Raw genomic sequence first — 105,708 nt, 5'->3', positions numbered from 1 at the left:
ACAATATACTTTGAAATTCCAGCTAAAACAATACCTTTTACAAACGCTGCCATGTTTCTGCAATTTAACTAGTTTTTGTTTTTTTTAATTACTATTATTCTAAATTACCTTTATTTAGTTTTGCAATTTTATACATACTGTACAATTTGTTGTTTTTACCATGTTGGCCGAAATATATTATAAATTGAAAAAAAGGTGTTTGTAGATGATTGAGCTGGAATTTCATGTTTCTGCGATTTAACTAGTTATTGTTTTGTTTTTTTAAATTATTGTAATTATATCGCTCTCATTTGTTTTTGCTATTTTAACAACTTACTCAGTACAATTTATTTTGACTTTTTGACCTATTCCCTGAATTTAGACATTTAATTTTTAGATATTTGTGTTGTGCTGTGTCTCAAATCGCATACTTGTCTTAGTATATTAGAAGTTAGTATGCAGAACTAGTAGACAAATTCTCAACAGATAGTATGTCTCAAATCAAACACTGCCGCTACACACTAACCGGAGGTGACGCGACAGCTTTTTCTTCTACTACTATTTAATGATGTTTTCAACCAACTGTTTGAACGCTATCGCCACCTGCTGGCAGCACGTTTTGCAAGAAGAAATAAAGAAAAAATATGAGAATCGAAATATTCGCGAGATATTTAAGATGGTATCAGCACCAAAGACGTGTCATCCTACTACTGCTGCGGAAAATACAGTATGTTAGTATATGAATATATATGCATATATATATATATATGACGTAACTTTCGTTTAAAACGTCACAAAGATGGCGGCCATTTAGTGTAGATAGTGTCCTTCGAACCATACTCAGTTTTGTGGGCGTTTTAGTACGCCAATTTAGTGTGCATGGAGCACTAAATTTCGCATACTAAGAATTGAGACGCACTTACGCACTAAAAATACTAACTTTAAGTACGCAAGTATGCGATTTGAGCACTGGTATTTCAAAAGGCTTACAAAGTTTTTAGTGAGAGCAACAATACGTAGCATGTTGACGTTATTTATTCCACAGTTTCCGTAATGACTAGTTTAATTTTGAGCTATCGTGACTTGGTAGAGCTTTTTCTAGCTACTATTTTAATGACGATCTTCACCGTATTTGACCACGATACTACTTTACTGCAGCATCCATAAATACTTTTTTCTTTTGTTGAAGGTACCAGATAAATAAAAAGAGACGCTAACCTCTACCTTGTTAATTTAACGAATATACACGTCGTAAAATGGCAACGGAGAAAATGGAAAACATTACTACAGTATTCCGACACTAGAGGGAGCCAGAAATGCTTTTTAAATACTACAGATTGGGAATTTAATTGTTAATATTTCAACCTTATTTCTGATAGGCTTTTCATACATGTTTGACTTGTTTTATGGGTACTTGGCTATTTAGAAATGTTGTGCCTTCACTCTCAAACAAGTCCTCCAAATAGTGCAAAGATCTTTACGCAGAAAATCCGTTATTCTCCAAAATAGCGGATTCTTATCCAAGAAAACTTTGACGACCTGTAACTGAGAGTATGAGGGCATGTCTAATGGGAAAGAAACACTATTTTTATATATTAGTGCCTTTAAACAATAAAATGAAGACATGATGTTTAGGCACATAAACATATGTTTATTTTCTGTCATAAACAAGTCCTTAATTTGAAATCAGAATCTATATGAAATTTGTCGACGAGCTTCTCTGAAGAACCACAGCTAGCATTTTTAGCGACCAGCTAAGTAAGCAAGTATAACAATCAGCTAAAAAAATAAATGTGAATCCAAAAGTCCATCAAGCTGAGTTGAAGCTCCTCAAACTGTCAGTTGAAGAAAAGAAGAATTTCAAGGACGTCGCTGAAAGCGACTGGAGGCGCCTTTTTCTCTCACTGACGCGTCGCCCCTCACAATATATATTATCCCACCTAGTTTTTCCATCAGGGCGCCGCGACTTTGGAAGAGCCTGCCTGAGGAGATAAGACTTGAAGTCTGTCCTTTTTAAATCCTTTTTTGGCTTTTGTGCGAGGTTTGTCGTTAAGCTCCATTAATGGTCACACATTGTGTTTGTGTGGCGTCTTTTCTCTTTCATTTTACGGAAAATCACTTTATGGCTTCAGCCTTCAACATGATCTAGAAATAAACTATTATTATTATTAATTGAACTACATTGTTTTTAACTCTTTACTTATGTCCGGACCTTAGAAAAGTGCAACCCAAATGTGGACAATTTTATTTCAAACATCCTTCACAGTTCAGGAAACAATGAAATCCTGTGGGATCGACATGATAACTGGGGATGAGAGGATACAGTCGACTCAAGCACATTTAAAGCTGATGTTTGGACATATTTTGGTTTCAAAACAAATGAAAGCAGTTACGACTTTTCCGAGAGTCATGTGGTCTGTAAATGCTGCAACAACAGAGTCAAGTACTGGACAATACTACAAATACTGTATATACTTGTTCCTATAGTATCAGAATATATCATATTGTTGCTCCTGTATCCAAATGTGGAATATTTTATGTTTTATTTATTTATTCACTCATACTAGTTCAACTAATTTATATGAAATTTAAATGTAAATGAAATTTGCAAGAACCACACCTAGCATTGTTAGCGACAAGCTAAGATAGCTAAGTATACCAATAAGAAAATAAAAAAATGTTTGTTTTTTTTCAAAATAATTTAAAAGTATTAAAAAAAGAACATTTAAAATGGATCTATACAATTAAATATTCAACAGACAATATAAAATGTTGGCCTATTTTACTGATATTTGAAATGTAATAGTTTTGTAAGTTTGAAACACATTTACAAAATCGTGATGACATTTTTATTTTGTAACTCACGTTTTTTTTAAGCTTTTCTAACACATTTAAGCTCATTTCTTCTGGCTTGACGGTCCCTTACACATTCATGAAGCATACTTTGGCCCCTGATGTACTTTATTTGCCCCCCCCCCTGCTACAGCGGATACATTGAGCCAGTCGCCCAATATTTAAAGTTGTTATATCCACACATAAATGTACATTTCAAGCTCATATATTCCCTGTTTTGTTCTTTCTCTCAGGGCTTTCAAGCCGCCATGTACCCGTGATAATTGCAGGAAAATGGTGCTGGTGACCCTCACAAGTCCAACCAAAGTCACCGGTCAAAACGCCGCCCCCCCCGGGCCCGCCCCCCTCGACAGCTGCGAAAAACACGGGAACCGGTAAGACGCTCGTATTTTCCGACCCGATGCCCCGCCGGCACTGGAGTGTGATCGGAATTGACGTGTGTTGGAGAGACTCGGGCTCAGGATTTCACGGGAGTCTGACTTTGTTTGCTCATGTAAGAGTGAATAAGTTCAATATTGGCCCAGAGCAGCAGCACCTCCCCTGCTGCTACTTACCGGCTCCACTGAGCAGACACGCCCCCAGCATCGCAGAGTGTTCACTACGCCTCTATACTTCAGGATCTATAAAAATGACTTTGTCACGTAGATAGATGTCATTGTGTTCGGTTGTTATTTGGTCAACAGAAAAGAATTTGAACGTATAAAAATCTTTATTTTTTCTCAAAACTGATCCTCTTTTGAGTTTGATTTAATCTGTATGAAGAATTAGATTAATTAGCTGAGAAGCATCATCACAACCCGTGGAGAATATGCTATAATATACTATAATTTTTTTATTATTATTACTATTAAAATAATTAAAATTATATAATGTTGTAAAACAATTGTGATATATTTATATATAGCAATATATTTAATCAACTTTATTTTGGTTTTGATGTATGTACTAACATTATATACAATATATAAGTATATTTATATATATCAGGAAAAACATTTTTTGGCTTTCGAATTTTAAGTTCTCTTTTAGTTTATATTTATAAAAGAGTGTGTAAATCATGTTGCTTGTTTAAATTCTGTAACAATTAAACTTCCGGCCGATAGCAGTAATTACACCCTCCGCAACGAAAATTAACAATAAAATCCCTTGTGATCCTAGTGATGACTGAGGACGAGAGGATACAGTCGCCTCCAGCAGCTTTTATAGCTGATGTTTTGATATATTTTCAAAACTAATCATAGCAAGTACTTGTCAATACTACGAACGTATCCTTCTTCCAGACAGTATCACAATATTGTTACGTCTTTATCGTGATACGTATCGATGTATTGACAATACACAGTAACTAATACATAAGTATATTAAAGGATAATAATTATATAATGTTATAAAACAAATGTGATATATTTATATATAGCAATATATTTTAATTACATTTATTTTGGTTTTGATATATGTACTTACACTATATACAATATATATATATATATATATATACTGTATATATATATATGTGTGTACCACAAAAAAAAAATTGGCTTCCAAATTTGTATTCGTTACCATAGATCTCTTTTAGTTTATATTTCAAAAAAGTGTTTTACATTTTTTTTAGTTTTTTTTTTATCACAGTCCACTTGCAAATAATTCATGTCGCTTGTTTAAATTTGTGTAACAATTAAACTTCCTGCCAATAGATGGCACCAACAGCCTCGGCAACAAAATGAACAATGAAATCCCTTGTGATCCTTGTAATGACTGAGGACGAGAGGATACAGTCGACTCAAGCTCCTTTTAAAGATGATGTTTTGATATATTTTCAAAACAAATCATAGCAAGTACTTGTCAATACTACGAAACGTATCCTTTTTCCAGACAGTATCGCAATATTGTTACCCCTTTATCGTGATACTTATCGACGTATTGACAATACACAGTAACTAATACATAAGTATAATAAAAGAATTTAAAAAAAAAATGTTTTTAAATAAAAATAAAAAATTATATAATGTTGTAAAATAATGTGATATATTTCTATATAGCAATGTATTTAATTACATTTATTTTGGTTTTGATATATGTACTTACACTATATACAATATATATATATATATACCAGAAAAACATTTTTATTCGTTACTATAGTTCTCTTTTAGTTTATATTTCAAAAAAGTCTTTAAAAAACTTTTTTTTTCTTTTTTTTTTACAGTCCACATGCAAATAATTCATGTCACTCGTTTAAATTTGTGTAACAATTATACTTCGGGTCGATAGATTACAGCAGTAATAACAGCCTCCGCAATGCAATGAACAATGAAATCCCTCGCGATCCTTGTGATGACTAAGGACGAGAGGATACAGTCGACTCCAGCAGCTTTTTAAAGCTGATGTTTTGATATATTTTCAAAGCAAATCATAGCAAGTACTATGAAACGTATCCTTTTTCCAGACAGTATCGTAATATTGTTTCCCCTTTATTGTGATATTTGTCGACGTATTGACAATACACAGTAACTAATACATAAGTATATTTTTATTATAATTCATTTGATATTACTACTCGCGTTACTCAAATACTTTAAAGGTTTGGCTGTAGCATAAACGAGTATGAAACCAGCACAGACTTGGTGACCGCAGGAGTCTCTGTGGAGCAGCTCTGAACACAGCAGGAGGAACACAACAGACCGGCGATATAGAACCAGGTCCAGCACCAACAGCTTCCAGTACCTCCCGTTACTGGAATCATTTCTAAAAAAAAAAAAAACAACAACATGTTTTTAAGGCCAGCGTGGTCGGGAAGGCGCTTCACTAAATAATTCCTACTCTGGATGTTTAAACTCATTGACTTTTATAGGAAATGATCCTGCGGTTTCCTCGGGCCAAACAAAGCCAGAGATGTAAACAATGTTTGAGGCTACCTTTGAGCCCCGTAACAAGGGCTCGGCGCCGCACGGAGTTCATTAGAGTGGAAATGATATGTGCAAACAAAGAGAGCCGACTCTGCTGTGCCGGATTGTCTTAGACTTGCAAATGAAGAAGCCTCCTCACCTGGTCCCCGCAGGCGGTGTCCCGGCGCCTCCAATCACGGCTTTATTGACAGCGGGCGTCCAGGGGGGAGGGAAAAAAAAATAGAAAAAGGAAAAAAAAGTTCTAGAAAAGAGGATAAACTCGTCTTCATCACGATCGTACCCGTTTATCATCCTGCCTGGCAGCACGACCTCCTACCAAGGTCAAGTTATGTGAAGCTCCCTGGCAAATACTGTTGCGTATGCATGAAAGAAAAACTGGCACGACAAATTATTTTCGCCGTTCCGACTCCGATTGACTGTTTGCCATCTGTTTTGAAAGTCTAAAGAGATTTGTCCACGCGAGCAGAATTTCAGCGAGAAACAATTTTGACTCAAACTTTTGTCTCGGCTTTGCATTTTCAGCTGAATTAATATTTTCACAGGAGCGAACGCATCGGTATTTTAACTTCGGATTTAAAGCACACCTGACCTCGGAAATGTTGCCTTTTGACTGTATTTAAGCTGCGCTCAAAAGTATAAAATGTCATTTTATGATTTTAATTAAAAAAAAGCAAATGTCAAGCATAAAAGTGTACATTTAAAAAAATAGGTTCATTTTTATAGTTGCACTTTTTGCAGTCCTTTCTGACAACATTCTGTTGATTTTAACCAACTTTTCCCATCATATTAAACTGGCTATTTTCATCATTTTGACAATATCATAATTGTTCATATTTTTATAAAATGATTGGGTTCATTTTTAAATAACAAAAATAACTTTTGAGGTCACTAGCATGAAAAAAAGAGTAAACTGACCCCGATTTCCTTTTTTATAAAACGATATACACACGATAAAATGACATTTAAATTCAGCTACCCTATTCAGACACTAGGGGCCTCCAGAAACGCTTTTTTTGCAACTACATATTGAGTCTTTTTGTCGTCCATTTAAAAAAAAATGTACTTTAACATTTTGTTCTCTGCTTCTTTTGCAAAAATAAACAAATCGCACGTGACTTATGGATGTCAAAAATAGGACGCCCAGCAAAAAACTCAAACATAAACACACTAAGATTGTTTAAAAGTGCTTGGGTAAAGAAAAGATTTAGACGTTTTACTTTCTACTGTCTGCCTCTAGAATACGTCAACATTAGCTTCGTTTTCTGGACTGTTCTAGTTTTTTTTGGGGTCTTTTATAATGCATTTGTTATTTGTATTTGTTATTTATTCCACACAAAAAAACAGTTGTAACACAAATGCCAGAGACAGACAGTTCAGCACTTCAACATGTGAAAGTAACAACCGCAGGAACACGTTTCGCTGATACGAACTGTTTCATTCTATCCCACAATAAGCTTTTATCATCACACTGTAGGAGATGAACACTTTTTTTTTTAATTTAAAATTATTTTTTTAATTTGCTGATGACATTCAGCTCTACTGCTCATTTAATCCAACTGAGCCCCGGAGGCTGAACAGCTCAGTCAATTGCTTGCTAGAGATCAAACAGTGGCTGAGTGAAAACATTTTTGCTAAATGTGGACAAAAGTGAAACTCTGGTTATAGTGCCTGATGACAAAATTCCAGGGTTGAGTCAGTACTTGGGTGACATGTCTCTAGTACAACACTGCAGAAAACTGACCAGAAACTGTTCCTTCAACCTAGAAAAATCTCTAAAATAGTGTCGCAACAGTTTCAGTTTCAGTTTATATAAAACGACAATGCAGTATAACGCAGTTACATTACAATATGGATACGATATACAATCTTGTTTGGACTATTGTAAGAGTTTATTTTCGTGTCACAACAAGAAGGATCTGTCTCGCAAGCAGTTGATACAAAACTCTGCAGCGAGAATTCTGACCTGCTCTAGTAGAAGAACTCACATTTCCCCCGATCCTTAAAACTCTTCACTGGCTGCCAGTTTCTTTCAGGATCAACTTTAAAATTCTGGTTCTTACTTTCAGATCTACTCATGGTCAGATCTTACATCAGTGATCTGATCCAGCCTTACACCCCAGCTCAGGCTCTGAGGTCTGCGGATCAGAATCTACTGATGGTTAAGAAACATCTTAAGACCTTTTTATTTGTGCAGGCTTTTTCCTAACTTTCTTGGGACTCCTGTGTTTGTCTCCATGTTGTCTTGACCTTTTAAGTATATATTTTAACTGTGTATTGTTTTTTGATTGTTCAAGTGCTTTGTGACCCTGGTCTGAGAAAAAAACGTTTTAAAAATAATTACTTACTTACTTTTCATTAATAGTTGGAGAGCAGCAGTTGAAATCTAGACCTCTGATGACTCACGCTATCTTTAAGTCAAGCGTAATAATTCATGTTTTTTGGCGTCAGCATGTGCCAGCAGGAATAAACAAGTACTGGGTCATAATCCTCTTGCAAGTCATTTGAGAAGATCCCGCGGTTTGGAAACCCGTCGCTATCTCTGTTCCGTGATTGATTGACGAGCGAAAACCAGGCCCAATCTCAGCCTTTTTCTAATTCATCCCACTTTCATCGAATCGGTTCCGAGCCCTTTTTTTTTTTTAGACGAAACCGAGACGTCGCTCCAGTAAACACACACTTGTTTAGCTAAGTCGCGGCTAATGACTTGCTGCTCCAGTGGCTTGTGAAACAGCATTTGAGCCTTAAAAAAAAAAAAAAAAAAGCCAGAACGCAGCCCAGAATTTAATCTGTCGCTCCGAGGAAAAGCCTTTAAGCGGCCACACGGAGGGCCGGAGAGAAAAGAGCGAGCGGAACAAGGTTGTGCGCCGGAATGACGATTGAAGATCGCTCGGATAAATTGAGGGGGGGGGGGCGGGGGGGGGATTCAGCCCGAGCAAACGAATGTCGACCGAGGTGGTGAGACGTCAATCTCCGGGAATCTGGGATAATCTCGGGGTAATGTTGAATAGGATTCGACGTGAAGGAGGAAGACTCCGTGTTTGATCTTGAGTTTGCCTCTGAGCCTGGTTTTTTTCGGAATGTTGCAAGACGAGCAGGAGTTGTATTAACAACCCGAGCGTCGGAAAATGAGTCTGGAATCTGCGACTCGTTAATTTCTATGAATTGTTTGTTTCTTGTGCGGTCTCCTGGGGGGGAGTGGATGTGGGTGATGCGGAGCTACGAGCTACAGGAGCTAAAATTAATCAAACACATCAGTGAATTGTTTTGCTGAAACTCTGCGAGCTTTTTTTTTTTTTTTTCTTTCGCTTTGACAGCGACGAAATCAAAAACTTTTTTTTTTTCTATCTCCCCTGTATACATATTCAAGACGGCTTGATTTATGCAAACAAACAGCTGAGTTTATTGACAAAAATACATCAAAGTCTGTCTCATTATATTCAGATTTAGAGGTAAAAATAGAAGAAGCAGAAGCGAGGGGGGGGGGAAGCGAGATGCGACTCAACTCGGGGGCAAACTCACGATATAATTCCTCACACGAGAAGTTCTCAGAAGCATTTACATGAAAGTTGACTGCTCAACATTAACATTCGTGTCAGAATTGGAGGAAAAACAAAAGAAAAATCAGAAATGAATTGCAGATAAGTGCTTTTTTTTTTTTTTAGATGTGCCGTTGAAAAGCCTTTTTCTTTACGCATGAGCACGAGTTACACGCTTCAGTCGAAACAGGAATTTTAAACAAGTCGCGATTAAAGGAGTTGCTTTTTATCTTCTGTCGTGGCAATTTATGTTAGTCATTTTTAGTTTTTAAAGCGCATTTCTCAGACCACTAGGCTATTAAACAACACAACAAGACACAGTTAAAAATGCATACACATTTAAAAAAGACCGCACAGTGACAAACACCGTTGCACCAAGATAGTTAAAGCCTGGACAAATAAATTGGTCTATATTATGGCAATCACCAAAATATAGCTGATAAGAAAGGTGTGAACCTGCTTATCTGTTTACAGAGGATATTTTAATGTAATATTAGTACATGTAATCTGATTTATTTTCTTTAAACAGCCCATTCCTTGGTTTACTGGAGCCCTAGTCACAGAAAAACTTGATTTCTGAAACTTTTTTAATTTTTTTTTATTTTTATTAGTCTTTAAGGCTGGATATTGGCAAGAATCTGACGATACGATACATATCACGATAAAAGGGCAACGATACGATTTATTGTGATGTATGCAATACTGTTTTTGTTTTTTTACAGACCACATGACTCCTGACGAAGTCGTGACTGCTTTCATTTGTTTCGAAACCAAAATATGACCAAACATCAGATTTCAAAACTGCTGGAGTCGATTGTATCCTCTCGTCCTCAGTTATCGCCAGGATCTTCGCCGGATTTCAATTCATTTAGCTGCAGGGGACGTATTGACTGCCGTAAGCGTAATTGCAACAGGAAAATGAACAAAGGGCGAACAAATATTGCATCTTGTACATTTAAAGAAATATACTTTTTTTTACACACATATTACTGAACTTTAAACTATAAACAAACTAGGTAAAATTGAATATATATATTTTTTCAAATAATTGATAGTGCTGTCGAATATCGCGACAGTATCGTTGAAAAGAATATTGCGATATATCCCCATATCCACATTTTGTACCACCCCATGTGTCTCCCCATTTTGTAATTTCGCTTAGTTTTTAACTTGACTACCTCACATGTCATTTATATTAAGATCCTAATAGTAAATCCCCCAAAATATATTTTCAAATATATATTTTCTATACCCAAGTATTATCACACAAGTTAAACACAGTCCACACACTGGAATTTCTTGTCCGTTATTTATTGAAAGCACATTGAAAGTCGTTATTTTACAGCATTTAACCGAAAACTTCCTTCACTTAAGTAAAACGACAACCACACGTAAGGCAGAAGCTCCGTGAACAAGACACTTCTAGCAGTGAAAAGAAAAGAAAACTTGTCAAAAACTGGCTTCGCATTTGCTAAAAATACATCCCTGAACTGTTTGCACTCTTCAGATGATCAGTATTTTCTGGGATATTTTTCTGTGATATTGGGGGAAATAAAAGTGAGAATTTATTCAGTATTTTTTCCCCCCCACAAAATCATGACTTTTGTCTGCACTAACCAATATTTGGTTAAACATTTACTTATTCAAAGCTATAAATCCTATGCTTCTTTAAGTTCTTTTTTAAGAAAAAATAGTTAAATAAATACTTCTGGTTTACTATGACTTATCTTTATAATAATGGTTGCTAGGATGGATTTTTTTTTCTCTTGCACTTCAGTTTCTTCCTAAATAAATACTCATAAAAAAAATTCTTAAAAAGTCACAAACGCTAATTTTTCCTAAATAAAACTCCAAAATATTTCATCAACAACCCTGATTCTTAACGAAAGTCCAGCTCGACGGTAGCTTGATAATAATAATAATAAACGGGGGTTTAATTCCTGTCCAGACTAATGGGAGGAAGATAAGAGCCGTCCTAATATTTGGTCAGACTTTCTCTAAGAAGTCCAGCCACAGCTGGCTTATCTAAATCCTCTTGGCGCCGAAAAGACGGCGCCGAGGAACGCTTACTTTTTGCCTGAAAAGCAGCTCTTGTACAAGTGACGCGGCGGCGTCTTTTTTGCCAACTTATACAATGTCCCGTGTTGAACAAAAAAAAAAAAAAGGAAATGAAAGGATGAGAATATAATGTTCTTTCTGGCGCCTTTTGTCGTCTCCTGAGGCGGCCGGGCTTGGGTGGCGGTTCTTGATGCGTCCCCCCCCCTCCCTCTCTTGTGGGGCTCGTGTTACAATGCGTTGGGTGTCGGTTTGGTTTCACCGCCGCCTCTGTCCGTCTCCTCGTCTTCGTCAGATCTGCCCGGATTCAATTGAGGGCTGAAAACACAAACAGAGGCATTCATAAATTTGTTGTTTTTTTTTAGTCGATGGCGTGACTCTCTTGTACAAAAATACGTCGAGATCACTCCAAACGAACGAGCCTATCCTTCACTAGAAAACATCATTTTCAGTCCCACGTGGCTTGAAAGTCTCTGAGATTCCACGGCTCAGAGGTGAGAATTGCTTCTTCTCTCGGCTGCTTTTTTTATGCCTCTTTTACAGTCTGGCGGCTCGCCGGGTGATGGTCGTCATTTGCCTCCGCACAATCCCAAAGATGGCAGCTGCTCAAAAATACCTATTTCCCCAGAACACAAGATGGCTGCTGAGGCCACGACACCGTTCACCCTTTTTTTTTTTACGCTTTTTGAGCCACCCAAATATATTGACGGCAGTAGGCTGCGACGCAGCTCGTGTAAGGATGGGTACCAATTTCATAAAATCATTGGTTCTGTCATAAACGACCATAGCAAGTCAAAGTTACGCAGATTTTTGTGCTTTATGTTGGTTTTAGTGTGATTTTTACTGATGAAAGTTTTGTATACAATAACGAAATTGAGCATTTATTCTAGAAATATAGTCGTGACGGTGAGTTGTTGAACTCTTACTCCTTATCGGAATTTAGCCACAAAATTATACTGACAGAAAACAACTCTGTGTGTCACTCTTGATAAATCTAACCCCTGATAACAATATAAACAATATAACTTGTTTGGGTTTGTTTTTTTTAAATCAGTTTTGGACAAATTTTTCGCTTCTTTCCTGTAGCACTGTTTTAAATCCACCGGTATTTGAAAATGAATCATACGGGTTTTATCCAAGTGTCTTATGGAACTGGAATTGAACCAGCAACCCTGTTTGCAAATAAATTGACCAGCCGAGCCGATTGTGTCGCCAAAGAAACTTTTCCTAAGAACTCCATCTTTGACCGTTACCATGGCAATCAGGAGCATTTTTTTTTTTGCGTGAAGGATTGCGAAGAGATTAAAGTCGTAGCAGAACGAACGATTCCTTCATCTCGTCTGACACGCCGACTTCTGGATGTCATTTTTTAAAATTGCTACTGGATTAGCCTGGAGTGTCTCGATAAAGAGCATTATTTAAATCTCAGCATTATTTAGGGGCAAACTTTTGTTTTTTCACCAACTAAAAACTTTATAAAGTTTCAACTAGCATGATGCTATGATGCTATGATGCTATGAAGCTATGATGCTATGATGCTAGCTGTTTGATGAAACATTGAGTGGTGTTTGATGATAAACAACTAAAAGAGATTATTGTTGACCGAAAAAAAACGTCTTCTTTTCTAATACATGGAAGCTATGTATTAGCTTAGCCTAGCATTTAAACTTGGGGTCTCAAATGCTCAACTCTTGTGACTTTTGCGGCCTGTGAGATGATTTTCTGTGGCCCTCAAATAGTTTTTATAAGCAAGTAAGTATAGTTTAGATGAAAAAGAATTACAGAGAAAAAAAATAAACTTCCAAACTAACAGTGGAAAAAACACAAGAATCCCCAAAAACATAAAATCACAAAATGTGAATTAAATTTGGATCAAAGACATCCAGAAAAAACGGCTTAAAGACCCCCACGGAACATGTGGCCTAGTCTCAAGAAGAATCAGACCTTTTGTGGCCCCTGAGCCAGATGAGGTTGAAACACCCGATTTAAACAATAAAAATAAAAAAACCTGACAACACACACTTTCTAAGTCGGCAAAAAAGTTATTTCAGAATCAAACTACATCAAATCTAGAGGACAATTATAGTTATGTTCTTTAGAATTAAAGTGCTTTAATGTTATGTTTACATGTCGATTTCTGTTGTGTCTCATATTCACAATATTGAATATATAATTATATTAAGTAGAAAAAAAAACTTTTTTTGCTGCCCATTATTTGCTCTGTCTTGACGATCCCTTATTACAGCTAAAGTACATATCAAGGCACCGTCATCAATGTAAATCAGAAACGATTTCCTCAGATTTCCGTGAGTAGCTGGACTGTAACACAAAGGGTTGCAGACCCGACCGTGCATTACTCTTCTCTGGACTCACACAGCAGCAGGTTAAGACTCATTAAAGCACAGATCATCCTGCTAATGGAAGCGAGTGTTTGCTCAAACTAATCATGCCGGAATTTAATTTTCCTTTCATAAGCTCCGGACAGAAGTACGCGCTCTCCGTACGCCGGCTGACGTTAATAAAAGTAAATTAATACAAAGCCTTTGCATCTCTGAATATGTCGTCATGACAACTCAAGGCAACGCTCCGACTGAATTAATTGAATAGAAACTTCCTTTTCCCCCCTGAGAGAGTTGCTGCCTCCAGCGTGTATCAGCTCTTGGTATTTAATAAACACCCTGGAGGATAGAAAAGAGGGAATAGAACGCGCCTATAGCATGACTCGCTCCATGTTTTGTTAATGACTTATTTGGTATTTTTAAAGAGGTCAAAGGTACGTCCCGGCTCTTGAGTACATGTTGTCTGTCAGGACGAGATAATCGACGGTTAGCGAGTAGACAATTAAGGCCGCGCGGTTAATTGTGTGGGTGAATTTAATTATCGCTTCTCAATTAAATCTTTGAAAAAAATCTCAAATTGAGTCAAATTGACTGGGATGACAATTACTATCATGCCGTGTTGTGTTTGGAAATACCGTATTCTTCGGGCTATTGGAACACTTGAATATCGATAGTGGTCTCATGTTTGAATTCTGGTTGTACTGACTGATACTGAAAGTATTTTAAGGCACACACCGCCGTCAAAACTTTGTTTTATTACAACTTTGGTCATCTATGAAGCTGTGACGTGAGGCTCTTTTATGTTACTCCAGAAGGCTCCATAGTATTACTCCGTAATATTAAAGCTTGAGTATTACACTTCAAGGCTTCGTAGTATTACTCTGTGAAAATTACAGCACAAGGCTCCGTAGTAATATTCAACGAGGCTCCTTGAGAATTACTCCAAAAGCGCCGTAGTATTACTCCTTGGGTTTTACTCTGCATGGCTGGATAATATTACTCTTTGAGTATTACTCTGTATAGTATTACTCCTTGATTATTACGCTGCAAGGCTACATAGTTTTACCCCTTTGGGTATTTTTCTGTATAGTATTACTCCTTGAGTATTACTCTGCATGGCTGGATAGTATTATTCCTCGAGTATTACTCTGCAAGGCTGGATAGTATTACCCCTTTTGGTATTACTCTGCAAGGCTGCGTAGTATTACTCTTTGAGTATTACTCTGCAAGGCTGCGTAGTATTACTCTTTGAGTATTACTCTGCAAGGCTGCATAGTATTACCCCTTTGGGTATTACTCTGCAAGGCTGTGTATTATTACTCCTTACGTATTACTCTGCAAGGCTGTGTAGTATTACTCCTTGAGTATTACACCACAAGTATCCATATTTTTATTCCGTGAGGCTATAACTTCTTGAGAATTACTCCGTGGGGCTCCATACTTTACTTCCTGAATATAACTCTGCTAGGATCCTTGGTAATTTGCAGCAAGGCTCCACAGTATTACAGTAGTATGTGTATTACTTTGTGTGTATGTCTCTGTGAGTATTACTCCGCAAGGCTCTGTATTATTACTCCAGGGGGCCCCGTAGTATTACTCCGTGAGTATTACTCCTATGTACAGTCTACATATAATAAGTAATAATGGGTTAATATAAATATGTATGCTATATAGATCATACTCCAGGTGTCCTTTCTTTCTGTCAAGTCTAAAAAAAATAAATCCAGAGTATTTCAAGTTACCTCTGTTGCTGTCTGAACACAATTCCATGCAAACATGAACGAGCAGTTTTAGGACTTTTTTTTGACACCGATAACTCAAGCACACATCGCCTGAATCTCTGGTGTATTACTGTGTAATTCCAGAGATACTATCATGCAAGTATTAGAAAATGGAGACGTAATCTTGCTCAACTTCCTCCTTCACGAGTCAATGTGTTAAACAACGAACAGGTTAGTCTCCCAAGAGCATTATGGGATAATCGACATGCATCCCAATGAAGCAAAGGAACAAAAAACTCCCAAGTTAGTGGGTCCACTCTCTCTCCAGGCTTCAGGTTAGTCGTCGGATCGGGCGTCACCTTCAGTCACTGTCGGGTCGGTACAGGTACTTCATCACCAGGTTGTCCACCTTCTTCTTCTTCTTCTTCACCTCCTTCTTGCCGGACGTTCCCGCCGCTTCGCCGGCGTCATCGTCATCCGACCCTTTGGTCGGCGCTCGCTTCACGCTGTTGGAGCTCCGGTAGGAGATGGTGGATCCGGACGAGGACGACTCGGAGGACGAAGAAGACGAGGACGAGGAGGAGGAGTCCTCCGACTCGCTGGGCTTCTTCTTGGACCTCTTCTTGGACTTCTTGCCCTTCTTGCGTCTGGAGCTCCTCCTGCCGCCGTCGGAGGACGAACCGTCCGACTCGGAGATTTTGCTTTTCTTATCTTTCCGACCGCGAGAGCCGGCGAAGCTCCGGGAACTGGACGATGAGCGACCGTCCAGAGCCGAGCCCGACGCGGACCGCCGGACGCTCGAGGCGGCGCCGCTGCCGATGCCCTCGTCGTCGCCTTTCTTTCTGGAATCCTCGCTCCCGGCCTTACGCTTGTCCTCGTCCTCGCCGTCGTCGCTGGAGTCTTCCAGTTTGCTGCGCTTGAACTTGATGGGTTTGAAGCTCAGGACCTCGTTGATGGCCGCCTCCAGGTCCGGGTCCAGGTAGTTCCGGTGGGGGACGGACTTCATCTCCATGATCTCGCTGAGGTTGCTTTCCGAGGAGCGCGACGGCTGCCCGGGGGTGGAAACGCTCCGGGTGAGGGAGCGAGGGCTGTAGGAGGAGGTTCCTTTCTCGCTGTAGACCATACTCCGGGTGTCCTCGTCGTCTTCGTCCTCGTCGTCGTCGTCCACGCGGACGCCGAACTCGCTGAGTCCGCAGCTCCGGGCCAGGGACAGTCGGGAGCTGCTGCGCCGCTCGTCCTTCCACGAGGAGCTGCGCTGCAGCGAGCGAGGGCTGGAGTGACTGACGCTGCTTATCGTCGACTTGCCGTCGTCGTCCATGTCCATCATGGACCTCCTGGTGGACATCCTGGTGGGCGCCGCCGAAGACACCGTGGATTCCTTGTCGTATTCCGGGCTGCTCTTGGACGAAGTCCAGCGGGACTCCAAGCCCTTCCTGGCTCTGCTCGTGGCCTCCGAGTAAGCCAGTGAGATGACGGAACCCTTGTCGTCGAAGTCGTCCTGAGATTTCTTCCAGTCGTCCTCCCCGGACTTGGACTTGTTCTTCCGTATGGACGCGTGGTCCAGCGTGTCCGGCTGCTCCTTGAGGGTGCTGAACAGGGAGCTCTCGTCGCCGGTGCCCCCTATAGAGTCTTTGAGGTTGGATCGCTTCCTGTAGCTCAGGGAGCTCATGACGGAAACGGACCTGGACGGTTCCAGTTCTTTCACGTCTTTGCCTCCACCGTTCTTCTCCTTACTGTCCTTCACGTCTTTGACGTCTGCGTTTGCTGCGTATCTACAGGGTTTGAGACAAGTTTGTCAACACCGTGAAATGTTGAAACGGATTTCGTGGTAATTCTCTGTTGTGCTTTAACAAGAATCCGCTTTTTTTATTTGGTTATTTTGTATTTAATACTCTTCTGTCGTATGATATATGAATTGATAATATGTTGAATGAAGTCTTTCACTTACAGCGGGTCAAGGTCAAATATGGTCATAAGTGAAACTAGAAAATTGTTGAAATTTTTGACCAAAAAAAACTGCTTTCCTGTTGAATATGTCAATGTTTTGCATTTATTTCTTATTATCGTGTCTTATTTCGCTTTGTGACCCTGGTCTCGAAAAGCGCTATATAAATAAATATTACTTACTTACTTACTTATTTAGGCTTATTTTTTTGTTTATTGTTTTTTCCCCCATTAAATGTTTTATCTACACTGATATTAATAGAAATGTATATTTTTACTTTAAGTATTTTATTACTTAATAAACTGTCAAGAAATACACATTTTTTTCACTTGAAATAAAAATGTAAAAAATGTGTTCTTGGTATTAATATATTTCATTAAATAACTTATTAATTTATGAAGTAAAATATATACAAAGTATTTGTAAAAAAAAAAAAAATCATGATAAACGAATAAAATAATAAATAACAGTTGAATGTCATTTTAAAGGACTTTAAAAAAGTTTTTCAATGTTTTTCACTCAAAAAAACATGCGAAAAAAGGCTAATAAAAAATATTTTATGCTTTTTTTTTTTTAAATTAACGTTTGTATTTTTTCGAAAAAATCCTTAATTTGATTACATTTTTTCTAAATCAAAGCACAAAAACAAAACATTCTTGTTTAAGTATAAAGGAGTTGTTCTCAGTATTATCTTGACCTTTAAAGTTTATATTTTATTGAGTATTGTTTTCATTGTTTAAGTGCTTTGTGACCCTGGTCTGGAAAAGCTTACTTACATTTCAACATAATCATAATTTTACTTTCACCTCAAGGGGGCCACAAAAATACCTCGAAAAGTTCTCAATGTGGCCCCTGAGCTCATACGCCACCATTCTGCTCAAGTTTCTATTCTTTTCGATCGTATTTATGAGTAGAATACTTCAGTACTATTTCCCTCCTCTGAGAAAAGACTCTTCAAAAGAGTCTTTTTGTATTTTCTGGCATCGAACATCTCCCGTTGAAATATTCCTACGGTTGGCCAAGATTGAACACTTCGGGAGGATTTGTCATCTCCTTTCCACGTGGACGACGACCTCGAGCCTCGGCTGTTCGGCTGCGGTTTACGCCGTGGAAGTTGCGTCGGTCAACAAGGCGGACGATCAATCTGAGCGAGGCGTCGTTTAGCAGCAGCGCCAACTGGCCGCGAGCCACTTCAATAAACTTGACAGCAGCCGCGTCCCTATTCCGCCTCCTGTCATTAGACAGATTACTGTGGGAGATGAAACCGTGTTGGATGAAATACTCATCCTTCTGTCGCACACGACGGTGGCCCCCCAGGTAAATCCCGGGGGGCCACCGTCGGGGGGGGTCGGCTCTCTGGCGTCACTGACTGACCTGGTGCTCTTCAGGCTTCCCTCCTCCGACTGGGTCTTGGCGCTGCTTTTGTTTTTGGAGAGCCAGGACTTGACGCCGTCCACTCGGTCCTCCACCTCCGAGTCGGTCTCCGTCTCGTTCCCGCTGTGAGCGAAAAAAAGATTAGCGAAGAGGACAGTGAGCTGCTGGTCGCTGTGAGTCTCGTGGTGTCAAGAAGGAAAGAATAAATAAATATATGATTTGAAAATATGCTGGAATATTGTGGAAAAACAACCTCGAAATATGTGCGAAAACCATTGAAGACATACCTTTAGAAACATTGAATTATAGGGGTTTGAAATATATAACAATTCTTATTAACATTTTTAAGTCATTGATAGATTTTTACTGAGTCCCTAAAGGTATATGAAAAAAAAAAAGGGTAAAAGTTTTAGGACGAGAAGTTTTCACGAAAACTTTTCTTGTCCTAACATGAAACTTTCTCATCCTAAGGTGTACTTTTCTCGTCCTAACGTGTACTTTTCTCATCCTAAGGTGTACTTTTCTCGTCCTAACGTGTACTTTTCCTGTCCTAACGTTAAATTTTCTTGTCCTAACGTGTACTTTTCTCGTCCTAACGCTAAAGTTTCTCGTGCCAACATGAAACTTTCTCGTCCTTAGGTGTACTTTTCTCGTCCTAATGTGTACTTTTCTTGTCCTAACGTGGAAGTTTCTCGTCCTAACAAGAAAGTTTCTTGTCCTAATGTGTACTTTTCTCGTCCTAACGTGTACTTTTCTCGTCCTAACATGTACTTTTCTAGCTCTAACGTGTTCCTTTCTCTTCCTAACGTGTACTTTTCTCTACCTAACGTGTACTTTTCTCGTCCTCAGTTGTACTTTTCTCGTCCTAACGTGTACTTTTCTCTTCCTAACGTGAAAGTTTCTCATCCTAACGTGTACTTTTCTCTTCCTAACGTGAAAGTTTCTCATCCTAACGTGTACTTTACTCGTCAAGTTTCCTTTTCTTTTTCATGTCCTTTAAGGGGCTCCGTAGATTTTCATTCATTTTGAAAAATTAGTTAAGTAGTACCAATTGTGTTTTTTGAAGTAAAAACACAAAGCTATTAATAGAAAAATATTAAAATTGAGAAAATTAATGAATTAACTATTTGAAAATGTGCAATTTTGTTTAAAAAAAAAAATAAATCTAAATATAGAAAAACAACGAAGACATACCTTAAAAAAAATGGAACTATGTTGTTTTGAATAATTTGTAAAATGATTTTTTCTTTAAAATATAAAACTATTTTCAACATTAGCAATTATACTTTTTAACTAGATTTCTATTAATTTCATAATAATAAGAAATCCTTAATCTTATTGTGTGTCTCATGTTACAGACATAAAGGAAAACATGAAATGCCTTAAAGTGCTGTTGTCGGATAAACAATGTCAAAATGATTGACAGCAAAATATTTAAATGGCAAAATAAATGAATATATTATTTGAAAATGCTAAAATATGGTCAAAGAAAATAACTAACTAACTAGAAAACCGAACAAAAAAAATGTTTTAACTATGTGTTCCAAGTTATCTTTAAAAATGTATATATAAATAAATGTGTTATATATTAGTTATTTCGTATAAGGTGTTTTCGTAAGTGTAATGCCATAGTTGTAGAAGGCAGAACATTTAAAGGGAAGCAATAAAAGAAAATATTATTTGAAAAATGCCCAATTTTTTAACTATGAATTGTTTTGAGTCATTTGATATAAAGTTTTTATCCATATTCCATATTTATTTTGGAAAAGACAATCAATATAAGACCAAGTCAAGTACAACCATAACATAAACAACATGAAAAGCCAAAAAGGATTGTTTTTAACATTCATTCTGTACCGAGTGTAAGACAGAAAAACATAGATTGCGGCCAAAAGATATAGAATTACAAAATCTTGAATATAGTGAATAAATAAATAAACACAAAGTGAATTACAAATCAATGAGAATAGAAAACAAACTGTTTCTTAGTAGAAACTTGTAACATCGTGACAAACAGACATGAAAGAAAACATAGAAAGACTAGAAGCTCGAGGGCAATTTCTTTAGTAAAAATTACAAAATATCATGTTATTAGTTTGTTAAAGTCACAGAATGGAGACGAATCCATGTGACATGTAAACGATGTCAGTCGGTGCAACACACACACACACACACACACACACACACACACACACACACATCCTTCCACCACTATCTTTGTGGCAGATCTTGTGACCACTTGAAGGAAGAGCTTTGAAAATTGCACATTGTGATGCATCTATTGTGAGCCGCGGAGGACAATACAGTGTTTCTAGCGCCGCCGCCGCCAGACGTAATGACGGAGGCGGTCGAGCCGTCATTTCCACTCGATTACAGTTTGATATTTACAGACACAACTCCACGACTTGTTGTGTAGAACTCACTTCTTCCAGCACTGATCAAACAACACTTCAATGGGAAAAAAAAACAAACTTCATAAGCCTTGTTTTTTAAATCCTGAAAATATCTGATCCTGGATCAATCATTTTCGTCGTCTTTTGCTCTCGTGAAAATATGTTATCGACGTCCTCGTTAGACACAGAGATTGTGGTTCGAGAATAATGTTGCTTCGACCAGCACATGAGGAAGAAGTGACTTCGAAGACACGGCTGATTCAAGATCAGATTTTCAATGGATTTATCCCAAATCATTCTGAGGAACAAGAAATCAACACTATGATTTATTTTTATGTCATTGATGGATCTTTATTGATTTAGGATTTATATAAAAATGAATATTAAAGTTCTCATCACCGTTTCCATGGTTATGACAGAAAAAGATCTAAAATGGAGGCAAAAAAAATGAATATATTATTAGAGATTTGAGGCTGTATCGGTTTTAAAAGTATAAATAAAAACTACTACGAAATTGGTGCAAATACATTCAAATGGCCACATGTGGTCCTACAAACACGTACTTATGTCATGTCAGTATCTACTACAGTTATACGCTTGTAAATATACATTCACAGTATTTTAAGATTATAAAATTTGATCTTTAGTGTTGGGATGGTTAGGCTTCATGCAACGGTGTCAACATTTCCAGTTTTGCAATTCTCTGCGCTATGATCTTTGGCGAGGAACCGCAGACAGATGTTTTTTTTAACTTATAGCGCCACCTACTGGGGGTAAGAAACTATTGATGGGCTTAAATATTGCAGAAAAAAAATGCTATTCCACATTATTAATGGAATGGGTTTTTGGGGGGCTTTCAAATCCTATATTATTTTTATCATGATTTTATGTGGTTGATATTATATATATATATATATATATATATATATATATATATATATATTAAGTATGTAAATATTACTATAATATTTTCATTATTTTATTTACAATTGCAGTGTCATTTTTCTGTTGCGCTTAAACTCCCATGCGCTAGATGGCAGCAGTCATTACGTCCTTAGCAGCTAAATGAACAAATCCTGCGAGATCCCAGCAATGACTGAGGACGAGAGGATACAGTCGACTCCAGCAGCTTCTAAAGCTTATAAGTTTGGATGTATTTTGGTTTCAAAACGAATGAAAGCAGTTACGTCAAGAGTCATGTGGTCTGTAAATCCAGCGTCAAGTACTCGGACAATACTACTAAATATATCCTACAGTACTGCAGTATATCGTATCGTTGCTCCTGTATCACGATACATATCGTATTGCCAGATTCTTGCCGATATAAGCTTCTACCATCTACTGAGATTAGAAACCTACATGTAGTATATCAACAATTTTCGCTAGTTTCTTTCAATAAAGGGAAGTATGGGTTCAACTAGTAACAAAATCACTGATATATTATCTATTCATCTATTTTATATCCCTTTTTTGCACTTAACGCCTCGTTCTTTGACTCTTTGACACTTGATCGCCACTATAAGTATACATTGTACAATCACAACAAGAGAATTTTGATTCTGGGTCTCTATCAGACGAAAACTTCCCATTATATCTTCAACCTAATTTTTTCCTCACATGACCCCGGGCATTGGAACCGACATCCCAAAAAACTTGTTGGACTACATTCGGTCGTTAAGTCGACGAGAAAACAATATCCACCGATTATACACTTTCAAAATGTTGTCGACCACGTCGGCGATAATGAGCGCGTCGTCAGTCATGGAAAAAAAAAAAAAAGCTCTTAATGGGCTCCGGCACGATTATGGAACCTCGATAATTACAATGTTTTTGTCATCAACATGGCATCCCTGCCACGGGAAATTGATGGTGAGACTGAACCTCCGACGGGTGCCACGAGCAGCAGCACGAGCCCATGTGATCTTCAGCTCCGCTGCATACTAAACAAGAGCTGGTAAAAGCCCAAAAACATAATAAGTTCATTATGCACCGCAAGTTGATTAGACTCGCCGCCAATGCCCCGGCTCCTGTGATATGTGACTTATTAACATTTAAAAATTAAACCAGAAACTGTGCCTGGAATAAAAAAAAAAAACGTGCCCTCAGCAGAGTCTTCCCGACTTCCCGGCTCTGGTGCAAAAAATGAAAGGTGGCTTCGCCATTGAATGCTGAGCAAATGGTGTCACAAGCGATTTGTCCTTGGCGGCGCGCGCTACTTGCTAACCAGTCCTGAGGCTGGTGGATACAAACAAGCCCCAAGAATCTAAAAGTGAACGCTAATGGCTTCTGACAATCGGCCTGGACTGGTTGTAAATCTTTGTCAGAAACGCTTAGATTCAACATTAAATGTGTTCTGGCTCGCTTTTATTAACTTAAGCGTGTTTTTTTTTTGTTTTTTTTTTAAAAAGGTGCCAATTCAAGCAGGGATAATGACCTGGAAATGGCAGCGGCAAACACGGAGTGTGTGTTTTGCATCCCATGATACCTTAGTTGGCTTCTTAGTCACGCAGCCCGAGATATTTTGGCCGTGATGGTAACAAATCATGACTAAGGTTTCCGAAAACATGGATCCACTTAGACGTTGTGACATATTTTTTTCGTGATACTGTGTGGATTTTAAACGGCTATGAATCTATTTTTTTTAATTACAATTAAAATGCAAATATTCATCGCGTTTTTTGACACCTTTTTAATTAAACTTCCGAGCTGTCAGTACATCGTCCGCAGCTAAAAGAAACGGTGAAATCCCGCGAGATTCAAGCAATGACTGAGGACGAGAGGATACAGTCGACTCCATGTTTGTGTGTATGTGTTATGTGTGTAGAATTGTTCAGGTTTCAAAACAATCTGTAAATACTGCAAAGTCCTGAGTCAAGTACTTGGAAAATACTACAAATGTATCCTTGTTCCTATAGTATCACAATATATCCACTGTATCATGAGAAAGTATCGTATTGCCGGGTACTTGCTAGTACACTCCCCTATAAGGTAAGGTAAGGTAAGGTAAATTGTTTTTTTCCAATAGCCAGCAATTTTTCATAAACAATACAAAGTAATAAATAAAAATAAAATAAGAACATAAAGACAAATAAGAAGAAGAAGATAAAGACACTATATATTTACTTATATAAATGACTGTAATAGCCATATCCAGGTCTGTTATGTTTTCTTTGAAGTTTGATTTTGAGTGGGACTTAACTTTTTAACTTGTTAAGACTTCCTGCAATTTGAATCTTTTATGCCGAAGTAATGTAATGTAATCTAAAATAATAGTTAAGTTAACTTTTTTTGGAGGGGGGGAAAGTAACCAGGTTTGTTTTGAAGAAGAGAAAAATTTAACCTCGACTCCAGAACCATTGATATCCATTAACAGTGTTGCTGGATTTTCGTATTTAAAAAAAACCCCATTGAATTCAAAAATTTTAATTCACACAAAATATGATAAGCCATTTGGTTTTTGCCTTTTTTTTGTTTGGGTCCAGCTGGGTGTCATAATGAAATACAATCTACAAATATATCTTCAGCTTTAACATAGAGTTATCGGTTCCAGTCCGTGGTGTCAGATCATCCAAACTCCTTTGTTGGTAAATTTTAAGTCACTATGATTGTACATTTTCCTAGTTAGTGTTTTGTTTTTTAACTTTTATCTTCATACTGTTCATTTGTCATACGCACTTGTTGAACTTATTTTCAGTCGTAAAGTGTGTTTTCGTTTCCCATTTCCTCTGTGGCTAAAAATCCATTTTGTGTCTTTGGTTTTCAAAACACCCCGGACATTTATATTGTCTTGTTCTCTTGCTTCATTAACCCTGATGTGTGTGTCCCTGTTCTCCAGTCACAACACACACTCGGGTCAACTTAGTTCCAGGTACGTGACGGACGACAATTCCCAACACGACATATACAGGGTTTTTTTTTTGTTGTTGTTGTGCGTCTGTGTCTGTGTGTGAGTGTGTGTTACTCTGAAATGTGTGTGTCAGTTGTGATGCGTCACACCTGGATCTTGAGATCGGTACAAGTGCCACAGTGTGAGGAGAGACAGGTGTGGGAATATCTGAAGATTAACAAAAAAAACAACACGGGTTTGAATCGGGATTCTTGCGAGTCTCGCCGTCTGATTAACCGAAGACTTCCGTGCTTGGAATGCTGAACGAAAATTGACAAAGCTACTCATCAAGAGGGGCCACTTGAAAAGGACGCCATCGCCCTTTTTAAACAAATCCAGAGATAGAACCTGATCCGACACGTGTCATGTTACTGTTAATTTCACAATAAAAATGCAAGATTTTCACTCGGAAAAAAAAAAAGCAGATAATAATTCAGCGACGCTTTCCCAGCATGTGTGATCTCGTGGCGCCGCCGAAGACGCGGCTTAAAGTGACTTCGTATCATGGAGACGATAATCCTTCTTTTGTAACCTTGTATCAGTACAATTCAAAGCAGAATATTAAATACCAATCGCAGCGTAACCCGAGAAAATCCTCCCCTTGCAATGCAAAGGGAAGGAAGAAGAAAAAAAAAAAAATCCTTTTCTCCATTATTATTATTCATCCGTGCCGCTAATGCAATTACGCTCACGCAGAGGAAAATGCAATTTAGTAAACATAACAAATCAGCGCTCCGTTTTGTCGCGTCGCACAAAAGACGAGTGCGAGCGGTTGTCTGATGGGAAAGTGAGTGCGTTAAAGAGACCGTTGCCACTTTGTAAAAAAAAAAAAAAGAAAAGGCAATTGGAGGTTAAAGAAGAATATACCGTGACGGCAGCGTAATCTGCCGACTACTGTTCCTTTAATACGCTCTGATGAAGGTTTAAATTATTGAAACGTGCCGCGAGAGAAGGAGGGTCTTTTGTGCGAGAGCTGAAAAGGAAACCGTCCTCCAGCCACAGAGAGGTCAAGAGTGAAGAGCCGATGAATCCGCGGAATATTGAGGTGAAATCAGACGATTTATCATCAGATATGATGGATTTTACTCCTCGTCTTTATGCCAAATTCCACTGTAAGGTGGTCAAGAAATGGAGAGAATACACCTTTATAAATGAAAGGGTGAGAAAAAGAGCTTAAAGAATCATATCCATGAATAAGTCGCTTTGGAAACTAATTATCTGATCTGAAAAGAAAACTATTAAATTGTTGTGGAAGTATCAAAAGCGTCTTTTTATTTTCTTTCTTTTCATGTCCGTGACCTTTTCTTATTATCTTGATTAAAAATGATTAGTTTCAAACACAAAAAAAGGTGTTAATAATCATCCTAATTAAAAAATATTTCCTTTTTCAATCCAAACGGAGAATTAAAAACACGATTATTTTTATCCTGATACGTTGACATTGAAGCGTATTAAGGGGTTTATTTTAGTGTCAACTAAATCACATCCAATATAATTAAGCCATCTAAGAAAAATCTATTTAAATAAATGTATATTTAATGTCTGTAACAAGAAAGTCTGGTCGTCTTCTTATATTCTTTGAGGTTTGATCCATCAATACTGGTCTATTGAATTGTTGACGCCTCTAATCTGTTCCTTATCTTATCTTAAACACCGGCAGTAACCTTGTAGTTAGGGTGTCGTCTCTGGGGAAGTAGAGGCGTTCCAGTATCTCGGGGTCTTGTTCGCGAGTGAGGGACGAATGGAGCGTGAGATCGAGAGAGAGGGTGTCAGGAGTTACCATTATGTGGTGGTGAAGAGTGAGCTGAGCCAAAAGGCAGAGCTCTAGGTCTCACTCACTAATATTCGAGAGCGCAAATCGATTTTTCTTTTCTCCCAAAAATGTTTTAACCCTTGTGTTGTCTCAGGATCATGGTGACCCAAGAACAAATGCGTTTGTGGTATCCCTTGTGTTGCTTCGACCTCCACCACTGCATATGTATTTATGGAAAGCCACGGAGGTCGTTCACTTTGACCCTGAGACAACACAAGTGTTGATAAAGATTCTATTTTTCATGATAGTAGCCAAATGGTTGACAGTTCAATAAAGTGTGTTTAAAAATCAAATCATACGATATTTTTAACTTGACTTGACTTTTTAACTTGACAATGACTGAGGATGAGAGGATACAGTCGACTCCAGCATATTTTGTTTGCAATTATACTTATGGCCACTTGATGGCAGCCGTCATTACTTCCCCTGCAGCTAAATTAACTGAAACCCCACAAGATCCCGGTGACAACTGAGGACGAGAGGATGCAATCGACTCAAGCAGTTTTTAAATCTGATGTTTGGTTATATTTTGGTTTCAAAACCACTGAAAGCAGTTTGTCGAGAGTCATGTGGTCTGTAAATTCTGCAACACCGGAGTCAAGTACTCGACAATACTACACATATATCCTTGTTACTACAGTATCCCTATATATCACATCGTTGAACCTGTATCGTGATACGTATCGCCAGATTCTTGTCGATACACAATCCTGGTAGTGACCCAAAAAAAAAAGATTGCCGGTACAATTCGCAAAAATGAGAATTACATTTTATGTGTTATGTTCAAAAAGCTTCTGACTCATAATTGATCTCAGGAATCATCTCTAGGTTCTGGGAAAGTATTTGTTTTGCCTTTTTATAAATGGAGAAAACAAAAATAGAAAGTGCATTTCCGAGTAATGGGGGCAAAAACTAATAGTGTTGTTGTTGTTATTCCAATCAAACAAACGCTGCATCATTCCAACCACGAGTGAGAGGTTAAGGAAACAAAAAGAAAAAAGAAAGGCATGCGTCATCTTACGTTTTGTTCTTTCTTCTCTGATATTTTGTCACCGTGTCTTGCAAGCTGCAAAGAGGAGGACGTCGTCAGGAGGCACATCAAGCAAAAGTTTAATTCACAGTCGTGGGTCAGAGTTCGTGTCCTCCGTTTAAAGTCCTCCCATCATTTGGGTTTTTTACGCGACCCAGGAAAACGACTGGAAAGTACCTGTTTATTAGGTCGTCATTGTCATCGCTCTGCATCTCGTCCTCGATGGCGGCCTGCAGGTCACCTATCCTCTTGAAGGCCAGCTTAAGGTCAACTTGTAAGCTCTGATTCGCTGCCTCTAAGCTCTCTATGTCCATTTCCTTTGGACGAGAGAAGCAGACTTTTTGAGTTTTTTCTCCTGGACTTACTCCGGCGACCCACGTGCCCCGGGTCCTACCAACTCGTGTTTCTTGCGGCTGGCCTCCATCTCCTTCTTGGAGACCTCCGTCATCTCCTCCTTGACGTCCCTGATCTGACGCTGCATCCGCCTGTTCTGCTCCTTCTCCCTGGCCTCCACGTTCTGGCAGATGTTTCTCTCCTCCGTCACCTTCTCCAGGTTCTCCTTCAGACGGGTCACCAGGGTCTGCATTGGGGGGAAGGGGGGAACTTAGCATCATAACCAATGCTAAAGCTAACAAAAAGCGAGGGTCGTGACGGGATCATCTGACCTCCAGACGTTTGATCTGAGACCTCTCGTACTCCAGTTTGGTCTCCAGCTCGCGGATCTTCGCCTCCTGACGACTCACCAGAGACTTCTCCACCATTGAGTGTTTCTGGAAGACCATCTGGCCTTGAAGAGAGTGAAGCTGCGAAAAAAAAAAAATCACTTTTAATATCAATCAATGGAATTGTTTTTGGTTCAAAATATTTTTCTAAAAAGAAGTAGAAACTGAAAAAGCCTTTAAAAACTACCAAGATCGCTTTACAATACAAATAAATTTTAAAAAAAGGTTAAAATCGCGTAATACAGTAAAATCCCAGAATATAAAGTCACAATATACAAAAAAACGCATAGTAAAAAGTATAAAAATGACACAATAAAGTATGGTAAAAGTGAATAATGCTGCATATGCAGTTTACAGGGTTTTTAAGTGGATACCCGGTGTCAAAACGGTTGTAATTTTGTTAAAACACAAAAACTTTTACACTGTACATTTGAAAGGATTCAATCATTTGTGTGATGATTAATTAGTTTTTTTTACTTTTGAAAAGGAAATGACTTTTTTTTATGAATTTCTCTAAGTGTTTTTAAAATTGAACTTTATGAAAATGCAAAACAGCTCATGTTGCAGAAGTTTTTCTTCTAAAGGACAAAAACATTTTCACTGTAAACTTGAAAGGAATTAATTTATTCAAGTTGATACAGGAAGTTTTTTTTTCATTTTTCACGAGGCTGGTGTTTGGTGTGTATTTTTTTTTTTTGGGGGTGGGGGGGGTGTTGGATCCTTCAAGGTTCTGGGATCCAGATGGTCCCCTAACACTAGCCAAATTGTATTTGTAAATTCATAAGCCTTAAGATTCCACTTGAAGTTTACAATTCATCAAGTTATTCCACAGAATACCAGATAGATTTGTGTCTAAGAAGGCGATGTGGGAACAAATCAAGGTCGATTGCGTTTCCCCAACAGTTTTTGGCGAATTGAATTATACATCAAAGGATAATCTGTGGAGCCGTGTTACTTTCCTCAGGATACTGTTAGAAATACAAGGAGGGGGGAAAAAACTACAATATCAATATCAGGTCAGCAAAACATCACATTATGAGTTGAAAGAAATGTTGATTTTTCTTCTTTTTTTTCCCCCATCTGTGGTTTTGACGAGTAGCTCACCTAGAAATGCCCGATTCTGCCTTAAAACTCATCCAAGTAGCAAAAGATTCCAACTATAATACTATTATTAGTAAATCACTTATAAAGTAAAACATCTTTACATGACAAATTTCGTTGAATGGATTCCCATTTTGTGTATTATAATTGTAAAACTAATAAATATACATTTTCCAATGTCGTTTATTTAAGTAATCCAGCTTTTCTAAGTAAAGAAAAAGGGTTTTGTGTTTTTGTTTTTCAATTTGTTCTCCTGAATATTGGGCATCAATTCATCATCATACCCACTTCCTGTTTGCTTTTCTTTTGTCTTTGTACTTTCTGTTTTAATCCTGTTTGCTGAGCTTGAGCTATTTTCAGATCGTCTGTGTTTTTTAAGAGTACATTCACTTTTTTCATGGATATCGGACTCTTTTACTTCTTTTCTGCAGTGATGGATTTTTGTTTGCCCTTTTTTTTATCCTCCTGTTTGCCTGGTGCCTTAGTTTTGTTTCCTGTGGATTCGGACTAAATGACTTCCTTTTCAATCTTTGGTTCATGCAGAGCATTCTGTTGTTTTGTTTTTTTGTTACTGGGAATCGTTTTTTCGGACATTGCCCCATTTTGTGTTGTGGTTTTATTTTAGTTTTGTGAACTTTATTTCTAATTTTTTGGATATTAATCTGTACAATTTCTTAATCTTAGTTCGTCTCACAACTTCTTCTTCTGTCCTTTCTAACTGTCCGGAAGATTAAATCATCTAAATGAAAATTATATGAATTGTACACACATACACACACACACACACACACACACACACACACACACACACACACACACACACACACACACATACACACACACACACACACACACACAGGTGTGTGATGAATAAATATACATTTTTAATTTAGTCAATGGAAAAAAAGGCTTTTCAACATTAAAACCTCTCTAAAAGCTGCCATTAGCAGCAGCATATTAGACACATTGGAGATAAACATGGTGGTATTATAATGTGGGAACAAAAAAAGAGAGGCGTCCATTAATACATGACACACGGTAGAGGTTATCGTCGGAATAAATGTTGTTTTTTTAAGTATTTCCACCAGAAAGCATTAAAAGCTTTGCGATCAGCATTCGTCTGCAACAGCTGCATTAACCTTTGGACGCCAGGAGTGTGTTAACATAAATGAAAGCTTTGGAAACATTTCTTTATTAGATATCAAATCTAATGCTAATTAGACGAGCTTTGTACGTTTGATAATTAAAGTCGGACAAAAGATGATAAGATAGACTTACAATGGAGGAACAAGGGAAACCATTTTATTCAGATTTTATCCGCTAATTATCACTAGGGTGTGTATTGGAGAGAATCTGGCGATATGATGCATATCAAAATACGGGGTCAATGATGCGATATAGTGCTAGTGTAGTAACGAGGATATATTTGTAGTATTGTCGAGTACTTGACTCTGGTGTTGCAGAATTTACAGACCACATGACGAAGTCGTAACTGTTTTCATTTGTTTTGAAACCAAAATATGTCCAAAATCAGCTTTAAAAGCTGCTGAAGTCGACTGTATCCTCTCGTCCTCAGTCATCATTCCAAAGATCAACGCGATATATCTCCATATCAATATTTTCTAACACCCCTATACTTTACTGAAGTATTAACAATTCAATCTGACCACTATTAAGGAGCGGTCCTGGTCCTTATCCCTTGTGTTATCCTAGGGTCAAGGTGACCCGAAGTGGAAGTGGAGGTCATTCACCTTGACCCGGGACCAATACAAGGGATACCTCAATCACATTTGTTTTTCGGGCCTTTGGGTCACCTTGACCCTGAGATAACACAATGGTTCAATTCAATTCAATTTTATTTAAAGTGTCTTATCATAACAAAGTTATCTCAAGACACTATACAGTTGAAATAAGACTATAGTTGATTAAGGAAAATAGATCCCAGCAATTCACTCGTTATTCGTTACAGGGTCGCACAGAAAGAAAACTATTAATATGGTTTCTGTTATATTAAAGAGTACTGTTGGACGAGAAGGTGTTTTATTTACAGAGTAACATTAGCCTGAGACCTTTGACACGTCAAGATACTTGTTCTAGTCACGTTTTCTTCTCAATCACAGGATATATCTATACATATTTTGGATAAATAACTAACAAAAAACAGTAAAAACATAAATGTTAAATGTCTTGTCTTGTTGCTGATAAACTCCATTATTTATTATTATTATTATAGTTATTTGTTCTGTCAATTTTGGCTTTTCTAGTTTTTTAACAGTTTTTATCTGAAGGTCAATCCGTGAAACTAATGCCTACATTAAACTGATCTGTGGTACAAGACAATGGGTCGCTGCCCGCTGGTTTAAATGATTAAAAGGAAATGTATTAACAAATAGTAGTAGAACTTCCTGTCTTCAAAAGTTTTATTTTATTTTGAAACCAGGTGAAAATATCTGACGCGTAACGTTGAATTTTGTAAAAATGTATTTACAGTAAATTTAGTTTAAGGGGCCTCTTTCTCCATCATGGACCGAAGTAAATGTATATTAACCAAGCAATCTGTAACAGGAAGTATGAGTATTATATCTTAATTAAGATAAATAAATAAAGAGCATATTGAGAGACAAAAATATGACTAATTTGTTTTAATGGTGTTTTTAACAATAACATAATATACGACACTCTGAGACTAGTTTGCTTGGGGTTTTTTGCGCATAAAACACTAGAGTTACAGTCGTTACCCTGGTTCTACTTCATGTGTGCTCTGCCCTCTACAGGCTGTTGCTATGGGTTTCCTTTGGGGAATAGCAACAGCCTCTGAGGGGCAAAGCATGTATGACGTACAACTGTTGTTTTAATACATTATTCATGTTGTCTTAGTGTGAGTTTTTTTTTTGTTTTGATGTAGCTTAATTACCTCAGTTTGTACTCGTACTAATTCAATCCATTAAAACACGTAACGTTGAATTTTGTAAATATATTTACAGTAAATTTAGTTTAAGGGGCCTCTTTCTCCATCATGGGCCGAAGTAAATGTATATTAACCAAGCAATCTGTAACAGGAAGTATTAGTATTATATCTTAATTAACTTCAATAAAGTTAACAACAAAGTTTTTACTGTTATTATCTGTACTAAGTTGTCAATATTGATGATCTGTCTTGCTTATCTTATCCCAAACATTTGCATCTTTATACTCTTGACTGTGATTTTGAGCCCACAATCCAGCGGGCCATATTAAAGGACCTTGCGGGCCAGAGGGCCAAAGAACTTGTGACCAATCAGAACATAAGGTACAGTAAGGTAAGGTAAAACTTATGAACTCAATTGTTGTCCAGTCAAGGTCAAGACATTTTTTGAAGAAGATGATGTCGTTTTTAAGTAAAATAAATGTACTATATTGAGCTCAATCTCCTTTTAAAAGCTCCTGAAATCCCAAGTTCTCAGCATCAAAGAGGCTCAGAAACGAGGGATGCGACGGAGATCCTGTCACGCGAGTCTCTTCCCCGAATAAATCTGTGTCGTCGTTAAAAGAAAAGACGAGGTTTAATTTTTCTAATCACCCACGACTCTTGCTAAGTGTGAGTATAAGAGCCTTCCTTGAAATATAAGCAGCCCGAGGCGAAGACGATATTTCCCTCCGACTCCAGGCCCTTCGGCTGCAATTTAAATGCAAATGACATTGCACTTTTCGGGGGGTTGGAGGGAGAAATAACACGGACTGGAAGTGTTTTGTTGTTAATATAATCAGACAAACTGATGACACAGTGGCGGGAATGAAGTGATAAAATACCTTCTCCTGGATCTCCTCCCTCTCCTTGGTAGCCTCTTCAAGCTGGGCCTGCAGGTCGCTGATCTGGTTCAAGTCTCTGGTGGACTGGGGAGGACGGGGGACAAAAAAAAAATGTATCAGTCAAAACGTTTTTCGGCGACGTCGGCTGGTCGGATATTTCATTAAGCAGACAATACGGCTGAGCCAAAAACGTGTCATGTGATCTGATGTAGAACAGATTGCATCTCCCTGGTGACCGAGCGCATGCTGCGTTCTGAGGAGAACGTGTCCTTCAAATGTTGCAGCCAGTCGCAGAGAAAATCTTCTCCGCCGTGAGTCGGGAGATTCCTCGCCAGCAAAAGATGAATAATTAAAGCGGCAAAAGTGGATTATGAGGTGGTTTGTGCCAAAACGTGTAACGCGATCCAGACCCAAAATAATCGACCGGAAATCAGAGCATATTGAGAGACAAAAATATGATTTAATGGTGTATTTAACAATAACATATAATGTACTACACTCTGAGACTAGGGGTATTTTTGTTTGCTTGTTTTTTTTGGAGCATAAAACACTACAGTTACAGTCGTTACCCTGGTTCTACTTCATGTGTGCTCTGCCATCTACAGGCTGTTGCTATGGGTTTCCTTTGGAGAATAGCAACAGCCTCTGAGGGGCAAAGCATGTATGACGTACAACTGTTGTTTTAATACATTATTCATGTTGTCTTAGTGGGAGTTTTTTTTGTTTCGATGTAGCTTAATTACCTTCGTTTGTACTCGTATAAATTCAATCAAATCAAACTCGCATTGGAAATCTGTGTTCCTTATCTTATCTTAAACAACGGCATTTTCAAAGGTGACTATGTCAACGTGAATCTACTTCGATTTCTAGAAAACTATCCACACAAGTATTTACATTGAACAAAATACACAAATGTATTGGTTCATTTGATTATTTTGAAAAAAGTATTTTCAAAATCCACATGAGGTTCCATCCGTCTCAAGGACCCTCTGAGTTAACTGTGACCTGTATAGCTCTCATGCTGCTTTGCCGCCCAGCCAACCAACATTAGCTCTGGATCACTTTTGAAACTTTTTAGAACTTGAGCGACCAATCAGCCGTCACTAGATAAGAGTTGTATGTAGAAAGGCATGATGGGAGTTTAATGTTTTGCTTTTTCGTTCCTAACTGCAATTGACTAGATTATATTTAAATGTGTTGCTGGTTCGATTCCAGGCCGAGCCAAACTTTCTGTGTGGAGTTCGTATGTTCTCCCAGTGTTGTGTGGGTTTACTCCAGGAACTCCGGTTTCCTCCCACAGTCCAAAAACATACAGATGTTAATTGAGAACTTTGGGAAAATTGTCCGTAGGTATGAGAGTGTGAATGGTTGTGTGTCTTTGTCGGCAACAGACTTGTGTCCTGTCCAGGGTGTCCCCTGCCTCTCGCCCTTTGATACTGGGATAAGCTCCAGTCTCCCCGCGACCCCAGTAAGGGATGTATATACTATTTGTATTTTGGAAATAACTTCACCAGCAGCACTAGTTTTCTTTGTGTGAGGTTTGTTTTCTTATCCAGATACTTAAAAATGATCTTAAAAATTAAAAGATGCAACTTCAGAAAAACCGTCCAGGGTTCAACTCTCCGTCTCGGCCTAGTGTCGACGGATACGATGATGCCACTACGTCAAACTCTTCACTGGCTTCCAGTTTCTTTCAGGATCAACTTTAAAATTCTGGTTCTTACTTTCAGATCTATTCATGGTCAGGCTCCTCCTTACATCACTGATCTGATCCAGCCTTACACCCCAGCTCGGGCTCTGAGGTCTGTGGATCAGAATCTACTTATGGTTCCTCGCACTCGGATCAGGACCAGAGGAGAGAAATCTTTTCAGGCTGTTGCTCCTAAGCTTTGGAACGATCTTCCTCTCTCTTTGCGCTTGATGATCTACTGACTCCTTTAAGAAACATCTTAAGACGTTTCTATTTGTTCAGGCTTTTCCTTGATTTTCTCGAACTCCTGTGTTGTTCTCAGTATTATCTTGATCTTTAAAGTATGTACTTTTTTGAGTATTGTTTTGATTGTTAAAGCGCTTTGTGACCCTGGTCTCGAAAAGCGCTATATAAATAAATATTACTTACTTACTTACTTACTTACTACCGTCGGGGGGGTTCGCTGCCCCGTGAAGACACACAGCCAATTCAAGGGGAAGTCTCACCTGAGCGACCACCGCCTTGTGTTTCTTCATCAGCTCGTTGGTGTCCTCCTGGTCCTCCTCCATGCGCGTCTGCAGCTCGTTCTTCTCCCTCTGCAGACGGTTGAGCTGCTCCTCCAGCTGCAAGGAAACCAGACGAGAGAAGATGACGCACTTTTTTTTTTTCATTTTAGTGTCCGACGAGGATTTATTCATGAGCTATTGAATATGATAAGCGGTCATTAAAGGAGGGGGGGGGGTGTGTGAGTGGGAGGTGGTGGTCCTGCGATCTCATCTAATGGCGATGAAAACACAATCTGGACGGGGCTTCTGGCTGGCGGGGATGAGACCAATTGGGGTAATCAATTGGCTCATTTCAGCTCATCGAAGTGCAGCCGGCACAGCGGAGCGCTGATCTCCTATTTAGAGTTCATCGAGTGGAGAGTTGAGAGGAGGGGGGGGGAAGAACCGGACGTCCAAGAGTACGTTCTCTGATGTGAAAACGTTCACAAGTCCTTCTTCTCGTGGTCTAAATGCTGCAATTAACAAGCAAAACACCAGCTATGAGTTCCCACTCCTTCCTTAGAGACGCAAATACCCTCCGTCTCCACGTCTGAAATGCAGACGGCAGTCTCCGGAGACGAGCGTTAATGAGCAGACGGAGAGAATCCCACAAAGCTTATTTATCCATTAGAGCAAAGTGTCGAACTCGAGATATGTGCCAAAGGGCATTCGTTTATTTTAATATCTCACTATCACGAGTTGGTGTGTGTGGATAGATAGATAAAATAAAAAAAACCCAGCTGGAGGGTTTTTTTCAGATGGGAAAAAAAAAATGGTACAAGAAAGTACACAAAGATGTGACACCATGAGTGACTTGGTCTTCTAACAAGAGCTTCTAAACAGCAGCCCAGTTATCGTGGATGAGTCTTCAGGGACGGTCCTGGACGATAAGTCCTTCCTTTTTCCTTTTCCTTATCTACAATGGGACCAATTACCTTCCAACATCACACGAGTCCAACTAGTTTTTTTTTGGTTTTTTTAGCCCGAAAGACGGCGGATGACAATTTGATGTCGGTTTCAACGATTTCCACTTGAAAAGAATTCTTATAAAATGACACGTTGGTCCGTCGGAGTAAAATGTTTTTTTTAAAAGAGGTTGGAGTTGTTAACAAGATGAACTGAAAAAGGTTTGAAAAAAAACATTTAGGACTAAGATGATGAAACGTATTCATCGTCCTCGAAAGTTTGATTTTTATCAGATGTTTACAAAAGATGTTTCCTTCAGATGTGAAAGAAATGTTTTGTTTTGTTGTTTTGCAAAAAGAAAAACTAAAACACACAAAAAAAAAAAGAAAATCAAGCAAGGACGTCTTACTCTTTCGCACCAAAAGCACAAAATGTTAAAAACCTTGTAGGTGTATTTGTTAAAAAGTAAATAAATGTCTCTGCTCTAGAAAACAAAAACTAAACGTGATGTTAGTCCTAATAATTTATGTATCTGTATGTTTTTAACTTACACTTAAGACTGTAATTCAATGATATAATATTTGTTGGTTTTTTTAAGTTTCCAAATGGACATTTGTTATCTCTGATTCCAAAATAAGCTAATGATAAAATAAATGAATAATAAGCAAAATTTGTTATTTTGCTTTTGTTTACATGCTCTAGTAGAAGAACTCGCATTTCTCCGATTACATTTTCACTTCCATGCGTTTGTGTCTTCTAATCTAGACTATTGTAACAGTTTATTTTGGTGTCTTTACAAGAAGAATCTGTCTCGCCTGCAGTTAATACAAAACTCTGCATTAAGATTTCTGACCCGCTCTAGTAGAAGAACTCACATTTCCCTGATCCTTAAAACTCTGAATTGTCTGCCAGTTTCTTTCAGGATCGATTTTAAAATTCTGGTTCTTACAGAATATATATATATATATATATGTATATATATTTCAGAGCTATTCATGGTCAGGCTCCTCCTTACATCAGTGATCTGATCCAGCCTTACACCCCAGCTCGGGCTCTGAGGTCTGTGGATCAGAATCTACTGATGGTTCCTGAACACAGTTCAGAAATCCTTCCAGGCTGTTGCTCCTAAGCTTTGGAATGATCTTCCTCTCACTGACTCCTTCAAGAAACATCTTAAGACGTCTTTATTTGTTCAGGCTTTTCCCTGATTTTCTGAGACTCCTGTGTTGGTCTTGTGTGTCTTGGCCTTTTAAAGTATATAGTTTTCACTGTGTATTGTTTTTGATTGTTAAAGCATCTTGTGATCCTGGACTAGAAAGGCACTTTATAAATAACCAAAACTTACTTACTTTCAATAATACCCCCCAAAAAAAAAAAAGTTATTTAAAGGTGACTTTAGCAAACCCGCTAAACTTGAAACTTCAATAACATTCAAATGTTCTTTGATGCTGTTGAACATCACTATGTATTTTCTAACATTTCCCTTCCATAGTTTCTATGATGAGGTTTGATTTTAAAAACATCGTGACTCACAAAGTAGACAAGTTGAGTGGGCGTCACCAATGTGACCTTTATGGTGGTTTGTTGGAGGCAGCAGTTGCATTCATTTCCATAATTACAAAAGTAGTAAGATGTAGTTAGAAGCAGCAGTTGCATTCATTTCCATAATTACAAAAGTAGTATGATGACTTTTCACAGTTTTTTTTTGACAAACTCATATGTATTTTCGTTTTTGTTGGACGCAGAACTTCTAAATCAATCTTCTTACATGTCAGACATGTTTTTGCTTCAGGAACATTTTTGGGTTTAACTCCAACCGTTGGTGAAATTAATGAACCAGATTTTTTTTGTAGGAGATTTTCCTCCACATTCTTCTGCACTCCAACTAAATTTTTCGGAGTGAAACTGAACTGGAGTATATTTGGATGTGAGGAGTTTTTGAAAGAATAAACCCGGGCCTGTCAAAGAAAGAATTGCTTGTAGAGCTTAGCACGAACCGACGCTTACCAACAGTGATCATAAATGAGAGTTTTTGAAGGGGAAAAAAAGCGGGAAAAAAAATGAAAGAATCAATATCACACTGGTGTTGGTTCAATACTTAAAAACAGACTTCATGTACAAGAAGAGTTTTAGAAACGGCTCAAAGGTAACAAGATCCCTGTCATGTCGTGGTGATCGTCCCCCGCTGTAGCAAGAGGAGTTTTCTCGCCGCCCCAAAGATCAATGTATCGCTAGTATTTAAACTCACCGCTTGTTTGGCTTTGGACATGTCGTCCATCTGGACGTGCAGATCCTCGATTTCCAGCTCCATGCCTTTACGAGATTTCACCGCCGCCGCACACGTGAACTCGGACTCCTCCAGCTGAGCGGAAGAAAGAGGAAAGTTAGATGGAAGAATTTAAAAATGGTCGTTAACAACCGTGAAAGCACCTTTTCCTCTCTCGTGTCACTTTAATGTATCTTACACATCGATCTTACACACTTGTGTAGATGTTTTGTACGACTTCCTTATTTGAAAAGTTCCAAAAACAGTATCCAGAACATGGACAGAAAAAAAAAAATCTGGTTTCTAAGCTAATAATTGGGGGAAACGGATTTAAAAAAAACTCAAATGTGAACTTTTAAAGTTTATGTTTATATGATCTACAAAGATTCCAGTGTTTAAGATAAGATAAGGGACGGTGATGATAAATGTCACAAATTATCAGAAACTTCCAATAAGACTGATGTTGAAAGAAAGGAGTTGGATTAAGGAGGACGAACGTAGAGATGAATAAAAATAACAATACCAGATTTTCGACGGGATGCGACCTAACACCCCTTTTTTAACATCTAACTAAACTAGTAATTGTGTTGTTTTTTTTTCTTCGAAAAAGAAAATACAACTATTTCCAATTTTTGCATATACTACAGTACGTTTCACAATGCAGGAACAGTTATATGATATATTGCCATACTGCAGGAACAAGGATATATTTGAGTCTGGCGATGACTGAGGACAAGGGGATACAGTCGACTCAAGCAGCTTTTTAAAGCTGATGTTTGGACATATTTTGGTTTTAAAACAAATGAAAGTAGTTAGGACTTAGTCAAGAGTCATGTGGTCTGTAAATTCTGCAAAACCAGAGTCAAGAACTCGACAATAATACAAATATATACTTGTTCCTACAGTATCACATATGTATCGTATAGATATTGCCAGACTCTTAACACAGTTTTGGTCTGTACATTATCTTAGATTTTGATGTTAGAACTTAAAATGTCTAGATATCAGATTTTAAATTAAAATCTTATACTATATTTTTGTTATTATTATTTTATATTATGAGGTTATATTTGTAGCACTATAAAGTACCACAAACCAAAAATATGTCCAAACATCAGCTTTAAAAGCTGCTGGGGATCGACTGTATCCTCTCATCCTCAGTTATCGCTTTTATCTTGCGGGAGGTCATTTATCCTTTTGTTGCATATGATCAAACATTGTGAATATTTGGAAGTTAACTGTAAATAAAAAATAAAAAAAAGTTTTATTTTATTTTAAACACACATAACTAAACTATGGTCAACGATGAAATGTCATCTAAATCTAAAGTTAATACTCCACTATCAGTACAGTATCATAAAAGGAATATTGCGATAAATCGCCGTATTGATTTTTTTTTTTTGGTCACAATTTTCCGATCCGTCTTCTTAAAACCCATGAAGATAAAAGTTCCCGATCGTTGAAAATAATCCTCACTTGATTCTTGAGCAGAGCGATCTCCCTCTTGCTCGGGGCGTTGCTCTTCAGATGGTCCAGCATGATCTGTGCGTCGGCCAGAAGAACTTTAGTCCTCTTCAGGTCCTTCCTCAGCCTTTTCTCCGTTTCCACGTCCTTCTGGCCCACCTGTGGAAGAAAAAAAAACCAAAACATTCCAATCCGGTCCCACTTTTTAATTGACAAATAAGTGAAATCTGTTGGGAAAAAACCTGCAAACGCTAATACAATCGTACGAAGAAATTTGACGGGGTTTATGGACCTGATCCTGCTTGCTCAGCAGTTTGGACTCCAGATCTCGTTTCTCACGCAACACCTTCTGCTTGTCTTCGTACTCCTCCTCCAGCTGCATCTCCATCTGCTTCAGCTGCAACGTACGAAACGCCATTAGCCGAGGTGTTGTCGTACACGGCATCAATCAGGTTCTGATTACTGCCCGCACACGACACGACTTGGAAGAAGAAAACGCCGCTTCAGAAAAGCAGAGCGCGAATTTAAAAAAAAGCTGCTTTTGACCAGTTTTAATTAAGTTGAGGCTTGAATGGCTGGAGTCGAGGAGGGTCCGTGGAGGGGCTTCATTCATGAATAGAAAAAAAGAAGAAGACGTATCTACCTTCTTAGCGCAGGAGCGCCTGATCTCATCCACCTCTTCATCCTTGCTGTCGGTGTCTTTGGCGTGAGTCTGTCGCCGCTTCTCCATCTCCATCTCCAGACGAAGCTTGGCCTGAGAAGATGGAGAGAACACACAAGCCATTGAAGGAGGACGAGAAGAAGAAAAGAGGGTTTTCCAGAGATGAACCAAGAGTGAGATGCATGGACATAATAGAAAATGTTGATCATAGTCAGGTTTTTATATTCGTTTTTGGTAAAACGTTAAATCAGAACATCAGCTTTAAAAAAAACTGTATCCTCTCATCCACAGTCATAGTCATTACGTGTTTTCATTTTTCTTTTTGTTGCGGACGACATAATAACTGCTGCCATTGGTTGCCGGAAGTTTAATTTCACACAAAAATTAACAAACTGTGAATATTTGCAAGTTAACTGTAAATTTAAAAATTCAAAAATTTGATCATAGTCAAGTTTTTATATTTTTGTTGGTGAACGTCTGTTAAAATTTGAATAAAAAAAACTAGGTTTTGTATGCATAAACAAAATATGTCCAAACATCAGCTTTAAAAAAAACTGTATCCTCTCATCCACAGTCATCGCCTGATTTCATTTTTCTTTTTGTTGCGGACGGTAATAACTTCTGCCATTGGTTGCCGGAAGTTTAATTTCACACAAAAATTAACAAACTGTGAATATTTGTAATTTAACTGTAAATTTAAAAATTTAAAAATTTGATCATAGTCCGGTTTTCATATATTTTTTGGTAAAACGTCTGTTAAAATAAAAAACAACTAGGTTTTGAATGCAAAAAACAAAATATGTCCAAACATCAGCTTGAAAAGCAGCTGTATCCTCTCATCCACAGTCATTTTTCCTTTTGTTGCTGACGACATAATAACTGCGGCCATTGGTTGCTGGAAGCTTAATTTCACACAAAAATAAACATTAACCATACATTAAAATATTTATATTATTATTTAATATTTACTGATTAGTCTGATTTAAAATGTATATTCATATATATTAAAATTAAAATGGTAAAATATATATATATCATTTTGTTCCGTCCATCCAGTTTGAATTTAAACTTTAAACTAAAATTAAAAATTCTGGAACTATTTCTCATGTAATATGAAATTAAAAGTCTAAATTAATTTAAAATAAATATATTTTAATTTATGAATTGTATTTAAATTTCTGGGAGGTCAGATTTAAAGTCGTTTTTGTCAAGTGTTTTTGGTAGTTTATAAGACATTGAACCCGTGTTATCTCAGGGTCAAGGTTAACATTTGTTTTGGGGGCAACCGGGTCACCCTGACCCCTGAGACAACACAAGCGTTAAGATCATGCAGTCAAATGAAGTTCCTGTAGGTGGTCGAACGTACACAACGTTATTTCCATAACCGGCCTCCATACCTGCTCCAGCATCTGTATTCTTCCGGCCTGTTCATCCAGTTCTTCCTCCTGATCCTTCCCCTTGGCCTCAAGGTCGCGGATCTGCTTCTTCAGCTTGGCCAGCGAGGCCTCATCCTTGGACTCCTGGGACGTGAGATCCAGCAGTTCCGCCTCCAGCTGCTGCACCTTCACATTGGCGGCACACAGATCACCGTCTTTCTCCTGCGGGGGTGAGAGCGAGCCGAGAGTCAGAAGCCGCCGCCGTCGTGTCGTTAAAAGAGCGATAAGATCCGACATGTCGTTCCCCGAGAGACGAGGACGAGACGTGTTGAAGGTTTTTACCTGTAGCTGCTGGCGGAGGTTAAACATCTCGCCGCTCATTGTGTCTTTTTCACGAGCCAGTCTCTCCTTCTGGACTCTTTCTCTTTGCACCTCAGCCTGAGCCTGAGCCTGTTCCATGTCGTACCTGCAAACACATGCAGAGTTAATACATTAGAATTTTAATTATAATATAATATAAAGTATTATTTAACTTCACTGTTGCTGGTTTTAGCTTCAACGCCATGTGACACACTTGCAAAAACTGTGATTGTCTTTAACCATCATGTTGTCTCAGGGTCAAGGTGACTCAGAGGCTACATAAGGGATACCTCAAACACATTTGTTTTCAGGCATCCCAGCTGCTCAGGGCGGGAGGCAGGGGACACCCTGAACTGTATGCTTTTAGACTGAGAGAAGTAACTGCAGTAAATCAACGCAAGTACGGATAGAGTTGTTTTAATCCGGAAGCAAAACATTATTATTATTATTATTATTTATTTATGACTATTACAATTATTATTACTATTCTTCCCATTGATAATACTATAACTATAAATTGTATTATTATCAGTCTTGTTATTGTTGTTGTTAATGATGCTATTGTTATGATCTGTTATTATTTTATTCGGATATTTTCATTATTGCTGTTATTTTTATTATTGTTGTCGTTACGATTTTATTAAAGTTTTAAGTATTATTATTATTGCTAATGTTACTATTTTTGTCAGAATTGTGACTATTATTGCTGTTATTTTATTGTTTTGTTGCTGTATCCTTATAATTGTTTATGTTATTTTAATTATAGTTGTTATTGTTAATATACTATTATTGTTGTCAGTATTATTATTTTCATGGTTGCTGTTGTTTTAATTATTGTATCTCCAAAAAAATATTATCATGTTGCTTTTATTTGTGTTGTATTTTTTAGAATTATTACTATAGTTGTTGCTGTTATTTTTATTATTATATATTTTAAAATATTATTTATCGTGTTGCTGTTATTTGTGTTATTGTATATTTTAGAATTATTACTATCGTTGTTGCTGTTATTTGTATTATTATATTATTCTTAATTATTACTATCGTTCCTGTGTTATTTGTGTAATTGTGTTTTTTTTAATTATTATTATGATTGTTGCTGTTATTTTTATTATTGTATTTTTTCAATTATTATTTTTATTGTTGTTGCGGTTTTTTGTGTTATTGTATTTTTAGAATTATTATTATCTTTGTTGCTGTTATTTGTATTATCGTTGTTATGGTTATTATAACTATTGACGTAACAATCCCTTGATTCCTTGAATGTTTGTTTGTAACTTAATGTGGATCATTTAATCGAAAGAACATAATTACATCCTTTATTCTAATTAAAACAATCCCTTTTTTTCACATCCTTTAAAAAAACGAGCGACTGCACCGACTGATCCTTCAAACATCAAAGCCTCAAAAAAACAAAAACCCTTCGTAAACCAAAAACTCAAGATGTCTGCATCCATTTCACCCGCGACTGTTCCCCACTTCTCTGAGCCATCCAGTTAGATTGAGGCTGCAATAATGGGCCGAGTGTTTTTCTTCAATCGTCTGGGGAAGAAGCACTTATGCTTCATGAACTTAGCAGCTAAGTGTCTCATGCTGTCAGCTTGTTGTAATTCCCTGCTTTCTTTTTTCTTTTTTCTTTTTGTTTTTTCCCTCTGAAGCGAAGCTGAAAATAATTTCACCCGCCGTGCATCTTCAATTAGCCACAGGGGAGAGATCGCATTCTGCCACAGCGATGGCCTCTCGGAGTGAAGAAGAGAGAAGCCACTCGTTTTCTCACTTAATGCAATTCCTGCGCTCGCTGATATCTCTGTCAGCGTTAAGAATGTTGCCGTTTTTTGGCCGCTGAGAAAAAAGGGCAATATTGACAGAAATAGTTGGTTAAAAAGATCCCCAAAAACAACTCACTTCCTCTGCTTCTTCTCCAGGTCATGGTTGCGGCTCTGAAGGCCCTCCAGGTGCAGCTTGGTGTCCTGCAGCTCCGCCGTCATCTTAGTGCATTTCTTCTTCAGCTGCTGCAAGAATCGCTGGCCGTCCTCTTTATCTGCTTCCAGATCAGCTACCTGGTGAGCGACACGTGTACGAGACACTTTTTAATGATGGCAACACGGACCTGAGACGGAAGCTCAGATTCGAGGAAAAGTTCTGCCTCACGAAAATAATCATCTCAGCTTTAACTCGATGCTTGTCTAACGAGAAACGTCCAAACGGTGTCAGACCCTGAGTCCCGTTTTTTTTGTTGTGTATAAATAATGTCATCATTTGTTTTGAGGCAAGAACTATAATAATGAACAGTTACAAGTACATTTTCCATCTATTCTCGACTTGGTTTATTGAGCAGGAAAATGTCTTAAAGCCAAGACCTGCTTCAATGTATGGAAACAAATGTGTTTGTGGTATCCCTTGTGTTATGTCGGGGTCAAGGTGTGACCCGGAAGGCACAGAATCAAATATGGTCAATGGTATCCTTTGTGTTATCTCTGGGTCAATGTGACCCAAAGGCCCGGAAACAAATGTGTCTGTGGTATCCCTTGCGTTATCTCAGGGTCAATGTAACCCAAAGGCCCGGGAAAAAAATGTGTTTGTGGTATCCCTCGTGTAATGTCAGGGTCAAGGTGTGACCCGGAAGGCACAAAATCAAATATGTTTGTGGTATCCCTTGTGTTATCTCGGGGTCAATGTAACCCAAAGGCCCGGGAAAAAAATGTGTTTGTGGTATCCCTTGTTTTATGTCAGGGTCAAGGTGTGACCCGGAAGGCACAAAAACAAATGTGTCTGTGGTATCCCTTCGTTATCTCAGGATCAATGTAACCCAAAGGCCTGGAAACAAATATGTTTTTGGTATCCCTTGTGTTATGTCAGGGTCAAGGTGTGACCCGGAAGGCACAAAAACAAATGTGTTTGTGGTATCCCTCGTGTTATCTCGGGGTCAATGTGACCCAAAGGCCCGGAAACAAATGTGTCTGTGGTATCCCTTGCGTTATCTCAGGGTCAATGTAACCCAAAGGCCCGGGATAAAAATGTGTTTGTGGTATCCCTCGTGTAATGTCAGGGTCAAGGTGTGACCCGGAAGGCACAAAATCAAATATGTTTGTGGTATCCCTTGTGTTATCTCGGGGTCAATGTAACTCAAAGGCCAAGAAAAAAATTTGTTTGTGGTATCCCTTGTTTTATGTCAGGGTCAAGGTGTGACCCGGAAGGCACAAAAACAAATGTGTCTGTGGTATCCCTTGTGTTATCTCAGGGGTCAATGTAACCCAGAGGCCCAGAAAAAAATGTGTTTGTAGTATCCCTTGTGTTATGTCAGGGTCAAGGTGTGACCCAGAAGGCACAAAAACAAATGTGTTTGTGGTATCCCTCGTGTTATCTCGGGGTCAATGTGACCCAAAGGCCCGGAAACAAATGTGTCTGTGGTATCCCTTGTGTTATCTCAGGGGTCAATGTAACCCAGAGGCCCAGAAAAAAATGTGTTTGTAGTATCCCTTGTGTTATTTCAGGGTCAAGGTGTGACCCAGAAGGCACAAAAACAAATGTGTTTGTGGTTTCTCCCTTGCGTTATCTCTGGGTCAATGTGACCCAAAGGCCCGGAAACAAATGGGTCTGTGGTATCCCTTGCGTTATCTCGGGGTCAATGTAACCCAAAGGCCCGGGAAAAAAATGTGTTTGTGGTATCCCTCGTGTTATGTCAGGGTCAAGGTGTGACCCGGAAGGCACTAAAACAAATGTGTCTGTGGTATCCCTTGTGTTATCTCGGGGTCAATGTGACCCAAAGGCCTGATGATTTTTACTTGTACAAGGAGAGAGTAATACAGAGCATACCTTATTATAGTCTGACGTATATCTATCTTACTTCACCGGTTGCCATCAAACGCACACTTGAATGAGTTGTTGTTGTTTACGACCCGCACTCCAGACCCGCACTTACTCCTTGATTATTACGCACTCCGTGCATATATAGATCTTGGACCTCTATTGTATCATCAGATACTATTGTATCATCAGATACAATAGAGGTATTTGTTTTCCTTACATGACTCGTTCTCTTAATCAGTCTTTTCATACAAAGGCATCAAAGAATACAACAGGCTCCAGACAATCTAAGGAACAAAGCAGATTTTCATGGCTTCTCACAGGCTTTCAAAGACCACCAGTCCTGCTCACACAATAATAGTACCAGACGGGTATTTGTCCATCATTGACATTATTAGAATGCACTGTGTTTTTTGTATGTGTTTTTGCTTTATTTGTATGTTGATGTATTATGTAAACTAAGAAATCTCCACCTTCAAGGGGCTCATTTTCTAAACAAAGTGGGGCATGATTATAGCTGAAGAAGCTGGATGAGTGAAGCCATTGTAACGTCTTAATGGACGCCACACCCGTAACCTCTCGTTCGCTGAGATTCCAGACATTAATAAAGTAATTACTTCAAAACAAGGTCATGATGAGGGACTTGGTGCATCTTGGACAGATGAGTGTTAAGTTAAGATGATTAACGTACTTAAGCTTAAGACTTTCCCGTTATCTGCTCAGAGTGTCCCACACCTCTTGCCCTAAGTAGCTGGGATATGAATTCCGTTTCGGCAATTCTTGTGAAAAGTGACCTCATATTTTCACATAATGTAAGGAAATATTGGAAGGGTCTAGGTGTGACCCGGATCCCGAAAAACAAATGTGTTTGTGTTATCCTCTGTGTTATGTCAGGATAAAGGTGAACCAGAGGCCCAAAAACCAATATGTTTGAGGTATCCCTTGTGTTATGTCAGGGTCTAGGTGTGATCCGGATGCCCAAAAACAAATGTGTTTGTGGTATCCCTTGTGTTATCTCAGGGTCTAGGTGAACCAGAGGCCCAAAAACCAATATGTTTGAGGTATCCCTTGTGTTATGTCAGGGTCTAGGTGTGATCCGGATGCCCAAAAACAAATGTGTTTGTGGTATCCCTTGTGTTATCTCAGGGTCTAGGTGACCCAGAGGCCCAAAACAATTGTGTTGGTGTTATTCCTTGTGTTATCTCAGGGTAAAGGTGACCCGGATGCCCAAAAACAAATGTGTTTGAGGTATCCCTTGTGTTATTTCAGGGTCTAGGTGACTCAGAGGCCCAAAACAATTGTGTTGGTGTTATTCCTTGCGTTATCTCTGGGTTAAGGTGAACAACCTCCACCACTGCATGTGTATTTCTGGGATAACTCAAGGGTTAAAGGTCACAAAGTTAGCAATAATGTACTTGGATAAAAGTATTTAAGTTTTAAAAACCCTGACCCTCACATATACTGACACATTCTGCTGGTTCAAATGATCAAATCTCACTTGAAAAAAAGCGTGAAGACATTTTCTAAAATAAATAAATAAATAAAGATCTTTTTGTCCAGCTCAGGTGTTGAAACCGCAATCAAACGCTCCGTCCATTTGACCCGCCGACGGATTCGCGCACCGTTACGACTCCATCACGGCCGATGGAAGTGGAACTCCAGAGTTGAACCCCGGCTCACCTTTCTCTCAAAGTGCCTCTTGCTCTGCTGCTCGCTCTCCAGCTTCTCCTCAAACTCCTGCTGCAGCTTCTTGGTGGTGAACTCCACTTCTCGAACGACTCGGTTGTACTTTATCCGCCACTCGCCTCCTGCCAAAAAAAAAGAAAAAAAAAGACGTTGATTTCGGGGGGGAAAGAGAGAGACGTACCTCTAACCAGACCCGGCGGGCTACACGTTAGAAGCTCAGAAGCTCAGGTGTGATCGACGTCGAGGATTATGGGATGCATTGTACTCGGGAATATAACGCAATCCCTTTTGAAAAATCATCCATCAAACCTGACCCTGGCGTGGATCAACCAACTTTTGAAAAGAAGTTTCCAACTTCCCGGGGAGGCGAAGGCGACGCTTTCTTTAAAAGCACAATAGTCGTTAGCGAGCGACGTGTCTAAGTGGCACTTCTTCGCTGACCCTAATTCTGGAGCTGTCACAGGGGGCTATCAGGAGCGGGGCCCCGGCAGACGCTCGGCTTCAGGTTCATTTCCATGCCTTATCATTTTGAGACGACGTCCGTTTTTTTTTTTTTCCTTCCTCGCGAGCCAACAGCGGCTCCTCCTTCAGCGAACCTTATTAGCATATATATAGCATAATGACAACCTGCGGGGCCACCGGCTCTGATCCCGACGATTATTTTCTCATTCATCTAAGAATTCTGATATGCTCCGAAATGACTTGTCTGCTCAGGAGTGGGTGGAAGCATATTAAACGGACAATACACCCCCCCCTCCTCCCTAGACCCCCACAGTCTCCACCTGCTGGTTGATACTTGTACGTCTTAATCCCTCACGTAGGAAATCCCAAACTTTGGGGGGTTCGAGAAATAATCGGGATAACATTGTTACGATATGTGGCCGAGGCTTAACGCCATCTCTCCCGCTGAGACCGTCAAACAAAACGCTCTCGCTCCCGCAGCTACAATTAGCCGAAATCGTGCACACGGAGCTCGTATCAGGAAATTAAAGCTTCTGACCCGAGGAGACGCTTCCATTACGGCCCTGAAGTTGCTCCCGGTGACACCAGATTAAATCATTTAGGGGGAAATGTTTGTTAGAGAGGGGCGGGGGGGCGGTCCCCTGGGGGGGCCACGGTTGATCTAATGGCTACAGTGCAGAAAAAAAAAGAGCTAGTAAATGACTAAATATGAACTGTAGACGGGTACCAGATGGGTTCGAGTCATGTGATCTGATAGCGATGCTGTAGAGAAGAGGGCGGGGCCAATGGTGTCCCTAATAGATACTAAATATAGATATAGATAATATAGATAATAATATAGATGATAATAATATGATAATAAGATGATAATAGACGATAATATAGATAATAGTGTGTTTCCCCTCTGGGGATGAATAAAGCTTTTCTATACAGGGAGAGAAAACTGTAATTAAATTGTTTTAAAAATCTGAATTATTAAAAAAACTTACCAAAAAACATTTTTTAAATATTGATTTTGTAAATAGGGGGAAACATGTGGCCCCTTGTCTTTATTTGTGTGGCCCTTGTGATGATCCATGTAGAATAGTTTCTGACAATGTTGGCCAGTGTTTTTATTTTGTATTTATTATTGTATTAACTCTAAACACAACTTATTTATTTATTTTTAAATTTCTCCTTTTGGTGAATATTTCTTCCCCCCACTCAAAATATTTTGGTGAATATCAAGATGATTTTTAGAAACAAAAATAAATACTTTTATTTAAAAAAAAATACGAATTTTTAAGTTTATTTAAAAAAAAAAAATTAGGACATTTTTATAGATATTTAATTGCTGTAGTACATTTAAATTGAAGGTTTTTCTTTGTTTTTTTAAGGATTTTTTCTGCTTTTTTTATATTTTGTCTCCTTGCTTTCTCCCTTTTGACATGACGGCCCCTCACAACAGTCACAGTCTGTCACGTGGCCCCTGAGCTCAAAACAGAAGAACTTTTTTTCCCGAAATATATCAGTTGATGCGTAGAAGAATAAAAAAAATAGTTTATTGAATCTGGGTCAATTATATACTAACACTAATACAATATTATTATTTTGTCGTAATAAAATACTTTATGCGCCATTTTGGATTAATTTATGAATATATTTATTTAAAAAATTAAACTTAAATATTTAACTCGTGGGGCCACATTAGTTACAGTTTAATATCCCCAGATTTGTCGATGCTTTTTATGATCTTTAGAATGCTTTGGGACGTTTTTTAAACACCATTTTGTTTTCTACGATAAACAGACCTGAGTCTGAACGATTTAAAAATATAGACTTGTTTCACGTTTATTCGTAACAATTCATCATGTCAAGGCTTCAATACAAGATGGACGTTACAGACGAGCAGTACGGAGGTATTTGGATGTTTTTAAGTGTCTTTTTGGACGAAGATGAAAACGACTGAGCTCCAGTCGCTACATTAAAATGAACAAACTTTTTTGTCTATAACTCTAAAAAAGAACACATTACTGTGAAAATAATTCCAACCCTTAGTCGACATGAGGGTGAGTAGAATTAGTTTTAATTTTGGTTGAAGTATCACTTAAAGTGTTAATTTACAAGTATAACATGTACTTTGTCAAGAAATACATTTTTTTCTTGTCACCATATTTATCGTCTAAACAAACGATCCTTTAGTTCCATTAAGATCAACACGAGAAGTCAAAGTACCCGAATCTGCTCTTAAAATAAAAAAGAAATAGTGTTGTCAGAATCAACCAAAAATAGTTTCACAATGTAGTTTGCAACTGGAAAAAAAAGGTTATTTACCAAGATTTCTGTACCAGGAAGTAAAACTTTAATGTTTCTTTTAGTTTTTGGAGGCTCGATCGATCCTAATTATCCTTTTGTTTGTAACTCTTTTCTTAACAAATAACTCACCTTCGACATCAGTTTTACTCTCATTGAAAGTCTCTATATAATCGTAGACGTTCCTACTTATCTTATATAAACACTGGCGTCTTTATGGGTCACGAAAGTAAAAATAATAACTTTGATACAAGTTGTTCCAGAAATGGACTTTTTTTTGCGACATGATTGGCATCAAAGGAATCGTGTGGATGAAAGAAATATAAAGATAAATAAACTCCCTTGAGTTATTTGTATTTGTCGATGCTTTTTTTATGATCTTTAGAATGATTGGCGGACACCATTTTGTTTAGATGAACAGACCTGAGTCACCGTCGTCGTCCACGTCTCCGTTGAGCTCCGACGACTTCATGAGTCTCGCTTCCATCACCTCCATTTCCTGCGCCTCCATTTGCTTCTTGGCCGACTCGAACTTCACCTGTACCACGCGCGTACATGTCATTCATGAGGTCGAGAAACACGGAAAGTATATTTTATCAATCGCTTCATATCAACCTGTAGGTCCTTAAAGTCCTTCTCGAGCCGCAGTCGCTCCGACGTCTCGCTCTCCAGCAGCTGGGAAGCAGATTCGCTCGTGCTCCTCTCGTCGGCCAGTTCCACCAACAGCTCCGAGATCTGTTTTTAAAACCATAATTTAAGTTTGTCACTCCTTTGGTCACATTTGGCTTCGACTCCTGAACTAATCGTTCGCGGCTTTTTCTCCCAGCATGCACCAGGGCACGGGGAAAAACCCACCCGGCTCTCCAATCGATCCGTGTTCAGTCTCAGTTCATTTCGCTCCTTCTCCACCTTCTCGAACTTTGATTTTTGATGCTGGATCTCCTCCTGAAGGACGACAGAGTAAATGTTTTGGTTGTTTAAAAGAAATCAATACTGGAGGATAGTAGTTTAAAAATATTGTTGTTGGGCATATGCTATGTTAGATCCGTGTAGGCGTGCAGGGATAATGGAGACACAAATATGTGAAAGATAGTAGGAGGTAGAGGGAAGTGTTCAAAACATTATTGTCACTTTTCCCACAAAAGCAACGTCTTTTTCCATCCCTTTTGTCTGGTGAGAAAAACAGTTTTTTCGTTCGCGAGAAAAGGCATCAAAGGCAGAGAAGAAAAAAAAAAAGTTCCACCTACGTCTTTGTTTCTTATCTGATCCTCGGTGAGCTGGACTTTAATGAGAGGCTGGACCGTGGTAAACAGCTTCCACCAGGGCCAATCCTTCACTCCTCGGTTCTTCTTGATGTTCTTCTGCAGGCATCGGATCGCCAGGTTCTGGATCTACACGCCGAGATAGTGGAGACATTTTTGAATAAAACTTGTTAGTTACAAGACTAACATGTTATTTTTGACTAACTAAGAACATTTGGAGTGCAATGTCATAGCTTTAGATATAAGAACTTGATAGTTCAACCAAAATTCAAACTTCACTCATTTTCTACATGTCGACAAGGGTTGCGAATAATTTTGAGTTATCACATTTATTTATTTCTAGAGTTATAGACAAAAATGTTTGTTCATTTTAATGTAGCAACTGGAGCTCAGTTGTCTTCGTCCAAAAGGACAGTGAAAAACATCCTCTAACCTTTATACCTATAACGTCCATTTTGTATTAAAGCCTGGACATAAGGAATTGTTACGAAAAATCTGAAATATATTTCTTATATTTTAAGTTTAGTTTGTTGCAGAAGTTCCACCACGTAACTACACATTACAAGTGTCAAGATTTGCTCTGATGGCCTAGTGTTTTCCGCTAAAAACGATTTTAAAATAAACATTTGTTTATGTTTTTTCGTAACAATTCTTCATGTCGAGGCTTCAATACAAAATGGATGTTGTAGAAGAGCAGTATGGAGGTATTAAATCTATTTTTGGACGAAGATGAAGACGACTGAGCTCCAGTCACTACATTAAAATGAACAAACATTTTTGTCTATAACTCTAAAAAAAGAACAGATTACTCTGAAAATAATCCCAACCATTAGTCGAAATGAGTTTTAATTTTGGTTGAAGTATCACTTTAAGTGTTAATTAACAAGAATCACATTTAATTTTTCAAGATATAAACTTTTTTTTTTCTTGTCACCATATTTGTCGTCTCAACAAACAATCCTTTAGTTCCATTAAGATCAACACGAGAAGTCGAAGTACCTGAATCTGCTCTTGTCATTTTTCTGTTGAACATATCACTAAAAAAGCTAAAAATAGTGTTGTCAGAATCAACAAAAAATATTTCAACAATGTAGTTTGCAACTGGAAAAATGATTATTTACCAAGATTTCTGTACCAGGAAGTAAAACTTTAATGTTTCTTTTAGTTTTTGGAGGCTCGATCGATCCTAATTATCCTTTTGTTTGTAACTCTTTTCTTAACAAAAACCTTCTCCTTCGACATCATGAGATGTTTTACTCTCAAGTCTATATAATCGTAGACATCTTTCCTTATCTTATATAAAACACTGGCGTCTTTATGGGTCATGAAAGTAAAAATAATGACCGTTTTGTGATACAAGTTGTTCCAGAACTCGACTTTTTTTTGCGACATGAACGGCATCAAAAGAATCGTGAGGATGAAAGAAATATATAGAAACATAAAAACTCCCTTGAGTTATGGTCGGTCGTCTCTTCCTCTCACATGATCAGCTAATGGCAGGAAAAGATGAGTAAGACGATCACCCTTGTTCTGAATCTGCTGTGCGCTTCAGAAAAAAGTGAAAGCGAGACATTACTCTGAGGATTTACGGACTTGTATCAAACAAGGCTCCACGAGCCAAGAGTCGATGCTACATTTTCTACTTACTAAAGCAAACAAGCTATTTGGAAAATGACTTCCATGCAACGCGTTGTGTGTCTCGCCGGTGGATTCTGGCCAAAGCCAATTAAAGAAGCACAAGCAGTTTTGACGATGACCATTAAAGATTCGTTTCACACTGTGAAAGACATTTTAGGACTTGATGTGTAAGAACAACATGTCTGTACTGACACAGCTCAAGTATTGTAGCACAAAAAAAGGCAAAATAAAATCTATAAAAGCAATAAAAACTACTCAAACGTTTACTATTTTGTAAAAGCACTCGCACACAAACGCACACACTAGGGATGTAGTCATACAAACACAATCTTCGATACAATATATTTCGATACACATTTTCTGAAAGGTTTTAGGAGACACTAATTGTTCGACTCTTTTTTTTTTGGTTAAATTAATACAACTGAAACTCAACCGATGTCTTAACATCGTCTTTAAAAGCAGATGGACTCCACCGTATCCTCTCGTCCTCAGTCGTCCCCTGGGGTTTTATTGTTCCTTTAGCTGTGGAGGACGTAATGGCTGCGGGAAGTTTAATCGCAACACCAAAATGAACAAACCCTGTGAACATTTGACTTTTAGACTTTAGACTTTCTTTCATTGTCATTGCAAAGAAGAACACCGCAGTGAAACTGACAACGAAATGTCGTTGCTTGGCAACCGTTAGAAAACACAGCAGAGTGAATGTATATATATATATATATATATAAGTATAAATATAAATATAATTACGTTTTTTTCAAAAGTGCAATATAGTATAAACAGAATAAGTAAATAAATATTAAATATTGCATAGAATTAATGTATATCAAAGTATGTTTATTGTAAAAAAAATATCAAATGATTTAATTTTAAACAGATTTTATTGAAATATAAACCAAAATAGAACAGTGATAACAATTAAATGTATGATTTGTACGAATCAATACAATACATTCAACTTACGCTACGATATATTTTGTAATAATTGGAACGAGTTCAGGGGCCACTGAAAGCCAAAATATACACAAAAATCATCTTCTAAAGCAGCTGGACATCGGCTGTATCCTCTTGTCCTCAGTCACAACGGAATCTTGTGGAATTTCATTGTTTCTTTATCTGATAATTGATACTTAAAAATGTCAAGGTATGTCATTTTAACCAGTTTACTCAAATCAAACGTATAATAAAACTAAGATTAAACAAAAATATGATATAAATACTATGCTGTTTTCAGTGAATATCAATACAGTAAAGAAATTATCCTATATTTATCTGTGTTCTTGTATTTTACACACCTCTAACAGATATATATATATATATATTTATATATATATATATATGTACTATAGACTGAGACACAATGTATTTATCAGATGCTAAAAACAACGTTTCCATTTCAAAAATGATCGAAAAGGAACCTTTTTTTGTGACACGAAGTTGAATAAACCTCCAGACCAGAGACACAATCGGTGCAGTTGTGTAGCGACACACACTTCCACACACACACACACACACACACACCTTTTTACCTCCTGCGACGCAGGCGTCCGTGACCGAGGTGTGGGCACGAATGCTTTGAAAGAAACTCTGTATCCTGTCAAATCCCCCGTGTGACGAAGCATGGGGAAGAAGGTTTAAACAAATGGGTTCAGTATCACGAGGCTTACGCCCGGAAACAAAAACTTCCGAGGCTGAATCTGATGCGATACATTTTGAAAGAGTCAAGAAACACATCCTGTGTCTGCTGAGGCGAAATAAACTTTTGGTTGTTTTTCCCCCCCTTTTAAATGTCAGGGTGCCCTTGTGGAGACAGTTCGAGGAATACAAAAAAAAAGGATGTTTTTTTGTTTGTTATATTTATGCCACACAGGCTTGGCACGGCTTGGTTGCCACGCCAAAGAATATCAATCAACACGACTCGCGACTTTCTGTCACCTTCACACGCAGCAGAAAAACTGCAAGGCGTGTGTCTTCCACAACCACCCCGTGGTATCTGACACGTGAATACTTCAATCAGATCCGACGGATGATAACGGAAGGGCACGTCTGGACGCCGGGATTCTATAAGTTTCTATGGCGAGGGCGTGGACGGAGGGGACGAAAAAACACTTGATATCGACCCCTCGCGCTCGAGCCGCGCCATGTTAGTTAATTGAATCACTTCTAATACATGCAGAATGAAAAAAAATGCCCTTGTAAGCTTCGGTGTCGCACACGGATCCCGCGACGACGAGGAAACTCGTATCATTCATCGTCTCACCTCCCGCTGAACCGACTTCATCGTGTAAAAAAAAAAAAACACATATCCTCAAAACAATAAATCTCATTAACTCCCGCCAATGAGTCATTGATTGAATTAGTCCGTCGCGTTCGGAAAAAAAATGGCGTCCGACTCGTACGATCCGGGAATAATTGATTCTCTCCTGAGGTGACGTTTTTTTTTTTTTTTTTGACTCCGTCTGGATCAATGGAATTAGAATTTGATTTAATAAACTCGTATATTAATGTCCTTTCGCCGCGGTTTTTTGATTGTCTGCGACTGAGTCGAGAGAAATGTTTGGAAATAACTCCTTCGACGTCTTCATTAAATCACGTCGACGGGTCGCAGCTGTCGTCTTGTATTACAGGACAAGTGCGTCCGTGATCGTATTAGCGGCGACAATTAGAGATTATGTCGCGTGAATAACAAACACGTGCTCTCGATGTCGTTTTTGAGTGACGTTTTATTTATTAATACGGATAAAGCTAATGAAACACGAGCATACAGTCCTTTATTGGTTTTTCTTTGCTTTTTTTTTTTAGCAAGATTTAAAGGAAGTCTGAGAAGGAAGTGCTTTTCGCAAATGTTCCTGCAGGCACAGGAAGGCAATCATTCTAAATCTCAGTGGGGGGGGGGGGCACTGCAGGTACATTATTATACTGTATAATTATGAATACATTGAACTCTCGACCCGCTCTCAGAAACACACAAAACGGATTTAAACTTATACCATTTGTCACTGCCAATGGTAGAAGATTATTAGAGATTATTATTGCAGGTTTTTTCTTTGGCTTGTTTGTTTGTTTAATTCAGTGAATAATACAATTTAATATATTTTAATAATAGATGAAGACATTTAACCTAATACCTTAAGACATTTTTTAATACCAAACACAGGAAACAATATCTAAATTACGCATTCAATTTTCCTTTTTTTTAATATAAGTAAAACAATTTCAGTTTGTTTGGTAGGTTAGGACTCTAAACAAAGAGAGGGACAGTTTTGCTCAAAACAAGAAACAAGAGCAGGGTCTTTGTCATAATAGGTTAGACACATAGCGGCACTAACCATAGGAACTATCGAGTAAAAAATAAAATAAAATAAATAACCTTGGCTATTAGGTAAAGCTAGAACTTTGTCCAGGAGCCACAAGATCGAGAAAAAAATTCTTCAGTTAAAGACTATACGTGTGGTTCTTAACAAGGTGTTTCTGGCTCCATCAAGTGTTGTGTAAGTGTAACTGCAATTTCGTAGATTCTCTGTATGTCAATTTTCTGCCTACCAATTTGTTAAAAAATATATATATATATATATATATATGTGTAATTTTCTCAATTTACCTCCCGGGTTACTTGAAAAAGTACTTCATATGAAAACACCATATTGACCCGTTGCTTAAGCAGTTTAGTGGTCACATCGGAACTCAGACCAGTGAATTTTTAAGAAAAATATAATACCTTAAGAGTTCTGCTACATTAGGGGGAGAACAAAGTTAATAAGAACAAAGTTATCGTCCATCACTAGGCTCCTGTAACTAATAAAACAGGCGGAAATGTCACAAAATCATCAGTCGTTAATGCTGTAATTCTACTGAATAGTCATTACTATCAAACTGAAATAGTCTTTAAAAGCTTATGAGAAATCCTTGTGGACTGATGGAACTTCAGAATGTCCCGATAATAGTTGGAAGTCTATGTCTAGTGGAGCCAAAAAAAAAGATCAATAGGCCATTAAACAGAAACTCTCCCCATCGTTGTCCATTAAAGTAGTCGGCAGGAGAGGTTTCTCTGAAAAACAAATGAGTCAAAGTGTCGTATGAGACCTGCTTCCTGATTGGTCAGATCCTCTGACGGACGAGTCTCTCCTTCTTAACCTACGGCAGTATCTGACCGCCATCTTCTTCTCTATAATTGAGTGTTCTATCGTTCTTTGCTATGCTAAATTGACTTCTAGATAACAACCAATGGTAATAACAAATGCTTATCTATTATAAAAAAAAAACAGATTCAAATCAAAAAGAAAATGGATTTGGCGATAATGGACTCTCGGTAATTTTGCTGTTGACTTTTCTCCAACTCTTGCAGCAACGTCCTCTTCGTCAGAGCTGACCTTTCCAGGATAATGAAGTTTAAAAAAACAAACACATTTATATGTATGCGACAAATACATCTGTTTCGCTAACAGGATGTCACGCTGGAGGACAAATATAATTTTGATTCGTCTGCTTTGTTATTAGGCCGACAAAGTCCTTCCCATTAGTTTGTCTATAATGACTGAGCTCAGGAGGACTGGAGGTTCTCGTGCATCACAGGAAGTCACTGGCGAAGTACGGAAGGATAGAAATGTAACCTTTGTCGGATCAGATTCAAGTCGGAACCATTTTAAATAGTTACGTTGGAGAATAATAGAACAATTGTTTATTTTAAAAATATTTAAAAGGAACTCAGTGAGTGCAGACCCTCCAAAAGGGAACGTATTTCCACTTTTAAAATTGTATTACAATCCAAATTTCTGGCAGTATTCATTAATTTTACACCTTTTTTTAGCATTTGAAATATTTGATTACTATCATTTAGAGTCAGGTTTGAATAAGCAGAGTAGAATCGAATCGGGAAATTCCTCGAACGACCCAGTAGAAACCTCGGTCACACACTTAAAACCATCAGGCCGGGACCCTGTAACGCAAACTCGAGCCCCGAGTTTTTTTTATGTCGGCTAGATTCCAGTTCGAGGCGATATCGGGGGTGACTTGTAAAGATGCCAGTGTTTAAGATAAGTATGTAAGTAATGTATATTGGTCACAAAGCTCTTAAACAATAGAACAATACTTTAAAAGGTCGATGCTGTGTCTCGAATCGCACGCTTCTCTAAGTGCACTGCTTTACAGTACACTGAAAAAAACGTGCACTTACTTACTCAGTGCACATATTTCGACAAGGTAGTACTGTCTTAAATCAAACACACTTACTGGAAATGACTCGAAAGCTTTTTCTTCTACTCCGATTGCAACCGGCCGTTTGAACTCTATCGCCAACACTTGACAGCGCTTTTCGTCAATTGAAACAAGTTATTAAGTTGTCTTTCATTGTGTTATTATTGTTGTTTTGTGGTAAAAATTAATGTGTTCTCGAGACATTTACTTCGTTCACTGCCGCCACCATTTTAAAAAGAAAAGCGTTGTATCTTCCGCGAAGTAGCTCTAGACGTAGCTTCCATTTAGCGTCACTAAGATGGCGGCCGTTGAGGGTGGAAAGTGTCCATCGATCCACACTCAATTTTCTGGCCGTTTAAGTGCGCATTGCGCACTACATTTTCACTCAATGTGAACGCACTTGTGTACTCAAAATATGAAGTGTAAGTGCAGAAGTGCGTGATTTGGGAGACACCCCAAGACAACACGGTAGCAAACATAGTCGCCCCAAGATAATTAAGAAAGAGCCTGCACCAATAAGAAGGTCTTAAGATGCTTCTTGAAAGAGTCAGTATATCATCAAACACAGAGAGAGAGGAAGATCGTTCCAAAGCTTAGGAGCAACAGCCTGGAAGGATTTCTCTGACAATTACACAAAGACTTGCGTTAACTGAACGACTAAACGACAAACACAGAGATAGTTGAGATGGATTGAGCCTCCAAAAAAGAAAAGATTGCAATCGGACGCAAACTTCCTGTTAAGAAGTACACTTTTTTTACTTTTTTGACAAGATTTTGACCCCTGGATTGTGAGTCACTTGTCAGTTAAGGTTGTATTATAAGTATTAAACCATAAGCCTGTAAACAAGTGAAAATTATATAAAAACATCTGAGAACTTTTTCCTTTTTTTTCTGTTTGTGCTTTTTCCTTCGTGGTGTTTTTATCCGAAGGTCGGTCCAGGAAAATAATAATAATAATGAATAGCAGCAAAAATCTAATCATCTGTTCCTTGAACCATTTCAACATTTCCTCAAAATTAATTGAACCAAATCGAGCAAAAAACCTTCTTGCTCGACGCTAGAATTACTTCCCGAGATAATTTCATTCCGAGCGAGAACACTTCAGATTCAACGGAACCTCTCGGCCCTCGTCTGCCTTCAGCACATATTTTAGGCAGAAGTAACAACCCTTTTTGGTGACAGTTTTTTTTTTTTTAGCGTGAATTCTCTCCTGGACGCGGAGGATGGCAATGTTTTGATCACATCTACCTTTCGCTTTTTGAAGGCCTGGCGTGACAGGTAGCCTCGACAGGCGGCTTGCAGCAGAATGAGATTACGCTTTGTCTGTTCGTCCCTCTGTTCCTCCAGCTTGGCCAAGGTTCCGGCTCTGAAGAACAACTGCGACAGAAAACAAATGTCATTTTATACAAAAAATAAATAAAACAGGTTCTTTTAGCATCATTTTTTAAATGTTTTTTGGGTTGAATTTACACTTTGTGTGTATAAGAAATGCAGGAACATCCAATTATGCACATTTTCTATTATAGATAGATTATAGATTAGATATATTATATTATAGAAATAAAAAAAAATGATAATAATTCAACCTGAGCGCCTTTAAAAGCCATTGTGTCATTTGCATTGGGCTGTAAACTGATGCGGGATCAGGTCAAAAATCTTTTATATTTATGAACTCACTCGCTCACAAGGTGCTTGTATTTATGAGCGAAAGGCTTTTTTTAACAAAAGCGGATCATGCTCAGTTAAACCAGAGGGAAATGAGATGCAGATGGAAAACCTTTTAGGACGTGGCGACCAAATGAAGGCAGAACTGAGTGGAAAAGTAAAAAGAGCAGCGAAGCAGGAAATCAATATGAAACGGTGTAATCCACAGACAAGTTAGCTTATCTCGGCGAGATAGCACCGATTAAGTTATTTTCTTGTGAGATCAGTCGTGTCTTGTTTTTTGATCTGGGTCAAGAGTGAAGCTGAGGTAAGATGCTAAAACGAGAGCTGATCGCAGAACGACCTCAGCCGTTTATTAAAGTGGCAGGACGAGCGTTTACAGTCCAGCGCTTTGTTTTCCTCCTGTTTGAATGATAAACAAACTAAAACATGTATGTATTTAATTTTTCTCATAGTTTATTTAGGGGTTTATATTTCGATAAAGTGTTTGAAAAAAATAAATATACAATTTGCATACATATAGTCACAACGTTTGTTAATTTCTTTATTGAAATTTTTACCGGCTACAGCTTATGGAACAATTAGATCCCTGTGATGACTGAGGACGAGAGGATACACTCAACTCCAGCAGCTTTTAAAGCTGATGTTTGGACATATTTCGGTTTCAAAACCAATGCAGGAGGTCATGTGGTCTGTAAAGTCTGCATCACCGGAGTCAAGTACTCATATAATATTACTGTATATCCTCTTACTTCAGTATTACAATATATAATATTGTTGCCCCCTGTATATGCCAGATTCTTGCCAATACACACCCTTGCTAAAAAAAAACAGCTTAGTCAGTAGAACTTAGAAGTAAGGAAAACTTGTAGGTTGTCAACTTTTAAATTCAACTCTTACGCGATATTTTGTGTCTTATTATTATATTTGTCAAAACAAATGTACCTAAAGTCGTACTAGACATTGAAAAAACAAAATAAATATTTAATAACATTTTTCCACATTTATATCAATATTAATATTAGAATCTTTATTTCCTTGAATGTATACCAGGGCTGTGTATTGGCAAGAATGTGGTGATAAAATACAGAGATTATGATTCAATATATTACGATAAATTGCAATACTGTAGGAACAACGATATATTTGTAGTATTGTCTGAGTACTTGACTCTTGACACATGACTCTTGTTTTAGTTGGAACTGCTTTCATTGTTTTGAAACCAAAATATGTCCAAACAAAAGCTTTAAAAAGATGCTGGAGTCGACTGTATCCTCTCGTCCTCAGTCCTTTCGTAATGCGTAATGACTGCTGTAATCTAGTGTGCGGAAGTTTAATTGCAACACAAAGGCTGTGAATATTTGCATGTTAATTCTAAATAAATAAATAAAGCTAATTATTTAATTTTGAACACGTGGTTGAACTGCAAACCATAAAAGAAATATGGTAGATGGTAAATAAAATATGATTTAAAGCAAAAAAACAAAGTACTATCAAATATCGATACAGTATCATGAAAGATTAAATTTGCGATATATTGCTGCATCGATATTTAACACATTAACAGTCGGCAATATGATAGTAAGAAACAGCTTTGTTTTGATTTTGAAATAGCCAATAATGGCATGTGTCATTGCGTTAGTAGATTAGACCTAAAGATTACGCAAGAGTGCCATCTAGTGGGCTTTCCTAAACTGTTCCATGATACAATGTCTTGTTTCATTAGGAGATCCCTCGACAACAAACTATTGTCCATCATCACATGATGTCATCCTCTGAACACTGTCATCAGTGAGCAGAGAAGCAGATGGAATGCTCCTCCCATGATGCAACACTAATAGACTCAGGGACTCATTAGTTCCTCGTGCTATTAGGCTGTTTAATCCTGAGTTTGGGGGGGCAGGAGTGGAGTGAAAAGATGATTCTATTCCATGGTAATCTTAATCTGGATCATCAAGTCATTCCAACCATATAATAAAAATACGTTTCTACCTCTTGAAAAGATGTAAAAACATCTATAAACGTGTGTAGGACGGTGACGCCGTCATATTCTCAACAGTTATGTGCATTGATCAAACGCTTTCCCTGCCCTAGTTTGAAGGTCGCTCGCTAAAACAACCCCGTTTCAACTTGAAGTCTCAATCCTATACGATACTGCTTCAAACTATTAATGTGTTGCTTCCAGACATCTGGGCGGTTCCCCCGCGTGGTTCACAGTATTCCTTCCTTTGATTTCCTCGTTGGCAGATTGCCACTTTCAGGTTGATAGGATTAGACTTCGGTGTGCCAAACAGTGTTTACACCGTGATTGCTTTAGCATGGTTCGGGGAGGGGGGGGGGAGAAAAAAAAAAAAGCAAAAAGGATCAATCCGTTCAGGAGAATTTGCTCTAATGACAGGAAAAGAAGAGGGAATTTGCGGTCCACAAAGGGGATGGCAGAGGCATTATTTCCAGGACAGCTAAAAGATTGGACGGAAGTTTGGGCACCTTTCCAGACACAGGAAGGTGTAATCAAAGACAAAAAAAGTCCCTTCGGTCCAAAGTGTTGTTTCAGAAAACAGAGTTTCCCATTGAGATGCTCGGCGGCGACTCACCCGACTCAGGCCCATGTGGTAGCTGCTCTTATCCAAATCCAAGGATTCCAGGAGTTCCTCCACAGCCTTTCGGGAACACAAACACACTTTGTCAGAAACGATAAACACACAAAAAAAAATCCAGTTTTGTTTTTGTCATGCTACAGAAGAATCCCTCGTGGTGAGTTGAGAAAGGTTGGTTGAGATGATTAGTGGAGTCTCCGGCCTGCCAGTGTTTCCACAGTAACTACAACAACAGGGCAACCTTACTTAACCGTTATGTACGCGCAACTATGTTCCTCCGAAGGTCAGGAGTATAATTGCAAAAGGTCGTGGAAAAAAGACGCGTTTAAATGGTGAAACGTGTTTACATGCGACTCACTCGCTGCTCGTCCTTCACGATGTAATTCCTTCCCAGCTTCTTGGTGAGGTGCGGCGCCAGGACGTCGAAGCGCCGCCGGAACTCCGAGAACACCATGTGGTCGGGGTAACCTGTGGATACGTGGTGTTATTATTATTATATACTGACTTTATTTGTACGGTAACGGGTCACAAGAGAATGAGGAGGTCAGTCATTTGCACCCGGGGGTCCCCGACCTTTTTTTGTACCAGGGACCAGTTAAATGTCAGGATTATATTCACAGACAGACGTTCAGATAGAATAAAGTAAAAAGACTACAAAAACTACAATTAAGTACATGAAGAAAACAACTCACCATAATGCTGAACAAGATGTTTTTTTAGTTGCATCTATGTATGTTTGATTGTATGCCGACGATGGTGTTCTGTATGTGTGCGTTGCCTAGTTTAGAGACTTGTTTGTTTGTGCCTATGTTTAAGTTTGTGTTTTACCGTTAAGGTAAGGTAAGGTAAGGTAGAACTTTATTGATCCCTCAGGAGGTCTCCTTCAGGAATTAGTTTTTTTCCAATAGCCACAACAAATACGGCAATTTTTCAAATCAAAATAAAATAAGAACAAAGAGAAATAAAGAGAATTATGAATTATAGAATAAGAAGTTATGTTTCTAAAGAGTTTGTGTTTTACACATGTTCACTTCCATGTTTTTTGTTATTTGTAACAGTTTATTTTCGTGTCTAAACTAGAAGAAGCTGCTCGCCTGCAGTTGATACAAAACTCACTACAGAGATAATTCTAACACGCTCTACTAGAAGAACTCACATTTCCACCCCGATTCCTTAAAACTCACGCATTTCCTGCCAGTTTCTTTCAGATAGAAATACTTAATTAATCTTTGGTTTTGGTTTTGGTTTCCAGTTCTTAGCTGATGCTAGTTTCATAAATACAAGGAAAATGAAAAAAAATTGCAACTGGAGAACAAAGTGCAAGGGATGACAAAAGTGCATATAGATCGTTGCTGTGGAGCGAATGTAAGTAAGTAAGTAAGTAATATTTATTTATATAGCGCTTTTCGAGACCAGGGTCACAAAGCGCTTAGACAATCAAAACAATACTCAAAAAACACTTAGAGCAACTTTGAGAATTTAAAAAAAAAGTATAAAGCTTAAAAAATAATTAAAAACTGTCTTTAAAAAATGTAAAATTAATGTCACGCAATTTTATGTTATTTTCGGTAGTAAAGAAATTCTCTGCAATGTTGTGAATAGTTTTTCAATAAATGCCTTTGATTTGTAGAAGAAGAAAAACATTATCTACGTTGAACTTGAGAGTAAATTCAGGTGAATTACGCTCCTTAAAATCGAAATCCTGCAAATCTCCCTTAAGTGTTTAATGCATAACGTTTAAAATTTAATCAAAATTGGACTCGTGTGAATTTCCAATGTGGGTTTTTCATCCTCATTTTCATCACTGGCTGCTAACCTCCGCCTCCTCACCTTGCCTGTAGAGCCGCAGAGCGTCGAGCAGCTTGGAGCCTCGCAGCTGAGCTCGGAGCAGGGCCACATCCAGCTGCATCAGGCCGGGGTCGCCGCTCTCCCCGGGGGCCTCGCCCTCGCCGCCTCTGAACAGCGACCCGCTCAGGGCTTTCAGGGCGTCCGCTTTGGGCAGTATGCAGTGAACAAAGTGAATCCTGGATCTTCGCACCATGTCCAGAAGAGCGTCCTGGGAAAGGGAAAGTCAATGTATATCTCCAGGAATTCTAATGACATTTGTGTTCATATTGTCTTTGTTTTTTTTCTCACCACTTGCAGTTTGATCTGGATGCACAAGGACTTCTTTTTAAAGGCAGCCATACCGGAGGTGAAAGTTTTCCTCATGCTCGTCGCCCGTCGCAGGGACAGCTGGGAACCCCCCTCCAGTCCTGCTATGGATCCAGACAGGACGGTGGTTCCGCCCGCTCTGCTCATGAACAGGGAGCTGAGGATCTTTCTGTGGAAAGATGGATCAAACTTCAGACATAGTCTTTTGGATAAAAAAGGCATGTGATTCTTAACCACTCATACTTCTGGGAGTCCTGCAAGAGGCTGACGGCGTTGACGGAGGCCGGGTTCAGCTTGGCGTAGTTCAGCCACCCGCAGGTGTTGTATTCCACCCATTCTGTCTCGTGACTGTGGCCCAGGAGGAAGTGATTGTCCTTTTCGCTCCTCAGGAGGAAGGTGTGACCTAAAATGAGAAGGTAAAAAAAGGGATAAAACTCAGACTCTCATGGTATTTCATCAGTCATTAGTAAAAAAAATTAAGTAGTTTGACAATTTGTGATTTAGTCAAAAGAGCGACACTTAAATGCAGCAGAATTTTAAATGACTTCTATTTATAACAATACATTATTTTATTCAAGACACTTTTTATTCTTAAATCAATGTTTGGATCCACGACAGTAATGAACCTAAAATAAAAATTGTAGCATTTTTTAGATGCGATAGATAGATGTATATATGCATAGATGCATGATAGATGTGAAGATGCATAGAAACATGATAGATGTGAAGATGCATAGATACATGATAGATGCGAAGATGCATGATAGATAGATAGATAGATGCATAGACACATGATAGATGCGAAGATGCATGATAGATAGATAGATGCATAGATACATGATAGATGCGAAGGTGCATGATAGATAGATAGATAGATAGATAGATAGATAGATAGATAGATAGATAGATAGATAGATAGATAGATAGATAGATAGATAGATAGATAGATAGATAGATAGATAGATAGATAGATAGATAGATAGATAGATGCAAAGGTGCATGATAGAAAGATGCAAAGGTGCATGATAGAAAGATAGATAGATAGATAGATAGATAGATAGATAGATAGATAGATAGATAGATAGATAGATAGATAGATAGATAGATAGATGCAAAGGTGCATGATAGAAAGATAGATAGATAGATAGATAGATAGATAGATAGATAGATAGATAGATAGATAGATAGATAGATAGATAGATAGATAGATAGATAGATAGATAGATAGATAGATAGATAGATAGATGCATAGATAGATAGATAGATGCATAGATAGATGCATAGATAGATGCATAGATAGATGCATAGATACATGATAGATGCGAAGGTGCATGATAGATAGATAGATAGATAGATAGATAGATAGATAGATAGATAGATAGATAGATAGATAGATAGATAGATAGATAGATAGATAGATAGATAGATGCAAAGGTGCATGATAGAAAGATAGATAGATAGATAGATAGATAGATAGATAGATAGATAGATAGATAGATAGATAGATAGATAGATAGATAGATAGATAGATAGATACATGATAGATAGATACATGATAGATAGATACATGATAGATAGATAGATAGATAGATAGATAGATAGATAGATAGATAGATGCATAGATACATGAAAAATTGTAGCATTTTTTTTTAGATCAGATTGAAAAATTGATTAATTCACGAGATTAAATAATCACGAAAAAAAAAGGGGGGTTCATGCAGCTGCACTAACCTTTGCTCTCGCCTTCAGCAGGTCCATAGTAGCTGAACAAGCGACTCAGCAGGGATCCCTCGGACCCTCCGGGCTGTAGAGACTCCTCCTCGATCAACCACAGGAGACCCCGAGCCTCATCGGTTCGTACAGAACGCACCTGGTCAAACAGAAATATATATTTTTTGTCTATATAAATACAAGAAAATTAGAGATTATCCGTGTTTAAATTAAGCTACAAACGTTTTAAAGCCTTGTGTATCTACACACTGTATAGCAACTCTATCTTAAATTTAAAAAAGAGGAAAAACATGATGTTACAGCGACAACACACAGAATTCTCTTTGATCGATATCCATCTTTCCGCTCGGATATTTAATGGGAGACACGGGTATTGTTCTCGAGATAAAAATGAGCTCCGGAGAAAATGATCTCTTTGCTGCTGGTGTGTAAATGTCTGCTCACTGGATCCATCCTGGCATCTGGGGAACGGACACACACGAAAAAAAAAAGAAGAAAACAGCCCAGAAAGTGACACTGGAGACATTGTTATCTCGCAACACACCAACCGCGACAACATCAGGATCAGTTTGGGGAAAGGGAAAGAAAAAAAAAAAAACATGACACCTTCCCAGGCGGTGATTCTTCAAGAAAAGCCATTTGGATTTACAGTGGAGGAGCTATTTTAATGTTGATCCACGTCCCCCATTAGTGTGCGGATGATTAAAAAGAAACAGGGGGAAAAAAAAGCCTTCACTAAAGACACACTGGAAAGAAACCAAAGTGATATAACTCTCTCGCAACTTCGTCATTTTCTGTTTCCATGGAGCAGATCACAGGCAGCAAAGGCCAAACATCGATTTCTTTTTATTCCTCCTTTGCCGTTCCGTGCTTCTACCCACTGCCAAACAAACTAACATAAAGAAAACTTCTGATGCTGAAGAGATCATACTCGTTTTCCAATTAAAACACAGCGCCAGGAGGATAGCATGTGAAAATAAAACATGAAAGGCACGCCAGGTCCCCTGGAGAGACATTCGCGAGGCAAGTTATCGCAGCAGCGCCAGAGAAGTGTTTCAGAAAACATCAACAACACATCAGCATTACAGATGCAGTGGAAATATCTAGAAGGCAGTGGTTCTGCTCACCAGTGCTTGGCTCGACGCTTGGTCCACGGCGGCTACAGACAGAGATGTGCTCACGTCACCTTCATCCAGAACTATCTCGATGTTCTCCTGGAAAAAAAAGACAGGAAATGGAGGCGTTCAGAAGAAGGTTTTTTTCTGTCAATACCTGTGAAAGGTAAGATTTACAAAACATACTGTGTTTTGAAACCAATATGAACTACATTTTTACAGTATTTATTTGACCGTTTTACGCTCTGTGGTTTTTTTTTAGCTTGTGTAGTATAACTGAGCAGCCTTTAAAATAAGATGAAGTAACTTTCCAAACAAGCCTCAGTTACGGCTACAGTGTTGAATCTGCTCTTCATTCCACCTGACTGTACAAAAGTCACTCTAATACCTGTGCTTTTGAATTTCCTCAGGGGCCACAATTTATACAGTGGCTGCTGTGAGGGACCGTCAAGCAAAAACAAGTGTAAACAAAGCCTAAAATAAAATAAAAGCCTTTTTTATATATATATTTACTTAAATGTTGTTGAGGGGTAATAACTGACAACATTGGAAGATAAAACCAAAAAAATGTCATATTTAGAAAGCTTTGTAGAAAAGAAACAATCACAAAATTAAAAAGTTTCTACATGATTTTTGACCTAATGTGATAGATAGATAGATACATGATGGATGGATGGATGGATGGATGGATGGATGGATGGATGGATGGATGGATGGATGGATGGATGGATGGATGGATGGATGGATGGATGGATGGATGGATGGATGGATGGATGGATGGATGGATGGATGGATACATGATAGATACATGATGGATGGATGGATACATGATAGAAAGATACATGATAGATAGATAGATAGATAGATAGATAGATAGATAGATAGATAGATAGATAGATAGATAGATAGATAGATAGATAGATAGATAGATAGATAGATGCATGATAGAAAGATAGATGGATAGATGCATTGATACATGATAGAAAGATAGATGGATAGATGGATAGATGGATAGATGGATAGATAGATAGATAGATAGATAGATAGATAGATAGATAGATAGATAGATAGATAGATAGATAGATAGATAGATAGATGATAGAAAGATAGATGGATAGATGCATTGATACATGATAGAAAGATAGATAGATATTTAGATAGATACATGATAGAAAGATAGATAGATACATGATCGATACATCGATACATGATAGAAAGATAGATAGATAGATAGTTAGATGGCTAGATGCAAAGATACATGAAAGATGCATATATACATGATAGATAGATTAGATAGATAGATAGATAGATAGATAGATAGATAGATAGATAGATAGATAGATAGATAGATAGATAGATAGATAGATAGATAGATAGATAGATAGATAGATAGATAGATAGATAGATAGATAGATGATAGAAAGATAGATGGATAGATGCATTGATACATGATAGATAGATAGATAGATAGATAGATAGATAGATAGATAGATAGATAGATAGATAGATAGATAGATAGATAGATAGATAGATAGATAGATAGATAGATAGATAGATAGATAGATAGATAGATAGATAGATGGATAGATGCAAAGATACATGAAAGATGCATATATACATGATAGATAGATAGATAGATAGATGCATAGATACATGAAAGATGCGAAGATACATGATAGACAGATGGATAGATGCGAAGATACATGATAGATAGATAGATACTAATGTTCTGCTTCTAACCATAACAACACGTTAAAAGAATCCACTACAGTCTGTACGTCGTCCCATTGGAACGTAGGAAGAAAAATGTCAGCCGCCTCGCGACACTCGCTCTCGTGAAATCGCCAATAAACATTTTATAGACGCTAAATGAAGGACATTATGCAGGCGAACATCACATCTCTTACAATAATTTGGCATTTGTGGCCAATGCTTCCCCCCCCCCCTCTCGACGGGTTAATGAAAAACATTTTATTACCGGAGCAGGCGTCGCTATTTCAGCGCCAAATTGCCTTCGCCAAAAAACAAACACGTGACTCGCCTCGGTGGGAACGTGAACTTAAGAGAACGTTACCAGTAATGATCGTGACAAAATAGTAGCTTGTTTTGTCTCACAGTTTAACCTGCTTGCCACTGATGCCGAGATCTCTTTAACACGAGTTTGACCCAGTTTTTTTTTTTTTTTTCAATTGCAGCCTCACGGGTTTTATTGTATTTCTTTTCTGACGAAAGAAAGACGATATATATCGCTCCTCAGATTCACGCCCTACTTTGTTTCACCGCCTTTTCTCTCAGGCGAAGGATGTGGGTGGGAAGCGGGTCTAAGTGATGTTTCCGGTAGGAAAAAAAAAAGGTGCGAAAGATTCTAACAAGAAGGGCTTTTCCAAGAAAAACAAGATAATGGCTGCGCTCACTGTCTCATTATGGTTTGCAATTGATATTAAGGGGGGGAGAAATAAAAGGTCCTTGGATGCTCTGTAGCGCCGACTCGTCCTCCAACGGCGCGACCGAGGCTTTGATCGTCGACGAGGAGAAGACCGGCATCGCTAATGAGAAAGTCTACCTGGTGAACGGCTCGGGCTTGTCACGGCTCGTGACAGGTGCAGGTGGAGGATGTATCTGATGTTGCGGACACTCTCGGCTATTGGAGTTGATACATCAGAGGGAAGGCGCCGCAGACAAAAGGGAAGGCGCGGGAAGAAAATCAAAGAAGACACGAACAAAAAAAAGAGTGCAACCCTTACCTCTCTGTATCGCTCCAGCTCCTGGATGAAGGAGCGTTGGTAGAAGAGTGTTTGCAGACGCTCCTGAGTGTAGTTGTGGCACAGGTCTTCAAACGTTGCACCGGAGTCCCGCTTGGCCAGCCTCGGGTTCTGGAAGCCCGGCGTGTCAACGATGAGCAGGGAGCAGAGGGAGTTCTGGCTGGATTTCAAAGCCCTGAAGCGAACGCAGTACACACATTTTAGAAGCCAGTTGTAATTGCTGTTTCCTTTCTTTCATCGATTGTGGGCTTTTCCGTAACCCCTCCGCGGTGACCTTCGAGGACCACCCCCCCCCCCCTCCCCCGTCCTCCCGCCCCCATATTCCCACTTCAACCATGCTTGGCCTCAAACTAAATCAAAGTCACACATCTGGAGATTGAGCTACTGTTGACTTAAAAAAATACTTCTGTTGCTTAATGTTTCGCTCGAATGACAGTAGATCTATGTTCCTGTTGACATGGTGACCTGTAAAGATGTGACATATGTTTACAACTATATAGGTACTTCAAATAAGAGTGAAACTGATGTCAACGGAAAGAAATTTGACGAAAAAACTGAGATAATTGAGGATCCAAGTAACGTAATCTCTGGACTAAAAGCCGCTACTCTTTTCCAATGCTTGTGGCCTATATAACGGCTTGGCTTATTTATAGATTTTTCTTCGCTGCAGCCACCAGGGGGCGCTCTCGAGCAGTGAAGGCAAAAAATATTATGCGACGAAGAAGGCACTAGTTTTACTTTTGAGCGGAAATTTTGCGCATCGTACACACAACCTCATCATCCGTGCACTCACTTATCGTTCATAAAGTTAATGGATTCATTAAATAAGGATTGACTTCTGGCGCCACCGCTAGTTAGTTGTAACCACGGAAACATGCAGCTTATATTGAAGTGCAGCCTACACATGTACGTACGTTTTATTTAGAAATGTAGTGGTGTAGGTGCGCTTAATAAACTGAATTTTACGATACAAATAAAATAATATCAAACTTCCATTTTAAGGGCGTTTTTGTTAATACACATTTTGTTCCGCTAACAAGCTAGCATGCGTGGACCAGTACCAGTCCGTTAGGCATTCGTTTCCAGGCTTCACATACAGAAAAAATATTTATATAATTCCCATTTTTATCAAGAACTAGTTGGAATTTGTATAAGATACAAAACTGCGAAAAATATGATGTAATAATATATTGAATATATTGTCCCTCTAACTGATGTAACACTAATAGACTCAGGGACTCATTTTGAGCCCAAGAAGAGTTCTGTAGGTCCCTTGTAGCACCTGTGAAAGGGGCAATAAAGCTGACTCAAGTCCTCTTTATTTATTAAAAAATATGTTGTATTTTCTCTGAAGTAACATATAAGCCTTTAACTCGTTTTAGTCAAGTTTACACGAAAAAAATAAACAGTTTTATCGTGAGTTCAAATAATGAAAGTGTAACTTCCGAGGATTAAAAATAAAATAAAAAAGTAACAAAAATGGTACTTTATGTTAGCTGTCACAACTTGTTGTGTGTGTGTACACGTGTTATACTTAATAACAGGATGTTTTAAAGCTGCTGCTTTAAAATAATAAATTAAACATTAATAAACTTGAAAGTTAATATGTAACATTTTGAAAGAGCAGAGAAAGACTTTAGTCATTATTTTAACAGTACCTTGCTGGGGTGACCGACAGTATCATAAATATTACATTCGATTTAATGTATGAAACAAGGTTCCAGTCACATCACATCAGCCGACAAAATGAAAGCTACCACCAAACTTACAGCAGTGTGTCAGGGACGACTGTTACGTTTATTTACATTCATTTTTAGTATTGCTGAAATTTAACAGTAGTTCCTATGGGTCCCTTTGTCGCAATAGAAACTTATTTTTTCCTGACATTGCAAGTACACTTATCTGACACTGGGGGGAGACAGAAACAATAATTTAAACTTATGTATTATCACTTTAATGTTGATTCTAGATTATGTCACTTACCTAACCATCGCTTACATTTATAGAAATGTCGTGATTAATGTTAGATGCAGACTTGATAATGATTTTAATTCAATTGATTTTAAGGAAGAAAGATCATGAAAAGAAGAGACAACAGGGGTGACTATCAAGATGATTTTAAAAAATGGGGAAATAAAAGTTACTCGTGGTTGTGTTGCGGTTCAATTTCCCTCAAAATAAAAATGTTTACCGACCTGTTGATCAGTGAAATGATGACCGTGAAGAGCTCCGAGTAGAGCCCGGACGCCAAGGCCTCCAGACACTCCGCGGCCGTCGCCTTAGACCCTGTTTTTTTCACAATCAGACCGCAGAAACATTTGAAGAAAGAACAAAAATTAGCATCACCAGAGGCATGAAATCTAGACAAGGGGTCTGAGGAAAGTGATGTCATTCAGGTCTCTGAGGAGCAGGTCGACATAACCTCGGGTCAGCACCGCCAGTCAATCTCTTCGTCTGACACCGAATGGACGGTTTGTTCACAGCGTATATTTCCACAGGAACATTTAAGCGGGAAAAGGTCACAGAAAGGTAAATTCCTGCCGCCCTTCAGTGGCGACTGTAATTCATACGTGTGAAGGGGGGGGGAAAGGAATCAATGTGTCAAGGACAATGAATGCAGAGTGGACCCAAACCGAAGCGTCCTCACATGAAGTGTCTACTTATCCGTCAATTGCCAATCGTCGTATTCATTACCAAGATAAGCGTTTACTTTCCACGGAGTGACAATGTGTGAAAAAGGGAAAAAAAAAAAAAAAAAGGGGGGGATGTGTGAGTGTGCGTTCACCTGATTCTGAGGCGCCGTTTTCGTCCGAGGCTTGGCGGACGATGCCGCCTCTGGGCAGGGTGCCCTTGGCCTGGTGCTTGAAGATGGAGGAGGCGAGCTCTTCCAAGGTGCAGCCCAGCAGGTAGGCCGCCTTCTGGGCCCACTCGTGACGGGCAAATTGTTTCCTGCCAGCTGAGACACATGCATTAAAACCTCCATTAGTCGTCCTGCCAGACCGAACCCGGGGCACACGAGCCGTGCCCACCCCGGCGTCTATCTCGCCCGCCCCGACGGGGTGGGACGTCGGGGTCGAGCTCGACTCTTAAAGAGCTTCCAGAACTTATCGTGGGAGAAAAAAAAATGAAATGGGAAAAAGTCCTTTTGAATATTAAACATGACTTTTAATCTGGTGAGCGCGTGACGGACTCACGCTGATACGAATAAGAAGTTGAGTTTTAATTCACCGTGAAGAGACTCAAGGGATGTATCTGTTCCATCATCACACACACACACACACACACACTCCATGATAAGACACAGATGCACAAAAACATATTTGATTGTGAAAAAAAAAGGGGGTTTCGTTCGGGGGCGTTTCACAATTAAGTCCAAATTGACGACGCACTATTTGCACAACCACTGCTGAGATTCGAACTATTGTCTTCCATCAGACTCGGAGATGAAGAAGGTTCTTCTCAAGAGTTGCTGGTGCGTTTGATTGACTGTGTTGAACAGAGATCGCTGCTGCCCTCTGGTGGCAAACATGGTATTGGCGTCATGAAATCCCAAAGTAATCGATTGTAGTCGCTTTACATTCTACATTTTTTTTTATTAATATTCTTAATTTTAAGATTTGCTGTTATCAGAAGACTTTTTAAAACAGGTTTGTTTTTTAATGTTTAGTTTATTGATTTTCTACTGTTTTTGTTGTCAAGCTTGGTTAACTTCCTGTTTTATTTTGGTGACGCTTTTGACTCCCTTTTGATTCCCTAAATCTTTTCACCTGCGATAAATACTCTTTGGGTTTCTTGGTTCAAGTGCAAAGTTAAGTCGTTTTTTTTGTTTCCTCCTGCCTTTTATCCCATAATTTGTGAAGACATTTTGTTGTATTTGTTAAGAAGAAGAGTATGTTTCTAAAAAATAGATAATCTGGAAACGTTTGGAAATACAAATACTGCAAATACTGTTTTACAACAAACTACAAAATAAGATGTACATATGTGTCATTGTGCATAAAAATAAAATCGATGAACTAAATAACAATACTGTAAGTTGGGAACAAAATAAGTAGATTTAAAAGATGTATTTATTTAATAATTAATTAAATCGAGAATATCTCAAATAAAAAAAATTAAAAATGTTTTTGTTTTTTTTTAAAAACTCTTCAATATATAGATATAATTGTTCTTCCTATTTTGTGTAATAATGTATTACCCACTAAATGTATGATCAATAATTTGTATTAAAGTTACTCTTTTTCACATATTTACAAGTTGTTATAATCGTTTTTATACATATATTAAATGCTTTCTTTACATTTTTATCTTCAACATCTAGTTGCAGCTATTTAAGATAACAACAGTATTCAAAACATAAGGTAAGGTAAGGTAAGGTAAAACTAAGGAGTTTATTGATGTCCATGTATTTACATTAAGAGTAGGGCTGTATTTTTTTTTCTTTATTGTGTCAAATCATATTTCAGTTTTTTTTTAATGATTTATAATTCAACAAAGCATATCAAATTAAATATTTCAATTTTTTTCATTTACAATAATCATGCAAATATTCACTGCATTACTTTCTCCGCAGCTAACGGCGATTACTGAGGACGAGAGGATACAGTCGACTCCAGCAGTTTCTAAAGCTAAGTTTGGACATATTTCGGTTTCAAAACAAATTAAATCAGTTACGACTTTGTCAAGAGTCATGTGGTCTGTAAATCCTGCAACACCAGAGTCAAGTACTCGCACAATACTACAAATATATCCTTGTTACTACAGTATCACAATACATCATATTCATTTTGGCAAAACACAGCTTAATTAAAAGAGAACTTGGTTTAATCAGGTTTTAAAACGGCATAAAACGAGTCAATGAAGTTGTTTGTCATCAACGAGTGGACAATAAATCCAGCTGCAGCAGCTTGATAACCGTGAGCTGCTGATAATGAAACCTCAGCTTACAGCGTCTTGCATCAACCTCAGGGTTACATGCGGTCGAGCCAAGAGTGATGTTGTGTGACTGAAAATACTTTATGGCTCATCGAGGAAAAAAAAAAAAGGGTTTGACAAAAAATAAATAATAGGACTTTCTTCGCAGCAGCTAAACTGGACCGTTGATGGTAACGGACTCACCTTTGGTGGCCCCGGCGGCTCCGAGGTGGTAGATGGCCCCGAGGATGAGCCAGAAGGCTCGCTGCTCATCGCCGCTGATCCCCAGAACCTTCATGGCTGCTTGAAGCTTGGAGAACTGCTGCGAGGCCCTCTGCTTGTCCTCCGCCTGCCACAGATGGAACGTCAGTGACTTCCTTTCACTACACTGTGAGGATCTGCTGAGTTACTGCGACTCGTTCTGTTAAAATATATACGTTTAGGCTAAAATATAAGGTTTGAGCTACAATGAGACGCATCACAGAAGTATATATAGTCAGAGACGTGATGACAAGCTTGGTATGAACAGTGACGCTTTAGGAGCCAGGGCTACAAGAAGGCAACATGGCTGCAGCACAGAGTCAAAAATGACCTGTTTTGTTCTTTAAGTGTTTTTTACAACAATTTTCAACTGTAATCCAACTATTTTTAACTGTAATCCAACAATTTTCAACTGTCATCCAACTATTTTCAACTGTAATCAAACAGTTTTCAACTGTAATCCAACAATTTTCAACTGTACCCCAACTATTTTCAACTGTAATCAAACAATTTTCAACTGTACTCCAACCATTTTCAACCGTACTTCGACCATTTTCAATTGTAATCCAACTATTTTCAACTGTAATCCAACCATTTTCAACTGTAATCCAACCATTTTCATCTGTACTCCATCCATTTTCAGCTGTAATCCAACCATTTTCAACTATAATCCAACCATTTTCATCTGTACTCCACCCATTTTCAACTGTAATCCAACCATTTTCAACTGTTCTCCAACCATTTTCAACTGTAATCCAACCATTTTCAACTGTAATCCAACCATTTTCAACTGTCCTCCAACTATTTTCAGATGTAATCCAATAATTTTCAGATGTAATCCAGCTACTTTTAACTGTAAACCAACCATTTTCAGATGTAATCTAACCATTTAAACTGTTTTCAGATGTAATCCAACTAATTTGAGAAGTAATTTAACTATTTTAAAATGTAATCCAACTATTTTCAGATGTAATCCAACCATTCTCTCTGTAATACAACCATTTTCAGATGTAATCTAACCATTATTTAACTGGAGTCAAACCACTTTTAACTGTTCTCCAACCATTTTCAGATGTAATCCAACCATTCTCTCTGTAATACAACCATTTTCAGATGTAATCCAACCATTATTTAACTGGAGTCAAACCACTTTTAATTGTTCTCCAACCATTTTCAGATATAATCCAACCATTCTCTCTGTAATACAACCATTTTCAGATGTAATCCAACCATTATTTAACTGGAGTCAAACCACTTTTAACTGTTCTCCAACCATTTTCAGATGTAATCCAACCATTCTCTCTGTAATACAACCATTTTCAGATGTAATCCAACCATTATTTAACTGGAGTCAAACCACTTTTAACTGTTCTCCAACCATTTTCAGATATAATCCAACCATTCTCTCTGTAATACAACCATTTTCAGATATAATCCAACCATTCTCTCTGTAATACAACCATTTTCAGATGTAATCCAACCATTATTTAACTGGAGTCAAACCACTTTTAACTGTTCTCCAACCATTTTCAGATATAATCCAACCATTCTCTCTGTAATACAACCATTTTCAGATGTAATCCAACCATTATTTAACTGGAGTCAAACCACTTTTAACTGTTCTCCAACCATTTTCAGATGTAATCCAACCATTCTCTCTGTAATACAACCATTTTCAGATGTAATCCAACCATTATTTAACTGGAGTCAAACCACTTTTAACTGTTCTCCAACCATTTTCAGATATAATCCAACCATTCTCTCTGTAATACAACCATTTTCAGATATAATCCAACCATTCTCTCTGTAATACAACCATTTTCAGATGTAATCCAACCATTATTTAACTGGAGTCAAACCACTTTTAACTGTTCTCCAACCATTTTCAGATATAATCCAACCATTCTCTCTGTAATACAACCATTTTCAGATGTAATCCAACCATTATTTAACTGGAGTCAAACCACTTTTAACTGTTCTCCAACCATTTTCAGATATAATCCAACCATTCTCTCTGTAATACAACCATTTTCAGATGTAATCCAACCATTCTCTCTGTAATACAACCATTTTCAGATGTAATCTAACCATTATTTAACTGGAGTCAAACCACTTTTAACTTTTCTCCAACCATTTTCAGATGTAATCCAACCATTCTCACTGTAATCCAACCATTTTCAGATGTAATCCAACCATTCTCTCTGTAATACAACCATTTTCAGATGTAATCCAACCATTATTTAACTGGAGTCAAACCACTTTTAACTGTTCTCCAACCATTTTCAGATATAATCCAACCATTCTCTCTGTAATACAACCATTTTCAGATGTAATCCAACCATTCTCTCTGTAATACAACCATTTTCAGATGTAATCTAACCATTATTTAACTGGAGTCAAACCACTTTTAACTTTTCTCCAACCATTTTCAGATGTAATCCAACCATTCTCACTGTAATCCAACCATTTTCAGATGTACTAAAACCATTTAAAATACAGTTGCCAACAAAACAATGTTGGAAAATCAAATCAATAAAAATCCATATTATGTTTCAGTGCTTAAACAGTAATCTAAATCTTGATTAAACCAGTTTTTGAAGTAATTATCATTCAGCTAAGATGATCTTCACCTTCGTCTGTGGCATGATTCCAAACGCGCTGTTCTCAGCAAAGTGGTTCAAGTGAAGCTCAGTCCTGGTGAGGAAACAAGACGGCGTGAAGTTGTCGTATTAAAACCTAGACGTGAGCACGAGTGCGTCCACTGACCTCAGAGACGTGTCCACTCCTGCCATCAGGTAATAGAAGACATTAAACGTGGACTCTCCTTCTGGTCGTCTGGTCACCCTGGTCTTCTCCAGCAGCAGGGTCTGCAGGTGTTCCATTAGCAGGTGATAAATGACAGGAAGAGTTGAGGACTGAGATCTTGCATCGATCAGATCGTGTGGTGAAAGTTATTATTGAGAGAAAAGGGATGATTAAAGAGGCTTTAATATTGATAAGCATCACAGGATACAGAGCTCGGAAATATGCGTCTCTCAGGCTTGAAGAGGTCAATGACAAATGAGCTTCTGTATTCGATGTGATCCGAAGTACCTCATGTATTTGTCATCGATTACAACAGTTGTTATACGTGAAGATCATGTCATTATACTATACTATACAATTAGCTTTGGTTGTTTTTTTTTCTTTGGTATTTATTCATTTAAAAAATGTCTTATATATATCGTATATTTATCAGTTGGTTTTTCTGGTTTCTATCTGTGATAATTATTTGTTTATATAAATATATCTTAAATTGTTGGTTCCAAAATAATGATAATTATAAATACTGTTATTGGTTTAATACTTTTTAGGAATAATTTTAGATTTTGTTGAGTTTGTTAATGCAGAGTTATATACAAAACTTCCCTTTATTTAATTATATCCGTGATTCATTATTTATTCATAGGAATCTTATTTTTAATTTTTCAATTTAGTTTTACAATTTTTGCTCTTTAGTTTTAAAATAATATCAATTGTTAATAATTTTGTTATTGGTTTAATTCTTTTTTTATATATATTTTTAGATTTTGTTCAGTTTGTTTATCAAGTTGTTTATCCAGCCAATTATTTACAAAACTTCACTTGTCTTTATCATATCTGTGATTAATTATTTGTTCATAGGAATATATCTTTAATTTTTTTTAGTTTAGACTTTTTGACCCTTTTTTTGTTCCAAAATAATCTAGATTAATAATATTGTTATTGGTTTAATTAATCAGAAATTATTTTTAGATATATTTTGTTCAATTTGTTTATTCAAACCATATTCAACATTTTCTTTACTGTTTATCCTATAATACTTTTTGATTAAATATATATTTTTTTGTAATTTCTCGATTTTGCTATAAAAAAAATGAAATGTTGTTACATAATAATCATAATTGTCATTGGTCTGGAGTTAAAGATTCGATTTTATTGTATTTATTATTAGTATTATAAAAGTGTCTGTTGAAAGGTCAATATTTAAGCGTTGCATAGTTTTGGAAGAAAATAGTTTTTTAATTTTTTTCATTAGTTTAATAGTTTGTGATTCATTTGTATTAATTATTAGATTACATTTGTAAATGTTATCCTATGTTGTTCCCATCCTACAGTATTTATACTTAGTTTTATTTTCCATGACAAATATAAATCTTGTTTTATAGTTGTAGCCGTTGAAATACAGTACTTGCATTAGTATTTTTATTATTAAATTGTAATTTAATTTGTGCTGAACAAATATAACGTTGAGTTTTGCTCAATCCTCAAAATAATGGCACAAATTTCCAAACGTACTTGTATGGAGGCCGACGTCACGAGGCCCGTCTGATCAAAGTCCAGCGAGACGACGTGTGAAAAGCGGCTGGCGTTCCCATTCATGCAGGTGGAGGCGTTCCCGAACGCTTCCAGAACCGTATAGACCGCCTGCCATTTCTCAGCTGCAACACAAAAAATTCAATTTGACTAAAAACTTCATTATTTTGTTAAATTTATCGACGATTCCACTGACATGAGAAGCTCCTGTTGGTGCTGCCGGCGATGCTGACCAAGTACTGGATGATGTGCTGACAGTTGGTGGTCTTGCCGCTGCCGCTCTTCCCCAGCAGGACCACCGACTGATCCTGGCGCGTGGTCAGCAGGTTCCTGTAAGCCGCCTGAGCCATCCCATAAATATGCGGCGCCGTGTCTTCCCGTTTACATCCTTTAAACATTTGCATGACCTGGAACCACAACAACAAAAAACACACACTTTGTGTAAAAGTCGGCAACAGATGTTGTGATTTCCTCGACGCTCACCTTCTCCGAGTACATGGAGGGGGCGCTGATGGGGTTGACGACGACCATGTTGGGTCCGGCGTGGGTGTGCACAAGGTTACCGCCGTACCTCTGGCGCAGGGTGTGCATCACGCTGGACTCGTTGAGGTACTGCAGCGAGGCCAGGTCCTCCACCCGCTCGAACAGCGGCGGGTTCGCCTGAGTTCAAAGTCAAGACGAGGTCAAGCGCTCGGCAGGCGTCGCCCTCTAATAAAAGCGGGGCGGGTGATTAAATACCTTCTCTATGTCGTCTTCATCCACATCCAATAGGGATCCATCACTCTCCAGGCGGATTTTCACCTTCCCCTCTGGCAGGCTGCCGGCCTCCGTCTTTAAGAGAGTGGCTGCACGGCCGACAGAAGTTCTGTATGTTAATCCATCATAGGATTTCCTGACCCGAATGATTCATCTTATCCGAAGCATCTATTAATGTCTGCCGGGCTGGATCTTTTTAATCATATCAAAGCTTCATTAAAGCCGTGTTGTGAACATTTTTTTTTTTTTTTTTTTATAATTGCATGCAGCCTGTAAAAAGACGTGGAGTCGCTTGTTCGTTCCGACTTCAAAGATGGAGAGCGAGGGCTGCCGGTGCAAGAAAAAAATCTGTGTTGGCCAATCAAACGACTTTTTTTCTTCAGTCGAGCGTAAAATTTTGAAAAATTGATTTTCATAACGTTGAGGAAGATGCTGAGAAATGCTTCACTGCTTTACGATTATCAATAACTGGTTCAGAAATGTAGTTATTGACCTATTTTTCTGGTCATAATTAGGGGTAAAAGAAAAAAGATATATATATATATATATATATATAATATAATTGTTTACGTTACTTAACTGCACTATATCTCTTAATTTCTTTATTGAATTTAATTCACTATTCTTTTTTAATCTTATTTTATTTTTTATCATTATTGTGGTTTTTATTTCAATAAAATCTTCTTTCTTTTTTAAATATATATAATTAACATGCAAATATTCCCAGCATTTATTCCTTTTGGTGTTGCAATTACACTTCCAGACGCTAGATGTCAGCAGTCATTACGTCCTTCGCAGTTCAGGCAATAGATCTTGGCAATGACTGAGGGCGAGAGGATACAGTCGACACAAGTATCTTTTAGAACTTGTGTTTGGACATGTTTTGGTTTAACGTTCTATTAATTCAACCAAAAGATAATGGAATAATCGGAAAATTCAGTGTCCCACTAAAATCGTTCCGAAAATAATTTAAGTGTATCGTAATGTAATGTTTTGTGAGATTAGTGTTATGATAGTCAGAATAATCAAAGACATTCCAAAAAAATATTATTTATAGAAGTCTTGTTGATGTTACTGTATGGTACGACTAAATGGACATTTTTATTTAAGGATGGTAACAAAAATGGGTTATAAGAGTTTAATTTAATAGCTCATATCTGGACATTTACCATGATTTTCTTGGTAATAACCACTTGTGTCATGAGTGACAAATTATCACTCGGGGATCCAAAGTCGTTGAACAGTTAAAGTCTCAGGTTCCTTATAATCCATGCGTTTGTGTCTATTGTAACAGTTTATTTTGGTGTCTAAACAAGAAGGAACTGTCACGCCTGCAGTTAATACAAAACTCTGAATTCTGAGCTGCTCTAGTAGAAGAACTCACATTTCCCTGATCCTTAAAACCCTTCACTGGCTGCCAGTTTCTTTCAGGATCAATTTTAAAATTATTGTTCTTACTTTTCAGAGATATATATGGTCAGGCTCCTCCTTCCATCAGTGTGTATTTGTTATTTTTGGATTGTTCAAGCGCTTTGTGACCCTGGTCTGAGAAAGATGCTTTACAAATAATTACTTACTTACTTACAAATAGTTTTACTATTACTATAAGTATAATTATTGTCATTCATCTCATCTTCATAAGTGGCATATTTATAGGGCAACATGAACTTTAATCTAATTTCATTTAGATACACCTGACGGTAGTTCTTGTATCAATAGCTTTGACATTTTAGTGTACTTATACAGTGCTTTTTGGCATTGCATGTTTTCGTAGTAAGCCAAATGATACGCACACGAGTTACTTCATGACTTTGTCAACATGTTAAATATACATTGGCATCGTCCAAAGTCACTAAAAAACCTCAATACTCCAAAACATATTGAGAAAATACACATGTACTCACCTAAGGAGAAGCCATCCTTGTGGACGAGCCAGACTTTTTCGTTGTTGTACCATGCTCTCTCTGCTGCTATCTGCTCCTCTGTCCTGCCCTGTCGGTTCAAATCTTAATTAATCTTAAATAAACATTTTGAGTCTTTAGTACCGAGGTTTTTAAACTTAATCACACAAGGGGAGGAAACATAACAATACATAATACATAATACATTTTGATGATGATCGTTCTTGTTCAAAAAATGTTACCAAAACGAGAGATCAGATGCTCAAATCTGACTCAAATCTTAATACTTTTTTGCTCCGGTTTTATGTTGACATGATTTAAAAAAGCCTTTCAATTTCACATGTCAATAGTCGAGTGCTCCGAGCCGCGGGGAAGACAGACGGATTATGTTGTGTGCGCCCGTGAAGAAGTTCAAGATTTATACTGATTATGATGCTTGTCGAGCAAGACTTTCAGTTCATAGCGTAACAGAAAAAAAGCGAGTCTGTTTAGATTCTTTTTATGTCTGAAATCTAAAGCACTGGGGAAAAAAAAAAGATAGTTATTCATCAGGCTTCAAATTCCCTCTTGTTTTCAGGCCAGAGATTATGTAAAAGTGTATTTAAAGATCAAATCATTAGATTAACAGATCAGATTTTATTATGTATAATAACAACCTTTGCTACCCATTCATTTAGTTATAGATTTTCCTGGGCTTTAACCAAAAAAAAAAAGCAAATAAAAGATAAACAAGAATCACAATAACATGTAAATGAGACCAGCAAATGTGTTCAGGCTTCATGAACATCAGATACTGGACCAAATAAAGAGGCTTTTGTCACCGGCTCTGGCCGGGATGTTTGGGCGGCAGCCAGAGCACAGCTGAGGCTGAGGCGGGTCAATAACTCACTGTGAGGTAGCGTAACAGATGGAGCCACATGAGTAATGAAACCTGAGCTAAAAACCCTCTCAAATGTTCAAAAGACACAAAGAAACACGGGACACGGGGGAATAGAGAGGGAATTGACTATCGTGGGTCGGTGACATTGAAGTCCGACCTTAGAGGAGGAGTGGGCCGCCTGGAGGATCGCCACCGGGTCCACGGTGCTCTTGGCCTGCGAAGGGAAAAGGGAAACGGGAAGTTTGACAAGAGGCTGTATGAAGTGGACAAATGTCAACAAGCGGGAGTTAGAATTCAGGTCGACCAACAAAGACGTCGCAAAGACGGTTGTGTTAATATTGTGGCAACAGAACGTTTTATTGGTTTCACACAAACACAAACTCGAAAATACACACATACTGTGGTTAGATTCGCAGACGATTAGCAAAAGCATAACATGTTATAGTTACTAGGGGCATGATAAAATATCGATACTCCGTATATCGCAATATTATTTTCAAGATACTGTAACAATGTTCAATAGCACTGTACTTTTTCCTTTCAAAATGTAAATTAAAATTAAATTAATATCTTCATTATTTAAAATAACATGCAATTATTCATGCCGTGTTTAATCATTTTTGTGTCGCAATTAAACTTCCTGCCGCTCGATAGCAGTCTTTACAACCTGCGCAGTGAAAGGGACAATGAAACCGATGGTGACTGAGGACGAGAGGATACAGTCAACTCCAGCAGCTTTTAAAGCTTAAGCATATTTTGTTTTGGAAACAACAAAAGGCAGTTATGACTTCGTCAAGAGTCATGTGTGGTCTGTAAATTCTGCAACACCAGACAAGTACTTGACTATACTACAAATATATTGTTGTTGCTACAGTATCACAATGTATCGTGATACATATTGTATTACCAAATTCTTGCTAATACACACCCCTGATGGCTACAGTGACCAAAAAAAAAAATAATCCCACTGCTAACCCAGATTATTTTGATAAGTAGAAAACCAAACACTGAGACGTGCATAGAAAGGGTTAAAATATATAAAAACTTCAATGAACATCCAAAGAGTAGCGAGCGTCGGATGGAAGGTACCTGGGAAGTTTTGCTTCTGGCGCGCTAGCCATGCAAACAGCCAAGAGGACAACAGCATCCAGTGAACCGTAGAAAAAGGGACAATAGACACTTAGCTAAAGATCAGACTGAAAGAACCCGTGTATCCCTTGATATACTCATGCTTATGATCACAACTAATACTTGCAATGCAATATGCTATTGCTAATAGGAATGAATGGGTTATGGTTAGCTTAATGGAAAACATTTTCAAAAATGTATACAGTTGTTTTTGCTCCAACCTTAATCCAGCATTATTTAATCTCTGAAAGGTTTTTTATTAAGTCAATGTATGTCCGAATAAAATGTACATTCACCGAAATTTCTCTAACAGGTACTATGAATAGTATGACGTTGTCTTAATTTATCTTAAATATCTTCAGGTTTTTTATGCTTTTCCGAACAAATGTATTTCCTTCAACATCAATTTTACTGTTATTAGGCATATTTGTGTTATTGTAGACAACCATAATGTATGTTCCTTACCTTGGCTTACAACATGTATATCTTATATATATATTTATATATATAATTAAATAAACATCAATTTGCTTCATATGACTTGGTGGGCTACGATCTATAAGTAATTAATTAGTATTTATAGAGGGCTTTTCCAGACCAGGGTCACAAAGCACTTAATCAAAAAATACCTCAAAAAATAAATACTTAAAAGGTCAAGACAACACAGAGACAAACAGTATCAGAAAATCAAGGAAAAGCCTATAAGACAGTAAGATTCATGTTTTCCCTTCAATTATTTTTGCCTCCTCTTATTATTTATCCACAAGAACTAAAAACAAAGGATGTCAGGGAAGAATTGTTTTCGTCCAGATCCCTCTCGAGGATAGTATTTTTTTTTTCTCAAGGCAAAAAACTGATTAAACCTTTTGCCTCCAGGACTCATCAAAACAGGCCTCCGGGCGAGTGCCGGGTTGGCGGAGATCCAGTTTCTCTGCTAGCTTAACCATGGCTCTGGCATAAACCCAACCGGCTAAATCCCAGGCCAGCAGCTAACAAGAAGACACGAAAGAGTATGACCTACATCACAAAGTGTGTTTGACGTAAGCCTACCTTGAAGCAATGATTTCAAAGATAAAAGTAAATAATGTGGGTTTAAAGTATGATTCACAATGTTTTCTGTATACAAAATTCAACTTAATGATACAATCATTTGTTAAGTGGGAAGAAAGCCAATGTAATTGAATAAATAATTCCAAATCTCTTCAATCTGCTGCTTGAATTCAATAGAAATAGACTTGAAAAACGAAGAGTCGAAGTCAAGGTCGAGAAATAATTGAACCATGGTCTCAGTCTGTCTGTCGGGCCCTCAGAAGAAAGCAACAAGCTGGGGATGACTAGCCCTCAGCAGCGTCTTCCATCTTCCGCTGTGTCGTCGCTAACAGTTGACCTGCCCTTGACTCGTTCTTTTTCACGTTCTTTAAGCCAGTATCACTGTCTTAATATAATGATCACTTTACACCCCCTGTGAGTAATTCATAGATGATCCAGTAAAATCACTGCATCGTCAGCATAATCATGGTCAGGACCTACTAAAAAAAAAAAAGAAAAAAAAAAGGCCTCTATTTTCTGCATCATCAATTCTTCCATATAATCCAGTGCATAGTTTTACTGAACTGCAATGAGATGCCTCACTTAACCTGAACTCTCTTACGTCTGTTCTCCCCAAAAACATGTTTCCAGTCGTAGTCCTGGATAGTAGTCACTACACATTTCGTGGCAAAAACGGGAGGGAAAAACTTCATGGAGGGAACCAACATTTATCAATATCAAGAGGAAAATAGAGGTAAGAAAATCACCCTTTTTCAGTACATGATCGGGGAAATCGATCCACGAAATTAGTCTAATGGTCTTATTTTATAGCAAACCGATTTAAAGAAGAAAAAAAATTACAGTCCATTAGTGTCAGTACATGATCTGGCAAAATCGAGAAATCAAAAAGCAGTCCATTTGGGCTTGTACGTTACATCTCAAATCATTTTAGATGTAAATCTACTCTTCAAGCATAATTCTTTTACATATTACAGACGGACGGATGGATGGATGGATGGATGGATGGATGGATGGATGGATGGATGGATGGATGGATGGATGGATGATAGATGGATGGATGTTAGATGGATGGATGATAGATGGATGGATGTTAGATGGATGGATGGATAGATGCATAGATAGATAGATGGATGGATGGATAGATGCATAGATAGATAGATGCATCGATAGATAAACTCTAAATAAGTTTTGTCTTTTTCTATTTACATTAAGTGTAAACATGACACAAATATTTGACTTGTGATATACTCTGAGCTTCCAAGTAATACCACAGTTTTCAAGGACAAACTCTATTATTACGATGCTCGACATAAATCTACAGCGGTGGAGCTCATACCATGTTTACTCTAAACCAGGGGTCACCAACATGGATGCTGTGGTACTAGCCCTTTGGCCTGTTTATATCAAAAATTATAAATTAAGTTTCCTTGCTCTTATTGCCCCATTGGCCTTTATTAATGAATGAATTACTTGATTCGTGTATTAGTAGAATATCATTAATCCTACATAATAATATACATTGAGTAGTTTATGAAGTTTGTACCAAACTGAAGGCAGCTCTTCGGCCACACAGGAGTAGGTTCTAAACTGTCATGGTAGCCAACAAAAACCTTTACCAACAATCCCATAATAGTTATCTTGATATTACCCCCTACAGTATGTTATAGAATCGATGATTCATTTTCCTTTTCATCTTTAAAAAAAATGGATGGTTTGAAACTTACAGGAACATTCGATTATTGTCTATATAAAGTTGTATTTTTGAACGTTACGCACATCGCTGATTTTCCAGGTTGTGTACTCAAAATACTGACTATACAATACACTCCTTTTTAGTCTGAATTTTGTTGCCATAAAAACCTGGCAAATCGAGACAGGCCTCTGTAGGCATGAGTTCCCGGATATAGTACTGACACCCTTCTTTACCTACAGTCATCTCAAACTAGAATACCTAGTTTCCATGTTACCAGTCGACTTCCTGAACCTTCAGGAAGCTGGTGATCAACAACTGATCTCACACTCTGTCTCTTACACCCCCTCTTGGGGTCATAAAAAGATATAACACCTTGACAGTTGTTGTGCCCTTTTGAATAAAGACCAGCAGGCTCTCAGGGATGCATAGTCTAGCATGAGTTTCAACGACCATCAGTTTCATCAAAAGACAAATAAGACTTAAGTTACATCATTGGTCTCCACGGCAAAGATCCTCTTCACACGGCTGTAGTCTTCCTCGGAGGGAACCAGCTCCGTGGTCTACGGGTGGATTTAGGTGTTACAGGAAATGAATGTGATGGAGGATGAACAAGGGTTAGAAATGGTGAATGTTAACATAAAAAAAGGATGAAGGACAGGAATGAAAACAAACCTTTTCACCGGACTGAGGCTGTGAGACGCCGATCGGCTTTTCGTCGGAGCTCGGCGTAGAACCAGGCGTCTCCTTCGTTGTTAACATGGAGACAAACAAAATGGAAGACATATGGGAGTGATGAGTATGAGATTATCTTGGGGTCTTAAGCTTGGAAGATTTTTGTATCGGACTAGGTGCAGTGAAAGGTTAGTGAAAAGGTGGCTGACAAAATATTGGATGGCAGCAAGTGAGTAAATAAATAAGTAAAAGTATTTTGTAAAACGCCCTTCTAGACCAGCGTCTCAAAGTCCTTAAACAATCAAAAGGCAATACACATTTAAAAATACATACACATTTAAAAACTCTAAAAGACAAACACGGTCGTAGAAGATTAGGAAAAAGCCTGCACAAATAAAAAGGTCTTAAGATGCTTCTTAAGATGCTTCTTAAGACCTTTTTATTTTATCAAATGCAGAGGGAGCGGGTGATGGTTTCAAAGTTAAGCCTGGAAGGATTTCTCTCCTCTGGTCCCGGAAGCATGTTCAGGAACCATCAGTAGATTCTGATCCACAGACCCCAGAGCCCGAGCTGGGGTGTAAGGCTGGATCAGATCACTGATGTAAGGAGGAGCCTGACCATGAATAGATCTGAGAGTAAGAACCAGAATTTAAAAATTGATCCTGAAAGAAACTGGCAGCCAGTGAAGAGTTTTAAGGATCGTGGAAATGTGAGTTCTCCTACTAGAGCGGGTCAGAATTCTCGCTGCAGAGTTTTGTATTAACTGCAGGCGAGACAGATCCTTCTTGTTTAGACAAGAAAATAAACTTTTACAATATTCCAAACGAGAAGACACAAACGTTGAGATTATAAACTCCAGAAAAAGATATTTGGATTTAAGGTGTTGGAGTGAAAGAGCTTATCTTTGACATCAAAAGAGTTAGAAATGTAGGATGCATGTGGCAGATTACTCGGTCTTAAAGTCAACTGACTAGTCGATTATGAAGTGAAGTGCACATGTATTCCTCAGACCAATCGAAAGTCGATGAAAATTGTATCCCAGCTCGTGTTCACACACCATGCGGCACTCTGAGGTTAAGCATCAACCATGCTTCACTCAGTACCTCCGGCTTCTTCATCAAGGCCACGGTGCGCGGCTTCGGGATGAACCCCGAAGGGGGAGCCAGTGGATCCACTTTCGGAACCGGGATGAAACCGACCGGTCTCGGCAAAGCGTTTTGTTTCGGGGGCGCCGGGGTAGATTTTCTCGGGATGAACCCGGGCGGTGGCGACAACGGATTCTGTTTGGGGGCGGGGATGAATCCGGCGGGGGGCGCTAGAGGATCCGGCTTGGGAGCGGGGATGAATCCGGCGGGGGGCGCTAGAGGATCCGGCTTGGGAGCGGGGAGGAATCCAACAGGTGGCGCTAGAGGATCCGGCTTGGGAGCGGGGAGGAATCCAACAGGTGGCGCTAGAGGGTCTGGCTTGGGAGCGGGGATGAATCCCGCCGGTGGGGTGAGAGGGTTGGGTTTCGAGGTGGATTGTTCTTGTTGCTCTTCGGCGCCCCTCTCTTCCTCATCGCCTTCCTTCCCCTTCTCCTCCTCTGGCTTCCCGTCGTCCATCGCGTCCTCTTTACGATCCTGGGTGCGAGTCCGGGGTCGATGGTCTTTGGTCCGCCCTCTTCCCATCAGACTGGTCAGCCCCACGGAGATATCGTCCCCGGCTTCACGCTGAGGCCTGGACGTCCGAGGCGCCGACTCGGCGGCTCCGCCACCGGGTCCGGATGGATCCGCGGTGGTGGCATGCTGGCCCTGAGCCGCCGCCGACCCGCTCGGAACCACCCGTCGGACGACTCTTCTCACGACTCTTACCACCTTCTTAGCACCGGAACTATGCTCCTCTCCTGGGGGGTCAGTGCGACCCATTGTATCGTTAGATTCGGCGGATGGTAGAGAATTCTCAGTGTCTACCGAAGAGGCGGTCTGACCACTATCATCAGACTAGATACAAACAAGAAGGATGATTTTGATTATTTAATAAATAAACTCCATGCACAAAATGCCAATTTTTTTAAAAAACAGATTCATTGTTGATTCAAGAGGTGGTTGATTTTTTTTTTATAGCTCGACAAGAGAAACCAGACGTTTCTTTCTGCAAAATATTGTCAAGCCGTTCTGTTGGTGTGACTCTCTCTGTGATAAACTGCTAGCCTTGGGTGTAGATTAATATACCGACTCAGTGAGACGGGTCTAATCCCAACAGCTCTGCCTCTATCGGTTCGTCATCGGTTCGGCGAGTGAATCTCCCTCCGTGTTATCATTTATCTTTAACTTCTAATCCTGAACTGAGACACACAGGGGACCCGGAGCTAATCCCAGCTAGTAATAGGTACAGGGCAGAGTTCATCTTAGTCGCTCTTCCTGCATCTAGAAGTATTCCTGACTATCCTGGTGTTGACTGTTGATTTTATATAAAGGTTTAAATATATATCTTATATATGGATGGATATATAATTTTATATTGATCACCTTACCTTGTAAAAAGTAAGTTTAATGTGAGACGTTTTCTTTATTCAAAATTTCCAGTCAAATGTATATATTTATATATATACAGTATATATATATATATATATATAATATCATATTAATCACTGTACACTGTAACAAGTTACTCTAATGTAAGACCTTTTCTTTATTCAAAATCTTGAGTCAAAAAAACTAAAGAAAAGTAATTTACATCCAATAATTTGCATGAGAAAAAAAACAAGTCATTTTTAAAGTTAAGTTTGTTTTAATAACAAAATAAAAGTTGAGATATTATAATAGTGCTTAAAAATCTCCCTCAATTATATCAAGCCAGGTCCTGTACTGGTCCTGTATATTTGTATTTTCTTTATACATGTGTACAGTACATACTTTTATTTTACTCGTACATACTCATATTTTAACATAATTAGCTTTATTATACTTTTACGAGTACAATCTAAACATTGTTTGTTTTTTTAATACAATCTTATGTTGTCTGTTGACAAAAAAAAAAAAGTCTATTGTTTACATACAAACATGCAAAATTAACTACTAGTCATACAGTTGTTGTTTTTAGTTGTTGTTAGTGTTTTTGTCTGGATTGTTGATGAATCATTATTTATTATGATGTAATTATTACTATCAGCTTTGTTTTTCTGATATTGTTGTATCATTGTCAATGTTAATGTCATTTTTACGTTGTTTACGTTTTCGTTAGTGGTTTTAAGATGGTCAATAATTGAATTTTAAAGACTTACATCAGGCTTGTTGTCAACTTTAACCTACACAAAAAAAAGAAGCCAGGAAACAACATGAAAACCAAAAGTCTGAACAATATCATTTTATGAAATCGTTCAACAAACAAGCACGTGAAATGGTCAAAGTTGCAAACAAACAAAAGAAAAAAAACAAGACTTTCCTTTTGCTCCCAAAATGAAAAGCGTGATTTGTACGCCATGATGACAGACCAGAAGTCATGGAACAAGCTGGCTATGGGGAGATGAATGGAAGGATGAGAAACAGTGGAAGTGACAGCATGGGGAGGAGTTAAGATGAGTGGATGTGAACTGAAACACACTGTGGAACACACACACACATATACACACACACACACATATACACACACACACATGTACACACACACACACACACACACACACACACAGTACAGAGACCATGCTTCACTCTAGATACAAGACATGAACTTGAAGACATGAAGAGATGAAACTTTTTTCTCACAAAGCAGTCAACACGAATCATAAACAACTCTTTAATTAAATAAAGTTTTAAACAGCGATTCTATAAAGTAATTAGTTTTCTCAAGATATAATAACATTTCTGCTTCTTCACCGAATTATACATCAATATATGACTCATGTCTGACTCTTTAAGATACATTTACGATCATAATAATTGCATTATTTTCACAGTCATTGTTAGATATTAAACTGTTTAATAGTCACATGACTCTTAACTCGTGCTGACACGATAAATAAACATAATACGAGAGGATTTGAAATCATTACAGAAACATGAATTTATGGAGTTTTGAGTGTGAGATTTTCTGTCAGGATTTTGAAGGTTTGTTTTTGTGATTCAGACGGAAAAAAAAAAGCTAAAGCTAATTTTTTGATTATTATTAGAATAAAATTAAAACAACAGTCACTGAATTTGTATTTTGACCCTCATGTTTAACTCAGATGAATAGATATTTATAAAATATATAATACAGTTATTCTGATATAAATACAGATATTAATTTACAGGGAATAAATGTATAATATAATGTATAATATACAAACATTTAAAGTATAATATTAGCACTCAAAAGGTGTTAGCATGAGACAACAAATGTATCTTTAGTGATACTGGATTGACATATATTTTCATGTAAAACAGTTTTGTGTGTAATGTTGCTGAATTATGAACAATTTGACTTTCAAAAGAAGCTCAGAAGTTACAAGAGTCCCTAATATTTGAGTCGACTACAACCGTGGCGCGATCCAGCCAAACACGAAAGTTCACACAAGCCTGAAACAATGTTACACCATCTCTCGTCTGACTTTCATCAGACGCCTAAAAATAGTTTCAAAAGTCTGGAAAACTCCATCTAAGTGCCAGTCAGAGCATGGAGAGCAACGCACACAGACTCGCACACAGACTCACACACACACACACACACACAGTCCACCAGAGGCCTGAGTCCATTACCTTCTCTCCAGGCCTGGTTAACCTTCCAATCTTGCTTTTGTCGCTGAAGCGGCACAGCAGGACTAAAACCTGACTCAATGGAAGAGCACCCACAAGTCTGGATTGAGTGGGAGGGAACTTTTACAGGGAAGAGGGAGTGTTTTTTTCTCTGGAGTGCCGTAACACGAGAGGTGCTAGGCCGGGTGCTGAGGGACAGCTGCTGAAATACACAGAGGCTAATAATAGGATTTGCCACACCAATCACAAGTGCCACTCCCCCCCCCCCCAAATACTTCTGTCTTCTCTACACTTAAGAATTAAGAAAATCTCCTTTAGTTCACTTCTTCACATTTTCTGTTACTGGTCACTTTAGGTCTAAACAAGAAGTATCTGTCTCGCTTGCAGTTAATACAAAACTCTGCAGCGAGAATTCAGACCCGCTCTAGTAGAAGAACTCACATTTCCCCCGAGCCTTAAAACTCTTCACTGGCTGCAAGTTTCTTTCAGGATCAACCAACTTTTAAAATTCTGGTAACTCTCTGAGCTATTAATGGTCAGGCTCCTCCTTACATCAGTGATCTGATCCAGCCTTACACCCCAGCTCGGGCTCTGAGGTCTGTGGATCAGAATCTACTGATGGTTCCTGAACATGCTTCAGGACCAGAGGAGAGAAATACCTCCAGGCTGTTGCTCCAAAACTTTGGAACGATCTTCCTCTCCCTCTGTGTTTGATGATCTACTGACTCCTTTAAGAAACATGTTAAGACATTAAAATGTGTATGTTTTTTCACCTGATTTATACTAGTGCTGAATATAGTATCTTTAAAATCATGGTCAACAATTAAATAAATACATTTTACTTTCGAGCATGTAGAAAATATAAAATTATTTGTACATGCAAAAGAAATAAATATAGATAATAATAAAGCAAAAAAAAGGTAAAAATTATGAAACACTGTAGTTTGAAAATATTGTTTTTAATTTCCTACCCCTTTTCAATTATTCTTCAAATTGCCCAATATTTCATATACCTCACATTTTATTTTATTTTTGCCTTCTCTAATTTTGTTTTTTGTTAATAGTTTATTTTAAGTATAATGAGTGTTTCTATTAAATTATTTACCATGTTATACCTTTTGATGAGATAAAGATGTAAACAAATTTCCGGGTTAAATTAATATCAGACATAAACAACAACGATGCACCCTTTCCACCACTGGAGAGCGCTATACACCAACATAATTCCATCTGTGTAGCCATTCAACTGACGCACTACTGACCTAAATCCAACATGAATAAATTAAACATATCAATATGTTTTCTCATGAAGAGAAAAGTCAAGATTAATAAAATCATTTATAAGAAAAAACTGTATTTTACTTTTTTTTTTTCCAATATCATCAATCTGCAATTTTGTTTATTATTAATTATACTATTTCTTGCTTATCAACCTTCCATTCTGTTCCCTCACCTTCTTTGACTCCAAACAAATGTGAACAACAATGGCAGGTTAGGGTCCCGGGTGGTGGGCGGGGCAGCTGGCTTGGAAGGAGAAACGCAGCCTCAAGCTTGAATGAGCAATGATGGCTTTAATCTGGAAACTTCCCCTTCAGACTCATTATCCATTTAATTTATCAGGGGGGTGGTGGGGGAAAAAAAAAGTGACAGATAGAATATCCGGAGAGTTTTTGGCAGTTTTCAGAACATCACTGATGATAACCGTACAGTTAATCTCTCGGTCAGATATTAGGTCACAACATCCTGTCAGCTGTTTGTCTACACATGGTCAGTGGAGACCAAGATTAACCAGCAGCCATAAACATGGTTGATTCTGACCTACTTTATGTCAACATACAATAAAATCTGCTCGATTTGAAGATTGTTCTGCAGAATATTATCAATTAACTATTAACTAATTCTGCTATAAATATATATACATATATATATGTATATGGAAAAGCGCTATATAAATACAAATGACTTACTTAGTTACTTATATATATATATACAGTATATACCTTTATACCACAAACAGTGCAATAAAAAGAAAGTACAAGATGACACAATCTAAATCTAAAGATAAAGAACATAGATCCCAGAAAAATAACAAAAAAAAGGGATACAAATATTAATAGATTGATAGAATCATCTTTTCAGTCCACTCATGACCACAAACTCAGAATTAAACAGTCTAATAGCACGAGGATTGAATGAGTCCCTGAGTCTATTAGTGTTGCATCTGGGAAGGAGCATTCGTGCACTTGTATTGACCTCAAGCAATAAACTGTTTTCTTATTCTCAAGAAAACCAAAAAAAAAAATTCTTTGCTTTATTTATCCCTTGTGTTACCTCAGGGTCACAGTGACCTTTGTTTTTGAATTTCCTACCCATTTTTAACTATTCTTCAAATTGCCAAATATTTCTAAACATTGTCCATAGAAATACATTTTGTATAAAACCAACATATATCTCGTCTTGAAATAATCTATATTGCACATAAGCAATATTGCACAACAACTTTAATAATATGAATAAAACAAAAAAAGGAACATTTATATTAGTTTAATTATGTTTTAATAATAAATATATGTATTGACCACAAGTCATAAACTGTTTTCTTATGGGTGGTCTATTCTTTATTTATCCCTTGTGTTATCTCAGGGTCACAGTGAGTAAACATATATCCATAGAAATACATTTAGTATAAATACAACATAATAAAGTTCTATCTACCTTATCTATATCTCGTCTCGAAATGATCTATATTACACAATATAACACGGGGAAAAAAACTAATAATAATAAATATACATATGACCATAAGCCATTAACTGTTTTGTTATTCTTAAGAATACAAAAAAAAGTATATTCTTTATTTATCCCTTGTGTTATGTCAGGGTCAAGGTGACCAAACAAATGTGATACCACAAACATATTTGTTTTTAGGCCACTGGGTCACCTTGAATCAGAATCAGAAAACCTTTATTAGTCCCGCGAGGGGAAATTCGGTTTAACAGCAGCAAGAGAAATAAAAACACCCAGAAATAAAAACGAGAAATAAAATCTAAATGGAATAAAAGATAAATCTGCGCTATAAAGTTTCCAATTTTTATAGAAAACTGTCCGCGAGTCTTAAAGAGACAGTATGATGAAAAGAAAAGTTTGAAAAGACAGAGGCAAACCTCGGAAAAAAGTAATAAACCCAAAAAACACTCGGAGCTGCTGTTAAAGTCGCCGTCCTGTCGGCGCCATCTTGAACATGTGTGTGACCCAGAGCTAACACAAGGGTTAAGTGATATGTATGTAATATGCATAATTAATTGTGTATATAAAAGCATGAATATATTTAATTATATAAAAATGTTATCACTAATATAGTAATGAAATTTCCCAAAGGAATCAATCAAGTTTTATCTACGGTATCTAATTGTAATTATTGCTGTAATACACTTAATATTCTAATTCTATTGGTTTATTTTTCCACCAAAACCTCTTCTTATATATTGACCAATATACTGCTTTGATTATAAGTAAATCATTTCTATTTTCTCCACTCGACACTCATGTTTAAACTACCTGAGGACACACACGCTTAAGTCAAACATCGTTTTATGAGGTTGATTGTCGTAAAGACGAGGTTTTACGCCACATTAATATATCACAGGAACCTTGAAAGAAACATCTGAAGCCAGGAAGTGGAAGTCTGAGTACAAACACACACACAGAGAGAGGGTTCTGCCAAGTTGACAATGATCCAAAACAAACCGGCTAACAAAGTAGCCATTACAAAAGCCCTGACCTCATTCATATTTGTGGCCAGAGCTGAGAAAGTACAAGTCAAGGTGAACAAACCTTTAAGTCAAATCCTACGGTTTGAGGGGAAAAAACGAATGAAATGTTTGTTTTCTAGAAAGTAATATAAGAATAAAGTGATATTATGTCTCTTATTTATTTGCTATTAGACAAGTAGAAATGATAAGTGTGTATGAAATGTCTGGTTTGAACTTGTAATGCAAAGAGTTGACCCAGGATTCAAAGGTCCAATCTTATTTATCTCTTTAAAGGCCTTCCTCAGACCTCAAGCTCCTCAATCCTTAAAGCTAACCCTAATACTGCCGGTCACCATAAAAACCTGACTCCATCGATGAGGTCCATGGTTGGTGAGACTCCTTTAGTGTCAGATTTACAAGTATTTAAACACAAAAGGGAAACTTATTCAATTGCCTACTGGTTATTTCATATCTCATCAGCATTCTTCGTGCAGTTTAAAAAATATATGATTTAATTAATTATTTCTAGAGGTTTTAGTAGTTAGTAGATTTCTACAAGACTATATTGAATTGTTGAGATATTTTGTGAGGTGTTAGTCTACACCCTCTAGATCTATAGCGGTCATCGATTGTGGATATATATCGATTTATATCTTCATAAACCTGCCAAAAAATTAGCTTTATAAATTTTTTTAAATGGGTCTTACTTTTAGAGTTAGAACGATGTTTGAATAACCAAAACAAACAACCTTCCTTATTGTTCCTCAATATAAGTTACATATTCACACACTGATGTGTAGGGATTTAAGAAAATATTGATACATTGATATATCGCATTATATTTTTTCAAGATACTGTTACAATATTCAACAGCACTGTATCGTTTTTTTCTGCTGTAAAATCATAATCTATTTGTTCTTTTATTGTTTACATCTCAATAAAGTGTGTATAAAATAAAATAACTCATTTTTTTTTTACTTACAACCAACACGCAAATATTAACCACGTTTGTTCATTTTGGCGTTGTTATTAAACCTCCAGCCGCTAGATGGCAGCAGTCATTACGTTTCTCCAGCAGCTTAATCCCGCAAGATCCCGGCGCCAACTGAGTACGAGAGGATACAATCGAGTCCAGCAGCTTTTAAAGCCGATGTTTGGAATTTTTTTGGTTTCAAAACAAAATGAAAGCAGTTACGAGTTAAGAGTCATGTGGTCTGTAAATTCTGCAACACCATAGTCAAGTACTCCACAATACTACAAATATATCCTTGTTCCTACAGTATCGCAATATATGGTGATATGTATTTTTTGGCCAGATACTTGCCAATACACAGCTCTTCTGATGGGAGTAGGCTGCGACGCACCGAGCCATCTCAAAATCCACAGCAATCATGGTTAAGTGTGTTGCTCAGGGACACAACAACACGATCAAATCCGGAGCAAGTTCTTAGCCACAAGCCGAACCACTCTACCGTCTGATGTCCAGGGTTTGGATAAGCATGATGGACACACTTTTAATCATCTCAAGCTGGACTTTTTCTCTTTTTCCAAAAAAGGCTAATGTTGGACTTCACTGTAAGGTTGTTTTCAAATGCTTGAATTGTAGTTATTTAAAGAGAGAAAGTGTAGTAATTCAGGTGAGTATAAGGTACGGTGGCTGAGCAGACCTTGAGCTTCGACCCTGAGCAAAGTAAGTTCATCCCTGAGATCCTAACCTCTCTCTAATCCACACCTAATACTGTCTCACTGCGTCTCCTGGCTGGAAATGAGGATGATGTCATTTAAATGGTCAGCTCAGGGAGGAGATTACACCATTTGCCAATTTCCTAATTATATCATTGTCTCTCTGCTCGACAGGACGATTTGTTTCTGCCCTGCTTGGATAGCTCAGTGTGCAGCTGACGTGGATGAACTATTCAAAGGGTTTTATTTCCTACTTATTTTGATTTCTATTAGAATAAATGTGTAATTTTTTCTTTTCATGGTGATCATCAGGTTTGCCTTCAATTTGGCGTGAAATCGGAATGACAATAAATACCTGATTTATCTTTTCAATTAGTCTTCTTGCCCGATTTATCGCCCAGATCTGTACACCAGGGTTTTGTATTGTAAAAATTAATCGTCAATAAAAAAGGAGTAACGATACAATATAATGCGTAACTGTATTGCCCGAGTACTTCTTTATTGCGTTTTGAAACCAAACTATGTCCAAACATTGTCCTTAAAAGGTGCTGGAGTCGACTGTATCCTCTCATCCACGGTCATAACCAGGATCTTGGAAGATTTCTAGTGGGGGGAAGTGTAATTGCACCGTAATAAAATAATGAACGCTGTGAATATTTGCATGTTCATAGTAAATAGCACATCTAATTTGTTTTATGTTATACACATTTTTTTAATACAAACCATAAAAATAAAATCTGATTTTAAAGCCAAAAAAAGGTTAGGTTTGGAATATGGACACAGTATCTTCAAGTATATTATTTTATCGACATTCTTCACCCCCCACCCCCTACTGTACACCACGTTTTTCTGATAGATTTTTGCAAGAATAAGTGACTATTGGTGTTTATTTACAAGTTCAAATCCCCAAATGTGTTTTTATTAAAACATTTAACACATGTTTTTATCTTTTAAATGGTCATGTTCGATTTTATTTTTGAAACTATTGTTTTTTCTTCTGAGTTCCACAGCGCCTGTTGTTCTGACAGCAGCTGCAGCTCATCAAGCAATCAACGCCTCGACAGCAAAGCTTAAAGCCACCGCTGCTGCAGCAACAGGCGCCAGATTATAATCATCACTTCCTTGTATGTACATTCTCTATTCTCATTTTTTTTCCCTTGTTCTTAGTATTTTTTCCTCCTTGTGCCTTGTGTACTTTTTGTCGTTTAACCAGCGCCTGTGTGTGTTGCTAATCACCGCTCTCTTTGTTTTTTCAGTCTTCTTGGTTTTTTGTTCTTTTCTGTTGCGCTTTAAGTTTTCTTTGGACTGTGATATGGACACTTTGTTTTGATTTTGTTTGATTTTTGGAACTGTTGTCATTAAACAATTTTTGATTATTTTTTTCAACGGCATATCGTATTAATAAAAAAAAGTTTATTTTGAAACAAAAAAAGAGAGGAAAAGTTAATTCAAAAAGATAGTTTGGAGCCGACTTGCAACAAATGATGGACAACAATTGTGAACCGTAACAATTTCAATTCAGAGAAACTGTTGAATTGTTTCGAATATTTGTACTTACTTGGCAATAATTCGTATAACACTTCACCTCGATCTATGGGTCATAGTTTAAAATACATCAATCAATGTCTGTTGTGATCTTGTGCCTTCAATTTAGGACACTTGGTCTCTGTTTCAAAGGGAGATAAATGAAAATACTTGTCCTAAAGTAAGAATGAATGTGGAACTATGTTGCTTGATGGGTTACACATGTGTCTGTAAGTGTGTTAAAGAGAGCAAACCAGATCTGATAATAACCAACTATAAATAGTGCAGCTGGTTCTGGGTCAGTCTCACATGAACATTCTGCTTCTTTTTCTTTTTTTTCAAATGGCCTGTCTAGTGGCGATGATGATGATGAGGAGGAGGAGGAAGATGCGTAAATGTAGGACAGGCCAGGATGTGATGGTTGACTTCTAGGACAGACAAAAAAAAACGTTTAACTATGTTGACAATTAGTTAGAAGAAAGAGAATTTGAATATTAATATTTACAAATCCAACATGAACTAGAGAAAATGGTTTTGAGTCATTATTGTTTTGAAACCAAAATATGTCCAAATATCGGGTTTAAAAGCTGCTGGAGTCGACTGTATCCTCTCGTCCTCAGTCAAGGCTACGATTTCATTGTTGCTTTAGCTGCGGAAGACGTGATGGATGCTGCTTCTTCCGAAACAAAAAAGAACGAGAACAACGGAAATATGTAAGTCTAAATACTTTATTTTACATACATGTTATTAAAATATGAACCATAAAAGAACTATGATAAAAAATAAAATATGATCTGAAAGACAAAAAAACTATTTTATGTATCGTATTTGTTACATTCATTCCTTTTTGCTACAATAAAAATGTGTATTTTGTGATATTTCTTATGCTCTCCGCACGAGACACTATGATTTATCATTAAATATGTGTACTTTACTTTACTGTGGTGAATTAAACAATTATTCTATGTACTATGATAATAAGATTTATTTTTTACATAATATGACACAGTATTTCTGACATGATATGAGCAACAATAAGAATTATGCTGAATCCGTTTTATTTGGCCCGCCAGATGCTCTGCAAAGTACTTTTTTAAGATGTTAAAAGTGTTTAAGAAATGTTAAGGAACAGAGATTATCCGATGTCTGTTATTATACAGGAAGTAAATACATTAATTTGGAAAGGATTAAAAAAAGATAATTATATATTCAGTTCCTTAATATTTATTCAAAGGGCAACTAATGTGTTGATTTAAGTGTCTTTTTAATGGATCTTGAACCTCTATTGTATCATCAGTATTTGTCTGTTCGTACAAAAATTTAATATTTATATTAGAAAATGTGCTTAACTAAGAACAATAACACTTCTGGAGATTACATTTTGTTTAACCACACCCACTCTGCTGTGATTGGTCAAGCATCGCGGCTTGTCACCGCACGTCATCAATCCTGGAAGTCTCCACCTCTAAGGGACTCGTTGTATAAACAAAGCGGGCATGATTACAACTGGCTGGAGCAGTGAAGCATTATTACATCATAATGGACTCCGCTCTTGTAACCTCTCATTCGCTGAGATTTCAGTCAGGGGAGAACTTTATAAAGTAATAAGTTGAAAACATGGTCATCCTGAGAGACATCTTGTAGAGAAAGACTTCAACATTTGAAACATGTGAGTGAGTCAGGGGAGTTGAAGATTTACATGAGTTGCCCTTTAAGGGTAGCTTTATCAAGTATTATATATATAAATATGTGAGCTATAAATAATCGGCACAGTCAGCAAAATGCTATTGAAAACGCATCGTAACGACCCCAAAAATAGCTTTAAAAACATACATTATTACATATCGCACAGTATAATAAAACAGACCCGAATTTCAAAAGATGCATGGGATTAAAAAAAGACGTGGTTGAATGTATCGGCTCCCGTCGAGCGACCATGACGAAAAAGAAACAAAGTGAATCAATTCACTTGAGAATTTAAGTATGCAAACACTGAACACTGAATGTTCTCTGTTTATGCACTGGAACCATCTTGTTTTGATCAGTTACACATTTGAAAATAGAAGGGATTTGCATAATTAGACAGTGGAATATTAATGAGGAGATCTTTCTCTCGAATAATAGATTTTATTGACACATCATGTACAGTTTTATATTTAAATCTCAGATAAGAGTTGAAATATTCTAACCCTATTTGTAGGGAGATGTTATAAGGAGTTTAAATCTAGCACCGCCTCGACTTGTTGCACATGATAATCTATGTAAAAAAAAAAAAGGATCTCAATGGGCTGCCGGGCCCGGCTCTTGCAAGACCATATGGCCATGAGCTGTGGCGGCGTTTGGGCCGTTGTCTCCCTCAATGTCCTATTGTCTGGTGTCAAAGGAGCGCGAGGGGGGGGAGGTGGGATTATATATACACCAGGACACATTCTTTCTTTTAAAACACACAAACTCCCCCCAAAGCGTACAATCACAGGAGCACGTTGCCAGGGTCATTACAGTCCCAACACAAAAAATCACAATTAAAGCAAAGACACCTTCGAATTTAAGAGCGTTTTTGGAGCATTTGTCCGATGATTAACGGAGATTTTTACAAAGAAATAGAAACGTGTACCATTATTATTTAGATATATAGGGAATAGAAGAACCTTAGTAGCCTCGGTATGTATCAAAACAATGTATAAGACATCTTGGATGTTTACATTTTGATTAAAAGTGGCAATCCAAGTCATTTCATGTGGACCATCAGATGGTTTTACTCAAAATCAAAGTAGTTTAATGTTCATGTTGACGTATATAAAGATGCCAGTGTTTAAGATAAGATAAGGCAGTGAGATAATGGATGTCAAAATGACATATTGACTACAGATAACAGTAAAATTGTGGTTAAAGTAAAAGGGATTTTATGGAGATTTCATGCTCCCAGTTTTTAAAATACGAAATGTGTTCGACCCCTGAACAAGAGTTCGGAAACATTTTGGACCCCCTGTGTGATTAAGTAAAGGAAACAAACTCCAAATACCGCAACCCATTCCAGGAAGACGGTTTCTCAAAATCAGAACCAGAGTTCCGAGTTGAGAACAGATGTTAAGCAGCAGGAAGCACAAGAATATAATAATTAATAATGATTATTATTATTGTTGGAATGTTGATAATACAATTCACTAGCTCTCTTTTGAGTTGTTGAACGTGATACTATTAAATGAGCTCACGGTAATACAGTAACACACTTTCTGTATTGAATATAATATTATATATATATATATATATATATATATATATATATATATATATATATATATATATATATATATATATATTTATGTATGTACTGTCGGTTACTTGGAGAAATTAAAAGGCTACTAAGATACTAAGTCGATTATACAATTTATTGTGATACTGTATGTACAAGGATATATTTGTAGTATTGTATAAGTACTTGACTCTGGTGTTGCAGAATTTACAGACAACATGACTCTTTAAGAAGTCGTAACTGTCAATTATTTTTGAAACCAAATTATGTCCAAACATCGGTTTTAAAAGCTGCCACAGTTGACTGTATCCTCTCGTCCTCAGTCATCGCCGGGATCTTGCAGTATTTCATTCATCCTCTAGCTGCGGAGAACGTAATGACTGCTGCCATCTAGAGGCTGGTTTAAGGTTAATTTCAACACAAAAATGACAAAATGCTGTGATTATTTGTATGTTCAAGCCACAAAAAACCCTTTAAAAATGTTTTTCGATACAGTGCTGCTGAATATCGATACAGTATCCTGGAAATTGTTTTTGTTTTTTTCTATATTTAAGTGTGGTGATATCTTCCTTATAAGTTGTGCTAATCTTTACGAATAGATGAAACAAATGGTTCATCGGTTGGGCGCAGCATGTGTTTATTTTTTCATTTACTTTATTATAACATATTTATGTTTTTATTGTATATTCTACATCTCTCATAGGGTTTCCCAATCATTTTTGTATTCTTGGAATTTAAGCTGAATTCGCCCCCATTTCCAGAACATGGATTTTTCTTCAAGCGCAATGTTGTCTTTGTACAAGAAGTGGTTGTAGCTAAAAGAAACATGTGTTCGCACTCAAAAATCAAAAGGTAAAACTCACATCAAAGGCGTCTCCTTGGTGTTCAGAGTTCCTCAACCAGCTTCGATTCAGCTCGCTCAACTCCAAGATGGGCTGCACCTTCAGTCGAACCGATTCCCCCGACTGTCGGATCATCTCCACGATCTCGTCCCGGTTCTTCACCTCCACGTTCACCCCGTTGATCTCCACCAGCCTGTCTCCGGGCACCAGGCCGATGGTCTGATCCCCGGTGCCCACTCCCGGCTCCGCGAAGTGGACCACGCGCCGGCACACCACGCCGTCGGACTGCCGGTCTATCATGGTGGTGCGTCTTAGCGAGAAACCGAAATCGCCCGTGTTGCGTCTTTTTAGCCTCAGCTCTCGTGGAACGGGTATGTTTGGCGCGACGATCTTGGGAAGCTGAAGGTCGACGCCAGGGAATGTTTTTTCCACCAACTCGGGTACATGGACTTTAGATTTAGGGTGTTTGAAAGCTTTATATCGAGCGTGCGTCCGTAAGTTCCTGGGGTTGGAGGACTCAAAGCGTATGTCCTCTCGGCTCCTCTGTGGGAGAGTCCTCTGACCCGGGTTCAGTTTGGCTAACTCGCCAAACCTCGCCGCCCTTTCCTTCACAGAGTTGCCCTGATGTTCCAGCTCGTCGCCCCTCAAGTCCTCCACGGAGCTTGCGGCACTACCCGCTTCCTGTCCGGGTTTGTCACAGGTGTTGCTGGGCTCGGCCTCCAGGTCGGTCAGGTTGAGATCCGCGTTGCTCGCCACCTTAATCGGAATTGGCCCCGAAATCTCCAGCTTGGTCCTGGGGTCCTTTTTGGAACTCCCTCGGTTGAGGTGAAAGAAGCCTCTTCGGATGCTCATCTCTTCCAAACTCTTCAACTCCTGTGCAGACATGCGCTCTTTCTTCTCCTTCTTTTCCTTTTTCTCCTTCTTCCCCGGGTCCTTCTCCTTCTCTTTCTCCTTGTCTTTCTTTATAAGGTTAAACATGTTGGCATTTCTTTTTATAATGAGTGTCCTGAAGGTAAATACCAAATAGACGAAGTTTCATTTCAAGGAAAAGTGCTGTTGCGTGAGCTCTGAAAGAAATAAATGCAGATTAATATTTAAATGTCAAATATAAATGGCAACAAAAACATATAGAATTACTTGTACATGTTTAACTACTACTTATGTACTGTGTTCTTGTATTCTTCTAGTTGGTGGGTAAGTAATTATTATTTGTAGAGCGCCTTTCTCAGACCAGGGTCACAAAGCGCTTGAACAATCAAAAACAATACACAGTTAAAA

The 105,708-nt window shown here is 37.9% G+C and overlaps 1 protein-coding gene across 1 annotated transcript; it reads right to left on the bottom strand.

Moving 5' to 3' along the window:
- Nucleotides 1-10,564: 10,564 nt before the first annotated feature.
- Nucleotides 10,565-105,445, bottom strand: LOC148066051 (unconventional myosin-XVIIIa-like). Its single transcript, XM_087806740.1, has 42 exons — nt 104,452-105,445; nt 84,279-84,335; nt 83,245-83,332; nt 81,323-81,429; nt 81,068-81,244; nt 80,781-80,991; nt 80,567-80,709; nt 79,016-79,116; nt 78,880-78,943; nt 76,193-76,337; nt 73,860-74,030; nt 73,270-73,360; nt 71,057-71,249; nt 68,325-68,411; nt 67,198-67,336; nt 65,710-65,869; nt 65,449-65,635; nt 65,143-65,368; nt 63,671-63,780; nt 63,310-63,375; nt 60,299-60,427; nt 52,205-52,348; nt 51,813-51,902; nt 51,573-51,692; nt 51,381-51,495; nt 48,198-48,325; nt 44,616-44,770; nt 42,693-42,816; nt 42,372-42,572; nt 40,957-41,067; nt 40,606-40,710; nt 40,326-40,472; nt 38,832-38,945; nt 35,639-35,755; nt 33,443-33,526; nt 28,496-28,633; nt 28,225-28,410; nt 28,008-28,147; nt 27,822-27,866; nt 18,709-18,831; nt 15,749-17,161; nt 10,565-11,647 (listed from the first exon to the last, which is right to left on the bottom strand). Exons 1-41 carry the CDS (start codon nt 105,406-105,408, stop codon nt 15,751-15,753), a joined length of 7,407 nt encoding a protein of 2,468 aa, XP_087662866.1. The 5' UTR covers nt 105,409-105,445; the 3' UTR covers nt 10,565-11,647; nt 15,749-15,750.
- Nucleotides 105,446-105,708: the final 263 nt, after the last annotated feature.

This window comes from Callionymus lyra, chromosome 14 (assembly GCF_982586985.1).
Source record: "Callionymus lyra chromosome 14, fCalLyr1.hap1.1, whole genome shotgun sequence".
Taxonomy (NCBI): domain Eukaryota; kingdom Metazoa; phylum Chordata; class Actinopteri; order Syngnathiformes; family Callionymidae; genus Callionymus; species Callionymus lyra.
This window is presented reverse-complemented; position numbering and strand designations above follow the sequence as displayed.

Bases quoted from the DNA above. Each gene is read 5' to 3' on its own strand.
- LOC148066051 (XM_087806740.1), bottom strand. From the start codon at position 105,408: ATGTTTAACCTTATAAAGAAAGACAAGGAGAAAGAGAAGGAGAAGGAC. The intron at 84,336-104,451 runs GTGAGTTTTACC...TTCCCTTCGCAG, and splicing joins ACCAAGGAGACGCCTTTGAT to GCCAAGAGCACCGTGGACCC. The intron at 65,870-67,197 runs GTTAGTGCAGCT...TTCTCATTTTAG, and splicing joins TGCTGAAGGCGAGAGCAAAG to GTCACACCTTCCTCCTGAGG.